Source organism: Arvicola amphibius, chromosome 17 (genome assembly GCF_903992535.2).
Source record: "Arvicola amphibius chromosome 17, mArvAmp1.2, whole genome shotgun sequence".
Taxonomy (NCBI): Eukaryota; Metazoa; Chordata; class Mammalia; order Rodentia; family Cricetidae; genus Arvicola; species Arvicola amphibius.
In genome coordinates, this window is record NC_052063.2 from 23,672,775 (window position 1) to 23,816,953 (window position 144,179).

A 144,179-nucleotide genomic window follows, 5' to 3' on the forward strand; every position below is an offset into this window, starting at 1 on the left:
ACTGAACACTGAAGAAACTTCAGTGGAATCTTTAGCCTACTGACTAGATGTTGGTGGTACCCCATCTCTAATTCAGGACAACAAAAACATCTCAAAGCCTTGTCAAATACCTCTTGAGAAAGGGGTGGGCATGAGGAAGGCAGCGATTGCCTCCCATTGAGAATCTATCAGATGGTTCCACCTTTTTGCTAGTATGTGTCTAATGTTTCAAATAGTCTTCATGCCCTTCTTCCCACCACTTTGGTCCAATAACAATGGCTGTTTAGAGTCTGAGTGTGTTCATTATCTGGGGTTGCCAAAAGAAATCATCACTAGCAGGGGGCTTATAGCGAGAGACTACTTCCTCACAGCTGTGAAGGTCAGAATCTGAAATATTGTCATCAGAATTACTTCCTCTTGGGCAGTGGTCCTCAACCTCACTGATGTGGTGACCCTTTAATACAGTTCCTCGTGTTGTGTGCGGTGACCCCAACCATAAAATTATTTGGTTGCTACTTCATAACTGTAACTTTGCTACTGTTATGAATTGTGATGTAAATATGTGTGATTTCTCACGGTGTTAGGAGACCCCTGTGAAAGGATTGTTTGACCCCAGTGGAGTCATGACCCACAGGTTGAGAACTGATGCTTTTGCCTATACTGGTAGAAAAGCCCCTGCTTCCCATGTCAAATGGCTTTCTAGTTTCTGAGTTCTCCTATACCTGTGCTGTTGAGTTTAGGGAACACCAAGGAATCCAGGATGGTGTCAGATCACAAACAAGATCTCACTCATAGGTTCTGGAGGGAAGTAACTTTTGAGTTACTTTTGAGTTTTGGGTGGGGCAACATTCAATTTACCACATAGATTACATGGACCATAACTGTTTTCTAAGAATTCAAAGCAATTCCTATGTAATCTATCATCTCCTTAATTTCATAAATACTCTAGACAATAAGAAGAAATAACAAGACAGCATTGTACAAACCAATTAAAGACAATTTTTGTAAGAACAATGATTATGGTCACTAGAAGCATCTTGCAGGCTATGTCCAGGTTTTCCACACTAAGGTATCACAGGATGGGTGGGGGACGAGCTGAATTCCCTCACAGGTAAGGAACCATAAATTTTGTGTAGGTTCTTGTGAGAAACCGAAAAGCAAAAGATAACATGGCTGCATTTTCAAATCTTATATCAAGATAAAATCAGCTCTCTAAGATCAACAGGACTTTGTGGAATCTAGCAAAAGCAAACAAGCACAGAACATGGTCAGACCATTTAATAAAGCAGCTTCCCAGTGTGGAAGTCTCCTCTAATGCCCATTTCCATGAGTGATGTGCCTTAATTTTAAACAATCTGTGGCTATGGAGCCATGAGCAGAAACAGACATTAGTTTCATAAAGAGTGTACTCATCACACTCCCGTCCCCGAAAACCGATCCTCAGAGAAACCATGAGATCATGCTACCCCGAGAGGGCTTAGTCACAAAAGAATGGTCTGCTGATTTCCCCAAAATGCTGCATTTATATTCTTGATACCTCTACAATTCATTCTAAGCACTGTCGACATTTTAACCAGAGTATCCAGTAAGTGATGAATCACCAGTCGACAGCAAATGACTCAGTTATGAAATTACAACCATCATTTGTACCAAAAAAAAGCCCTTTTTAATGCATGGCATCATGAGTGAAGCTCCCTTCTGATTTCTCTCATAGGAGCCTCTGTCTGTCACCCGAAGGGGGCTAGAGCATCCCCTGTCACTTGTTTGTCTTACCTGTTTACTGCTGGAAGTCATAATTCAGCAATTTCAGCCTCTTATATTCCCCATTGTGTGTGCTGTATTTTATCTGGGCATTTCTACTTATTAAAAAGCCATAAATTCATGTGGTTTCTTTTTTAAAAATAGAAAGCAGAGGGACAGAATGCCAAGTGACTTTCATTCCTGCCCCATGTCTCTGTTCCAGCAGAGACAGCCAATAGTTTTAAGTGTGCTTTTCTCAGAAATATTTTATGCATATTCATAAGCACCAGTTATTCTTGTTTAATCGTAGAATCGCTGCATTTGTCGTAAGGCACAGTGTAGTAGAAACTTTATCCCAATTCTTCTGAGATTTCACCAAGTCTTTGGTCTAAGTTGGCACTATTTCACACCTTGAAAACCTGAGCATCTTTTTAAAAGTATTTTCTCCTTTTATGGAAAATTATTATTTTTTATCAGATAATATACACTGATTATGGTTTCCCCTCCCTCTAGTCCTCCCAGTTTTCCACACTGCCCCTCCCATCCATAGCCACCCATTTTCTATCTCCCATTAGAAAGCAAACATGCTTCTAAGGGATAATGATAAAATATAAAGATAAGTAAAAATTCATACATCGAAGTAGTATAAAACAGATAAAAAAGAGCTCAAGAATAGGTACAAAAACCATACATAGACAAGGACCCATTCATTCACACACTTAGCAATCTCATAAAAACACTAAACTTGAAGGTGTAATGAATAAGAAAGGGAATGTGTGTGTGTGTGTGTGTGTGTGTGTGTGTGTGTGTGTGTGTGTGTGTGGTCCTCCTTCTCTTCCACACAGTTCCCTGATCCCTGAGAGGAGAGATCTAATGGAGAGGTCCATCATAGGGCTGAGTGTTCCAAGGACTCTCACTCTCTGCATAGTCTCTAGCTCTGGGTCTCTGTATTTGCTCCCATCTGCTGCAGGAGGAAGCTTCCCTGATGATGACCGAGCAAGGCACTGATCTATGAGAATGGCAGAAACTGCCAGACATGGTGGCGCACTCCTTTAATACCAGCTCATAGAAGACAAAAACAGGAGGATCTCTCTGAGTTCCAGGCCAGCCTGGCATAGTGAGTTCTAGACCAACCAGAGCTACATACTGAGACCCTACCTCAAAAAAAAAAGTCTATTATCGTTATGTTTCTTATATTGTTGTTATGTTTGTTTGTTTGCTGTGTTTTGTTTTGCTTTGCTTTGTCTATTACAGTAGTATTTGGTTTTACCCTAGGTTCCTGTGCTCCCTAGTCCCAGGTTCTTGGTCACCCAAGCACTGTCAAATGGGGGTTCTATCTCATAAAGTGACCCTTAAGTCGAACCAGATATAGGCCTGGTTACTCCCATAAGCTTTGCGCTACAATTGTTCTGGCATATCTTGCAGGGCAGGACACAACTGTTGATCAAACAACTTTCAAGTATGCTGTTAATTACTAATATGAGAGTGCTCCAAATTTTATGTAGATACTCAGCGCCACTTGCCTCTAAGAACAGCCTTCATGTGTCCCATAAGTTTCATAGGCTGTGATTTCATTGTTTATTCAACTCTAAAAAGTCTTTAATTTCTGACTTGACCCATTTTTCATTCATTAGTGAGTTGTTCAGTTTCTGTGAGTTTGTAAGTTTTCTGTTGTTGTTGATATCCATCTTTAATCCATGATAGTCAGAGAGGATGTAGGGTGTTGTGTCAATTCTCTTGTATCTGTTGGGACCTGCTCTGTGTCGGAGTATGTGGTCAGTCTGGGAGAATGTCCTATGAGGTGCTGAGATGGAGGTGTGGTCCTCTGTGTTTGGGTAAAATGTTCTGTACATATCTGTTAGTCCATTTGGCTTATAATGCCCATTAACTCCACCATTTCTGTGTAGATTTGTCTGGAAGACCTATTTATTGGCTAGAGCAGGTGTTAAGTCCTCTACTGTCAGTGTGTGAGGGTCAATATTGATTAAAGCTGTAGTAGTGTTCCTTTTACACACTTGAGCGTTCTCATGTTTGGTGCATAGATATTAAAAATTACAATGTCCTCTTGGTGGACTTTTCCTTTGATGAGTGTACAATGTCCTTCCATATGTCTTCTGAGTAGTTTTGGTTTGAAGTCTATCTTGTTGGGTATTAAAATGGCTATACTAGCTTGTTTCTTAGGTCCATTTGCTATAATCTTTTTCAACCCTTTTATCCTGAGGTGATATCAACCTTTGATGTTAAGGTGTGTTTCTGCTTTGACACAGGATAGACCCTGTTTTTGAATTCATTATGGTAGTCTGGGTCTTTTGGGAGGGGATGGGGATTTGAGACCACTGATGTTGAGAGATATAAATGAGCAATGTTCCTTGATTTCTATTACTTTGCTGTTATTGTGTGGTGTGGTGTGTGTGTGTGTGTGTGTGTGTGTGTGTGTGTGTGTGTGTGCTGGTCTGGATTGTATATTCTCTGTGTTTTCTTGGGTGTGGTTACCATCTCTAGGTTGAAATTTTCTTTCTATTGCTTTCAGTTAAGATGGATTTATAGATATATTCTGCTTCAATTCAGTTTTAATGTAGAATTTCTTATTTTCACCATGTATTGTGATTAAAATTCTTGCTGAGTATAGCAGTCTCGACTGGCATCTGTGGTCTCCTAGAGTCTGTAGAACATCTGTCCAGGTCCTTCTGGCTTTTAGAGTCTCCACTGAGATGTGAGGTGTTATTCCGATAGAGCTTCCTTTATATGCTACTTTACCTTTTTCCATTGCAGTGTTTGATATTATTTCCTTGTTCTGTACATTTAGTAAATTGATTATTATGTGCCAAGGGGAACTTCTCTTCTGTTCCAGTCTATTTAGGATTTTGCATGTTTCTTGTATCTTGATCGACATCTCTTTCTTTAGGTTAGAGAAACTTTCTTCTATGACTTTGTTGAAAATACTTAGCCTTTAACCTGGGTTTCTTTTCCTTCCTCTATTTTTATTATTCTTAGATTTCGTCTTTTCATAGTGTCCCAGATTTCCTGAATACTTCTTGCCTGAGTGTTTTCTTCATTATCATTTAGATTTCCTGAATATTTTTCCTCATTACCAAGCTATTCATTTCTTCTATCATGTATTCAGCGCTCGAGATTCTCCTTTTCATCTTTTGTGTTCTGTTGGTGACGCTTGCTTCTGAGGTTCCTGTTTGGGTTTCTAAACCTTTCAGTTCCAAATTTTTCTCAGTTTGGGTTTTCTTTATTGATTCCACTTCCAGGTCTTGAACAGTTTTATTCTTTTCTTTTCATCCACTGTTTGTGTTTCCCCAGACTTCTTTAAGGGATTTATTCATTTTCTCTTTAAGGGTCTCCATCACATCCATAAAGGCTGTTTGAAAATTGGTCTTTGTCTTGTGCTTCAGCTATGTTGGAATACTCAGGATCTACAGTGGTAGCATTGCTAGGCTCTATTGGAGACTTATTTTATTTTGGTTTTTCGAGACAGAGTGTCTCTGTAGCTTTGGAACCTGCCCTGCAACTAGCTTTTGCAGACCAGGCTGGCCTTGAACTCACAGAGATCCCCTTGTCTCTGCCTCTTGAGTGCTGGGACTAAAGGTGCACCACCACCATCCAGCTCTGAGACCTATTTTTATAGCTGTTATTGTGTTTTATGCTAGCATGTAGGCATCTGGTCTTGAGAAAGTTGCAATTCTGATATCTGATCTTAATCTTTGCTGTGTATCTGTGTTGTTCCTTAATTTCAGTTGCCCTCTCTGGTTCTTAGGAAGCTGTCCTTTACCTGGTAGGAAATTTTTCCAGGGTCCTGCTAGGGGTGGCCACTGGGGGCTTTTGGCAAAAGGTGTCTATGGATTGAGGGATAACAGAATAGGTGCGAGGCTGGTTGGGAGGTGGCTGAAAAGGTCTACAGATGAAATGAAAGCAGGCTTTTCCACCAGGATTTCCTTATTCCTCTGGGAATGGGGGCAGAGAGGGAGAAGAGGTTTTTGTTGTTGTTGTTTTCTTTTCTTACTCTTTGGAGCACACCACCCAGCTCCCAAATAAATGCATGGACACTTATTCTTACTTGTGAATGCCACGTCTTAGTTTGGCTTGATCTTAGCCAGCTTTTCTAACTTAAATTATCCTGTTATCTTTTAACTTTCATATTTTGCTTCTGGGCTTTTTATCTTTCTTTATTCTATATATCTTTCTTTCCTTCTTTTTCCACGGCTGGCTATGTGGCTAAATGAATCGCCCCTGGTGACCTCCTCTCCCCCTTTTCTTGTTCCTCACCTGCCTCAGCCTCCTTAGTTCTGGGACTAACGGCATGCACCACCACCACCAGGTTTAGCTCTTTCCTAAACCAATCAGGTATTTTAGGCAGGCAAAACAGCACAGCTTTACGGAAGTAAACAAATGCAACGTAAAAGGATATAACACATCTTTGCATCATTAACCAAATATTCTGTAACACAAGCGAATGTAACACATCTTAAACTAATATTCCACAGCAAATGGGGGGGGGGGCAGAGGGTGAGGAGAGGCCACAGCAGGTAGTCTGCCTCGGCGCTGGGGACAAGACTGGGGGTGCTGGATATGGAGGAGAGGAGGGAAAGTGAAGAGCTGAAGCTCGCTTGCCTGCTTCACTGGCCTGCTTGCTTCTCTGGCAGGGATGCCTTCTGGAGCTGAGGGCTGGAATAACAAGATGAGTGGGGATGAAGACTGGAGAAGATCTGCATGGTCCAGTGAAGATGGGGGCAGAGAAGAGGGGGAGGCCTCAGCAGACGTGTGGAGGTGAAACTGGGGGACTGGATACAGAGGCAAAGAGGAGGTGGTGGTTTAGTTATGCTACCGGCTTCCCAGGGAATGCCTGGTGGGGCTGGGGAGGGGGCTAGGATAAAGTGATGATGGGGGAAGGAAGTTTGGAGGGGAAGACCTGTGTGATCCACTGGGGATGGGGGTGGTGGGAAAGAGGAGTCTGGAGCAGGAGCTTTGCAGAGCTGAGTATGAGACTGGAGGGTTAGATCTGGAGGAGAGGAGGGAGAGGTGAACTTAACTGCTTCCCTGGCTGGAGTAGCCCGGGGGTTCTCAGGGAATGCCTGCTGGAGCTGGGGGCTGGGATAATTGGATGAGTTAGGGGAAGGACTAGGAGGAGATCTATCTGTGTGATCCACCGGAGGTGGGGGTATAGAGAGCTTGTAAGTATTATTTTTAATGAGTAATTCTCTCACACATTACCCTTAATGCCCTGCTTACCATAATCTGCTCACTCTACCTTTATCCTCTAAGTATCTTTTTAATTTAATTCACACAGAGAAATAAGTCTCCCTAAAATTAGATTAAAAGTCACAAATATTTTACTTAAAAAGTAAAGTATCTCGAGGGTTCTCTATTGCACATTGCCAAGAACCACTCAGCCCTTATCTTTACTTTGATTTCTTTAACGGAAAAGGTTGTTAATGAGCTTATCCATTAGAGTGGAAATATAGAGGAAGCTGTAAATCGCTTTCCTATTTAAACTGGGGAATAATAAAGACGCACATTAGAACTTCAAAAGTTAGCGTCTGCCTGAAAGAGATCAAGCAAGATTTAAACCGCCCATGCTTAGTTCTGATCGTGGCATGATATTTAGCAGCGTCATAACAATAAAAAATGGCTGAGATCTGTTGTTAAGCTACAGATGGCTCTTGTCGCCTGCTACATGTTTACTGTCAAGAAGGTGTATGAGAGGGCCTAGTACATTCTCTACAATCTTGACAATGTGTCTGAATGCTGAAGATGCTGCAGATCTGCAGGGAGTGAGTGGGGAAAGCAAGAAGATTGAGTATGCACAGAAGGGAGTGTCTGATTGTGACTCCTCTATACCCACATGTGCGAAGAGTACATGGGCTTTTAATCAAATCCATCAAGAAGCAGCATGGAGACAGAATGAGACAGTAAAGACATTGGTACTCTCTGGTGCGAGAAAGTGGGAAAATACATAGAGGGCCAGAGAGTGAGCAGTCAGACAGAGGCAGGTCTACCCAAGAGAAAATGAGAAAGGAAGCAGAGAAAAGGGGGAACCTTGGATGCGTGTGTCGTCACTGATCTGTGTTCTAACACATTCAGCAAAACCAACACAATGCTGGGTAAGATGGGAAAAATCTTCAAGCCAAAGTTGCCTCCCCAAGAGATTCCTCATCTCCCAGGGATAAGCAAGCGTGTCTGGGTATCCCAGCTGTGCCCCTAATTGTATTTTTAATTGCTAGGCATTCTAGCCTTCTTACAGCCACTGTTCTGACTCCTACCAAAACAAATTAACTTCACCTGTTCTTAAAGCTCATATAGATGGTCTCAGATAGCATATACACTTTTTTTGTGTGTGTATGGATTTTTTCACTTGAGTATTTTGAGACCCACCTATTTTATTTCAAGTGTGGTCAGTATTCTATTACGCTTTATAGCTGTGCATATTTTGTTGTATGAATATATCATGGTTTGTTTATGTATTCACAGATCGCTAGCTACTTGGGTTGTTGCCAGATTGAGGCTATTTTGTGTTAACCTATTTTTTGCTTCCTAGGGTGAATTCTCAGCCCTACTATAGGTAATATGATTACTTTATAATAAGGTGGTTCTCTAACGCTTTTACCACTTCCTTCCCCATAGCTGGTAGAGTTTTAAAAAATATCATATGACATTTTAGACTCTATCTAAAATTATGCCAGACAGCTAACTCTGGCAGGGATAAAAGAAAGAGTCCATGTGTTTCTTCTAGCCAATGCCTATTGGAGTCTATCATCCCCCTTCTACTGATACAAAGAGTTCAGGAAGCACACTTAAATGCTCAACGTATAATAGCTGGTGCTGTGATCAGTATTCAAGCTCAAACTTCACTCACTCCACAGTGAAACAATCTTTTCCCTGGGCGAAACTCCACACACAACACTGAAGAGAGCCGCACTCTAGCCATTTGCCAGAGGCCAGAAGCTGAGCCTGACACAGTCACTCAACAGTAGTAACATCTTCTCGGACTACAGCAGGCCAGGAGGTAACAGACCACCATCTCTCCCTTACAGACCCTGCCCAGGTCTGTAACTCAGTCCTACCCTCTGTCTTAGAATAATAAGGATTTTGTTAAAACCCCTGATGACCCCAAGAGATTCTTCTTCTTATTCCAGTTATTGACAATTAAAAGGAAAAGACAATGGATCTCTCTATTTATATAATACGTTTAAATTTCATAGATTAGTGCCTTTGGCTTCTTGAAGTCAGAAGCTATTATGACATTATTTTAATATCATCCCTGCCTTGCAGATGAAAGACAATGTGAGCTACTGGATCCTGATTGGATGATAAATGGAGCCCAATTGAGCCTTCTGGCTTCAGGTTCAGAAGTCTCTCCATTAGGCAATATGTACTAGAATGCTATATTCCTTTTCCTCTGTGTGTGTATAGGGGGGCAGGGCATGTTTTGATATGTGGGTGGGTACATATGCATCAGTGGTAATTATGGGAGTCAGGGCTCAACCTTTGGTGTCCTTTAGACGCTGTCCATCTTGAGTTTTTAAACATGGTTTCTCCCTGAGACCAGGGATTCACAGAGTAGGCTGTCCGGCCAGCGAGCCCTAGGGCTCTGCCTGCCTCCATCTGTCCAATGCTGCTATTAAAAGCGATTGTCACTATGTCTGTTTATTTCTTTTTAACCCGGGTTTGGGGATCAAATTCACCCTCATGCTTGTACGACAAGTATTTCACTGACTGGGCCCCTATTCACCCTATCTCAGATGCCCCCTTTCCTTGCTTTTAAAAACCTGAGAGTGGACAAGATGATTTCTAACATTTGTTCAGTTCAGCAAGGCTACATCTCCGTGAGTCTGCATTCAATACAAGATTTAAAAGGAAGAGGGTGGAATTTTTCTCTGACAACACTCTGCATTACCAAAAAGAGTGATCCAAAACCTTGAACGCAGCCAGGAAGCCTTCTGTAACTAATGACTAAGAGGCCCCGTGGGATAAGGGCTGTGAAGACGCTAACTGCTAATTCAAAGGTGACTTTAGACACATTCCTTCTCTCAGATGGCACAGGTTTGAAAACCAGATTTCCATTTCTGGAGCGGAGACAGACGTTCTGAAAAGTCATTTTCATGAAAACTTTAAGAACTCTATTTGCATATGTGATAATAGCACTCAAGGAAGAAATCAGAATATAGAAATATAAGTTATTTAGGGAACAAGAAGAGTAGAGAAATCACTGTGCAACACATAGAAACAGTTACTTCCTGCTCGCACGCCCAACCCCCGCCAGTCCCTAGCACTGTCTGCCTCCCTCTGGTTAGTCACCAGCCTCCATGCTGTGGTGCTTCAGCAGCTGCCTCTTACCAGATCAGGTGTCAGAGCAGGTTGCTGTCTCTGGTACCACCGAGGACAGACACTCTCAAACCGATGAAACCTACTTTCTCTTTGGAGTTAGAAGTCATGCCAATCCCCAAATCACAGCCCATGTTTATGCCTCGGTCCAGATGTTCAGGCAACTTGTTTGTCTGTGAAATATCAAAAGATCATTCATTATGCGATACCTCTACTCTGCTGCATATCTATCAACAAAATTTAATCTGTGGGTAGAAATCAACCTGAACGATAAGATGATCTGTTAGTTATTTTTTTAAGGAAAGAAAGGTTTAATTGCCACATAGTAATTCCCCGTGTTTCCGGGGGTACAGTGCAACATCTGAGTACATGTACAGATGTATATTGTTCACATCTGGGTAACTGATGTATCTATCATCCCAGACATTCAGCATTTTCATATAATTTGATGAAACTCTAGTTTTTGGTTCACTAAGGATACAATATCACCATTCTCAAAGTGTTTTCTTAGACGTGTGCTCCATGAAGCCAAGATAATAAGAAGGTGAGGCAATTAATGGTTATAGAAAAAGCTGTTTTATTCCTACGTAGTATTCGGATGTTCAATTCATACTCCAGTTCCTTCTGAAAAGGACACCCCTTCTGCTATCAAGACAAAACGAAACCCTATTTTATGTCTGAGAAGTTCCTATTTGGATACTTTAGTATGTCTCTCTGCCTGTAAGACCCAAAACATCATAATTAATTTTCTAACAAGTATTAGCTTGAACTGAGAAAATAAGCCAAGACAAATCGTATCTTTTTTTTTTTAATGGATCCTTTAGCTCCAATTACGTTCTTATAAGTGTCAATAGCTTTTCATTATTGCTGAAGAGCAAAACAAGCCCCTGTCTCCACCCCACATTTAAACGCAGCAGAACAAGATCTGCCAGCATCCTCTGCAGAGCCTCCATGCTCTTTGGGATCCACCCCACCCAAGTCCAGCCTCTCTTTCTTCTCCACCAGACTTTGTTTCCCTCTACATCCAGTAAATCAAACACATTGAAAATCTGTTTCCTACCTCTAATACTCACTACCCCTTAACTGAGTGGGGACACTCTTCTTTGCAATTTCAGTCCAAGATCAAGTTCTTCAGGTAGGTCAGAAAAGTTCCTCCCTCATTTGCTTGTCTTAGGATTTCTATTGCTGCAATGGAACACCATGGCCATAAAGCAAGTTGGGGGCAGGGATTTCTTCAGCTTACACTTCCACATTGCTGTTCCTTGTTGGAGGAAGGCCGCTAGTTATTTCCTGGCCACATAACCTCAAAATAATCACACAGAAACTATAATATTTAAATCACTGCTTGGTTTAAATGAAAAAGGTTTTAACTTTAACACAGTAAAATTACATATAACAAAACAGGTATCAAGCAAGAATTACAGTTACAATATTTATATCTACTTTTTATCATAACTAAGGAAAACTATAACTATCAATTATTCAACTCCTTCAAAGACTCCAGAAGGATATGATATTACCTAAGTAAACAATAGGTTTATTATAAGCAACTGCCAAAATTCTAGAATTGACAGAGACATCTCACTGTCTGAACAGTCACCCAAATTTCTTTTGTAATGTTGGGGCATCCATCTTCAGCCTACAGACCCATAGTATCCAGCAGACTTTTCCATGAAGCTGGAAATTTCAAAGACAGTTCTACCTATTTGGCAGTTTGTCCATAACTTTTTTCTATGTCCTGCAGAATGTCCAGCAGAGTCTTTCATGAAGCATGAACCCCGAAAGATCATTTCACCTTTTGGCAAGTTCAGCAGTCATTTTTCTGTGGGTCCTGCATGTCCAGTTCACAGAGCATACCATCAAGCAGTCCAGGAAAGAGCAGTTTCTAGCTCAAATGGCTAACCAACTCCATAAGGAGCCTCTTCAATGCCCATCATCCTCTTGAAATAGATTAGTGCTGCCAGGAGCAGATGTGTCTCACTGTAATGAAAAGTCCTAACTTCTTAAAACATTTTAAACGCCATATTCTGTAGTCTTTTAAAGATTTGAAGAATCCCTAGCTATCTGAAATATCACAATACCTTAATCATGAGCAGAAATAGATATACACAGTATAGCAAAATTGACCTTTAATTTGTATCAATAAACCAAGATCCATACCAATGCAAATCTCTATAGTATAACCCCCTTTAAATATAAACAAACATTTATAGACAATATTTGGGAATATGGGCATGGTTCTTCTCTAAACTACTTCCTGCTGTTTATTGGGCAAAATTATTTTTTGAGGGGTGTTCAGGGCAACCTTTCAGAGGGTATTGGTCCATCAAACCACATTAGTCTGGAACCTGTGGATACAGGTTCTCATCCTCTGTAGAAACAAAAGAAAAACCTCTTTTCCAAAGCAACATATCCTTATCCAAATTTGGATGTCAAGCTACCTTTATAATATACATGCTGGTTTAGCTTAGCAGCCCATACAATGAAATGTCTCTCTGTACTTAGCTCCTCACAGTCAAAAAATTCAAAGAAAACACAATATACATAATCCAGACTCTCTGTGTATACTCCCTCTTTATATTGCTTATTATTTTTTAGTTTATTACTTTTAATATTTATTTTATTCTTTAAAAACTTTGTTTTAATTTTTATAAGCCTGAAGGGGAAGCCTAGCCAATCACTTTGTTTTGTAAGGCGTGTCCCCCTTCGGCTAAAGGCGTGTCCCCCTTAGGCTAATATTGACATAAAATCTGGCGGGCTTGTGGCCCGCCTGCTCTTTGTTTTCCTGAGCTCCTCGCTGGAACCTTGGATTTGTAAGTTCCCTTTTCTTTCCTTTATTAAAACTGAATTATATATATATTAAAGCTAGTCTGGTGAATCATAACTGCCGATCAACCACACACCATCATAAACCACTTATATCTTTTTATAATTCTCTATGTTCTTTGTCTTCTCTCTCCTATGTACATTTTTAAAATACATTGTGTCTCATTTCGAGGTCTTTTATGTCTGAATCTGTCCTTATTATGTATCTGTAATACTTTTCTGACCAGGTCAGCTTCTCAAAATGCTAAGAGCTTCTTTAAAACTTAAGCTGCACCATTGCTAGGGTATATATATGTGTGCTTGCTCCACACAGTCCAACATGGTATAAGTCCATTCATCACCTCTGCAAGCCATGCACATTGCCCCAGTTCCAAGTGTGCAGTGCTCTATGTCGAGCCATTAATCAGTTTATAACATATTGCTTACAAACCTCATTTAAATGCTTGGTCTCCTGAAAGAGCCAGAGGTTGTGCTGGCAGCATGGCCCAGAAAGCTGGCATTTCAAAGCCACAGCTTTTTTTCTGCTACTGCTGATTCAGGAAAACCTCTCTTAAAGGAGTTGTGGTATGCCACCAGCAAACAGAAAAAACCTGTGTTTTTGTGCCTAGAATTCCTTTTCAAGCTCTCTCAGATTTTTAAGTGGATTTAGTTGGCCACATTGGCACACCAATTTGTTGTAGGAGGCTGATACTTAGTTCCTGGCTGCTTAGCCCTGAAATAATCACACAGAAACTATATTATTTAAATCATTGCTTAGTTCATTAGCTCTAGCTTCTTATTGTCTAACTCTTGCATATAATTTAACCCATTTCTATTAATCTGTGTATCGCCACTTGCCTGTGGCTTATCGGCAAACATTTCAACATCTATGTCTGGCAGGGCTACATGGCTTCTCCCAGATTCTGCCTCCTTTCTCCCAGCATTCAGTTTAGTTTTCCCTGCCTACCAAAGTTCTGCCCTATCAACAGGCCAAGGCAGTTTCTTTATTCAGCAGTGGTATTAACAACATACAGAAGGGAATATCACATTGTTCCTCACTGAAGGAACTCAAATAGGACAGGAAACTGGAGGCAGGAACTGATGCAGAGGTCATAGAGAGGCTGCTTACTGGCTTGTTTCTTCTGGTTTATAGAACCCAGCACCACCAGCCCAGAGATGAACACCATACACAATGGGCTGAGCCTCTACCATTGATTACTAGTTGAGAAAATGCCTTACAGCTGGATTTCATGGAGCCATTTCTTCAACTGAAACTGAGGCTTCTTCCTCTCTAGTGAGTCTATAGAGTGTCAAATTTGCACACAAAACTAGCCAGTATATTACCCAAGTCTCACTTATTATGTGTTTTTGTCCCATCATATTGATCAACATAAAATAATTTATTCGTATATTTTTTCAAAGTGCCATCTTCCACAGTCCATAAGACAAGAACCCTCAGTTTTTACAGATTTTAGCATATCCGATGCATCAGATTCAGTGATTGTACTTATTGAGACCTTAGTAAGCAAGAGCAATCACAGCAAATCAAGATAAACTTCTTTCTTTCCAGTGCAGTCACTGGAGGAGAGCATTAGGAGATGCCAAAGAAAAAACTGTGTACAATCAGCCTTGATGTAAAAAATATGCAATTGTGTTGGCATGGGAAGGACTCGAGTAAAATGGATTTAATGATCCTATACCAATTGTTGGGAATGACTTTTTTGAAAGGACATTCTTCATTTCAAAGAATAAAAGCCCCATCTCATCTTGAAAATGATGTCTAAAGCACAGAGGTTATTTCAACACCTGAACTTGAATAAAAAGATTTACAAACAAGTGGCATGATTCTACTCTGACTTGCTTATTTATTCAGGACAAATAAACATCCTATTAGTGTAAACCAAATCTGACAGGCATAGGTAACTAGGCTAAGCCATTTCACTTAAGCAGGTTTTACCATTTGGAAGACCCAAAGCTCGTGATGAAAATTGTCATTTCTCACCTTTACTTTCCATGGAAATCTTGTCTATATTCACCTTCTTGGTTTTCTGAAAAGTTGTTGAGGGTCTAAGTCATGAGCATCTTAGATGAGGTGAACAACATCACAGTGCCTGTCTCAGAAGCAGCCATCTGAGATACTTCATTGGCTTGAAGAGTCAACAGAGCTCAGGTAGGGCATATGAAATATGGAGAAAAATATAAATTTTCCTCGCCATACAGCCATCCAAATACTTACATTGCTTGTTCTGTTTGCCAGCTAAACAAATTTTTAGAGTATCATACCATGTGTGTTTACTGTACTTTCACGTGCAGTATATGATTGTGTTGTGTGACTTTTATGTGGAAAAAATAATGAACAAATGTCTAGTCACCATAAAGAGAGCACAAATGACAGACCAAAGAAATGATTCTACTCAAATCTAGATATATGAGGTTGTTTGAGTATAATGGGTAATTCTTGCACACTTAAAGCAGCAAAGCTCACCTCAACCCATCTCAGCCTGGGTGATTTCTCAGAAGTGAATCTCTGAAGCTCCTTGCCTGATTTAGAGATAGCTCCACTAAGGATTTTCTACTTCCCCAGAATGCATTAGCTGCTTCCATAACCTCTGGAAGGGTCCCTGTGAATCTTGTAACTTTCTGAATCTTATGGGAGGGAATATTTCCATCTGGAGGAATAGCTACATACAAATCTGATCATTTAATAAACCAGGATGAAATCTTTACCTTAGAACGCTACAAACACTGAAATGTCAACTGGGAATAAATAAACATAAACCGTAAAACTCAATTGAGACTTTTAGAGTAAAAGTGAATGAATTTGGCAGTTGGAAATTGTGACCACTATCTGCTATGACTTGGATAGCTGTGCCACAAGGACCCCCAGAACACAAAAGCTTGGTGCCCAGAATACTGATCTGGGGAAATGCTGTAAACCTATAAGTGGATAGAATGTGAAGTTGGTACAGAGACATGTTGGGGGAGATATGTGCTGGTGAGAGAAATGGAATTAGATATAATATGATTATATTATATTAATATATTATATACAGCCAGAAATACACAGAAAAACCTTGTCTCAAAACACCAAAAATTAAAAATAAAGATAAAAGAAATAGAGTTTCAAAAGCTACATAAAGATGGAAAATACAATAAGAATCTGGATACTATATGGTATTGTTTTGTCTTTGAATTGTTTGACTGTTGAAGAAGGAGCACCAGCTACTAAAAAACATTTTATTATAAATGCTGCTAGATTAATCCAACCTATATATTTTGAAAATGCCTTGACTTCAAAATTTAAGTCAAAAGATACATTACTTTGTAGAAGAGGTTTTGCTTTTGTTTCCCCAGGAAATGAGAGGCTGTGGATTCATTCTGAGTTAAGAAAGATAAGGTTTGATAGAGGAAGACCCTCTGAAAAATCTTCAATGGAAGCAGATGATACAGATGATCTACCATTTTAGAGCACCTCTGTTGCAGTTTCTTCTGAGTTCTGCATCCAGGATGGTCTCGTGATTGCTGGCTGAGATGATCCTGCTACACAGAATACTCCAGTTAGGATTTGACCATAAATCTAATTTTCTTTGGGTCCCCATAAGATTATCAGTGCCCCCAATCAGCAGGAAGTAGCCTAGAAAACTATGTCCACATCGCCCCCCCCCCCAAAAAAAATATTGGATTACAGATGTTTGTCTTTGTTTAGTGTGTTGGTTACAAGTTGTTATGAATAATGGTCAGGAAAAATACTAACCAAAGGAGAAATATTCAGGGTCTTATTTTGAGAAAAAAAAGGGGGGTGGGAGGAACTGCTATGGGATAATGCTCTTGTACATTGTAAAGATTTGTCACTTGCATTGGTTTAATAAAACAATGATTGGTTAGTAGCCAGGCAGGAAGTATAGGTGGGGCAACAAGACTAGGAGAGATCTGGGAAGAGAAAGGCAGAGAGATTCAATACAAGCCAGATGCAGAGAAAGCAAGATGAGAATGCCTTACTGACAATGGGTATCAAGCCACATGGCTAAACATAGATAAGAATTATGGGTTAATTTGAGTTATAAGAGCTAGTTAATAATAAGCCTGAGCCAGCGGCCAAACAATGTTGTAATTAATATAGCTTCTGTGTGATTACTTGGCTCTGGGAAGTCAGGAAATGAAAGCAGAGTCTCTCTCTATACTTTCTCTAAAGTGGAAACAACCTAAATGTCCCTCAATAGATAAATGGGTAAGGAAATGGAATGAAATACTATATACAATGAAATGCTATAAAGGAAAATGAAATCATAAAATTTATAGGTAAAGGATGGACGTAGAAAAGAGCATAGTGAGTGAGGTAGTAAACACCACAAGGTCTCTCTCATCTGCAGTTCCTAGCTCCAAAGCCTCAGGTGTGAGTATACAACATGGAGTAACCACAGAAACCAGTATACAGGGACTGTGGTGATTAGAAAGGGAAAGACCCACATAGGCTCATGTATTTGAATGATTGGTCTCCAGTTGGCAGAATTATTTGAAAAGGTTTAAGGGACATAGCCTTGTTAGAGTGGGTGTGGCCTTGTTCAAGAAAGCATGTCACTCGGCTGGGCTTTGACATTTAAACAGCTCATACCAGGCCCAGTCTTGTTCTCTCTCTGCCTGAGACTTTGGATCAGATATGAACTCCCAGCTACTGCTCCAATGCTGTGCCTGCCTGTTTGCTGCTCCCATGATCTCCACCTTGATGGTCATGAACTAACCCTCTGAAAGTGTAAGCAATCTCTTAATGATATGTTTTACTTCATAACTTGCTCCAGTTGCTTCTGAATAGTAATAGATCAATAATGGCAGCAGTAGAATATCATCAATTGAAGAGTTGCTGCAACACCCACAAACCACAATGACCAGCATGGCAAGATTTCGGTAAAGGTACAATAGGCAGCACCGTGGTGGTGGTAACCAAAAACCATATAACTGGTCTTAAGGCCCACTGAACAGGAGGAAAATTATGCCTGGTACTGAAAATGTAGTCAATTTCCCAGCATTTGTGAATTCATAGACATGAGAAAAAGCGTCCCTGCTACCACTTTGCTAGCCCAGCATGATTCACTACTAAATTCTAAGCCCTACTCTTACACCCCCAGAGATGTGTAGCTACCACCCCTCACCAAAGAAGCCTCTCTTTACGGCAGATGGAGACATGCCGGAAAACCAGTTGCAATTCGAGCTTTGTGGTTCCATGAGATCCCACCACAACGTGGCCATCTGGATATGGGCTTCATCTGCGGCTCGGAGAACATCATGGAAGAGGGAGCAGAAAGATTGTGAGACCCAGAACACCAGGAGGCCTCCTTTGAAACAGTCTCTCTTAGAAATGGCTCCATAAATAAGACCAAGACAAGAACTGTAGGCAAGTAGTGACTGCTGGGATGGGGCCCTAATGGGTTGTCCAGTGCAGAGTGGTCAGCCCTGAAATCATATACATGCAGACATCACAAAGGACTCAGCAGGTTGTATTGATATATTTGTGCATATGTATGTGTGTGTATATACATATACCTATGTAACGATGATATTCAAAGAAAATGAGGTTCTCGATTTGAGAGTGGGGGAGCATGGGAGGGGCTTGAGGAGAAAGAGAAAGCGGGAAAGTGATGCAATTCTATTTCAATTAGGAAGCATTTTTTTAAAGCTACTGGCAAAAATAAATAAACTTTTATCCTTTAAGGGCGGGGGCTAAGATAGCTGCCTCAGCTACCACAGCCACAAAGTATTGCTCAAGACATTTTGCTGTCCACTCCTACAAAAAGCTACCAGAATTTGGCTTGGAAAGATGGCTTAGCAGTTGAGAGCATCGGCTGGTCTTCTAGAAGACCTAGGTTCAACTCCCATTACCCCCCACATAGTAGCTCACAACTGCCTGTAACTCCAGTTTCAGTGACTCCAACACTCTCACATGTAATGTACAAACACGCAGGCAAAACACCAATACTAATAAAAAACATAAACATTTTTTAGAAAGTTAGCAGAATTTGCTAGTGTGTCTCTTTACTTGCTTACTTTTATATGAGAGATCTGGGAACCTTTGTTTCTGAACCTATTTCTTCTTTTCCATACTATTTCCCTAGGCTCACAAGTGCTAATAACAAATGACACTCAATGAATCTATGTAAATTGTGCTAATCTTGAGATGCTTTGCTGTGTCCATGTATATTGCACTCAGTGGGGTGGTTAACCCAAACCTCTGTACTTTTTTTCAAACAGAAAATGAGAAAAGAATTGCACTTTAATTTTATTTCAGCAATAAGAAAATTAAATTTATATTAAAAACTTTAATATGCTCTGAAAATCGCAACATTTTTTTTCATAATCTGAAATGACTTTAATGGATTTTTCTCTAGTAGGCCATTATTACAAATCCATTTTATTTTATTGAGGTCAAACTACAGTCCCTTGTCTTTCCCTTGGAGAAGGAAATTGGATAAAAATTAGCTCACTGTGGTTGTATTCCTTTTTATTGCTGCATAAAGAGGAGGGGTAACTAGAGGGCAAACTGATACCTTGCAAAGATCAAGCATTTTATATTAAACTAGAGTTCCTGTTATACAAGAGAAAAATAAGAAAATGGGAAAGACAATCTATAAATAAGAGCCAAAGAACTGTGGAAAGTAGAAGTATTCTCTTTTTTAAAAAAAAAAAAAGTGCAATCAGGTAATGGTGGTGCACACCTTCAATACCAGCACTCAGGAGGCAGAGGCAGGCAGATCTCTGAGTTCAAGGCCAGCTTAGTCTACAAAATGAGTTCCAGGACATCCAGGACCACACAGAGAAACCCTTTCTTGAAAAACAAAAAAGTACATCTCTTATTAGTTATTAGTTAGTAATGTTATTAATCCACCATGAAAGGCACTCAGAGACACGGACACATTTGCCTGTATCTTCCTTAGCTACAATTAGCAATAACCACACACACACACATGGCAGGGGGAGGCAGAAGGAAGAGAGAGAGGGAAGGAGAGAGCAGGAGGCTAATTATAAGTATTATTTTCCTAGGAACTATGTTTGTAACATATAGACATATAAACAAAGCAAAAACACATATAGCACAATTATGCTTAAGATAGTAAAACACATAAAAGTATATGTGTGTTATTAATATGTATATGTACTCACACACGAATAACACCAAAACATGAAACACAGCAAACTTATAGTGGATGTTAGGGTTTCTTGCTCTCAAACTCCATTCTACCTTTCTTAAAGCTGAAAAAACCTAGGAACCTTAAGACTAAATATTTAGATGTCCTTGCATTTAAGATTCTTGATGCAACTTAACCTGTGTCAATTAATTTATGTGACCACCTGAAATTTGAGAAACAAAAATAAACTGAAAGACCGATGGTCCTGCCCCTCACTGGACACTGCAGCAGCAGAGTTGTGTAGGAAAGAGGGCCGTTTATTTGTGCTGGCTGCCCAGAACAAAAATAATCACACAGAAACTGTATTAATTAAATCACTGCTTGGCCCATTAGCTCTAGCTTCTTATTGGCTAACTCTTACATCTTAATTTAACCTATCACCACGAGGTTGTGGCCTACCAGCAAAGTTTCAGCACATCTATCTCCAATGGCGGATCCATGGCATTCCCTGACTCCGCCCTCTTTTCCCAGCATTCAGTCCAGTCCTCCCCACCTACCTAAGTTCTGCCCTATCAACAGGCCAAGGCAGTTTCTTTATTCATTAATGGTAATCACAGAACACAGAGGGGACTCCCACATTAGAGTTGGTCCTGCGCCTCATGGGAGAGCTGCCCCTCATCGTCCCTCTTCCCCACCCCCTTTCTCATCCCCTTTATGATGCACATTGTCCCATAGCAATGGATGCTGCTTTTTAACCAGTGTTCTATCATGATGCATAGTCCATTGATCTGCTACTATAGGAGTTTGAGACAATTTATATGTGCATCTTATTCCTAACTTTCTGATCTTTGGACTACAGCTGTAGGTGCCTTCCCCAGATTCCTGTGTGAAGAGAACGTACTCTTTGCATCTATGCTTGTACTTCCTGTCTGCTTCACACTAATCTCGAGACGACAGTTCGAGGGCACATCCTGGAACTCACACACCAGTGTGAGTGTGAATAGTGTGCCTGGAGACTCGCAGAGACCCATGGATTCCCTGAGTAATCGTTTCCTGTGCTAGATCCCTAATTGGAAGGCATGGGGTGTTTTTGCTCTTACACAAAAACCTGATGGGTTCTGTATACTCTTCTGTATGGTTTCTTCAATGTATCCATTCGTTCTCTGGTGAATCCCCTTGCCATAACTGTGCTGGCTTTTTTAGGTGCGTCCTTACAGATGAAGGCACTTAATGTAATATTCTAAGAATTTCATTGTTCTTCTCAGTAATTGGCTCCCATCCAAAGCTGTTGTAACTTTCATTGTCCAACATACTCTGAGGATATTTGCTTAAGAAATTTTTTCCCCAAAACTTATCATTTTAGGTCTCATGTCATTTGCTATCTTCCTCCTTACATTTCTTTTTTATTCTAATCTTGATGGCACTTTTTGGCTCAAAATACTTAGAAATCAATATTTTGTTATCTCTGATGCAGTTATTTTTATTCCCTCTTTTCTCTTGGGTAAAGGCAAATTTTACAGAAAATTATTCTGCTTTGGGTTTTAAAAAATAGTAATAACAATTCATCAAAAACCATCCACTATGGTTCTTACTCCCTGTGTGGGGAAATGAACCAATAACAAAGCCAGTTGGTGATTCAGAGTTATATCCAGAAATAGCTTTTGTAAGTCTGCATTTCTCTTGTCTACTTGGAATGTAAGGGATTTTTTCCCCACATCTTTACCCCTTTCTTCTGTTCTTAGAAGGACTCCCAGGGGCAAAACCCATTAACACCATGGACCAAGACTCCTACGACAGACAATAGGAAAGAAATTCTATCACCCCAGCCTTAACTCATGACCACAGAGTGGAGGTCCAAGCCTAGCTTGCTACCTCCAGAGCCCAGTCAGGACAACTTCTCCAAGAGTGTATGGAGCAGAAGCAATGATTATGTCCAAAGCATTTATGATAGGTGTCTATATTCTTTTAAACATGGGGGTTTTAACATCCATTTTCTTTGGAAAAACAGTCCCTTGCTCACTCTATGAGATCTTTATTGGAAGTGTCACAGACAATAATATACCATGTCCTGTCTACAAGGTAGTTTCTGGTTTGGGATGGCCAGTCAATTCATTCCTTCATATTCCTCTCTCCTCTCTCTCTCTCTTCCTCTCCTCCTCTCTTCTCTCTCTCTCTCCTCTCGTCTCCTCTCTCCTCGTCTCTCTCTCATCTCTCTCTGCATGCTCTCCCTCCCTACCTTCCTCCCTTCCTATCCCTCCCTCCTTCCTCCTCTCCCTCTCTCTCTTCATTCTAAAATGGAATGGAAAGCCAAAGCCTGAACACAGCATAGCTGGAATGTATTTTGTAGGTACTCTGAACATCTGTCCTCCTTGTATTCCTTCGCATTTCCTGGAGTCCTGTGACTTTGAAGGATATATTTTTCATGTGTATTTACTCCACCCGCTCTTGATTGTGTTTTTGAGGCTTGAACTTTGTTCCTTTTCAACCAGAGGACCCTAAAGGGTCTCTTGATCTAATGCTTCCCCTCTGCCCTATTTCACCAGAGTTGAATCAATTCCACAAGAAGTAAATTTTGAGCTTCCTATCAGTCAACATTCCAGTAAACACAGATGGAGCTTTTTCTGACTGCTGATGGAAGTTCAATTTCTACAAGAGATAACACAATGCAGAGTGAAATTAAAGGAAAGGGCTGGGGGAGGAGACAACCTTAGAATTCTACTGGAGAGAGAATGCACATTTTATCAGGCAAATTAAAGCAGAGTGGGCGCTCCGTACTAGGAAAGGATCGTATCTAAAATAAGAGAAGCTTTGCCCTGCAGACTAGTAGAAATACAATAAACTAGAATCCAGATGAAAAGTAGAAAGTGAAGAGCAAGTGAACTAGAGTGAGGAAACAAAATAGACCAACAGGACAAGATTTTTTTTATTCATAAGCTAAAATAGCAAAGGACAGATACCATTAGAAGTTACCTTTTCTATTCAACTATTGTTTCCAGGTTGCTAATCTACTTTGTAAAGAGAGCCACACAAAATCTTCACCTCTTATAAACAAAAAAAGTATAATAAATGTCCATTAACATTTTTTAAAAAATTTAAATTCTTTTGGGTTTTCTAGACAAGATTTCTCTGTGTAGCCCTAGCTGTCCTGGAATTCACTCCGTGGATGAGGCTGGCCTTGAACCCAGAGATCCACCAGAATCTGCCTTCCAAGTGCTGGGATTAAAGGGGTGCTCCACCATAGACCAGCTAAAATAAAATATTTTTAAAAATTAACTTTTCACAGCCTCCACCTTCCTCCTCAGAGCATTTGTAATTTTATGCTGCACATACCAATGCAAAACCCAAGGAATACATGTGCCAGCTTTTCTTCTCCCTAGTTATGTCTTTTATATTAGATATTATAAGGTAATGATATCATTTACCCCTTCCCTTTCATCTCTCCAAACTCTTATGCCTCTCAGTGTTCTCTTTCAAATGCATTGCTTATTTTTAAAAATGTTGTTACATACATATATGTCTGTAATATGTTTGTATATGGTGTGTATGTATGTTTTGAGGGCTAATCATCTGCTATTGAATAACCAGTCAGCTTTATGTAGCTTAAGCCTTAAGTAGTCACAGCAGATGAAGTAATAACCCAAGTGTAACAAAAATAAGTTCCAGTCAAATTCATGCCTTAGAACAGACATTAGTAAGCTCAACTGCAAACCAAAGTCGATCTACTCCTGCTTTGAAATAAACAACACAGAGAATGATACTTCAGAACACGTGAACATTGTATGAAGTTCATTGCCCATAAAAATGTTTTACTGGAACACAGTCACATCCATTCATTTATTCATTGTCTATAGCTGTCAGTGTCCTGTAAAATCCTAGCTGAATATTTGGAACATGTATCAGGTGGTCTGGAAGTCAAAAATATTTACAATGTATCTATCCCTTTATAGAATGAGTTGGCCAACCCCAGTTTCCCATGATTGCGTCAATCGGTGAATCAAATTTGCTGCAGATAAAGAGACTAGAATAAAACAAGAGCCAAGACGAGACTAGCTCAGTGAGCCATGGGGAAAAGACAGAAGGGAGAAAATCAAATTCGGAGCAGTGGAGAAAGCAAAGTGTTAAGGGTATGAGGCTCAGCTAATGACACTAGCACACCTGATTCTCATACCCATAGATGCACTGGGGACAAATGAAGGTTACCCTTCCTATAAATTATATGAGTTTGACAAACTGTCAAGATACTAGGTGATGATGTATATATAGCCTTCACTAGGTATCATCTTAGAAAGCTCAGAGTCACAATTATCAGCTTCTCTCGGCTTTATAAACACTTATTTTCAGCCATCTTAATCACAGTAATCTCTGAACTTTGTCCTCAGAAGAAACTTCCTTTTCTCTGGCTGGTCAGGACACTTGTAGAGAACCTCTCCCTGATATTTATTGCACATAGCGGCAGGATGGCTACTATGCCATCTTCAATCCTGTATCCAACTATTTACTTCAGATTTCAAAAAAAAATCAAAAACAAAACCACCACTGTTCTCTGTTCCAAACTCTTTCCTGTGACCAAAATTACTGCATATGAAATTGCATAGCTATCAACTGGCACCATCGTGTGTGTACCTTCTCTTCTTTTATAACTAATAATTAAGTCAGGGCATATGTAAGGATATTTTTAACCAGTCTACCAAAAATAATCTTTACAGTCATGTTTTATGGCCTCATAAGCAATAGTCAAACCCCAAATAAAAGTTGCATATACCCTGCCTTGGCATTTTGCTCTGATGGCTTATTGGGGACGTGATTTCAAGGGATGGGTCTCTACTCTGAATGCACCAACATGATATAAGCATCACTGAATTCATTCATTATCCATTCATCCAATTAACAGCGTCTTTACATCATTATTATGATTCAGGAGGTCCGCCTGGCACCAGGAATCCCAGACAGATACGGCTCCTTTTAGTAAAAGGACCAGGTTATTACAGCTTATAATGATGGATAGGATCTAGAAAACAAACATCCAGCACAGATGGGAGGATGTGGGGGAAGAATTCTTCTTAGAATGGCTAAACTGAGAAGCAAAGCCTGAGTAGAAGGCATCCAAGAAAAAGAGGAGGAGGGGGGAAAAAGCATACAGGAGTGGCAGCAAGAAAGAATTGGAAGAATAGCAGACTCTGACCCCTACATGAAGTGTGTGTGTTTTTTTCCCATCACCTCTCTGCCCCCTTCCAAATAGACACTGCCTTGGAGCATGAATTCCGGGGTAACAGCTGGTATTTTGTGCCCCCCCACATACCACCACCAACAACAACACCTGTATTCTTGCTGATTCCAGAAAGCCAAATGAAATTGTAGCAAATGAAACCCCAAGCGGATGTACTCACTGGAACTGGGCTACCCACCATCAGTTGATCTACACATTGTATTCATTGTGGTTTTCTGTGATGGTCTCCTGCAGAGAGAGGATTCTTTGATGACAGGTGGTAGCTACACTTATCTGTGGGTACAAGGTAGGATTTAGAATGTAGGGAGGAATTATGCTGGTCTAGCAAAATGAAGGTAAAACTTCTTTTCTAAGGTCTATGACCTCACTATAGGTCTCTAGTGCCAGGCATGATTTCCATCGTGTTGAGTTGGCCTTGATTTCAATTAGACACCTTTTCATTGACATGCGGGAGTGCCACTTCCTGCACTTTTATGCTTATCTTGCCATACTGATCAATGTCATGGGTCATAGGTGATGCAGGGTAGGACCGTTTTAGGTCAGATCCAGGTTAAGTCATCAGAGTCCTGTGTCCTAAGTGTGTGGTATCTTCAGCAAAAGGGGTCCACCCTCAACCCCTAAGAGGCAATAAAATATGTTTTTGTGGAAATCATTTGGACTACCCTGACTAACCATTTGAAAGATTTCTCATATCTGGCCCCTGGGTCTTTATTAGTCTATGGTTCTTGTGGGGAGCACTGTCTGTGTATATGTGCGTGTTTGTGCGTTTGTGTGTGTGCACATGTATATGCTTATATTTTATGAATAATTGATATGGAAGCAGTGAAAATAATGTAAGAGCAAGAATATCAAGATATATGATATTCTCTTTTAGAAATGACTTCATAAACAAGAACAGAACAAGAAGTGGCAATGGGCATACTAACATGTTAACACAAAGGGGGGATTTTATGGAGTCCAACCCCTAGACAAAGAATTATAGGAAACCAAGAATTAGCCTCTGCTAGGGATGAACTTCTTATTGGTTGTCCAAAGTAAAGTGGTCAGCCAAATATGTATATGTATATGTGTGTGTGTGTGTGTGTGTGTGTGTGTGTATATCCAATATAACCAAAAAAAGTGAAGCTATCACCTTGTCAGTGGAGGTGAATATGGGAGGGGTTTGAGAGAAGACAGCTGGGAGAAACTGAAGGGAGGAAAAGGAGGAAGAAACTTACATAATTCTGTTCCAATTTAAAACATTTGGGGGGGAAAGGTAGAAATAAAGAAACTCCATATGGCTAAAAATCAGTGTAAAGGAGCGTGTGAGGCAAGAGCAAGGACATAGTCTGACAACCTGGGATTTCTGTTGCTCTGGCTTTGACAGCATCCATTTGCCTGAGGGCGCGGTCCAGAAGCACCATTCCTGGTACCTGCTGGCCAGTAATACCTGCCTGTCACTAACTGAAAAGAACAACACATGGCACACCCACGCCTGCCTATGCAGAGGGAAACAAGAAATGGGTTTCACAGCCCCTGTGGGGTGATGTATGTTCCAGAACAGGGGGAGCAAGAAAACAGAGAGGGTAGAGTTATTCTATGATCCATCATCACTGATTGCACTGTAATGATGAGGGGCTTGTCTTCCTTTCTAGGTAAATATTAGTTCAGACGTTTTGATGGGAAGGTGTGCTTTCTCTGTACAATACACAGTCAAGGACTTGGCAGCTGCAGTCTTCCGGAAGATGGAAAGACATAAAAGAGAAGTCAAAGCATTGTGAGTTTGGAACCAGGAGGCAACATTAACAGGAAACTAAGCCAGTTTGCTTAATTGTATTCCTATTTTATATCCGGGGGGGGGGGGGACTCGCTGTACCTAACTTCTTCCCTTCATTATCCACAGCATTTTAATATCCTATTTTCCCCCACTCCAGCCTATGGGACCATGATTTGTATTGTTGTTGAGAGATGTTTTCCATAACATAAGTGGAGGAAAAACACAAGTTGAGAATTCTCAGAGCAAGAATTTTAAAGGAACAGAATAGTTACTGAAAATTAGTTCATGTCCATTGATATCCTGACAAGTTTGATTTAGAAAATTTCAGTGGCCCAGCAGACAGACTTGGTGGATTTTCTCTGGACCTTCTTGGCAGCCACCAGTGAAAGAGTTTATTTCTTGATGGATAGATGAGTCCAGACTTCAGACAGTTAATATGGAAAAGAGCACAATTTCCTCTCTTAGTAGTTTGATGTAAACTGGACATAAGTAATGAGAACAAATGGCCGTACAGCCCAGGAGTGGCATCACGAGCAAAGCCTGCAGAACACACAGGAGACAGAGAGGATTCAGAGGCCCCTTTTCATGCACTACTGACTAGGACCGTGTTGAGCCCCCACAGGACTCAACGGGCTGAATGCAGGAATTGGAAGTTGCCAAAAATGCTAGTTGATCAGGTTTATAAATATGTGTGATCTGTCCTTGTTTCTTGACACAAAATGGACCGACCATATCTTCCATTTGTCTCCTTCTGCTTATATGGCAGCATACTAGGTTTCAGCCACGTTTTTCTAAAACCTAACAGGTAAAAGGAAAACAAAGAAAATGGGAGGAGAAAGATATTACAAAACACTTTATGTGATTTCAGTAGACCAGTTGTATTAAATCAGCTTACTTTTTAAATTTCTCTCTCTCTCTCTCTCTCTCTCTCTCTCTCTCTCTCACACACACACACACACACACACTCTCTCTCTCTCTCTCTCTCTCTCTCTCTCTCTCACACACACACACACACACACACACACACACACTATTTGTGTATGTAGGTGCACATAAGTGGGGGCCAGAGGACAACCTCAGATACTATCTATCTATACCTTGTTTTTGAGACAAGATCCCTATTGGCCTTGTACTCACCAAGTAAGCTAGTCTGGCCAGTGGAATTTAGGGATGTCTCAGCTCCGTGTTCCTGGTGAGATTATAAGCACATACTACCATGCCCATCTTTTTAAGAAATGCTAAGGATTTAAGTTCTCAGAGCTTGCAAGGCAAGTATTTTGTGACTGAGCTCAATCTACTCATTGGCTCATGAAATGAATGATTCCACAGTCTAAACTGGCTTTCATCAGGAGATAAAAAGTTACAGAGATTACAAGTAGGCTATGCACACAAAAACAGACAAGGTCCTAGAATTGCTATTTTTATTGCTATGTTTTATTTATACTAAAATAAAAATAATTTAAACCCTGGGAAAAAGCATCAGGAAAAGTCAGGATTGTAGTAGATAATATTAAGGCATTAATTATTGATTTCAGATTGCAGATGCGGTAGGAATTATCTTTGGCCTGCTGTAATTTGTAATTGTGTTTGTAATTTGCTGTATTTTCCACACAATACTCCTCAGATGTCTCAGATTTTTAAACCATTTTGTTGATTCTTACAAATGGTTAAAGTGTGGCTTTGTTTAGTGTGTATTTCTGTAGATTAAAAGGCTAGTTTAGCCTGATGGTTTACAGCTTTTTACCCTTTATGTACATTTCTCATTTCACCCTTCCAATACTGCTGTGAGACATTTTTCCTTCCGCTTACAGATACAAAGGAGATAACCAGTGGAATTCAAAAGCTAGCCCACTGCCACACATGCAGAGGAACATGACAGAATCAATATACAAACCCATTTCTTCTAGCTCTCTAACTTTTTCAATAAATGAAACAAGGTATCAGTGCAGTCGGTAATCAAATTATCACCAATTCTTACTTAGAAGAATGAAACTGATTATGTCGCTACACTGTCATATTCTGAGTTAGAACTCTAAGGTCCGCAGAGAATGGCATGCTGCCAACTACATATGCAGTTACACCCATGGTTTAGGATCTGGATGCTAATTATTGTTCTTTCTTTCTGAAACGTAAATACAGCAATTTATCCATGCCTTTCCCCTAAGATGGATGGAAGCCCTCTGAAGCCAGGAGCCAAGATAAATTTTATGCCTCTAAATTGTCACTGTTAGATACGTTGTCACAGAGATGCAAAACTTGCTGATACCATCCTGAAGGACTAGTTTGTCATGTTATTAACGAACTCATTTAAAAACAACCCAGTCCATGTACTGGAGAAAATGGGAAGACTGATATAAATTGAGATGCTGTGTTCATGCATGATACTGTAGCAAGTCATTCTGAAGGTGGTATTTGCATGTGAACTTTGTAGCTCATGGTTTTACCTTCTTAAAAACTATGCTCTTGGCCAGGCAATGCTGGTGCATGCCTTTAAACCCAAAATCAGGAGGCAGAGGCAGGTGAATCTCTGTGAGATGGAAACCAGCTTGGTCTACAGATCTAATGCACGAAACAATCCCACACCAATTTGGATTCAAAGGGGTATTTATTTTAGGGGAAAATCTTACAGAACACCGACAGCCAGGAAAGGAGTCTAGTCACGGGAGCAAGAGAGCAAACAGAGGCCGGGCGGTGGTGGCACATGCCTTTAATCCCAGCACTCGGGAGGCAGAGGCAGGCAGATCTCTGAGTTCGAGGCCAGCCTGGTCTACAAGAGCTAGTTCCAGGACAGGCTCTAGAAACTACAGGGAAACCCTGTCTCGAAAAACCAAAAAAAAAAAAAAAAAAGAACAAGCAGAGGACTGTCGCTCTTTTTTACGGAGAAATAGACCACGCCCCGTGGGCTAATATCTCGGCGGCTATTGGCTGAAGGAGCTAAAGGCACTCCCGCAGCATAGATCTAGTTTCAGGGCAGCCAGGACTACACAAAGAAAAAGGAAAACTAGTAACAACAACAACAACAACAATAATAGTAATAATAAAAGCAAAAAACACTATTGATTTATCATTTCTGCTCCCTCTGTATTTATCTCACTCTGATCTTTTCAGTCACCATTTAAACATGCACATAATACCAATATGTTCAAATGCACACCCACATTCTCCTCCAGATCCTTGGCTTGTTCGGACTGGAAGGGTTGTTTGCACTTGCTCCCTTCTCCTTCTACTCCTTGGTACACTCCAGTCTGCTTTCATCTCACAGATTTCACTGAAGTTAAAAGTGATCCCGATCTCCTCTGAGCTTTCTGTCATCAACATTTGGCATGATTCCTCTTCAACCGTGTCTCCCCTGACTCTAACAGCACACATTCTCTGCCCTCCCTTTTGTCCTTAGCCAGGCAGTGCAGTCTCATTCATCTTTAAAGATACAACCTCCTGCGTCGTTCTGCATCCTCCTGCATCCTTCTGCATCCTCCTGCATCTTTCTGCATCCTTCTGTATCCTTCTGCATCCTCCTGCATCCTTCTACATCCTCCTGCATCTTTCTGCATCCTTCTGCATCCTTCTGCACCCTCCTGCATCTCATTTCTCTGCATCCTCCTGCATCTTTGTGCACCCTCCTGCATCTTTCTGCATCCTCCTGCATCCTCCTGCATCCTTCTGCATCCTCCTGCACCCTTCTGTTCCCTCTTATCAACGGTGATTCTCAAACTCAAATGTGCATCAAAAATACCTGAAGGCCAACCACTGGGCATGATGCTGAGCCCCATTTCAGAGTTTTATATGCAGTGGGATGTTTTGGCCCTCTGTCAGATTTCCAGATGGTTATTACACTGTTGGCCCAAGGGCTAAACCTGAAGAACCACACCATTAAACATTATAACTCCTTCAGGCTCAGGTTTAGCTCCCTTCCCCTTTCACTTTCTCCTCCAGCTGGGGACTTCTTGGACATGCCCACTTTCAGTTATCCACTTGATATCAAGTGCACAAACTTACATTTCTATTATGCACCTCTTATCTTAGATCCAGAACCAAATGGAGTGAAGTCTCTACTTGCATTTACACGAATTACCCAAAACTCTAAGTATGTCTTCAGATGAACTGTCAAGCTCATTTCTTTACCAGGATTCCCTCCCAAATAAATCAAAGTCTTGTCTATTATATTGTGGAGTCACCCTCTTACTATGTATAAAACTTGGGTATTTCTTCTTCCTGTACCCCCTAAGCATCTCTCCACAAATCCCTGCCTCTCTGTGTATTTCATACAATACTCGTGATGGAGATGAAAGGAACCCCAGTTGTCATCGAAGAGGCAGCGTTGATGGCTGGAATGAGACTGGAAGGAAGCATGAAGACCCCTGCTGGATGGAAACTGACTTCAAAAAATTCAAGTACAGTAGGTGCCAAACACGGGCCAGCAAAGATTGTAACGAGCAATCAGAAACAAGCAAACACAAAGTGTTCCGTGGCATCTTCAAAAACTGGGTACCTCCCTCCCTGCCGCCACCAATGCAGGAAGCAAAAGAGACCACTGACAGTATTGCAAATGCTTTTAGTAGGATCCCTGTCTTCACCAGAAGTAACAACTCTCTCTGGAGGGGTCTTTGGTTTAGGTTTTATTTGCACATGCACGCATACACACAAGCGGGCCCTAAGTGGCTCTATATAACATAGTATGCAAGCTCTTGCTCATCGGACTTCTGGGATCTGTAGTTAGAGAAGAAAGAAAGCGAAGACTGACTTTGGAACTGGTAACAGCCTCCTCGGAATCTTGCCACCCCTGAAGCTTCTGTCGCAGGCAGGGAACTCATCTGTTGCCCATTGCTTCAGCCCCCAGGGCTGTACCCGCAACTGCAGACACCAGACTCTCGCCCACACTAGCCGCCGGGACTATGCTGTAGCTGAAAAACAGAATTCATTCTTGCCGGAGGACTAACCTGTTCCCTGACTTCCAAGATTCGCAACTCCTGAGACCTGCAGTTCTGGCCCCCTAGCCCCTCGGGAGCTGCAATACTTCAACATGAAAGACTTCTAACATTGTCACCTGGCTCTTGGCTAGCATGCCACTCTGCCAGGAGCTAGGTCTTCTCTCATTGTTTGATGGGGCTGTCACTCCACGCATAGCAACCTGCTTTCCCATTGGACTGTCAGCCCTGTGTTCACAAGGTTCTCCTTTCTTTGATCACCTCTCTTTGCCTGCCCAGTTAGTTCTTGGAGAGAGCAAGATAAAAATCTATTTGGAGAGAAGAAAACCAACCACTTCATTTGTCCAAATTACCATACACCCCCCCCCCCCCCCCCGTGCCTCTGGCCACAGAAATCTTGTCTTCTTCCCAAGCTGTCCTTCATACTTAGCCTGGAAGCATCATTTCGCAAGACTTGTGATACTCCTCTCCCTGAATGTCACTGGTTTTTCATTATTGACAGAAAAAGAAAGAAAGAAAGAAAAATCTTTGTGGCCTGCCTGGTTTAGTGCAGCGGTTCTCAACTTTCCTAATGCTGTGACCCGTTCAGACAGCTTTGTTGCTGCTTCATGTCATTTTGCTACTGTTATGAATCACAATGTAAATATTTGATAGGTAGGATATCTCATATGTGATGCCTGTGACAGAGTCATTCAACTCCCAGGGGGTTATGCCCAACAGGTTGAGAACCACTGCTCTATCAGCTGCCTACCCAACTCTGTCTCAGTTCATGGCTTACTCCCTCTGACTCTCCTGGCTGTCTTAGTCTCTTGACATGTATTTTCCCCCTTGCATGCCTCATTCTATAAGTCCTAACAATGCCTCATATCCCCTTAACTCCCTTCCTGGTCTGAGTATTTCCTCAGACAAATATTTTTCCAGCACTAGACTCTTTTGCTCCCAAGCGATTTTCCTAGTTTGCAGATACACGTTATGTGGATGGCTCGTTAAACCCCACTCCCTATAGTCTTTAAACTCCATGAGGTAAAGATAGAGTTTGTAGTTTCTCGCAAGGGCCCCTCCAGGGTGTAAGCAACATTGACATAAAGGAGGGCTTTGCTAAATATATGTTGAATGAATAAATAAGATTGACTGTTTGCTTTTTAAACAAGGAGTGTATCTCTGGTTTCATAGAGAGCTTCATTGTGAGCCTTGGGGGGGGGGGGGGCTCCACTTCAGCCTCAGAATTTCATTAGCACATATCAGCATCTTGGTTATGTTATGCAAAAGCTACTAAGTGTGCATCCCTGAAGTCTGTATTTCCCTTAGACCCTCCTAGGAAACGTGAGTGTGTGCGTGCACACAGGCTGTGGATATTGAATATTAGCTGACCTCCTCCTGTGTTGCTCAAAAGGCAAGTTGTGATCTGCCACCGCTTTAATTTTCTTACTAATATTGTATCATGACTTCTGAATCCTCGACGGGTTTAGAGCAGTTGTTAGGGAATATAGGAAGTAAAATTTGATTGTGCCTGGGAAATTGGCTTGCATATGAGACAAATAGCTTTGGTTTCTTTTCCCCATTTACTGTAGTGCAATTATCTGAAATCCAAACCTCACTGGGTTGTGAGAAACTGCAGCAGCTTTAATTGATGCTTTTGCCACTGCTCCTATTGATTATTGCAAATGTCTGCACGTCTCTCTGAATGTTGCTTCGGAGGGTTCTGGATACTTCAAAGAACTCCACTGTTACTGCAAAAGAGAGCTCATTACGGCTCTTATGAAAAATGACCCTCTGCCCCTCTTTTTCCAGATTTTACAAGAGCAGGTCCCATACTGGTTTCAGATTCCATCCCTGCACCCTGACTGGAGAATTTCTGCCTTCCTACAATGTACCTCTGTGTTTCTAAATATCAACTTATGTTCCATTTGTAGCCATATTGTTTAGGGGACACTTATAAGATCCCTGTGTGTATGAGCTTTCAAATGCCATCTTATAGTTTGCTAAGTGGTATCATCAATTACAAAGAAAATCTCCGAGAAGTTTTGGCTTTGTGTTTTGAAAAGGCAAAATGTGACACTGTTTTAAGAAAACTCTTCCTTGATTGGCTGCTGATGGAGGAAAGTCAGTTTGGAGATTTGGCTCTTGCAAGGTTATCCATGTTCCAGTAGATAGTCCTACACCCATGAACATACAGAGAGCACTAATGTGACTCAATGGATTCTCTTTGACATGAAATTGAGAGGGGAAAGTAGTGACAGCAGAGGGAAGGGATTAAAAGAGAAGGATGGGAGAATAGATGTTTAAAACATGTTATAAGCATGTACAAAGTTCTCAAACAATAATAAATAAAACAATATACATTGCAGTTTGAAAAAAAAAAAGAAATTTCTTCCTTAAAAAAAAAAGTCAGTGTCCTGACTTGTTTAAGGGGAATGTATGTGAACTATAAAATGCGTAATTTAAATTTTCAGGTCACTTGAATGGTTACCCTTTCCGTCTAATTAGGACCCATAGGTTGTGGAATTCCTAAAGCAAATCCATTAACACTTATGCACCGACCCCCAAGATGTGATTGTTACACACTTGATGGAGACTAATGACATACAACAGTCATGATGTCAATGGTAGCATGTGCATCGTTACTGTAAGAATGGCAGGGAAGGAGAAGAAACATTTACATATGTGTTCCCCCCTCCTTTCAGTAGAGCAGTGGCAGTGGCAGAGAAAGCTCCAGTGCCCTTCTACAGTGGCAGAGAAAGGACCCTACGGTATCAAGGTCTTCTTTGTAATGATGTCTGTTTGGAAACGCAGCCACTGGTGCGCGTGGCGGGGGAGGGCTCACCTCCTTTGTGTGTGGGCGAGGATGTATGTCGGCATAGATTCTGTGTTCATCAGTAACAGCTTCATCTTTGGCTAGGCTAGGTGATGAGAGATCTCTGGGGGCGGGGAGAAGTGATTGCAGTTACTCCCCAGTGTTCCCAAGGGTCAGGTAAGGTGACAACATGCTGTAGGATGTGGCGAGGAAGATGGTATTGAATGAATGGCTAGGAAGTCTTTCCCAGGAAACAGGATGGCTTCAATGACAGTCAGCTGTTAGAACCAAGACAGATTATAGCAGAATAATAGGAGGAGGGACAACTTTTTGGCCACTCAGAGGTACGAGTAAGAAGTAAGTCAGTTTCTCTCTCTCTCTCTCTCTCTCTCTCTCTCTCTCTCCACACGCACACCTTCCTCTTACTCTCTTTTTCCGACTTATTAGAATTTAATCATTATTTATTCTTATCATCTTTAAATTGGCAAATAAAATTTAGTGACTGTGAAGCTGCAACCACCAGTTGGTTGAATTTTTAACAAATGTTTTCACATTATATAAACAGTCCGTTCCTCTTTAAGAGAAGAAGCTATTTCTTTAAAGCCTTCTACTGGTCTTGCACCTATTTAGGAACGGCTCTGAGAACCTGTGACACAGTCTTTTGAATATTGTCCAGAGTGGCCAGTCTGCACTGACTCAATGTCTATCTATAATGGAAAGATGGTGATCAAAGAAGTCATTCAGAGCCAGGTTCAATGACTAAAACAAACTCCTAAATTGGAACAAGGCTTCAGACTGGCATTTGGTTCTACACTTAGGGGTCTGTTTTTCTCTGTCAGCTTGCTGGCTGACCCCTCCCACCCACCTCCCACTGGTGTGTGTGGCTCTTATCCAGTAACACTCCTCTGCCTATCCCTGGACTTTCAAGTTCAGGGGGACTCTCCGTTCTCTCACCTCTGCCCTACTCCAAACTTCCAGACCTTGGCTATACAATTGGCTATTACCTCCAGGTGTTTGAATTGGGTGCTGAAAATGCTTTCTCCGGTGTGTGATAGGACTCTGGCTGCAGTGTAAGCAGAGGCTGCTTGTTTGTTTCCCGGATGCCCCGACCCAAAATCATCACACAGAAACTGCATTGCTTAAAACACTGCCTGGCCTATTAGCTCAGGATTCTTATTAACTAACTCTTACATCTTAAATTAACCCATTTTTACTATTTTATATTTTACCTCGAGGCTTGTGGTTTACCAGTAAGGTTCTGGCTCGCATCTTTCTCCTTTGATGGCTACATGGCTTCTCTTTGACTCCACCTACTCTCTCCATATATCTCTTTCAGTCTGACTATATTCTGCCCTGCTATAGGCAAAAGCAGCCTTATTCATTAACCAATAAAAGCAACACATATACAGAAGGACATCTCACATCACTGAAGGACTCCGAAGGATCAAAGGACTCTAACCAGTATAAAAAGTTCCTACCTTTTATTGAATTTTTTTTTTTTCGAGACAGGGTTTCCCTGTAGTTTCTAGAGCCTGTCCTGGAACTAGCTCTTGTAGACCAGGCTGGCCTCGAACTCAGAGATCCACCTGTCTCTGCCTCCCGAGTGCTGGGATTAAAGGCGTGCGCCACCACCACCCAGCCTCATTTATTAAATTTTTCATTAACAATTTTATACATGTATATAACACACTCCATTTACATTCCCTGCCTGCCTTCTTTAATCTCCCTCACACCCTGTTGTGTAAGTTTCTTCCTCCCATTCACGTCTTTTTGCTTTGTTTCGTGACCCACCAGTTTAACAGAGCAGTCTGTGGAAATGTGTGTCTTCTAGGACCACAGGCACATGCTGCCACACCCAGCATTTTATGCGGGCACTGAGGCTCTGAATGTAGACAGTACCACTTGAGTGTTAGGCATTTGCCTGCTGCGCCATCTCCTCAGCCAGACATTTAATGTAAAATTTTTAATAGCTCCTTCATTATAACCCATGTTTAACTGTTGCTGCTTATTTGAAAATGTCCCCTCAGACGTGGGGATCTAAACAGGGTGAAGACATAACACTTAGTATGTCTTTGTAGGATCTTTTCATCTTAACCTGCATTCTCATTTCACATACCATAATATGTAGAAGTACATAATTATCAGAAATTAACATTTACAGACAAATTATAAAGGAAAGTTTACTCTGTTACATTGAAGTAGAATTTCATGGCTGGATTGAGCATACAGTTCTCATAAAAAGCATGTTGCCATGAAGGGAATAAAGGAATAAGCTCTACAAGCTCCTAAATGCAGAGGCAACAGGTGCCTCGGGCCTTGATTTTTTTTCATGGTTTATTTTTTTATATTTAAAAATTTCCATCTCCTTCCCTCCTCCTCCCCCTTCCCTCCCCTCCCCTCCCCTCCACCCATACCCCCCTCCCTCTCCAGGCCAAGGAGCCATCAGGGTTCCCTACTTTATGTTAAGACCAAGGTCCTCCCAACTCCCCCCCAGGTCCAGGAAGGTGATCGACCAAGCTGAGAAGGCTCCCAGAGAGCCAGTCCATGCAGAAGAATCAAAGCCCAGTGCGACGGGGGAGGCTGACTGAAAAGCCAAGGACATCGGGCCTTGATTCTGATGGACCTCATATTTTAGCTTCTTCCTTTCCAATTTCAATCTATAAAATACGAATACCATTTTAGAATAAATTTAGTGTTTATAACAATATTTGTAAACATCTGCCTCTTACCTTCCAATATGAGCTTGCAAAAGTAGTTTATCCTAATACAGTCAGCTCTTGATTACATTATCTCCCGTTCCTTTATGCCGCACTTCGGGACCCCCTGCAACCTTCACAGTGTAGCAGGGATCAGTCGGCAATGTTGGTTCACACTCTGAGAATCTGACCCCAGGAATCTGGATGCTTATTTTAGACATATTTAAATACAGCACAATCTGATTGGAACTATTCTTGGGATGATTTTCTTAATATTGCATGCACAACAAAGCATACCTGGGGTTTAAAAGAAAATGGCCTCCAAAGGGAATGGCTCTATTAGGAAGTGTGGCCTTGTTGGAGAAAGGATGTTGCTGTGGAGTCGGGCTTTGAGGACTCATATATGCTCAAGGCATGCCCAGTTTCTCAGACCACTTCCTACTCCCTGTGAATCGAGGTGTAGGAACTCTCGGCTCTTTCTCCAGCTCCATGTCTACCTGCATTCTGGCTTGCTTCCTACCATTACAGTAATGGATTAAATCTTTGAGCTGTAAGAAATCCACCCCAATTAAATATTTTCCTTTATATGAGCTGCCATGGTCATAGTGTCTCCTCACAGCAATAATAACCCTACCTAAGAACAGAGTAAGCTAGATAAAGTTCAGATGTGAATGCATCAAAATTCCTTGTAAAGTACTGACAACACCTGCCATAAAGATAGGTCCTATAGTCTGACTGAGATAAACAAGTTTATGAGAAGGGTCTGGAGGAGGGTCCAGTGCTGGCTCTGGTCACACAGATTATGCAAAGGTCACCAGGCTAGAAAGCACATCTGCTCCAGCTTTATGGGTAGAGAACAGGTTTTATATCCTCCCCTTGAAGGAACAACCTTGTGTCTTTAACATTCCAGTCCCCCTAGTACATGTCCATGATCACAGAGACTTACATGTTCCCTACACTGCATAAATCTGGAAGTCCATACACTCAATATATTGTATAACAAAGAACATTTCACATAAAATTGGTGGATATTTTCTAAAACAGTATCCAGTGAGAACAATATCTTTTAATTTCTATAAAATCACAATAAAACCCTAACTTCTTGCCTGGTATAGGACCTAACTATAATCTAACTAGCAAGGTAGATGAGGTAAGAGGATTGATAAATTAAGGACAGAATGGAGTACATAAAGGGTTTAAGTCAAGCCTGGGCTACCTAGAAAGTAAGTTCACTAAAGAGAGAAAGATGGGGGGAGGAGGAGGAGGAGGAGGAAGAGAAGGAAGAGGAGGTGAGAGAGGAGGAGGAGGTGAGAGAGGAGGAGGTGAAGGAGGAGGAGGAAAGTAAGGAAAATCCTATTTAACTGCCATCAATTTTTATGTTTTAATTATCTGCCCTTAAACTACACGTTTACCCCTCCCTTGCCTTCCTTTAGCTCCAGTTCGCGTTGTCCTTCTCCAGGGTCGATCTTCAACCTAAGTTTTTCCACTGTATTCAGATTCCATTGTAGCAACACAAGTAAACATAACATAGGCGCATAGCTCTATCTTCTTAAGATGAATTCCATCTTGGCTTTTACAGACTCAAACCCTTTGCCAGAGTTCCATGCACAATTGCACCTATGACAACAGTATCTATATTTCAGGTTTGAAAATATCCATGCCTGTTATCTGTGTTTGACATTTATTTTCCCTAATAATATACCTATAATATAGGTATTTATTCAAATATATACATAATATATTTATATGTATATTTATATAGAGATAAGAATTTATTTAAATATTTAAATAGCTACATAATATATTTACCTTGAATATTATATAAACATAGCTATATTTCATATAAATTTGTGTCTGTGTATATATGGTGTGAAATATATATGTGTGTATAAATGGTGTGATATGTGTGTGTATAAACAGTGTGATATATATGTGTGTATAAATGGTATGATATATAAATAAATACATTAAAATTTATATAGTTATTTAAAGTATATATATTTATGTAAATATATTACATGTTTATTTAAAGTGTGTGTGTATGTGTGTATACATATATAGTGTGTGTATATATATATAACATTTTTCCCTTTCATGCTGGGTATTAAATCCAGAACATTGAACATTCTAGGAAAGTGTTCTACCACTGAGCTGTGCTCATATCCCGCCCTTATTGTTTGACAGATAAGATAATATAGCATCATTATCCCAACTCTTACAGATATGTTGTATGTATGTGCAAGTACATGTAAACACACACACATAAAGTCATACTGTAAGTCTGAGCCCATTACACACAAAACAAAGCAGTTAAAATTGCGACTGTAACACCTTTAGAAGAAATATATATAAGAGTAACATTCTGATCACTTTTTAAATAGTAAACCTTTAAGACATAGCGAGAATTCAATTTACTTGCTCTCTCAATGAGTTCTCTTGAAAATTCTTTTCAGCGTGTGTTTTAGTTTAAATGGGAGACTGATTTTTCAAAGAACTCTCAGGGCAATTTCTTCCATATACAAAGGGAAGAAAGAATACAAAAAGGAAAGAAGAAGAAACCCTCTGTCTTTCATCCTGTGACTAATGATCTGCGAGATTGCTTATACACTTCAAGCTTTGTAAGTTTCTTCTAAAAGAAGGCTCCACCAGACCTCAGCATTGTTCGCAGATAGATAATGAATTCTACAGATTATTGAGAACAGCTGGCCAACTGTGGCTTCCCCACCTGAGGCCTCAGCAGGTTGCTAGGCCAGGACAGCTGGGAAAAGCCAGTCAAGACTCACATTGAAGAATTAGAGAAATGAATGGCCTGGTTCCCAGGGCATGTACTCCGATGCTTCCCAGAAATAAATGCAATTTATTCTTACAGTTTTATTGTTGTTGATTTGAAAACCCTGGTCTAATTTGCTCCTTTCCAGGGCCCTTTCAATTAATATAGACAAAAGAAGGTAAGCCACTGTGGGCAATGGCATATATATATATATATATATATATATATATATGTATATATATATATGTATATATACATATATATATATATTCTTTTTCATTAGTCCAATTATTTATTAGACATCTAACATTAAAAATGTAATACTGAAATTTAAAGGCCTAATATACCAGAAGATACAGAGGTTAAAAGATACTGATGGAATAGTCTGTGTAACAACTTATAGAATACAATAAAAATAAAAAGCAATTGAGAGATCTTTTACTAGCAATTAAGTTTGACTTCTTCTAGACAATTAATCATGTTATTCAGAAAGGTTATAGATTATTAGTTTCCTACCACTCCTAATCAAGATTTTGGCCCCCATCTCAGGTCACCTGGTAAGGCTGGGGATTCAGCGCAGAATCCAGCCCCAGATACCCAGTCACCACACAGCTCTTATTGCCCTCTCCAGCAATTCTCATTTATATAATACCCATGGTCAACATAGCAGGCCACCTGGTCCCTCGCTGTCTGTGCCTCTTTCCCCCTTCGTATCTTATTATCCTCCTTTTATCTCTCCGAGAGAACACACAGTACCTGGTTTACAGGCTCTGTGACTCAACCTCCTGAGAAAGAGACTATTCTACATTATCTGAATGCATCTTTGCTCCTCAACTCCCACACCTCACCCCCCTTTCCTTTCCTTTCTTCCATATTCATCCTTCCTTGACTTCCTCCTTGACATCGCCTTCCTTGACTTCCTCCTCAGCATACTACGAATACTGCTCACTAAACACAGTAGGGTTTCTTTCTCTTTATTTTTTCCACTCTTACCCACAGTAATTAATGTACTAGTCCACTAGTACAGGCTCCTGAAACAAACGTGACTAATGACTGTTTAGTAACCTACTGACACTGTTTCTGTGGAGGGCTGACTGCTGGACAGTGTCAACAGTCTCAGACAGTACTTAAGTCATGGTAGTGGTCTGGGAATATGACCTAGTGTCCTGAAAAACAGCATAAGAGAAAAAAATGTAACTTGAACCCCGACACAATGTATCTGTCCTGAAAACTACAAACACCTCTTCTAAAAATAGAAAAGTTAATGGGACTAAAAGACAACAGCAAAAATCTAATGGTTTCTTCCCAGAGAGGTAGCTCCTAGGACAAAGCCAATAATGCGATAAAAAAGACAACTTGTCTCCTCCAAAAGTTATCAGCTCCACAGTAACAGCCCCCAATGAAAATGACCTAGATAAAACTCCAGAAAGAACAATGAAAGTTTTTTTTTTCAAACAAACCAAAAGGGACACACATATATTCTAAGGGAGCATCAATAGCTACATGCGTTAAGATGGTCAATTTGTGCTATGAAAATAAAACTTAATAAAGAGATAGGAATACAGAAGTGAAAAGCACGCCAAAGTGATGACAGAAATGAGAAATGAAATATGTCAAATAAACATTTAACTGGAGAAAGCCTCACCAACACGATGGATCAAGTAGAGGATAAAATCTCAGAGCTTGGAGACAAGGTAGAGGAATTGGATTGTTCAGCCAAGGTCAATAATAAGTTTCAAAGGAACATATGAGTGGTACATTCAAAATCTCTAGGAACATGTACAAAGGCAAAATTCATGAATTATGAAAACATAAGAACGATTCATGCCAAAGGAATAGGAAATATTTTCAATAAAATAACAAGCAAATTGATCAAATATGGGGGAGGGAGCATTGCCAAGAGGCTCACAGGACACCAAGCAGGACCAGAAATGAGCACAGCTAAAACACCAAATAAATAAAACAAAGAAGGCCCATTGCGTATTGCAAACTTCAATGGAAAAGCACTAAGTCACTGAGAAAGGTAAGCCCCATCAGAGTAACTCTCGATTTCCAGTGAAAACCTTAAAAGTCAGAAGGACTTAGAGAGATATATTTTAAATTCTGAAAGATCACAGCTGTCAGCCCAGCATAATATACCAGGGAAGATTATCAATCATAATTGAAGGACAAAAAAAAAATCTACGACAAAAGCAGACTGAAAGAATTTACGACTAACAAGCCAACCTATAGAGGGCAGTGGAAAGATTGCTTTAGATAAACACACACAAGAGGGTACAGGGAGACACGTACAAGACCGAGGCAACTGTGAGACAGAAGCACAAGGAAACACACCTATTAAATTATTGGGATCAACAAAAAACAAACAGCTTTCAATAATAACTCTGAACTGAATATGGACCATCTCAATTCCTGGACCAAAAGACACAGATAAATGGATTGAATTAGAAAAGAAGATAAGCCTTTTGTTGCCTCCAAGAAACATCCCTGGTCATCAAACATAGGCACTATCTTAGTGTGAAGTAATGGAAAAGGGGTCTTTGGAGCAAATGGGATCCAAGGCAAAGGAGCATTGCTACTCTATAGTCTGAAAATATAAACATAGACTACAAACTGAATCTAGTCAGGAGAAGAAAGAGCCACATCATATGATGAAAGAAATGATCCATCAAGAGGAAATTGCAATTCTAAATATATACATACCAAGCACAAATTTACCCAATTTAAAACAAAAAAAAATATATTACTAAGATATAAAGACACAAATTAATGTCAACACAGGAACAGTCTGTGATTTCATTACTCCACTCTCTCTACTGGACAGATTAACCAGTGTTCCATGTTACATCCCCACAAAATAAACAAACACTGTAATTAAATGACACCATCGATCAAATATAGCCTTGATTTTACAGGAGCACAATATGCCTGGAAGGTCAACACTGCAGCATGCAAGGCCCCACACTGGGTAAGACCATAGATGTCTTTTCTTCCCTGATGTTCTACATAGCATTTTCTGGCACTATAAAATTTAGCCAGAAGATGAAGGTTTCTACTTGGTCTGAGATTGGTTTTTCTATACCCTGCTGCCAAACTGTGTGACATCTTCAAAAATGGGGTCTTGCAGTATAGTCATGGTGTGAAACCGAGGGCAATGGCAATAGCTTGTGTCATTTTTGAAGACTTCTGGAATCTCTGTGACCCATAACTAACAGGATGTATCCCATATCTCGTACTGTAGTTTTTATTTAACAACCATTGTCATCTGGGAGTGACCCAGTCTACCTGTGCCTACATGGTAATTCCATTCTATTTTTTTTAGAGTTGGACTTTGGGTCAAGGTTGAGGAAGAATGCTTTCAAACGCTGCCCTCTGGACAAGACATGCTATCAAAATGATGGCTGCCGTGGTTACCTTCACAAAACCTATACAAGATTAAATGAGCCAAATTGTCAGCATGGATGGAGCAGATGCTCTCCAGATCACATCCTTTGCTGAGAAGCAGTGGGTGGTTGCCAGGGTAGGAGGAATCATTCTGTTCTGGGGATGTGGCTACTTTTAGGTTTCCCAGGTTTCAGTGGATAACTCAGTATCCGTGAATATATGGGCAACACTAGCTGGACTGGAGGGATTGTATGTTTTTAAGACATGAAACTGAAAGAGAAGAATATTGGGCAATGTGGGGGCTTAGATGGGAGATATGGGGTTGGATATGATAATATTTTATTGTATACTGCTGTGGGACAATGGTCTTTTATTCTGTCACTTGTATTATTTTTAAGAAAATGCTGATTGGCCTGTAGCCAGGCAGGAAGTATAGGTGGGACAACCAGGCAGGAAGTAGAGGTGGGGCAACGAGAATTCTGAAAAGAGGGAAATTTAAGTCCCAGTCATGACCCAGCTGCAGAGGAAGCAAGATGTGATTACCTCGCCAAAAAAGGTACCAAGCCACATGGCCAATTCAGACAAGAATTATGGGCTAATGTAAATTATAAGAAATAGTAAATAAGAAGCCTGAGCTAATGGGTCAATCAGTTTATAACTAATGAAGACCTCTGCGTGATTTCTTTGGGATGTAATGACTGCAGGAACCAGGCAGGACAGAAAACTCAGACAACAGTATACTATATGGAATTCTCAAAAATTAAGAAAAAATGTTTTAAGTGTAAAGTGTCATTATCAGAGAAACTCAAATTAAAAGTACTTTGAGATTTTGTCTTACAGGTTGTCAGAATAGCTGTTATCAATTAAAAAATGGCAACAACTGGCAAGGACTTGGTGACAACCAAACTAAGAATATATTGAAAAATGCATAGAAGCATATTATGTTATTTCATGATCTTATTTTAAATGTAATCAGGAATAGAAATGTTTGAACAGAGGCATACCATCCATGAATGGAAATTGTTCCTAATAGAAGCCATTGGTTGTTAAAAGAAAATCCCAGTGTCAGGCATGAGAAACCTCCCAATGAGTTGCTCACCAGAGAGTTCCTATAGTTTTTCAAATTAATGCAAGCAGTTGTCATTGCTCTTGGTTGATCATCAAAACTTGATGGTAAGGGCCTACTGCTGTGGGCACTGTACACTTTTGTCATGGGACATGGAGAATTCAAGCTAAAGCTGAGTGAGAAGCTTCTACCCAGAGAGTGTCCTGCAGGATCCCAGAAGGAAAGAATCATCAGCAGTTGTACACGGCTGTACAAAGCATACACGCTAGCATGGTGGTTCTCAACCTGTGGGTCACAACCCCTACAGGGTCACATATCAGATATCCTACACATCAGATATTTACATTACGATTCATAATAGTAGCAAAATTACAGTTATGAAGCAGCAATGAAATAATTTTACGATCAGGGTCAGCACAACATGAGGAACGGTATTAAAGGGTCACAGCACTAGGAAGATTGAGGACCACTGCCTAGCAAATGGTAACACGGTGGCTCTGGGAACAACCGATGACCTTCTGAATAGATGTGCAGCCTGTATAGTCAGGAAGTCATGACGGTTTCTGTGAATCCTGCTGAGGTTATAGGCTCTAGTAGGGAGGCTAAATGATCCTGCAGTCACACTGCCTTCTAACACTCATGTTTCTGCACCTGTTCTTCATCACAGAAGCATCCTAGGGCAGCAGATGGAGGCTAACGCAGAAACCCAGAATGGGTCAAAATGCAGAGAGTAAGTGATGGTGAGGTGCTGAAGGAGACAGTTACATCACCCCCTCCAATGCTCAGGGAACATCGCCAGAGAAGAGGTGGAGAAAATGTCAGAGCTAGACAATGAAGGGGTGTGTAGCAAAGAGACATCTTCTGGACACATATTGCCTTTAACACTCATAAACACAAGTTGTTTCGTCATCTGCATGAGACCTGCATTTGACTGGACCTGTCAACATGTCCCATGATGCACTCTTCTTCGAGGGGCTATTGGCTGCTAATGACTGTTGGAGAAGGGGTTACTTTTTCATTTTTCAATGATATATTAATATGCTGCCCATGTTCCAATAAACAATCTCCTACCAACACTAAAGAAAGAAACTAATTAAACTCAATGGTACACACACACACACACACACACACACACACACACACAGACAGACAGAGGACTGGAAAGGAGGAGGGAAACCAGTCGGGAAGAGGGGTTTCATCGGAAGACAGATAAGAACAGAGTCTTGGGGGTGAAAGTATCTAAAATTCATCGCTTCAGTGTATGAAACTGGCCAGACAATAAAAAAATGTGAGTTTTGTTTTATTGTATTACAATGTATGGAAAAAAGAGCATTAAAAAAGGTGTGGTGATATTTTGCTTGTGCTTTAACAAATAAAGCTTACCTGAAGATCAGAGAAGAAAAGGAGCTAGCCACTAGAGAGACCTTTTACCACTACTGAATCCTCAGACCAAAGTGAACAAGATCCTGTTTCCACAAATCCTCAGACTGAATGGGCTGAGCTCCTGTCTCCTCCCACTTTATATTCTGATGGAGTAATGTCTATGTGTTACTTTCATTGATTAATAAAAAAAACTGCCTTGGCCCTTTAAGAAGACAGAAAATTAGGTAGGCGGAGTAGACAGAACAGAATTGTGGGAGAAAGGAAGCAGAGTTGGGGAGACGCTTCAGACAGCTGCCATATGCAGTCGCCATGCTTCTCCTCTCCGAGATGGACGGGACGCAGGATAAGATCTCTCCTGGTAACCGGCCACCTCGTGGTGCTACACAGATTACTAAATATGGGTTAATTAGCCAATAAGAGGCTGAAACTAATGGGCCAGGCAGTATTTAAAAGAATACAGTTTCCGTGTAATTATTTTGGGTAAAGCTAGCCGGGTGGCGGGACACAGCCTGCCACTCCATCTACAATATTCCTCTCTCCGCCCAGCCATATCCCTTCCTGTCTCTGTAGATGAGGGTGGGTGTTACAGCTCTGAAACTGTAAAGATATCTGGACCTATCGGGAAGCCAGGCTATGCTTGGAGCTGCAATAGGACAGCTCTGGAGGGGTAGAGCCACAATAGGACAGCTCTGGAGGGGTAGAGGCGCAGTAGGACAGCTCTGGAGGGGTAGAGCCACAATAGGACAGCTCTGGAGGGGTAGAGCCACAATAGGACAGCTCTGGAGGGGTAGAGCCATGGACATCTCTGGAGGCTGGAGCCACTATAGAACAGCTGAGCCCTGGGGGAAAATGTATACTGACTTGTCAGGAAGCCAGGCTACCTGATGCTGGGGTGCCTTGAAGTATGGTCTTCCCACAGGATAGAGCAATCCCGCTCCTCTCCTGGAGAGCAGCTACAGCTGAACTCTGCTGTGACCCTAAGGGAATGTCCTAGCAGAGCTATCAGCTTCTTCTTCTTCTGTCCATGATGTTACTTCTTTTGCTTACACTTTGTTAAAGGGGAAGCAGGTACAGAAATGCAAATCTCCTCTGGCTCCAGCAAGATGTTACTTTTTTCTGCTCAGCTTTGCTCAGCCCAGCTAAGGGAGTATCCCTGCAAGGTTATTCAGTTCTTCTGTTCTGCTCAACCTTGCTCAACTTCCCTAAGGGAGCATCCTAGCAAAGTTTTTCAGCTCAGTTCCCTAAGGGACATCCCAGCCAGGTTTTCCTATTCTGCCCTGGCAAATGAATATCGTCACCCAAGACTCTTATGAGAGATTTTATTTGGGAAGGAGTAGTCCAGGAGAGTGGCTGCCTCTGCCAGGGTGTTGAAAAACAGCCTCCAGCTGAACAGGCAGAGGGGCTTATATAGGGCTTCTTAGGGGTAGAGCTTTACCAAGCAGAAGAGGGATTGGTTAGTTTTCCCGGCTCAGAGGTTGGTTAGTTTAGTTGATCAGGGGCAGAGATAGATGTGATTTCAGGATCAAACCGGGTTTCTTTCATTGATCCTTTCCAGTCTTTTGGCTCTAATTTTAGGGTCAGGGCATATTTCTTTCACTGGCTCTGATTCTAGGGATAATGTGTGTTTCTTTGGCACTGGTTTCAGATTCAGAGCATGGTTCTTTGGTTCTGAATTCAGGGTTGAAGGTGTTTCTCAGGTCTCAGATCCGGGATGTGTTTCTTTCACTGGCTCTGGGTTCGGAGTCAGGGTGTTCATGGATTGGTTTGTTTCCTGATCAGGGATTGGTTGGTTTTCCCACTTCAGTTGGTCATTTTACCCTATAGTCTCCACCTCCCTAGTGTTGGGATTAAAGACGTATGACTCCCAAGTACTGGGATTAAAGGTGTGAGCTACCAATGCCTGGCTCTCTTTCTCTTCTAGACTGTATAAATCTCCTGTAGCCCAGGATAGCCTTGAACTCACAGAGATTCATCTGCCTCTGCCTCCCAAGTGTTGGGATTAAAGGTGTGTGCCACCACTGCCAGGCCCCTATGGCTAACTAGTGTGGCTACCTCTGCACTCTGATTTTCAAGCAAGCTTTATTTGTTAAAGCACAAATAAAATGTCACCACAAAAAAGTATAAAATTATACTCGCATTTGTAATATTCCTCAACCAAGAAATCATTCCAGAGAATGTCTTATACCTTAAACCACCCTCAAATCTATTAACACATTCTTTCCTAAGAGAGGACCACCATATTATTATAGATAGATAGACAGATAGATAGATAGATAGATAGATAGATAGATAGATAGATAGATAGATAGATAGATAGATGATAGACAGACAGACAGACAGACAGACAGACAGATAGATCATCCTTTACTATCTGCTCTGCTTCTACAGTTATCTTCTGAATGGGAGTGATTTGCAAAGTTCATAAAACATTTGTTACTGCTATAGATATTAAAATATTTTGTGGGTTAAAGTTGGTATTAAAATAATTTGCTGAGGGAGCTGAGAGCACTTGCTATGGACTCAAGTTTGATTCCCACACCCACTTGGCAGCTCACAACCATCTCCAGTTTGGGGATCTATCATCCTCACAGGTCCAACGTGGTGCACAGACACAGACGTAGGAAAAACATCTCCTGGGTAAATTTGGGGGTAGGGGTAGGGATAGGAATGGGGTATGGGAACATGAGGGATCTGGATGATCAAGCTGGGGGAGGAACAGAGAGGGAGAGCAATCAAAGAGATATCTTGGGCTGTCGGTAAGACAGTTACCCCTGCCTGATGCCTAACCACTCAGCCGGGGTCCAGCTGGCAGTGGTTTTTAAGGTCCTCTAGACCCAGCTGCTGCCATGCTGGGGTTCATGGTCCTACCCTGTCTGTGGTCTGTGCTGAAGTCTGGGCCCTGCATTGCCACCAAAGGTCACACTGAGGCCCAAGGTTAGGGCCACAACCTGAGGCCTTGGTGGTGTCCATATGGCTGCCGGAACCATTCCCACTTGAATGGCCATTCCTTCCACCTAAAGCCATCCAGGCCCAAGCTGCTGCCGAGGGCCAGGTCTGGGTTCATGGTACAGCTACATCTGGGGTCAGTGTGGATGTCTGTGGTCCATATCACCTCAGAAGGCCTTAGAAACCATAGGAGATAAAATCAGAGGGCCACGCTGAGCCAGCCCAGCCCTTCGCTGGACCTGGGAAAGTTAACCTTGCCTCTCGCTGGACACCACAGCAAGAGAGCTGGTCCCTGTATGCTGGAGAGATGCTCCCATCCCTCGCCACAGACCAAGGTGAACCGACCCTGTGAGCATGTGCATAAGGGAGCTGACCCAACTATTACCGTTTCCACCATCCAACGTTGCCAGCGTTCTGGCAGAATGCTCAGCCACATCAGGCGCTGGCACTTCCAAGGCCCATGGCCACGCATGCGCCATCAAATATTCGGACAATAGCTTCCCAGGGTCCGGAAGCCCTATGTGATCTGCGTGGGGGCATGGTCACATGATCTGTGCATGACATGGTTACTTAAGCCCCAGTGCAAATACGCTGGACGGCCTCTAAAAGCTGAGCATGCCCACTCCACAATGTCTTCCTCCACCACTTTTCAGACAGGACTGAACACTCTTCTCATACCCCTCCCTTCTCTGTTAATAAACGCTTAAAGTGGGTTCCATTGTGTGTCTTGTAATACATTCTCGCATCCGGTAATCTTTCATCCACCCCTTACCCAAGGCAAGTGGCCCCAGGGGCCTGGACTGGCTAGCTAGGCTATCACCCAAGCCCACAGCCAAGCCTTGGGTTGACCCACCCTGGCATCTACCCCCAACTAGGACCCTACTGGAGCTGGTGAAGGGAATGCTCCTGTGGAACGATACCCAGAAGATATCCAAGACTCGTGGCCACCTCAGGATGCTCCAAAAGAGTTCAGGCAAGGATGCAGTGATGATGGTGTACCAGAAACCAGAGGCCCTGAACCAGACCAGTGATTCAGTGCGGTAAACATTTGCCAGTAAAACTCACAGGACAGAGAGATATACTATACAGCACACTGAAGCCTCCAATGCCACCAGGATGAAGAGGTATTGGAGAGGCAGGAAAGGAGGAGAAGAAGGGAGGTTTTTCTGTTGTGATTTTTGTTTTAGTTCGGTTTGGGTTTTTTTTTGTTTTTGTTTTTGCTTTTGCTTTTGCTTGCTTACTTACTTTGATTTGTTTCCTTTTGGGGGCAAGGATTTGGAGAAGATTTTAGGGGTCTGAGAGGTGAGGAGAATTGGGGTTCACGATGTGAAACTCCCAAAGAATCAGTAAAGATTTTAAATATTAAAAAAACAAAGGATGAATAAAAGAAAGACAATAAAGATATATACAGAAAGAGCAACTATGGGGTTAGGGAGAAACCTAATGACAGGGAAACTCCCAGGAATCCACAAGGATGACCCCAGCTAAGATTCCTAGCAATAGTAGAGACATCTGAGTGAGCCTTGCCCTGTAAGCAGATTGGTGATTATCCATCCTAATTGTCATCATAGAACCTTCATCCAGTAACTGATGGAAGCAGATGCAAAGAACCACAGCCAAGCACTGGGCCAAGCTCCCGGAGTTCAGTCGAAGAGGGGGAGAAAGGATTATATAAGCAAGGGAGTCAAAATTATGATGAGAAAACCCACAGAGACAGCTGACCCAAGCTACTGGGAGCTCACGGAATCTAGACCAACAGCTAGGGAGCCTGCCCCGGACCAACCTAGGCCCTCTGCATGTGGGTGACAGATGTGTAGCTTGGTCTGTTTGTGGGGCTCTAGCAGTGGGACCAGGAACTGTCCCTGGCCGTGAGCTGGCTTTTTGGAACCTATTCCATTTGGTGGGATGCCTTGCTCAGCTTTGATGCAGGGAGGAAAAGCTTGGTCCTGCCTTAACTTGATATGCCAGGCTTCGTTGACTCCACATGGGAGGCCTTACCTGCTTTCTGAGGAGTGGATGGGGGTGGGTAAAAAGGAGGTGGGGGAGGAAACAGGAGGGGAGGAGGGTGGAGAAACTGTGGTTGGTGTGTAAAATAAATTAAAAAGTTAAAATAATTTTTTAAAAAGGTTTTAAAACATAATTTGTTGATAAGGAATTCTTGGTGTGGCAGTATGAATGTTCTAATCCTATTGAGTTTAAGTGATATTAAAATATCATCAGAAGAACATTAGAAACCAATACTACCTTGGAAATAAGAAACTTTCATTGCAGAGTCATGGAGAAACAAACAGAATTTAACATACAAAATGTCTTTCGTTTTTATTGTTCATTGAAGCAAATCTCACAATTGCTGCTGGGAATATCCTAAGGACAGCTCCCTTCAGTGAAGCCATTTCTGTCTCAGTTGCTGTCCCTTCTGTCCATCTGTGACAGATGGCTAGGCTGCAGGCCTTCCTGGTGGTCTGGCACTAGCCTTGTCCAATATTTAAAATGAGACAATATTATTTTGACTATAAAGACTCACACTAGAACACACACTTTCCCTATACATAAGTATAAAAATACACACAGACATATATGAGCGGAATCTTCCTATATATAAAACTGCATTCTTAGAGCTGCTATTTTAGGCACCTCACAGAGCCTGTACCACTTGCTGTTTAGCTGAAGTGCACAGTAGCTTAGACACAATTTCCTCATATGTCCCTCAATGTGGTCATGCACCAAGCCTCCATAGTATTGCTCCTACATCCCAGAATCACACAGTTCAAAGGTCTCGTCTTAAATTTCTGACTAAAATTCTTAGCCCTCCAGATCTATAGGAAAGCAAAATTCTTCATTGGGATTCAAAATGTGATCTGGCATCCATAACAGATTTTGTTTTCAAAATCTCTCAATGAAAACATAAACTAGATGTTTGGGAGAAAGAAGAAAGATGTTATGTGTGATACTATATGGGCTGTAATTTCCTACAAATGTTCATGTAATAATTATCTGTGAAAGCAATTGCACCATTTTAAAATGTTATAAAAGTCAGAACTCCAGAGAAGATAAATTCTCTTTACAAGTTAATTTATTCTTGGGTAGTATCTATCCAATTGCAGTAACTCATTATCATAAAGGAACTTTAATGGTATTATTTATTATTAGGGTAAATAAAATAATACCTTTAAAAGACACTTCTAGCACATGTTATACCACAGTGCTACATGATGTGGGATGTCCTACTGTATATGTGTTGCTTTTATTGGTTAATGAATAAATCTGTTTTGATCAATGGCTCAGCAGAGTAAATTCAGGCAGGCAACTTGAAGAAAGAGAAAGAGAGAGAGAGGAAGAGAGAGAGAGAGGGAGAGAGAGAGAGAGGAAGAGAGAGAGAGAGAGAGAGAGAGGAGGCAGAGTCAAAGGAGACGCCATGTAGCCACCGAAGGAGTAATATGCTGCACCAGTAAGCCACAGCCTTGTGGCAATATACACATTAATAGAAATGGGTTAATTTAAGATGTAAGAGCTAGATAGGAATATGCCTGAGCCATTTGCCAAACAGTGTTGTAATTAATACAATTTTTGTGTGATTATTTGGGTCTGGGTGAGATGAAAGCACAGTCTCTATATATACCTACTAAAATGTAAGAAAGCTTAGATCAAGGGGAAAAAAAACAAAAATGCCAAAACCAGATCCTTATAGTTACTCTTCCCTCAGAGTCAAATTTCACCACAATAAACTATGGAACCAAACTGAAAGACAAATCAGTAGTGTAGAAATAGCTGCCTGCCATCCTGCAAGTAGGCAGGTGACATTTTTCCACCTTCTATCTTTCCTCTGGTTCATAGACACAAAATTTAAATCAAACAGAAAACCCAGTGGTCATGTGGGAAAATAAAGGAAATTAAGGTATAACGGTTCTTGCTACAAATATGTTTATCTAATATTGCAAATGGGAATTTCAAATACTGAAATACAGAGTAGGAAGCTATGGACAGAGGTCAAATGTGGTCACAGCACTGGGAATCAAGAGATTGCTCAAAATCCAGGCCCCAAAATGAAAATGAAGTCAAAGACTAAAACTTATTTAACTTAGGAACATGCCAGCATTATAATTTGGTTGCAAAACTAAATCTAAATATCACCAGGAGTACTTTAAGAAATGATGAAAAAAGTAATTGTATAAGGATAAGTTAGGTTTCGAACCCTAGACTGTATACACAAATGGAGAGTCAGTGCAATGCTTCCTCTCTTGTCTTCTCAGATCCAGTTCATCTGTGAGTCCTATTGGTCCTGCCCACCTTTGAACTGTGTGCAGACCCTAGCCACTTCCCAACCTCTACATGAAGGTGCTTTCTTCTTCCATTCAGATTGCTACAAGCAGCCTGCTAGCTCATGGTACCTTGTTCCCTTCTATCATCCCTTTGCAACACTGGACTTAGCCCTGGCATCAATTTGCATTTTCTAGTCTTTAATCTGCTTCAATGTGTAGACTAAAAGTTAAAGACCTACAGTGGCCATGGGATCCACTAAAAGATGACTATTATTTACTTCTCCAACCTCGGTTATCTCCTTCCCTGAACTCATTCTCTGCCTTGAACAGGCTCTCTACAGTCTAGACTAATATCCTCATACACGGAGGACTCTTGAGGGCTTCTCTGGGTATTCAACTATACTGTTCTCTCCCATGGCTACCAAATAGTCTGGAAAACTAGCACTTATCAGTGGGACTAGTAATCTGTCAAGCTAAGAAGCATACAGCCTATGTAGTACCACACCCTCCTCCATAGTTTCTCTCTCTACTCAAAGGCCACCTCTTCAGGAAAGCAGCCCTTAGTGCTCCCGTTTAAAATGTAGCATGTCTCTAGAAGTCCCCACCCCCCTTCTCTATTTATTTTTTACCACAGCATCCGTCTATCACTACTTGACAAATACTGTATTTCATTTAATGAACGATCTCATCAATCATAAGCTCACCATTTTCAAAACACTCTACTGAAAAAAGACACAGCCAATTAAACTATGATGTGTCATCAATTGTAAGTGGCATCTTGACTTTCAAGATGTTAAATTGTGAAGAAACTGTATTTTATAAATCAACAAAATATCTTTACTCCTTATTATTTATTGTTCACATGGCCACTAGAATTAAGTTCCAAGAAGACAGGGGTTTTATCATTTAGTTTTGTTTGTTTGTTGTTTTGATTCTGTTTTGTTTGTGCAGACCAAACAATGTCAAACGTAATTCAAGAAAAAGATTTAGTTGAATGAATAAAATCATATCCGAGAACTTTAAATTTTCATATGGGACTATCTCCCCCATTTCATATAGGGAAGATTTAAAAGTTGATAGTTCTGTACTCTAAAACTTGTTCTGGCAATCAATGGCCCTGTCAACGATGTCTCTCAGTTATAGAAGAGAGAGGGGCTCATGGAGCACGCCCCTCACTACTGAACTATGGGTAGATTCAGAAAGAGGAAGGGGTCATCGTCTTTAGTTGCACACCCACTGCTGGTCCCACTAGGCTCCAAAGGCTAGCTCCAAACCCTCACACAGATGGCCCTGATAAAAATCTGTGGTCGCAAAGGAAAACACATACAGAGGAATGTGAAGAAGAGATGTGGGGGAAGTGTAGTGATGGACGGGGTGGAAGGTCCTTAAGGGAAAATGAGACCACAACCACCTTTGCCCTGACCAGTTCCAATGTTCCCCTGGAGGTCTCTCAAATTCCTTATTCTGCATGAGACGCCAAGAGAACAGAAGGTAGAATCTTGGGCCTACCCCAGTTAGGAAGTTAAAAAAAAAGACATTTAGGTAAACACTCTGCCTGTTATCCCTCAATCCAATAATGAATAAGGACTCAGGGGAAAGCCTATAATTCTACTTCTTATTTGCTGTCTCATCTTTTAAACTTTCTAAATAAAATACACAGTTGTTAACATTTAGACAAGATTTAACACATAAACGTCTACAAGAGCTTGGAGTAAAGAGAAAGAACGCAGAGCAGGCTCTGACAGTTTACTCCTGGGTACTGTCTCCTCCACTTCCTTCAGCTTCGGGCCCTTTGCTGGCTGTCAGGGTCCTCTTCTCCTAGTCAGATTGTTTGGGTGGAGCTCATTGTTATCCCAGCACTGATGACATCACATCTGACCTTGAGGACAAAGGTCAGCCACAGCGACAGTTATCAGTGCCAATCACAGACAAAGTTTAGCTCAAGGGTTCCTAAAGCAACAGAGACACTGACTCTAGGGGAACAGAATGGATGTCTATGGCCACTGGAAGTCATCTTATACCACAATGAGCCAGCCCTTCTGAAAATGGAGCCAATGTAAACGACTAGCTAAGATGGAGAAAGAGAAGGCAATATCATCTGAGCCCCTGGAGCCTATGTGAACCAAACCAGGACCTCTCTGGATGGATCAGAAATGTGCACCAAAAACATAATCTCCTGAATTCCTTAAAGCAAAGGTTCTCAACCTTCCTAATGCTGTGACCCTTTAATATTCTTCAAACTGTGGTGACCCCCAACCGTAAAATTATTTTCAGTTCTACTTTGTAATTGTAATTTTGCAACTATTGTGAACTGCAAATATCTGATATGCGGGATATTTGATATGGGACCCTTACACAAGGGTCGTTTAACCCCAGAGGGGTTGTGACCCACAGGTTGAGAATAGCTGCATTAAAATATGACACGCTGGATATTGTATGGTATAACATGAGGGCCAGGCTTGTTGGGGTTTTTGTCCTACCCGGTTCCCGCAGCCAGTAGCCCCAAAGAAAATCACACAGAGATCTCCATAAGATTATAAATTGATTGGCCCATTAGCTCAGGCTTTTTATTAACTCTTATAAGTTATATCAACCCATTATTTTTTTCTATGTCAGCCACATGGCTCGGTACCTTTTTCAGTGGGGCAGGTCACATCCTGCTTCTTCCGTGATCTGGGCAGGACTGGGGAGAGAGCTTCTTTCTTCCCAGAATACTCTTGTTCTCATTGCCTCACCTCTACTTTCTGTCTGGTTTTTCCGCCTATACTTCCTGTCTGGCTATCGGCCAATCAACGTTTATTTAAAACGCAATTTACAGACACTTCTCCCGCACCGGTATGGTGGAGTAGATACAGAGCTGATACACAAATGTGTCGCCGCGCCACTTGTTCCTGGGACAGCTAAGTGAACTGCTGGCAACTGTTCTGATTGATTGGTGACCATGTCATGCTTATTGTTAAATCCTTTATTCTGTCTGCTTTCAGTCAAAACAATCCCACTAATACCTAAAGTATAATTCAGAAGCACAAATATACCAAGAGTGAAGAGAACATTTTGGTCGATAAAAGAGATTAAACAGAGTGTGTTGGCATATGTCTGTTTAGTCCAGTCTCGGACAGCTGAGGTGGAAAGCTAGGAAGTGCGAATCTAGTGTGACCACGACAGTCCTCTTGTCTGTTTAAAGAAGTTAAAAAGAGTCCACCCCACTATTTTAGCCCAGGAAAATAATTCTCTCCCTAAGAATGAATTTTATTTTGAAATAGATGGAAATACTTTTAAGGACTGCCCTGTCTCTCCTTTTAGCAATGGGATTCTACCTACAAAAAAACACTTTTTTTAAAAAAAAAAAAAAAGGCCATTTTGTATAAAGGAATAAAATTAATACGTCCTGAACACTTCATAAATGTAAAATATTATTGTCCCAGATGGTTCTAATATTCTGCATTTAGGGTTAGTTCTGTTTCCTGTTAAATATAAAATACCAAGTGAGTTGTCATGTCAGAGAAGGACTTTGTCATTGCAAACAACAGTACCATTTTAACGCTTGAATCTTTAAAAATCATTCCCACTTTATTCTTGGTACATTTTCTGTTTCTGGTTCTCTCTTCTCAGCTCTCTCTATAACACCAGTCAGAACATTAGGAAGTTGACTCAGATCACAACCTTCCATTTAAAAACCATCCAAATTCTCTGAGACCCAAAGTATGTTAATCTTATTGTTACATCGCATGATCTCAGTGTCCAGAAAAAATGACTAATAACTTTCCAAGACTAAAGTGGTATTTCTTGGCCTGCCCATGTTATATAATGATTTTACATTGTAAGAATAACATATACATCTTTTTGGATTATTTTAATTGATATATTTATTAATTCTTTAAGAATCCCGTAAAAGGATTTTTGATCATATTTACTCCAGTACTACCCTGATATCTGCCAGATGCATCCCCTGTCTCCTCCCAGATTCATGTCTTCTTTATTTTTATTCATAGTCTATTGGGTTTAAATTTTTCTGCCCATATACTTGTGGGTATGGGACTATCAGCTAGGGCATGGTCAACCTACTGTGGGTCACCCCTTTATAAAACAACTAACTCTCCCTTCCTAGAAGCCATCAATTAGCACTAAGGATGCTTGAAAACACACTACTTTATAAAGTTCATATATATATAGTGTGTGTGTATGTAATATATGATATGTATTGATATATAACATATATACCATATATATCATATATATATCACAAAGAAAAGTATAATTGAAGTTACCCTACATGAGGGCAATGCTCCTCCCAGAAGCCACAGGTTACCAAACAAAAATCCCAGTGCCAGTTATAGATACCTTCTGCCTCCTGCTGCTGACCCAAGTGTCCTGAAGACCTCCAAAACAATTCAGGTTATTGCCATTGCTCTAGATATCCCACCAGAACTTAATGGTAACACTCTATGGCTGAAGACTACACACACTTTGGCCAAAGGACATGAAGAAATCACATTGGTGATACCCAGGAATCCTCCTCCATGATGACGAGCTTTCACAATCCTGGCAGCTGCTATGGAGCCAGCTCAAGGGGTAAAGTCATCAATAGTCTGGCCCATTTGTAAATCCTTCCTTATTAATAACTGTTACTTTAAAGGAGTCTCTGGTTCATATCTTAAAGGAGCATTGATTATTATCACTGTGTTACTCCATGCAACAAGCAACCAGAGCATAAAACATTTTAGGAAATGTACTAGGCCACATGCCAAAAGATCAGTTACACTAGACAATTTGAGAATGAAAGAATCAATAATTCTTTGATCTACTTTACTTTAAAATAATTTATTATTAAATAATTGACTATAGGAGCCCACAGAAATGGGTCTGTTCCACATTGACTAAAAGGTAAAGACTTCAGGCCTATTCTTGCTTCTTAAAGTTTATTAGCAAGAGGCTTGAATTAAGGTGTGGCTATTAACAAGATATTTTGACCTGGGGTGTGATTACTTGGTGTTTTTTGTTATTTAGATGGTCCACAAAGGTAGGTCCATTCCACCTTGACAAAGGTCAGAGAGTTTAGGCCTATTCCTGCTCTTTCAAGGATATGACAAGAGGTTTGACCCAGAGAGTGGATGCCTACAAGACGCTTGGCTTAAGGTGTGGTCACTAAATGTTCTGCCTTGGAAACAGAGACTCCACTTTTGTTTCCCAGCTGTCCAGACCCAAATAATCATACAGAAACTATGTTAATTACAACACTGTTTGGTCAAAGAGTTAGGCATATTCCTAGCTAGCTCTTACATCTTAAATGAACCCATTTCTATTAATCTATGTATCACCACGAGGCTGTGGCTTGCTGGTAATGTTCTGGCATCTTTCTTCTGTGGCTACATGGCATCTTTTCAACTCCACCTACTTTCTATCTCTGTTCACATTTCCTGCCTGGCTTTTCTCTTCTAATCCATTAGCCAAAACAGCTTTATTCATTAACCATTAAAACAACACATATACTGAAGGACATCTCACACTGCCTAAACAACAGAATACTTAACTCAGGGTATAGTTGCTTGATGTTTCAGGTATTGAAGAGATAATTTCTCTGTTTGTTTTTGTATCATATTACATAAGTCTTTTGCATTCTTCCCCCATTCTTTTGGATTGTTGTATATAAGCATATGGAAAATAAATGTGAGCAAATTCAGTATTCACTGAATTGTCCTCCCAACTCTATTCTATGTCTCTGTCTTTTTCTTTCGTTTCTCTGTTTCTTCTGCCTAATATTTCTAATCCACATGCACCTACCCTGAAACGTGCAAATCCCGTGGAGGAAGGACCCTGACAATTTGCCTCATCTAGGGGTACCATGAACTATAATCTTAATAGCAACAGCCATGTTGTTTGATTTTTAAGAAGGAAGGCCAAAATAGAAGTAGTGACAGTCACTAATAGAGAAGTTCCAGTGGTCCAAATCCATGCTGCATAGCCACCATGTCTTTCAAATACAGCATTCACCATTTCAACACGACCCCCATTTACCAGCCTGGGAATGACTAGAAGATATTCTACAAATGCAGCATAATTTAGTTATGCTTTGAGTCAAAACCACTAATGACTATTAGAGAGAACTCCTAGATTTGAAGTGTAAATTGATATCTTTATTATTCGGTATGCATGTTGACTCATTTTCTAGAACAATGTGGTCAAATACATCATTTGTCAGTTCTTCATCAGATTGAATATGTCTCCAGGGACGTCATCGGATGGTAACAATCACTGGCTAACTGCACAAAAGCCTCTTGTGTGAGTTACAATTTATTCAATGAAATATTTCTTAGGCAAATTTATCTTGAACGCTTTTTAGCTTTTGAAGAATTACCAACATTAGCCTTTAAAAGTTACGATGTGGGGCCTAAGCGTATGTAGATAATATTCAAAGAAACAGTTCAGCTACCAGTCTCTCAGAGCTTTCAATTCCGTTGTTTACACGAGAGAGCTAATATTCTCTCTTTAGCAATATGAGACTCCAGTGAGGCCTGGGGAAGGAATTTACTGAGTGAGGCTGCAGTGATTCAAGTGGTATTGGCAGTGACTAGTGGGCCAAAGGCATGCTGGGACTTCTAAGTCAGCATTACATTTCATGAGATAGTCTCAGGGAAATGTCTAACAGAGAGCTGAACTTAGAGAGATGTCAGAGTTAACCTGTCTATGGATTAATCAATCAATACAGAGGCAGAGATTAAAAGTAAAAGGAGATCATCTATTCTTTGATCAGATGGAGGGATGAGATTCAATTAACACATTTTCCATTTTCTATTCAAATCCTAATAAGATTTGACTCCGTAGTCCAAGAAATGTATTATAATTTTTAAAAAGATGTTTTGATCAACCTCTTAGATCTTTGCTAATGTAATAAAACAAAGGAGAGGGAAATAGAAGTCATGGAAAAAGGGAAAAATACAGAATTGGATTCCTTCAAAGCTTGCCATGCACTAAAAGGTTTGGTTTTGTTTTAAGAAACTAACCTTTGATCTGGTATAGAAGTTAGAATTACTGAGCTATCCATCGTGTAGACTCAGGAAGTATATTAGCAGCTTAACTTCTCCTAATCTGTCATTTGAGGAAAGTGGATAAGCTATTCCCCTTTAGTTCAGGAGCAAACACGGGTCAATTCTAGGTGCTATGCACACAGCTGAACATTCACGCTCTTCATCATCGAGCGAATCCTTGCTACCCAGCGATCCTTTTGTGCCTGTCTTAGCACATTCTTCATAGGAACCCTCAAGGCTTGGACCTCCCTATCATCTGCACCAGGGGAGTATGAATTCCTGCTCCGCACATAGGCACAGGCCTACCCCTAGCAGTTGGTGTGAAGGGAGCAGGCAGTATGATGATAAGACCTCTCAAAAGTACTGTCTTGCAGAGTTAGTTCCTGCCCGGTCATGTGAGCAATGACTGTGGGATGCAAGGCTTTTTCTATATGCTGATTCAACTGTCATTTTTCTATATGCTGATTCAACTGTCATTTTTCCCCCCACATGCATCTGCTGGAAGACCAAAGTTGGAGAAATGCATTAAGTGCCACGAGTTTTTTTTTAAACCCCGACTGTATGCCAATTATATTAATTATATTTTACACCTTTATTTTGCCCTCCTAAGAAATTGCTACGTAACCTAATTGTTAACATTAAACGGTTGGTCCTGAAAGCAGAGCCACTTCACAGTAACAGCGGAACTGGGATATTATGTTAAAATTAGAATAAGCTTTATAAGGAATTACACATTCTGACCAAGGTGGGGGAATCAGCTAAAAATATCTGCCAAAGGAAAATGGGAAGTTCTAAGGCACCAGATGTCTCCCTGGGCTCCAAATTTGGAATTCTCTGCTGCCTCTGAAAGCTCCTTTCAGAAGTAGCGAGCCTTACAATAGTACATGTGGCTTGGCATATGTGCCGTCATCTTACACTTCTAGAGTCTGAGTCTGCCTTCTCAGTCAGGAGCTCACCAACTTTACAAAGCTCCGTGGTTATCTGGGGGTACTGGGCTTCAAGAAATTAGCAAAATTCTGTGTGCATGAGTGTGTGAATGAGAGGGAATATCTCAGTCTTCATTTCCATTTAATCATAAAGAGCCAGAAGACAGGATTCAGAGTACACTTTTCTTTTTAAGAATGCCTTTTTATCGCCAGTGACGGGGGCTCACGTCTTTTATCCTAGCACTCAGGAGGCAGAGGTAGGTGGATCTCTGTGAGTTTGAGGCCAGTCTGGTCTACAGAGGGAGTTCCAGGACAGCCAAGGCCACATAAAGAAATCCTGTCTCTAAAACTTAAAAAAAGAAAAGAGAAAAACTCTTTTATATTGTTTCTATTCAAAGTAGAGTAGTAGATCCAAGCAGACTCCCCATATCAAAAGTCTTCATGTTTAATATATATTCTTTTCATAGAGGGCATTTTAGACCACTATACAAGAGCCATATATTTCTCTTCAATACAAGCAGTTTGTTAGTCCAATGATGTAATAAAAAACAATAATTAAAATACAAATTAAAGACCTATAATATAAAAAGTCGCCTAATTTCAAAACAGATATTTTCATTTTTTAATTTCATGTTTCTTCGTGGATTGCACAAATATATGAGGCTATGGGCTAGAGGAAATAAATGATAACGGTGGTGAAATACTGATCTTTAAATATCACCTGATGCTCTGAATAGGGGCAACTTGCTGGTTTGTCCATGTTTTCGGTGTTTCAAATTATCAATGACTAAGTATGTAAGGAAAGGCTCAGTACTTTCATACTTCTTGATAAATGAATAATAAGAAATATCTTTTAAAAATTTTCTTTCTTGTGTCTGAAGAAACTTGGTTGGTCAGCCTGCCAGCATTCCCTCATCTTCTCCACCCTGGAGAGCTCTCCAGCGCTGCCCCAGCTAGCTCTCCCAACATAGCAGACGGCAAGGAACATAGCAGTTCTTGTGCTATCATGCCTTCAGGTCCAGCTCACACACACACACACACACACACACACACACACACACACACACCAACAGAACCAGCTCTGCTGTTTTGCTCAGGCAAGGTGCATGGCTCATTCCCCTGATTGCTGCAGTTGGTGAGGGGCAGAGTCAGCTCTTCCATTCTCATGCCCCTGAGGCCAGGTGGGCTGCATGGTGCAGGTGGCAAGGGGCAGAAGGCAGGGCATATTTCCTTTATCCCTGCCACTTCATGGTATCAATGGAGAGACAACTCTCCTGCTCTAGCCCCCTCCCAGACCTCCTCAGCTCACCTGTATCCCCATCAACAGGGTCAGCTTATTGTGCTGCCTGGTTGAGGTGCAGCCACTTCTTTCACCAGCCCCTCACCCCAACCCACCCCTGCTTAAAAACCCAAAAAGCCTAGTTCCAGACCCGTGCCCTGGAAAACTGTTTGTATATGAGCCACTTTTACCAGTAAGTGTAGCTACCATCCTTGATCACAGAAACCTCTATTTATAGTAAATGGACACCATCACAGAAAACCACAACTGAACACAGATTAAGAGAGAGTGGGCAGCTCAGCCCCAACAGATAGGATATCACTACTCCTATATCTAGGGCTCAGGGAACACAGGGCAATCAGGAGCTGAAGGACTGTAAGAGCCAGAATACCAGGAACTCTGTAGTGAAACAATCTCTTCTAGAAATGGTTGTGCAAACAAAACCAGAACAATGGCAGTATCAGTGGACATATTAATGTAGAAGGGGCAAAATTTCATGAAGTCTCACCCCAAACAAAGAACCATCTTATTGATTGTCCCAGTCTAAAGTGGCCAGCCCTGAAACCACACCGACACACACACACAGACACACACACACAGACACACACACACATACACACAACTCAGGAGGTTGTATTTATACATATTTTCACACACACACGGGTGTGCACACATACACATACAAACTCAGGAGGTTATATTTATACATATTTTCACATACACACATACACACACATACAAATCCAACAGGTTTTATCTATACATATTTTGACACACACACACACACACACAAAATCAGAGAAAAAGAGGCAATCGACCAGGTCTATGAGTTAGCCACCCCATCATCCACCTCATCAATGAATTGCTGGAGCATGTGAAGGGGATGAACCTGCAGATCCAAAGCTACAAGATTTCATGATACAAGGAGATAATAGGATATCCAAGAGGAGTCCAGTGAAGGCCCAGTATCAAGGGTGCAGCAGAAGCCAGAGTCCTCTATCCAGACCAGTGTCTCATTGCAATGAACACTTGCAAGTAAAGACGTCTGGACTAAAGGATAAACTGTGTGACTCATTGGGCAGAGGGTGGGATCAATGTGTAATGGGAAATCCACAAAGAAGCAATAAAAGTTAAGAAATTATGTGCTTTCCTTATTTTAAATATTGTTTTTTAATAAACACATTAAGATAGTTCTTTAATAGTGGCAAACCTTTTTGAAAGGGAGTTCTATAATGAAAAAAAATTATATATATGTGTGTGTGAAAGAGAGAGAGACAGAGAGAGACAGACAGAGAGAGACAGAGAGAGACTAAGCATTCCTGGAAATGGTAGAGAAGCCACAAGAATGTCTAATGGTGGGAGAAAATACAGATGCTCCACACCACTAGCTATTCCCAGCAGAGGCTTTTGGATCCAGAAACTGGAGGAGATAAGAAGAGATTATCTTTCCCTTTAATCTTATACACAGAAGAAGCACCCATAGGGGACGAAGAGATGTCAAAGACCTATTATGAGCCGAGGTCCTCTTAGGCTTAAAACTTAAAAGCCACAAAGGAAGCACATAAATACAAGGTTGTTGATCATGCGTGGCATGCCATGCAACAACGAAGTAGGAGAATAGAGGAACATCTGCCTCTGTGGCTATAATCATGAGAATCACTGATTGGATCAATGGGTAAGACGAGACCCACATCCTAAAGATCCCCACTGCCGTATCACACAAGTCTGAGGGAGACGTCACAGAAGTCGTGGTCTGGGAACCTGGCAAATATAATTATACAACAGCACCTTAATGTGCATTTGTGCTAAGGAAATGGCAGTGCTGCACGGGAGGCGCATGTCAGTATCCTGAGCCTCAGCAGGTGGCTCCTGCACTGTCTTTTGCATCAAAGCAATCTTATTCCTTGCCAATGATGCTTTTATGTTTGCCAATATACCTTATAAGGGGTTGTGGAGGGCAGGGGCCATACTGCCTAGTTCTTGCCAACAAGTCTCGAAGAAAACGCTAAGAATCGGTTAGGATTTTGACTTCCTGACCTAGAAACGTCCCTTTCTCCAGTCTATCCTCTGGATCGTGCATGATGGCGCCAGGTGCCAGTGCTTCCTTGGCAGCCGTCCTGTAGCTCTGGGTCTCGCCCACTGATAAGATGAAGACAGCGAAGCAGAACATGAAAACCTTCTGGCTCCTTGATATTCTCCAAACCTAGCACCACTTACTCCCACACTGACTACTTCGGGAACAAATTAGTGATACTTTTAAAGTAGTAATCTACCCCATCTATGAGCTGCTGGGGCTCATGGAGGGGCCGGTCGTGTAGAAGCACAGCTGCAGGATCTCTGTGACACAGGACAAGAAGAAGATATCCAGGAGACCCTGGGACAATCCAGTAATAATAGTGTAGCAGATGCCAGAGGCCTCGAACCAGACCAATGACTCATTGCAATGAACATTTGGAAGTAAAGTTGTTTGGGCATAAAGGTATACTGTGTGACATGCCATGATACAGCACAGCTTCCATGGTGAGATTTTTTATTTTTAAGTTTTTTATTTTCCTAAAGTCTTTTCTTTTGGGGGGGAAGGTTGCAAGGGCTTGAGAGCAGATATGGAGGGATGGGGGAGAATGTGGGATTGGAATGCATGATGTGAAATTCACAAAGAATCAACAAAAAGGGTTTTATAAGATAGTAATAATGCGTTTTCCTTTTCTTTAGCCTAATGTTTTATTAATTCTTTGGAAAATGTTATACATTTTGACTATGTTCATTCCCCTCCCCCAACTCCTCCCAGGTCCACCCCTTCCATCCTCACGTCCTTGCCTACTTAATTTTGAATTTTCTTCTTCTTTTTTGTTTTTTGAAACACATTTAAATCTAATTTGGATTACCGAACAACTCTTGGGAAAGGAGCCTATCCTTTAAATATTAATTAATATTAATTAACATTGATTAAAATATTATTATGTATCTTTATATAGCTGGTAAAATTATATATTATATATGATATTTTAATCAACTTTCTAAGAATTCAAATGAATATAATACATCCTTACCAGACTCCTCTCCCTACCTCCTCTTAGATCCAGCCACATCTTTCATTTCCCTACCCCACATCATGACCTTCTTTATTAGGATCTACTGAATCCAGATTTTGCTGAGCATGCACTCAAGGATGTAGAACCATCTACTGCAAGAAGACCAATCCACCAGAGACTGCACCCTTAAAGACAATCGACTCTTCCTCTCCTAGCAACCGTCAACCCTCAGTAGCTCCTCAGCAAGGGTGGGGGATGGTGAGCCACTTCTCCCTCCATCCTGGAATGTTGGCTGGCTTGATCTTGCACAGGTCTGCTGCAGGCAAACCACAGCCACTATGAATTCAGAAGTGCAGAACTCTTTATCTGCAGAAGATGTTGTTTTGCTTCAGTTCTCCCAACCTCTACCTCTTACAAACCCCACCCTTCCCTTTTCTACAATGAATAACCCATAAGCCTCAAAGGCTGGAGGTATGACACAGATGTTCCATTTACAGCTGAGCGTTCTGTGGACATTTATGCTCTGCGCTTGAGCCACTTGTGTGTTTCTGTTAACTATTGCACCCTGCACTAACAGCGTCTCTGATGAAGACCGAGAGATGAATTATCTATGGGCTTATTGATATTTTATCTCCCAAGCTGAACACAAATCAATTCCAGATATATCCAAGGTGTCAGTGCTAGATCTGAAACTCTGAAACTTCTAGAGGAAAGAGGAGAGTGTATACCTAAGGATATGAGACCAGATTAAAAACTTTCTGAACTGAACCCCAGTCACACAAGATATAGGACCAAGAAGCAACAAGTGGGACCTCATAGAATTAAAAATTTTCTGTACTCCACTGGAGAGGTGAGCTAAAAGTGTATGTATAGGGGCAGGGAATCTTTGCCAGCTATATGTCTGGCAGAGGATTATTGTCTAGAATATTTTTAAAAATCTCAAAAAACTGAACACCAAAAAAATAAGAGCCCAATTTTAAAATATATGGAATTGAACAGAGACTTCTCAAAAGAAATATTTTTACAAGTGTTCAATATCTTTAGCCATCACAGAAATGGAAATTAAAACTACTTTACAGTTTCATCTTACTGCCATCAGACTGACTAAGATTAAGAAAATAAATGACAGCATAGGTTGGTAAGGATGAAGGTAAAGGTGATCTCTAATTCACTGTTGGCGTCGGGGGTGCAATGGTACAGCCACTATGGAAGCTGGTGTCAAAGTTCTTTAAAAACCTAGAATGGATCTACCATATGATCTATTCATACCACTGCTGAGAGCACATTAAAAAAGCCCTACAATATCTTATTATACTTAAGATTTATATTTAAAAGCTCTATTAGTTGAGAATTGCATTACTTGCTGACAAATGGGATATCTTGGTTTGAGATTTTTATTGCTGTGAAAACACACCATGATCACAGCAATTGTTATTAAAAAAAGTTTAATTGAGGGTGACTCACTCATAGTTTCAGAGGTTCAGCCCATTATCCTCATGGTAGGGAGCGTGTCAGCATGCAAACAGATGTGGTGCTGGGGCTGAGAGTGCTACATCTCGATCAGAAGTCAACAGAAAGTCGATTGAGACACAGGGCAGCATCCCTAGCATAGGAAACCTCAAGGGAGAACCCCACAGTGACACACTTCCTCCTACAAAGCCATACCCACTCCAACAAAGCCACAGTCCTGAGTGCCTAAGAGTGCCGTTCCCTATGCGTTAATGGAAATCAATTATATTCAGACTACCACATGAGCCCTCACTGATATGGAGATTTCAACTGATGTTTTGCCATAAGCAGTAAATGGTATAATAAAATGCAATTCTTTTAATGTAAGAGACGCTTTCTTTCCATGATTTGTGGAAAATTGTATCCTGCTTTGCTCTGTTTAACACAGAGACGAGTGGGAGAGAGGCGAAGAGACAATATTCTGCTGGGAGACAGAGGCAGAGAATCCATATTCAGGATACATGCCTATGCTAATTCTCTCACTGGTAATGAGCATCCCCATAATCATGTATGAGAGGACATGTTCTTCTTTAACAAAGGAAGTTAAAAAAACTAGCAAAACAGTCAACAGACTCTTCAATCTGTTCTGTATCTTGCCTGTGACATTTTGTTTCATTTGGCCTCTATATCAATAAATTAATTAAAGATAAACATTTTGCTTCAAAGAGATAACAGGGAATTCACTAGTGCCTAGAAATCTCTCAAATTTTGGTTTATTTGTGTAGAGCTTTGCATATGCTTTGTGGTTTCATTTAAATATGTATTACGCGTGTGTGTGGGGTGTGTGTGTGTGTGTGTGTGTGTGTGTGTGTGTAGGGAATGGAGAAAGAGATTGAGGTAAGAGGTTATGTTTGAAGATGGGAGCTAAACTTTTTATTTATTTTCCATTTTTAAACTCCCCAAGCTCAGGGAATCTGCAAGTCAGTGTGCTGTGTTTACTGGACAAATTAAATCTCAATAAATATTCATTTTGGATTATAGACATTACTTGGGTATTATATAATATTTCATCTGTGTTATGCATAATTTTATGTCATAAATATCTAAGGAAACAAATGAAATGATGCTAACAGACATTCAGAGCTTCCTTTTGTCAGTCCTGGGTTGGATTGTGTGATTGACTGGGAATCTGAATTTTACTGACACTTCCTGACTCTTCAAAGTCTATGCCAATGCCCAACTTTGCTTTTTTCACCCTTTGCCTTTATCGTGAGTACCAAAAATATACAGGAGCTTCCGTTTCTAGACTTTGGGGGAAATATTTTTACACTTGCATAACTCATGCAGTAGAAACAGCTTGAAATCAACAGTCTCTAGAAAGGCAGCCTTGAACATAGAAAGAGCTTTTTAAAAACCAGTGTTTCAGAGAAGGACTGGAAAAGAATAGTAACAGGAGTTCCTGTGACACAGGACATGGGAGCTAACCAACACCCAGAGTGGGAAGAACTTCATTCTGGAAACACGCTAGTTCAGACATTTTCACACAAATGAATTGGGGGTGGAGTGGTCATCACTAAAATTTTCCTGAGTTTACAGATGTTTGATGTAGCCATGTCAGCTCAACATCTCTTAGCAGTAGAATGCAGTTTTCAGAATAGTTTTCATGGTGACTACAATATTTAGAAAACTGGCATGTAGGAAAAAATAAGGATTGAGGATGGCTAGGCCACAGGAAAGGAAAGAGGGAAAATGTGGAGTCAAATAAACAGCAGAGAAGAGTCAATATGGTGGGTTTGGTGGTAAGGGAGAATAAAACTGTTGGAACAGCTGAGGGAAAGGGCACAATTGGGGGATGAGTGAGAAAGTCCTCACGGAGTTTTGCTCAGAAAGAGAAGTCTTAACAAACCTCATACTCTGAGCTTCTCCGTGTGACTTAGACAATTGGGCATGTGTGCAGGCGAACACACAGTTCCCTAGAGGGGAACAAGGCTGATGCCCAATGTCTGTGTGGGCAGATAAAGGGAACCAAGGCTGCTATAAATTAACATTCCCAGGAAAGCGCAATTAGGCACTTGGGTCCCCATGGACAAGGCCTTGTATGTGTCACACTCTGCTGATAGTTATCTATTCACATCCTTACACAACCTTCTCAAGACGTGGTAAACCTATTTTTGATCCTTCACACCATTGCAAAAACACCAGGATGTCTGTGTTCACTCCCCATTCTTATCCTGGAGCTAGAGTGTGCAGCCATCGTCTATGACATGAGCCTATAAGATTTATCCTCTCCTCTCCCTTCTTCCTTCCCTGTAGGACACAGGATGCTCTCATGAACTCTCTGAGTTTTCTGGATTTAGTATGTCAACATGATGTCAATGAAGCATATTAATATAACGCTCTGAGTTCTTGACAAATCTAGTGTAGTTGAGTGTGCTCAAAATTAGTGAAATCAGGTGGTTTTCAATTGTTTGAAGTAACCAAAACAGTACTTGGTCCTTCAAGTTATTGGATCGTTGGAGTCATCACTGGGTCTGGGCTGGGTGAAGCAAAGCCTCAGTTTTATATGAATATTGTTAATTTCTGCCACTACATTGTAATATAGTAGAACTTCAAAAACACATTTTCAATTAGCACACAGGATATTAGATTGTCGCTGTGGCATTTTCAAGTATGTTTATATCTTATTTTTAAGATTATAATATAATTACATAACTTCTCCCTCCCTTTCCACCCTTTCACCCCTCCATATACTCCTTTTGCTGTCTTTCAAATGAATGTACTATTTCCTTTCATTAACTGTTCTTTTGTGCATAAATGCACTTACATATATATTCCTAAATACCATCTGTTCAGTCTGCATAATGCTGCTCATATGAGTGTTTTCAGGGATGACCATTCCATACTGGATAGCCCATTGGTGAGCTCTTTCCAGAAGAGAACTATATATCCCACTCTCTGGGTTCATTAATTGCTCGTAGTTCTTTGGGTAGTGTTGAATCCTCATGGTTTCTTCCCAATCCAGTCTGACATGTCTGCTAATGTCCTTCTTGTTTAGTCCATGTCTCACCAACAGTCATGTTGGAGAGACTTCCTGGGTGCAGCTTCAGACATGACTAGGAGACCCAATCTCACACCAAATCCCCTGATCCTCTAGCTCTTACCATTTTTCTGTCCCTTCCCCTGCAATGTTTCCTGAGCCTTAGGTTCAGGGGTGTTTGATAGATGTATGCACAGTCTACATTTGTTGCAAAGCATGCTTTAATAGATTCTCCTTCCCTCATGTCTGTATCTCTCTTCTATCTCAGAAACATCCTTATAACAATCCTCCAAGACTCTTCTTTTCTTCTTCTCTCATAGAATACTTTCTCAAACCCCCATCTTCATCACCCTTTTCACCCTCTCTTGGTCTCCTTTTTGGTGTTTTAGGCTTTACTCACTTTTATAACTATATGTATGTATATGTGAATATATAAATAAATGTAATATGTTATAATATATTTATTACACATGTGTTATTATATTGTATTGTGGTATATTATATATAGTACATACATGTTATGCATACATTAAGGTTTAGAATCAATTTATGATACCTTCCAGATCCATCTATGCTTATTTACCGTATTTTCATTATCTGATCATTTGTTGATAGACATCTAGGCTAGTTCCATTCCCTTCTTATAAAGGGTAGAGCAGAAATACACATGGATGTGTGAGTGTCTCTGTGGTAGGATATGGATCCAATCTAAAAATAAAACTAAATGTATTTCTTAGGCGTGAACAGCAATGATAATATATAAATTATACCTTATCCTCAAACACTACAAAGAGTTGCTATAATATTATTGAAATAAGAATTTTACAGTTGAGGGTTGAAAAGACTAACTTAAGGGACTTTCTTAGAGCTGTACCTATTCTGGGGTCATACTTCATTCACCTTGTAAATGACAAGTTGGATTGTGATCCAGACATGAAACATAAAGTTGGATTTTTATTTTTTACATAAATTGACTAGGTATACTGATGTATCCATTTGGTCTATGACTGTAGAGGAAATAAGGCATATATTCAGTTAGCTGGCTCTCAGAAACTCCTTGTTAGGCATTGTTAGTGAGGAAGGTGGGAGGCTACTTTGTTTTTTTCTGCAGAACTCCTTGACCAACTGCAAGAGATTTATCCAGATTGGGAGTACCAAATTGCTGTGGGATAATGGTCTGCACCCTGTTGATTGTATTTTAATAAAATGCTGATTGGTGAGTAGCCAGGCAGGGAGTATAGGTGGAACAACCAGGCAGGAAATATAGGTGGGGTGGTGAGAACAAAAGAATTCTGGGAAAATGAAAGATTAAGTCTGCAGTCATCACCCAGACACAGAGGAAGCCAGACACAAAGCAAGCAAGATGTGACTGCCTTGTCAAAAAAAATGCCAAGCCACGTGGCTAACACAGACAAGAATATTAATAAGATGTAAGAAAGAGTTAATAGGAAGCCTGAGCTAATAGTTTATGATTAATGCAGACCTCTGTGCATTTCTTTGGGACTTAATGACTGTGGGACCTAGTGGGCCAGAAACCCCTATCAACATCAAATAATCCCAAATGTGAGTTTATGGGATGATTATTCAAGTTCAAACTCTACAAGAGTGTAGACAACTCTTTGTACCCATGTGCATTACATGTCAATTAGTGAGACATTTGTTTTTAAAAACATCTCCTAAGCACAATTCTTTATTTTTAGCCTTATCTGATTTCTAGCAGCCATGAAGACTTAATTGTTATTGTCACAGTAACCAATATTTTCTCTTGGATTTTTTTAACTAAAAGCATAATGTACAGAATCTCTTGAAAGTCATCTCTTAGATCTTTTTACAGAACCAACTTGAATCTGTGTAAACACAAAGGTATGCCTGAAGCTGCTTTTGTAGAAAATAGTGCTATTCTTCTATAAGACCGGAATATAATGTTTCATAGGAAATCGTTTTTTATCTGTTTGAAAAGCAAAAGTCATTCAATAGATAATGCCTGTTCATGATGTAATGACAGAAAAGGCAAGAATGTAATGACTTTGAACTTTCAAAAAAAAAAAAACCAGCTTGCATTTCTGAGAGGTTCTTCTGTCCCTTTTATTTCTTTATTTATTTTCAAGTCCTCATGAGTGTGTGTGCACGTGCTCATGAATCTACTATATATGCATGTGTGATAACACTGTGTGTGTGTGTGAGAGAGAGAGAGAGAGAGAGAGAGAGAGAGAGAGAGAGATTATCTTTTTAATGAAATAAAATGGAGAGCTAAAAAAAAAAACAAAAGAATGAGAGTAACCTTGGCAGTAACTCCACATCAGGACCATTTGGGTCATCATTCCAGTCACAATAAGTGAGTACCAAATATCACCCTGTGATATTTGTCTGATTCATTTGCTTGAGCCAGTAAAGACTTTCTACCTGGTCAAGATCGTGCAAGTCTTTTCCGGACCTTCTGTCCGTCAAGCCCCACAATAAGAAGTACAAACCTGGATGTTCCTGCCCTACAAAAATACATACACTGAAGGGAGAGCATTTCATCAACAAAAGGTGTGATGTTATTGAAAGATACAAGTTATAAATTGAAGGCTGTGAGTGAAAGCTTGGACAGCCGTACATCATAGATGCTCCCAAGTGACACGGTCATCATATACATAAAAGGGGCTTGGCAAATATTTGTTGAATACTGAGTCAATAAAGGCCTCCCACCTCCCAAGTTCTACTGAAAGGTCACCTTGAGCCGGATTACTTACACAGTTATTAATTTTCAAGTCCGTTCTGCTGTGGTTTCTTCCTGGAGCAAAGCCAAATGAGTCTCTGAAGGAAAGAAACTGTGAGGTCAGATGTGGGTTGAAGTGAAGACTGCAGGAGATGGGGAGCAAAGCCACAAAGCACTCAGCCTCTTGTGGTTCTTCCATCTCACTCACTGGCCTCTCTAGTTCTGTCACTTCCGTCACTCTTTAGCTGTTTGGTACACCCCTTGTTTCTATTTCCTGCTTCCAAGGCACAAAAAGAGTCCATTATTTATTGTGGACTAATGTCACACAACAGGACTCTGACGAGAATTAGCCACATTTGTTAGAAACATCTATGTGGAGATTCATTCCTTTGACCAACACAGTGGGCTTTTTTTAAACATTTTTTGTGATGTAGGAGGGTCATCTGTCTATGTGTTACTTTCATTGGTTAATAAAGAAACTGCCTTGGCTTTTTGATAGGGCAGAACTTAGATAGGTGGAGTAGACTGAACAGAATGCTGAGAAGGGAAGTGAGTCAGTCGTCATGACTCTCCTCTCCCAGACGGACGCAGGTTAGGATCTTTCCCGGCAAGCCACCACCTTGTGGTGCTACACAGATTACTAAATATGGGTTAGAGCAAGATGTGAGAATTAGCCAATAAGAGGCTGAAACTAATGGGCCAAGCAGTGTTTAAATGAATACAATTTGTGTGTTGTTATTTCGGGTGTGTAACTAGCTGGGAGCTGGGTGGCGGGACGCAGCCCGCTGCTCCTTCTACATCTTTGAAATTGGTTTTATTTTTTTTTCTTCATCAGAACACAGAGCAGCACTTGGGGAAGGGAGCTGCTCAGTGCAGAGTGCTGGTAGAACCTGCACTTAGGGAAAGATGTGCATCCTCACTTGTCTATGGATGCGCATCCCTCATCTCTTCCGTAGTACCCTTCCATTAGTTCATGGACTGACATTTTCAAACATTTTTGAGAATGTAACCTTTTGCGTTGTTGCTTCCAGTGACAATCTTCTTAGTTGTGGCTTTCCTTCACCATGAGATGAAAGGCAGTCCTTCGTTTTCTTCAGGAAACTGATTATGACCATTAGTAAGTGTTCTTTCCACAGTTCCTTCTACTGCCACTATGTCTATAACTAGTGAAACCAAGGGTTGGTAGGAAATTTCTCAACTTGAGAAAAATTTTTTGGGTCCTGAGAAAATTAGTGTTACCAGTAGTTATAGCCAAATGCCTGACATAAACAATCTACAGGAAAGAAGGCTTCTTTTGATAACAACTTCATAGGCTTTGGTCTGTGGTTTGTTGATCGCACGCTTGTTATATGAATTATACTAAATATGAATATGATCGAGCATACTTGAGAAGACTATCATAGTGACAGAATTACATGAAAAGGAATCTCTTCCTTATTCTCCATTTTTATTGAATAGGATATAGACTGAACCTTCATAGACATGTCCCCAGCTAGGTTCCACAACCTCCCAAAATAATGTCACCAACCCAGGACCAAACTTCCAACATACAAGCCTTCATTTTCAACTGTTACCATAAACAGTACTAATAATCCATTAATGATAGAAGGAAACAAAAGTAAAAAATGTCATTCAATTCAATTACTTTCTTTTTTTTTTTTTCCTCATGGTTTATTTTTTTTTTATATTTAAAAATTCCATCTCCTTCCCTCCTCCTCCCCCCTCCTCCCCTCCTTCTCCCCCTTCTCTCCCCTCCTTCTCCCCCTTCCCTCCCCGCTCCCTCCACCCATACCTCCCCTCCCTCCCTCTCAAGGCCAAGGAGCCATCAGGGGTTCCCCACTCTATGCTAAGACCAAGTCCTCCCAACTCCCCCCAGGTCCAGGAAGGTGATCGACCAAGCTGAGAAGGCTCCCACAGAGCCCGTCCATGAAGAACAATCAGAGCCCAGAGCCATTGTCCTTTGCTTCTCAGGCAGCCCCCGCTGTTTGGCCACACTCAGAGGAGCGGGTTTGGTCGCATGATCCATCATTCCCATTCCAACTGGAGTTGGTGATCTCCCATTAGTTCTGTCCCACCGTCTCCATGAAGTGAACGCACCCCTCTCGTTCCTGACTTTCTCCCTCATGTTCTACGCTCCTTCTGCTCCTCATCGGGACCTTGGGAGCTCAGTCCAGTGCTCCAATGTGGGGCTCAGTCACCTTCCCCATCTGTCGCCAGCTGGAGGTTCCCTCACGGTCCTGACTTTCTTTCTCATGTTCTCTCTCCTTCTGCTCCTCATCAGGACCTTGGGAGCTCAGTCCGGTGCTCCAAGGTGGGGCTCTGTCATTTTCTTCATCTATCGTCAGGTGGAGGTTCTATGGTGATATGCAAGAAATTCATCAGTATGGCTATAGGAACTGGCCTTTTCAGGCTCCCTCTCCTCAGCTGCCCAAGGAACTAACTGGGGGCGTCTCCCTGGAAACCTGGGAACCCCTCTAGGGTCAAGTCACTTGACAACCCTCAGGTAGCTCCTTAAATTAAGATATATGCTTCCCTGCTCTCATATCCACCCTTCCTCTATCCCAAGCACCCCATTCCTCCGAGCTCCCCCCGCTCTCCCCTTCACACTTTTCTCTCCCCATCTTCCCTTGGCCCAGTCTTGCCCAACCCTCAAGTTCCCAATTTTGCCTGGCGATCGTGTCTACTTCCAATATCCAGGAGGATTACTATATCTTTTTTGGGAGTTCACCTTCTTATTATCTTCTCAAGGATCCCAAACTTATAGGCTCGATGTCCTTTAATCATGGCTAGAAACCGAATATGAGTGAGTACATCCCATGTTCATCTTTATGGGTCTGGGTTACCTCACTCAGAATAGTGTTTTCTATTTCCATCCATTTGCCTGCAAAATTCAAGATGTCATTGTTTTTTACCGCTGAGTAGTATTCTAGCATGTATATATTCCACAGTTTCTTCATCCATTCTTCCACTGAAGGGCATCTAGGCTGTCTCCAGGATCTGGCTATTACAAATAATGCTGCTATGAACATAGATGAGCATATGTTTTTGTTGTATGATTGGGCATCTCTTGGGTAGATTCCCAATAGTGGAATTGCTGGGTCCTGGGGTAGGTTGATCCCGAATTTCCTGAGAAACCGCCACACTGCTTTCCAAAGTGGTTGCACAAGTTTGCATTCCCACCAGCAATGGATGAGTGTGCCCCTTACCCCACAACCTCTCCAGCAAAAGTTATTATTGGTGTTTTGGATTTTAGCCAATCTGACAGGTGTAAGATGATATCTCAAAGTTGTTTTGATTTGCATTTCCCTGATAGCTAGGGAGGTTGAGCATGGCCTTAAGTGTCTTTTGGCCATTCGAACTCTCTTCTTTTGAGAATTCTCTGTTCAGTTCAGCAGCCCCATTTTTAATTGGGTTAATTGGCATTTTACCGTCTAGTCTCTTGAGTTCCTTATATATTTTAGAGATCAGACCTTTGTCGTTGCAGGGTTGGTAAAGATCTTTCCCGTCAGTAGGCGGCCTTTGTGTCTTAGGTGACAATGTCCTTTGCTTTACAGAAGCCTGCTACAACTTCAGGAGGGTCCCATTTATTCAATGTTGCCCTTAAAGTCTTGTGCAGCTGGGGTTATGCATAGGAAACGCGTTCCCTGTGCCCATTTGTGTTGTAGAGTACTTCCCACTTTCTCCTCTATCAAGCTCAATGTGTTTCAAATTAATATTGAGGTCTTTAATCCATTTTGGACTGAGTTTTGTGCATGGTGAGAGATAGGGATCTACTCTCATTCTTCTACAGGTTGACATCCAGTTATGCAGCACCATTTGTTGAAGATGCCCTCTTTTCTTCCATTGTGTACTTTGCGCTCCTTTATCAAAAATCAGGTGTTCATAGGTTTGTGGTTTAAGATCCGGGTCTTCTATACGATTCCATTGGTCAACTTCTTGTTCTTATGCCAATACCAAGCCCGTTTTCAATACTGTAGCTCTGTAATAGAGTTTGAAGTCAGGGATGGTAATGCTCCAGAAGTACCTTTATTGTATAAGATTTTTTGGCTATCCTGGGTTTCTTGTTTTCCATATAAAGTGATTATTGTCCTCTCAATCTCTGTGAAGAATTTTAATGGACCTGATGGGATTGCATTGAATCTATAGATTGCTTTTGGTAGAATTGCCATTTTTACTATGTTGACTCCTCCCAATCCACGAGCAGGGGAGATCCTTCCATTTTCTGGTATCCTCTTCAATTTCTTTCTTCAAAGACTTAAAGTTCTTGTCAAATAAATCCTTCACTTCTTGGTTAGCGATACTCCCAGATATCTTATGCTATTGTGGCTTGTGAAAGTGATACTTCTCTGATTTCCCTCTCTGCTTCCTTATCCTTTGTGTATAGGAGGGGCGACTGATTTTTTGGAGTTGATCTTGTATCCTGCCACGTTACTGAAGGCGTTTATCCAGCTGTAGGAGTTCTTTGGTGGAGTTTTTGGGTCGCGTATGTATACTATCATATCATCTGCAAAATAATGAAAGTTTAACTTCTTCTTTCCAAATTGAATCCCCTTGATTCCCTTATGTTGTCTTATTGGTTATTGCTAGAACTTCAAGCACTATATTGAAGAGATAAGGAGAGAGTGGACAGCCTTGTCGTGTTCCTGAATTTAGTGGGATAGCCTTGAGTTTCTCTCCGTTTAATTTGATGTTAGCTGTCGGCTTGCTGTAAATAGCTTTTATTATATTTAGGAATGACCCTTGTATCCCTAATCTCTCCAAGACCTTTATCATAAAAGGGTGCTGAATTTTGTCAAATGCTTTTTCAGCATCTAATGAGATGACCATATGGTTTTTTTCCTTCAGTTTATTTATATGATGGATTACATTGATAGATTTTCGTATGTTGAACCAGCCCTGCATCTCTGGGATGAAGCCTACTTGATCGTAATGGATAATTTTTCTAATGTGTTCTTGGATTCGGTTTGCCAGTATTTTATTGAGAATTTTTGCGTCAAATGTTCATAGAGTGAGATTGGGCCTGTAATTCTCTTTCTTGGTTGAGTCTTTGTGTGGTGTTTAGGTATCAGGGTAGACTGTAGCTTCATAGAAGGAATTTGGCAGTGACTCTTGTGTTTCTATATTATGAAATACCTTAAGGAGTATAGGTATTAGGTCTTCTTGGAAGTTCTGGTAGAATTCCGCATTGAAACCATCTGGTCCTGGGCTCTTTTTGGTAGGGAGGTTTCTGATAACAGTTTCTAATTCATCGCGACTAACAGGACGATTTAGAGCATTTACCTGGTCCTGGTTTAACTTTGGTATATGGTATTTATCTAAAAAACTGTCCATTTCTTTTACATTTTCCAATTTTGTGGCATACAGGCTTTTGTAGTAAGATCTAATGATTTTCTGAATTTCCTCTGTGTCTGTGGTTATGTCCCCCTTTTCATTTCTGATCTTGTTAATTTGCGTGTTCTCCCTCTGCCGTTTGATTAGTTTGGCTAAGGGTTTGTCAATCTTGTTGATTTTCTCCAAGAACCAGCTTCTTGTTTCATTGATTCTTTGGATTGTTTTCTGTGTTTTTATTTTGTTGATTTCTGCCCTCAGTTTGATTATTTCCAGTCTTCTACTTCTCCTAGGTGAGTCTGCTTCTTTTTTTTCCAGAGCTTTCAGGTGTGGCTGTTAGTCCCAATGAGTGCTTTCTCCGTTTTCTTTAAGTGGGCACTTAGTGCTATGAACTTTCCTCTTAGCACTGCTTTCACATTGTGTCCCATAGGTTGAGTATGTTGTGTCTTTGTTTTCAATTAAAATTCAAGAAAGCCTTTAATTTCTTTCTTTATTTCTTCCTTCCTTGAGCACCAGGTGTGGGGTCAGTAGTTGACTGTTTCGTTTCCATGAGTTTGTGGGCCTTCTGGGGGTAGCATTGTTGTTGAATTCTAATTTTAATCCATGGTGATCCGATAAGACACAGGTGGTTACTAATATTTTTTTGTAACTGTGGAAGTTTGCTTTGTTACCAAGTATATGGTCAATTTTCGAAAAGGTTCCATGAGCCGCAGAGAAGAAGGTATATTCTGTTCCTATTTGGGTGGAATGTTCTATAGATGTCTGTTAAGTCCATTTGGTTCATTACCTCCATTAAGTCTTTCAATTCTCTGTTAGGTTTCTGTCTGATTGACCTGTCCATTGGTGAGAGAGGAGTGTTGAAGTCTCCAACTATTAGTGTGTGTGGTTTGATGGCTGCCTTGAGTTCTAGAAGTGTTTCTTTTACATAAGTGGGAGCTTTTATATTAGGGGCATAGATATTCAGGATTGAGACTTCATTCTGAAGGATTTTTCCTGTTATGAGTATAAAGTGTCCCTTTCCATCTCTTCTGATTGATTTTAGTTTGAAGTGAACTTTGTTGGAAATTAGTATGGCCACACCCGCTTGTTTCTTAGGGCCATTTGCTTGATAAACCTTTTCCCAACCCTTTACTCTGAGTAGGTGCCTGTCTTTGTGGTTGAGGTGTGTTTCTTGTAAACAGCAAAATGTTGGATTCTGTTTTCGTATCCAGTCTCTTAGCCTGTGCCTTTTTATAGGTGAATTGAGTCCATTGATATTAAGTGATATTAATGACCAGTGGTTGTTAACTTCAGTCATTTTTAGTAGTAGAGTTTGTGTGTTTCCCTTCTTCTAGATGTGCTGGTGAAGGGTCGCTAGATGCCTGAGTTATTGTCGGCGTTGTTGGACTCCTTGGTTTGTGATTTTCCTTCTATTACTTTCTGCAAGGCTGGATTTGTGGCTGCGTATTGTTTAAATCTGTTTTTGTCCTGGAATATCTTGTTTTCTCCATCAATGGTGAATGCAAGCTTTGCTGGGTATAATAGTCTAGGCTTGCATCCATGTTCCCTAAGTGTCTGTAGCACATCTATCCAAGCTCTTCTGGCTTTCATGGTTTCCATTGAGAAATCAGGTGTAATTCTGATAGGTTTCCCTTTATATGTTACTTGACCTTTTTCCTTTGCAGCTCTTAATATCTGTTCTTTATTCTGTATGTTTTGTGTTTTGATTATTATATGGCGTGGGGATGCTTTCTTTTGATCCAGTCTATTTGGTGTTCTGTAGGCTTCTTGTACCTTCATAGGAACATCCTTCTTTAGGTTGGGGAAGTTTTCTTCTATAATTTTGTTGAATATGTTTTCTGGGCCTTGAGTTGTAATTCTTCTCCTTCTTCTACCCCAATTATTCTTAGGTTTGGTCTTTTCATGGTGTCCCAGATTTCCTGAATGTTTTGTGTTAAGAATTTGTTAGATTTGTTTAGTTCTTTAATCTGTGAGTTTATTTCCTCTATAGTATCTTCAGAGTCCGAGATTCTTTCTTCCATCTCTTGTATTCGGTTGGAAATACTTGTCTCTGAAGTTTCTGTTCGTTTACCTCAGAGTTTCCATTTCCAGTCGTCCCTCAGATTGTGTTTTCTTTCTTCAATACCCCTCCATTTCATTTATCAGGTCTTGTACTGTTTCCCTTACCTGTTTGATTGATTTTTCTTGTTATTCTTGTTTTTCTTGGGTATCTTGAGAGATTATTTATTCGTCTACCTTTTTGTTTGTCATCTCCATTTCTTTATGGCAGTTTGTTTACCTGCCTGTTTAAGGTCCTCTATTATTTTTCATAAAGTACTGTTTAATGTCGGTTTCTTCTATATCTTCTGGGGTAGGGTGTTCAATTCTTGTTGTTTCGGGATGTCTGGCTTGTGGGTGATGTCATGTTGCCTTCATGTTGTTGGAGGAGCTCCTGCATTGGCGCCTGCCCATCTCTTCCTTCAAAAGAGCTGCGGAGGTGTTGGGTGTCCCCAACGATGAATGGATCCTCCTGCAGACTGTGAGGTCCCCCTTGCAGGCCAAGCAGCTCTCAGACAAAGCCTACCTTGCTCCGGGCAGTCAAATGAGGAGGGGGACCTCCCACCCGGCCTGGGTGACTCAATTCCAGGTCCCCAGAGCCCAAACAGGCTGAGCTGTGGGATTTTGTGGCCCCAAAGCCGGGAGGATGAGGCAGGGGGGAGGGGGGAAGGAATTCTGGGTGCAAGCTGGGAAGGGACAGGAAGAGAGAGGCAGTATCCGGGGAGAATAACCCCTGCAGGAAGAGCAGGAAGTGTGCTGGTGGCAGGGGGAGTTGTGGAGAGTCGGTGGTCCCTCTCCGGGCAGCTGCCGCGGTTCGGGCACTCACTCCTCACTCACCCCAAAGATGATGGATCCTCCTGCAGACTGTGAGGTCCCCTTGCAGGCCAAGCAGCTCTCAGACAAAGGCCTACCTTGCCCCAGGCAGTCAAATGAATGAGGGGAGACCTCCACACCGGCCTGTGTGCAACTCAATCTTCCGGGTCCCCAGAGCCCAACAGGCTGAGCTGTGGGATTTTGTGGCCCCAAAGATGGGAGGATGAGGAGGGGGGGGGGGGGGAGGGTTCTGGGTGCAAGCTGGGAAGGGACAGGGAGAGAGAGGCGGTATCCGGGGAGAATACCCCTGCAGGAAGAGCAGAAGTGTGCTGGTGGCAGGGGGAGTTGTGGAGAGTCTGTGGTCCCTCTCCGGGCAGCTGCCGCGGTTCGGGCACTCACTCCTCACTCACCCCAAAGAACGATGGATCCTCCTGCAGACTGTCAGGTCCCTTGCAGGCCAAGCAGCTCTCAGACAAAGCCTAACCTTGCTCCGGGCAGTCAAATGAAGGAGGGGACCTCCCACCGGCCTGGGTGCACTCAATTCCGGGTCCCCAGAGCCCAAACAGGCTGAGCCCAAAGAATGATGGATCCTTCTGCAGACTGTGAGGTCCCCTTGCAGGCCAAGCAGCTCTCGACAAAGGCGCTACCTTGCTTCCGGGCAGTCAAGGAAGGAGGGGGACCCTTCAATTACTTTCATGTAAGTTATAAGACAATTTGGATAATTGTTTCGATCTAAAATATGATGAAGTTGATTTATGTATTCTATAATCAAGGACAAAAATAAAGAAGTGACAGTCTGAGCTCAAACAGCTAGAAAGCCACCCTATGCACTTTTACAACTTCAGTCTCCTTGGAAACAAATACCTCTGTCCACTCTGCCCTTAGTTCCTCTTTTAATTCAACAAACATACTGAGATCTGGAGCAGCACCTACAGTGGGGAAAGACACACAATCAAGGAAAAAGTACTCATGTTCTATTTGAGTGGAAAAAGCCGGCATGAAGCAAAGTGTCCAAAAAGGTGTTTCCAAGTCTGTCTTCAAAATCACACATGTGGGGAAGGACATAATAAATGCTTTCAGATCTGTCGGTCCACTGCAACTTACCTGGACACACCATTGACCAGTTGGCTGGAAACTATGAGCACATAAAAGAAATGTTATCATTGCCCCTGGGAAAAATCTCATTCCATATTTCTGCAAACATGAGGAAATATGCTTACAACCTTTTTACTTTTCAGGCTTCTGTGGGTTGTATTTGTGATATTTATAAAGGTTTAATTCTCCAAAGGAAACTGCAAAATGAAATTTGACTTCTTAAGCTAACACTGTAAAATACATAAAAATATTGTATTTCTAACACATTCTCTTCAATAAAAAAATGGACTTTACATAGTGAAGGGAACCCTGATGGCTCTTTGTCTTTGGAGAGGGGTGGAGTGGGGGTATGGGTAGAAGGGAGGGGAGGGAAGGGGGAGGAGGAGGGGAGGAGATGGAAATCTTGAATAAAAAAATGAGAAAAAAATAATATAAAATAGAGAATACCACTTTATGTCTCAATAAACTATGAAAAACATATCCACTCTGCATTTTAAAAAAAACAGTATTCTTCAAGGTACAGAAACAAAATATTCAAAATTTAGTGGTACTTAAAATGCTGGGCACATGCCAAGAGTGGCCTCTCATCCCTCTAGCTGCAATAAAAGATTATACTGAAGAATCTGGATGTCATAGAAACAAGGACCATCTCATTCCAGTATCCCAAAGCTTATTGAAAAGGTTGGTGTTGAGTTGATGAAAAGACTTCAAGAGATAATTTAAAATGAGTGTGTAAAAATCTACTGAAGTATTTTGAAAGGAAGAAAAAACTCAAAATAATTCTGAGTAAATTCAGTCTGTATAAGACAGCAATTCTCAACTTGTGGGTTACAAGACTTTGAGGGATTGAATAATTCTTTCAGAGGGGTTGCCTAAGACCATCATAAACCACAGACAGACATTTACATTACGATTCATAGCAGTAGCAAAATTAAAGTTATGAAATAACAACAAAAATAACTTTATGGTGGGGGGGGGTGGTAGTCACCAAAACAAGGGAAACTGTATTAAAGGGTTTTACCATTAAGAAGGTTGAGAACCACTGTCTTAGCCAAAATGATGATAGGGACTAAGATATGGAAATTTTTTTGACTTGTGGAAGAATCTTCTAGCTCTTAGAACTTAATGAAATGATTCTGGGATGTCTTACACAGCAATAGTCCTCCACCATTGGCAGTGGACTAACGGAGTCTGACCAGCCACACCATTACTACCACCCATTTGAAGAGCTCCCTGCCATGTGTCAGGTTCTACAATAAGTGCTATGCCTGGAATATTTCATGCAGTCTTTCATCCCCAATCTCATTCAGTATATTATTATTTCCACTTTGCAGAGTACACGAGACACAGAAGATATATCTTTTTCAAAGTCATGGAAATAATAATGTCTTAGTTACTGTTTTATTGTCATAATCACACATCATGACCAAGGCTACTTATGAAAGAAAACATTAACTTGGGGGCTCATAGTTCCAGAGAGTAGTGGAGTCTGTGACAATCATCGTGAAGACCATGGCAGCAGTCAAGCAGGCACGGCACTGGGGCAGTAGCTGAGAGTCTACATCTGATCCACAAGCTAGAGGCAGAGAGATAGCTTACTGGGAATGGCATGGTCCACCCCCAGTGACACACCTCCTCCAAGACCACACCTCCTAGTCCTTCCCAAACAGTTCTGTCAACTGGGTACCAAGCATCCAAACACATGAGCCTGGGGAGGGAGTGAGGTGAGGAATTCTAATCCAAATTACCACAAATAGAAAGCAGTTGAGTGAGGTTTTAAATTTCATTATGACCCCAAGTCAATAATATAGCATTCTTTCACTAGGGTTGCTATGTAAAAGACTTACACAGGGTTATTTCCAAGGGACAGCTAAAATCAATGATCTAATATTCATTTGCATAATGTGTTTTAAAACCTGGAGACTTTACAGTTCTACAAATATGAAGACCAGATAATTAATGGATGAATGCCACAAAATTAATCATGGTGAAGTTTTTACTTTCTAGAACTTACTTTATTGGACTCAATCAGTATTGTACTCTTTGCAAATTATTTCTCCTTCCTAGGACAGATCTGGGTATAGGGAGAAGAGAAGAATAAATATACAGCATGGAATACTCTATCCAATTCATGCCAAGAATAAGCAAATCTGGCAGGAAGGGCCTATGCTTTTCAAATGGTAGAAAATGGATAAAGAAAGAGAATGTAGCCAAGAACTCATGTTTCATGAGTCGATGAGAACAGTCCTCAATGCCTGAAGGAGAGCTGAGCTGCTATAAGTGAAGGCATACATGGTTACCGCCCCCACACTCATCCAGCTCTTCTCTGAACAATGAGAAGGCTTTCATGACGACAGTCACACACTGATGTGCCTCTGGACTCGCTAACCTCTTCATTGTCACCTGTCATATGCCCTTCATGTATTTCCTTCTTCACTCATTTTGAAGCTAATCTACTTTCCTATCAATCTGCTTATCAAATGCTCATTAATAACCTTTCATGTCAACAGGAACTACTATAAGCCTGTGTTGATTTTATAAATAAAGAAAGTGAGGGTCATGAAGGTGATTGAAATTGCACGCAGTTCACACATGGCCAAATAAAATAATGAGGATGTGCTGACTTGCAGAACAATATTCTTATACCACATAGACTCTTCCCCAGAGTACAGACAGGACATGGGGATCTAAAATGTAGGGGACCTAGAAACAAGCATATCCTTAGTAATGTGTATCCATGGCCTTCTCCCATTATTGTTTATCTTTATAAAGCCTAAAATTTTTCACTCTACAGAACTGAGGTGCAAACAAATCCTTCAGAAAGCACAGCTGTATATATCCGTTATTTACTCCTTACGTTTCAAGGAGAGTCCTAAATTGGTGTATTTTGAACATTTTCTTTGGGAGCTGAAGGAATGACTCTTAGTAAAGAGCTTGTCATACAAACTGGAGAAGCTGAGTCTGGCTCCCAGCACGTATGTAAAAGCCTAGGTGTTGGAGTGTAGTCTCATAGTGCTACAGAGACAGAGGTAGGAGGATCAGTGAGCCCAAGTTACAAAAACAGTCTCTGTCTTTCAAAAAAATTAAATTTAATTGGACTGTTCCTAAGGAATGACATCCAAAATTATCCTCTGATTCCAATGTGCACACAGATATGCATGCCCCCATGCCTGTGCATATGCACACAAACCTTCACATGTACACATAAATAGTAATTAAACGTTATGTTTTTAACACATCCAATGGCAACTGTAGGTCTTAGATTTTTATGTATTTATGAAAACTACACAATAAAAACAAAACATGTTTGGAAAGTGGTATATGAGTTGTTTTAAACGTACGCGTGTTTAGATACAGGAAAGAATGCAAGGGGAAAAAACAGAAATCAGGAATGTACATCTTAATAACCTATGCATGAGCCAAGTTTGAGTGCACCTGTAATCCCGGCACTTGGGAGGCAGAGAAAGGAAAACCTCTGTAAATTAGAGTTTAGTCTGGTCTGTACAGTGAGTTCTAGTATAGCCAGAGCTACATAGTGACATCTAGTCTTGAAAAAATACAATAATAAGGGGCTGGAGCGATGGCTCAGTGGTTAAGAGAACTGACTACTCTTCCAGAGGACCATAGTCAATTCCCATAACCCACATGGCAACTCACAACTGTCTGTAACTCCAAGATCTGATACCCTCATACAGACATATATGTAGGTAAAATACCAGTGCACATAAAATAAAAATAAAAATACAACAATAATAATAATAATAATAACATAACAATAAATAATCTACACATGATTGAAAGGCATATACCAGAGAAATGTTATTTTTAATTGGTTATTGTTTGTCTATCTATATCCATTTTTTATAAAACTAATTTAGAAAAATTCAGGAGTAATAAAACTAGAGGTCAAGTCTCCCAGATCTCCTATTTTGGGAGGATGGGGTTAGAGAAGTCAACAATCTTGATAACATCAGGAGACTAAAAACTGGGCTTGGAAGGCTTTTACAGAGATCAAGGCATTCCTCAAGGAAGCAGCATGGCACAAAGGAAGAAAATAACTGGCTTGCATCAGCTGGATGATGACGGGCTGCAATTCTGTTTTTCAGACCACTGCATTGTTTGGGAACTGCAGTCTCTCCACAGAGAATCTTCCTGTTACCTGGACTGGCAAGCAAGAACCCTAACAGAAGCATTGTGTCTGGATTCTGTCGCTATTTAATTATTCATTAGAAAGAAAACCTACTTCTTGAGTACAGAAAATAGGGTCCTCATAGATTACTATAGCTCAGAGCAAACCACAGAGAGAAAAAAAACTGTTTCTCTCCCCTCCCCCCCAAAAAATGATCTACAAAGTAATTCATGTATTTAACTGGGTGGCAACATATTGCTAAGAATTAACAGCTAATTCTAACATGTTAGACACTTGTAGTCTTGAGGGTAAGAAAGTACTGGAATATAATGGAAAGCCTTGGAGTACTCTAATCAGTGCTATAAAGGCCAGGTTTCCAAGGAAAAGTACCCACATGTTCTAGAAAGCTGGATTAAACCAGTAGGAACCAAGAGGTACTTACTTCAAAATGAAATATTGACATGGAAAGATGATGTAACTCAAGCTCCTCAAAACCGGAGACATGGAATTCTCTCTCTTTTTGAGCAAAATACACCAAAAAGGAAATTTGTGAAATCTAACACAGAGCATGTGTGCATCCTGGAATCACACACTGTGCTAACAGAAAAGATATTCTTAAAAGAGTGTCTATTATTCCCAGTATAAGGACGGGAGTTGCACCTTCAAAGGTGTATCACAGTCTCAAAGTCACACAGCTAACAACTGAGAGGAATAATGTGACCCAACTGCCATGTCTCACGTTGGTTCTCTCTCATCAAGGTCACCCCACGATGATATGGTGCTAGATAATGCCTGAGACTATGTGGACCCCTGCATGTTTTGATAGCTATAGTTCAATCCCCATTCATGCTGTCATTGTAGATCCTTTCATAGCTTCTTGTGAATAGATCAATGTAGCTCAAGAGATGTCTCCAGGTTCTGTAAACAGACTTGAAGTTATTTGCCTATCGACTATGGGCTAGCTCTAGAATTTTGGATGTACCAGAGATAATTAGTGTGAGAACGCCAGAGAACTAGTCAGTTCCAGGAAATATGGATAACTAATGGGATCAACGAAGGCACAAACTCAAGGGAACACAGGGACATTAGTTTCTCTGAACAAAAGTAAAAAGATCTGAGAAGTTAAGGGAGAATCCAGAAGTGATGGTTTAATAAGGAGAATCCTTCAAGAAAGAGGGATAGTCAACTCTGTATACACCGCAGACAGGTCAAGTACAGTGCAATAGTTTTATGAAGCCCAAGTTCAGAAGTATTCCTGACCTCCATGAGAGACTAGAGCACAGACAGACCTTGTCCTAATGAATCTAGAGGTAGACAGGCTATAAGAAGTGTTCGTCTTTTGTGCTAGTGCTTCTAGGAAAGCTAGCTGCTACTTCACTGAGCAGGGTCACAACTTCTGCAGCTAGGAAGTGACATCGGCAAGCTCATATCAGTTTTTTGTACATCAGACAGTACGAGAATTCAAACCCCACCGCAAGACCACTCTCCTTAATGCACATACAAAGTCCCCAAACACCTTTTTCACCTGAGCCTTCCAAACTCACCCTTTCATGTTCTGTGTGGCATTCATCTCTCTCTCCCTATCCCATGCTTCTATGGTGATGTCCAATTACAATCATGGGCATGCTAACTCTCAATCGGATCTCAGAGGGGTGAGAGAGTTGCCCAAGACAAATTATCGGGAAGCAGAACTAGTATTCTGATCCAGTCTGTCTGTTGCCACAACCTGACCTCTTCACCACTGCACCATATTTAGAAGGTTCAGATAATGCACATCCTACCAACTCAGTATCAGTAATGGAGATAATAACATAGCTATGAACACTGTGTTTCATATTTTCTTCAATGCTAGGACTATTACTCTATTCTGTGTCTACATGTAGGCTAAGTGGTGTTAGTGTAAAACCCTAGCTTCATTCAGGAGCATTTACCGAAGACCGTACTTTCACATTCCAACAACAGAGTCCACACAGGTCAAGTTCTTCACGATTTCTACATTGACTTAAGATATTTGGGGTTGGTGAGACAGTCCCCAAAAGGCCATGAACTTACCTAGGCAGATCTGAGTTCCAAATAGGATACATTTTAGAGACAATTAAGTCTTGATACGTAATTCTGCTCCAACTCCAGTCTGGTGTTTTGTTACAATGTTTTGAAAATATATCTTTGAGAAATAGAAACAAGACTATAAAGCAATCATTTTAAAATTTTATATATATATATGTATATATATATGTTAAAATATCTATATATCACAATTCTTTGGGAATTTCACATCATGCACCCCAATCCCACTCACCTCCCAGTCCCTCATATACTACTTCCAAACTTCCACACCGCTACAGTATCCTCCCAAAATAAAACTCCGCAAATATTTATTTAAAAACGAAACAACAACAACAGAAAAACCACCTTGCTCCTCCATCTTTCCCATCTCTCCAGCCCCTCCTCATTTGGTTTAGTAGCATTGAGAACTGCGGTATGTCACGCTGTGTACCCTTTTGTCCAATCAGACCCACGCACAAATGTTCATTGCCATGAGTCATTGGTTTGACTCAAGGCCTCTGGTCTCTGACACACCAGCATCACTGGACCCTCACTTAAACTCCCCTCGGATATCCTGTTTTGACCTGAGTCATGAGGACCCTGGGGTGACAGTTCTACAGGACCAGTCCCTTCATATACTTCAGTGGCTTATAGATGGGGTAGATGTTAGGGTGGGCCAATCCAAAGTCTAAGATGTACTTCTGAGTAGTAGCTGAGCAAGTCATTCTGGGCCAATGGAACCGCCACTTGAGGCGAAGGGCAGAGCCAGCTCTCCTAGGCCACGCCATTAAAGCCTACTTTCTCAAACCCTTGGTGAGGAATGGGGGCATATCTTCTAAGTACAGGGACCAGCTCTCCCATGGGGGCTGGGCCAGCTATCCCAGGGCCAGTGAAGGGTGGGGCTGGCCCAGCCCTGTCCTCTGATTTCGACAGGCATGGTTACTATAGCCCCCTGTAGTTATTATAGACCCCAGCTGCAGCAGAACCAAAAACCCAAACATGGCCATCGGGAGCAACTCAGGCCAAGATGCCATCATTGCCCTGGTGGCAGCACAGGTCACCCAGATAAAAATGGCTCTGACCGCTGAATGGCCCTTGGATACCAACATGGTCTCAGGTGACTGACCAGATCCCAGGCATCCACAGGGTCCTTGGTGGTAATAGGAGCCATGGACATCAACTCAAAGCCAGGATGCTGTAGGTCCAATGACCCAGACAGGACCCTCAGCAGCAGCCCAGGCCCAGATGACACCATGACTTCATGTGGCAATGCAGGCCACTCAGATAGCATGATTTCAGAGGCGGCATGACCCTCAGACATGAGCATAGTCACAGATTGTGGCCTAGACCTCATACAATGCACATTATAATCTCAGAAAAATAATATAATTAATTTAAAAAACAAAAACGTGTGTGTGTGTGTACACACACACACACACACACACACACACACACCTGTACAGCAAATAGGGGACTAGTGACCATTGCATAGACTGCAGATTCTAAGCTTCAGTCAGTTGGAACTTGGAAGGATGTTTTTCTTTTAAAGAAGTTAACATTAAATCCTCAGAAGATATTTGCCAAGTGTAAGAGTCAGTTGTAGGTTAGCCGTAACTTAAAGGGGGGAAATTAATAAACCTATGCAATTCAAGGCTCCAGAAATCAAGTTAGAGCTTGAAGGATGCTTCCATTTTCCCTCATGGGAAAGTTAGGCAAAAAAATGAGACTCGTCTTCACTTTAGCTACCCAAATGTTTGGCAACAAATTTCAAGCTTAATTATAACAAGCTTCAAATCATTAAGCATTGGGGTCCTGACAAATCACGCTTCTCCTTCTAGGAAATTAGACTTAACCCTATTCCTAAATCTTACCTATACTTTATTTAACCAATTCACTATATATAAACTTTTGAGGACAAACTTTGATTATATACAAATAATCAGGAATGATAAACATAATAGATCATCAGTAGATGGTTGACAAACCATTGACAGAGAGCAAGGAGAAATTGACAGGCATTTGTGACTCAGTAAAAATGAGACCTAAGAGAATTAAAGGACCCAAAAACAGCCGTATTGGCTCTGTAGCTCATTGACTGTGCAGAAGGTAACTCACATATAGGATAATCAGTTCAGTTTATGCTTGCTGAATAGCAAAAGCTAGAAACAACCAGGAAATAGCTTTCAAAATGAGTCCGAAGCTTGAGGAAAAGGTCTGAGCTAGAGATGTACATTAGTTTTCGGCAACAATGTAAAGTATTTGGCATGGGAACGAAAGCAGTGAGAAATCGCAATGAGAAAATTTTTGTTTTTCCTGAACATGGCAATAATAAGCTTTAGAACAATTCCAGGATAGAATTCCCATAAACACCAGAACTGATGGGGAAAACAGTATAGGAAAGCAGGCAAAAAACCCTACATGGAAGCAGGAAAGCACAGCATTTAGAAAATAAAGACCAAGTGTCTGGGGAGAACAGAAAGGACTGGTAAGGAAATGTTAAAAAGGCTGAAAAGCTGGGGCAGTTTGAAACTCTGCTCAGTCACGGTCTCCAGAACCTGCTAGAAGAAGTTGTCTCAAGAAGTAAAGGAGAATGGGGAGTGTAGAAAGCAGAAGCCCCCACTGATGTAGGAGATTGATGGAAAGTCGAAGACAAAAGGGAGTTGAATTTTCTACTGGGAAGCTTGAGTGAAGGCCTTTTAGACAGGTACTGAATGGGTTGAGAAAGGCAACTCGCTGTGCATCCGGAGAACAGCCCTCATGAAGAATCACATAGCTCAGGCAAGTGTCCAGTAACGTCGTGATGGTTTCTTCTTCATGGCCACTGGAGAGCACATGGAACACTGCTGCAGGATCCAAGAAGCCAGGAGTTCATTTGACTGCGTCTGAGAAAACCACAGGCCACAAGGTCCATAGAGAATGCACCTGTAGTAAGTGTCACTAATGCGTGTTAACCCTGGGGCACGCTCTGGAGCAATCCTAAAGATGGAGTGTAAACTTCTAAAATACTGCCTCTTTCCTGGTGACAAACAAGTTTTGAGGTTGTGTGTGTGTGTGTTGTTGTTGTTGTTCCCATTATGAGGTAAATAAAAGGTAAAGATCAAGATGAACCCAATTATTTAAAATAAAATATATTGTATTATATTATGTATTAGTATGTATTAGTATATGTATAATATACTAATATTATAATAATATAATAATATAATATAATGTAATATGTATTAGTATATGTATATGTATATACATGTACATATACTAATACATCAACTGCAACATATAAATAGTCACCCTTCTATACTTTCAAACAAAAGCCATAACCAGCCAACCAGGAGACTGGTCTAATTTGTGTTGTAGAGCACGGTGATAAAATAGTGCCCACAATTTTATCCAGTGTGGAGAAATCACCAATAGGAAAGTAGGTGATGGAAACAAGGGGAAAGATGTCATCACTCATGCCAGGATCTTAGTGAGTGATGGAACATTTCCTAAGGGAGATCAAAGAAGAATGGAATTGCAGAATCTCACGGTAGAGAACATAGGCACCATCCTTCAGTTGGTTCCCTGCATTTAAGAGAAACCAATGGAAATTGCAACATTCAGAGAGAAGTCATATTTTCAATATAGTGGGAAATTATCAAGTGCATTCTGTAAGTATTGGCTTATCATAGATGAAGTTTGCAGGGGGAGGGGCAGTGAGGTCTGGTCCTCACCACAATTGGAAGACAAGAGAAACCCATAGAAAAGAATATACCTGGACCATGGGTAAGGTGATACTCCAAAAAAAAACATTGGTGCAGATGGTTTCAGTAGAAATTGTAGCTATGTGTAGAGACTCGGTGAACATACTTAACTGTAAATCACAGAGGACAGAGCTAACCAGTAGAGCACATGAAAAGGGATGCAACTGGTAGGTTTGGAGGTCAGTTCTGACAAAGGCTCTGATTAAGACTGATACAGATTCTAGCTAGAAGTCTAGCCTCTGCCAACTGAGCAATGAGCCCAAGCTACCTCTGTTTCTATTAGTGAATAACTTAAGCTATCGCTAATTCTATTTGGTGAATATCCCAAGATATGTCTAATTGAATCTGGTGAATAGAACCATCATACCAAAGTGTAGACATCTCCCAAAACACAAAATCTCTCACCACCCAAACTCTCTGGTCTATCAGTCCCCTTTTTATGGAATATGAAGTTCTACTGAGAGGCAGCTATGACTCAGAGAGAGAAAAATCATATTTAAGCGATAGGAAGGACATCCAAGCGTTAAGTGCAAATTCCAGAGAAATTCTGTAGTTCAGTCAGAACTTATGGAGAGCAGGCAATACTGGAAAAACAAACTTCCTGTTATATGGAATGGTTTGAAATATTTTAACCTCAAGGGTGAAGGCCATCAAGACCACAGTTTTACCAAGCAGAAAAGTCTTACCCAAGTGTGTGACATTGATCCACTCCTGCTCCTCCACCATAGAGAGAGTTTCTGTTGTTTTGCTTGCCTTGTACTTTTGTGGAATATTCGTTGAAGACATGTTACATTCATTTTTGCTGTGGAGTATTTGTTTAATGATGCAAAGATGTGTTGCATTCCTTTATATTTCATTTGTTTAACGCTGTTAAGTTGTGCTACTTTACCTGCCTAAAACACCTGGTTGGTCTAATAAAGAACTGAACAACCAATAGCGAGGCAGAAAAAGAGAAATAGGTGGGGCTGGCAGGCAGAGAAAATGAACAGGAGGAGAAACCTAGGTGAGGACAGAAAAGCAAGCAGCAAGAAAAGGAGAAGAGGACGCCAGGGGTGAACCACCCAGACACACAGCCAGCTATGGAGTAAGAAGAAAAAAAGGACATAGATACATAGGATAAAGAAGATAAAAGCCCAGAGGCAAAATGTAGTTAAAGAGAAACGAGATAATTTAAGTTAGAAAAGCTGACTAGAAACAAGCCAGGTTTGGTGACAGACCCTGTCTCTAAGAAGGAACAATGAAATGAGTGATAGAGCAGGGTAATTGGTGTATTTCTCTGGGCTCCACACATGCGTGTGTGTGTGTGCGTGCGCACACACACACACACACACACAAATAATGATGTTCTCTGGCTGGAAAGGAAACTAAAGGCAAAAACAAAATTGTACTTCACAGGCTTAGCCTTGACCCAGAGAGTGCGAGCTCTCTGGGTATTAACCTTTTGAAAATAATTCCTCACCCCTTTCCTCCATATGAAGAACCTGAGAACACAGCCCAGAAAGGAAGTACCTAGCCTCAGAGGAGACAGCCAGCTCGCCTAACGTCAGCCGCCCGGGGCCTCTTCCTTCTGACAGTGCTTAGTTCTTGTGTTTTATGACTTGGTTTTTTTTTATTCTTTGCTTATAGCTTGCAATTTATTCTCTCCCTGGAGTGTGACCTGTCGCATTATATCAGAAGTGTCCTTCTCTGCGTGGAAGAAGAAAACCAGCTGCGAAGACTTCCCCTGACACCACCTCTAAGCCACACGAGGCTAAATTCTCAGCTATTCCAGATGAGACTGCTAAGCAAATGTTGCATATAGATGGGGGGATTTGTTCACAGCAAAACAGCCAATTCTGTGGACTTCTGCCTTTGGAGGTGGCGGCTTAATCCCTGAAAAAGGCTGACATGTGTTCAGTTGAACAGCCTGGTGCCTGGCGGAGAGTTGACACTCAGTCATATTAATTAAATCTGGTTCTGAGTCTTACCCTTAGCAAGAATCCATGGGTGTGCTTTTAACTGACAGAATTGATAGAGAGAATAGTCATAAGGAAATAACCACATTTTAGAGTAGGAAAAGCCACCAGCAGATTCTGTATGATACAGTTGTGATGTGGGAGGGTCTTCTGTTTTAATAAAGAAACTGCCTTGGCTAGCCCTTTGGTGGGTGGAGTAGACAGAACAGGAAGAAGGAAGTGAGGTAGATGGCTCCAGACAATTGCCACGCCTCTCCTAAGTGGGGCAGACTGCCATGCCTCTCCTCAGAGAGAGAGATGCGATGAAGCCAGCCACCAGGTCAGATGTGCTGAATCTTTTCCGGTAAGACACCATTCGTGGTGTTACACAGATTATTACATATGGGTTAGTCAAGATGTGAGTAAGAGGCAGAAAATAATGGGCCAGGCAGTATTTAAAAGAATACAAGTTGTGTGATGTTATTTTGGGTAAAGCTAGTCGGGTGCCACGGGAGCAGGGCAGGAATGCAGCCCGCCGCTCCCATCACTACACAGTTGAGATGTTTCAGATCTGGAATCCTGTAGAGAGTGCTCAGGAGATCTGTTCAGGAAGCATCTTCAACCCACCAGCCTACATACACTCTGGCAACTTCATTTCTGAACCTATAAGAATGGATTTGTTTATCTGACCTCCTGCCTGTTTTATGTTTTCAATTTAGTGGGATGCTCAATTCTACATGCCCCTGCCTCATTCACAAACGGCGTTTCCCATCTTCTCCCTTCCATTTGCTGCCACCTTTGCAGTCTGGTATTCCATCACTGGCCTTTGTAGACCCAGCCTAAGAGCCCCATCTCTAGGAACAGCTCCGTAACTCACTGACTGCCGTAACAACGTCAGCGACACAACTCAGATACCTAGACCTTCAAGAGCGTGTTCTTGGAAGCTCGAGAAAGAGATAACCATGCTCCATGCCAACTCCAAAATAAAGGATGGTTCCTTAGAATAACACATTTAAATGTTGTTTTTCCTCTTTCTCTTTTTTAAGTCTTTAAATGCTACAGTTCCCTGAATTTGGTCCTTCGTCATTTTCATCTTCTTCATCTTCACTCTCTCTTAAGGGATTTTATTAAATCTCATGGCTATAAATATACTTTTGACTTTACTTTTGACTTCCAAATTTCTATCTACAGCCTAGTCCCCTCTCTCCTGAACTCCTGAAGATACTCTGGCATCTTCACTGAAAATCTATAAAGTTTTCAAGCATTAAATTTCTGCAACTGTGCTGGGCGGTGGTGGCACATGCCTTTAATCCCAGCACTCGGAGGTAGATGCAGGAGGATCTCTGTGAGTTGGGGGCCAGCCTGGTCTACAAAAGCTAGTTCCAGGACAATCTCCAAAGCCACAGAGAAACTCTGTCTCGAAAAAAACAAAACAAAACAAACAAAAAAAGAAACAACAACAACAAAAAAAAAAAACGATTTCCACATCTGCACTGGCCTCTTGATTTCCTCTCTGAAATAGGCTTTTTCTCTCCTGCCAACCTCACTGTCCACTGTGTTCAAAGGAAGAGAAAGAGGGAAAAAATAGGGTTGCAGAGGTGACTGAGTAATTAAGAGGATAATGTGACAATGACAAACCCTCTTAAAACTGCTTGAGAGGCTTACTTCTGCTTCATTTGCTGATTCAGATCCCAAATAAACTCTGAAGAAGGAGAACTGGCACCGTACACGAATAATAGTAAAATAAATAAACAATCGTGAATGATATGGTCAGCAAATGCCATTTAAAATGTCTGCCTCTCATCAAGAAACTACTGAAAATGGTGCTGCCTGTTGTTTTTTGAAATATAATTGCTAAGATGATGTGGGGACTCCATGATACACATGAAGAAAAGAAGATTAGAGCATAGTCATTTGTGCGGTGTCTAAATGCATGGTAAGAGGGTTTTTTATTTTCATTATTCCAAGGCAGGATCTCAACCCAAATCTGATGAGTCGGGGCTTTGAGATGTGCTAAATGGAATAAGGACTGGGAAGAGTCTCCCGAACCTTCTGCTTATCTTCTTTTCAAATCGTGCATGTGTTATCCTCACTGACTGCGTGTTCCCTCCCAAGAATTTGCCCTTGGATAATAACCAACATCTGGCTGTGATTAGCGTTTCTACTCCTAGAAATATCCATTGTAACAGTAGAAAGCGCCCCGTTCCCCTACATACCGTCAGGCAAGTCCACAACTGTTTATTAATTAGGTGCCCCTCTCACACATAGCGTATGCTGTGCCCAGGAAAGCACCTTCCTTGCTTCAACCCTCCCTGAGAGTCGGAACTACTTATTATTTTAATTATCACTTGTTATTAAATTTTAACTAAAAGTCTATGTGGTGTTAGCACTACCAAAACACTTTTTTCTTTCCAGGAGAGAACAAACTGTTAATTAAGAGCTGATTGGAGCTTAGGGTGATAAACCCCTCACCTCTAATTCCAGACATTTTTTTCTCTTCCTTTTGGCCCCATCATGAAGTAAAACAGCAAACCGATTCCAGAAATTCCACCAGATACCACTGACTAATGACTGTGGGACTTCTGCCAGGTGGCCTGTGAACATGTCCTTCCCATTGGCTTATCTTGACCTGTTATCCCGTTCTTTACGTCCCTGTGCAAAGAATCTGAAGATTACACAATAACAAGGTATTCCAATATGTTGGTGTGTTTAAAGATGCGATCATGTAAAGGAGGGGGGGTTAGTGCAATGGGGGCATTTGTGTTTAATGTCCATCCAAGGACAAAGCTAACAGCACTAGAAATAAAAGACATTTTGGTTTATTCTCTAGAGGCTAGGTGAGCACACAACCAAACAAAACCTACCCTCCACACAGCGTGACTTATTAAACCTGGACAGTGAAACCAAGTAACACCCTGAGCAGGGAACTAAGCCTCAGTGCAAGGTTTCCACAGGTGGAGCAAAGCAACCATGCTGAACTGAAAAAAAAACAAAATTTGGTGTGCCAATGCCGAATCTTCAGATACAAGCACAGATCACAAAATACAGATGGGAATTTTCTCTAACGAGTATTTTTCTTTAGAAAATGCTGATGGGAGTTACGCAACAACATGAAATAAGAAATTGTGGTCTGATTCCAGCTTTTTGACTCAGCTTCCTATATCAATTCATGCATTATATGGGGCCTTATTCCCAACACATTGTTATAAGATAAAGCCAGCTTTCTATTGGCTTCGGGGTAAAACAAAATGAGACATTTTCTGAGGTGACAATAAAACACACTTAGATTTTTAAAGAGGTTTTTAATGGAAAAATAAAGAATTTTTTCAATAATTCAGCTTGAAAAAATCATGTTTCTATAGATATTCAATATAGGATTGGGGGGGGGAGTAGATTGCAGGGTGGATATCTGTATTTTCATAAAACTAGGCACGGGTCCAAGGCCAGAGATGGAAATCTTAAATATGAAACAGCATTTTGTTTTGCTTTTCTTATCCTTTGCAAAGCTCATTTTGTGGCTTTAAAAATATTTACTCAAGAGATGCTATCCTCCAGAACTAGAACCACAGAGCTGCTGACTTGATATTATTTGGGGGGTTGCCAAAAACGGGTCCTTGCAGAGACCACCTTCCCTTCCCCCCTAAGATGCCTGCAATATCAACAGCTCTAATTCATTCAAGGGTGTTGATATCTGACATCTTCCTGTGGTAAGCAAGTGGGGAGAACAGGAAAAGACAGGACCTACCGCCCAAGCAGCCTCAAAGAGATGCCTGCGCTGTGCACCCACACAGAGTGCATTCCTCCGTCTGATTGACAAAGATGCTCCAACTCCTTCTGCTAATTGACTGGTACCCAGAGTACACCATCACTGGAGAAAGTGTTGGCAAACATGTTGAGAGAGGGAAAGAGGGTTTCCTAAAAAGGTTTTGGGTAAAACACAAAGGATATTGCAGCTTACTTGTGGGCAGAGAAGAGTATGCTCTTATGTACATGTGTACCTAAGTATGTATATATGTACCAGTGTACCCGTTCCACCTACTCTCTCTCTCCCTCTCTCTCCCCCCTCTCTTTCTCTCTCTCTCCCTCTCTTTCTCTCTCTCCCCCTCCCTCTCTCTCATGCATGCACACACGCATGCATGCACACACACACATGCACACACATGCACACACACATGCACACTCTGAACACCCTAGAATGAAGATGAGGAATAAGATCGTCTTCTGGTGACCTCTACATTTGCTACTAAACACTTGGGAACCACACTCTGGAGATCTTCTCTGCAACTTAACCAGAAATTCCCTCTCTTTAAAAAAAAAAAATTAGGACATTGATCCATTTTAGGGTCTCCAGATTTTCAGCCATTGCTGGGAATTTCAAAGAGTACTAAAATAAACCTAAAATGTTACTTCAGCATCCTTAAATATAAGTTGGTGAAGCGTGAGCTTGTGAGTTCTTCTAAAGTAGGTCATTTTCTCTTTGCATCTTAACCTATAATAAGACAGCAGCTCCCCTATAGGTTACTTCATAGACATTTTCCTGTCTCAAGACTGATAGAGAAAATTGAACGGAACTAGAACTAGCTGGCTTTTTTATGTTAAGGGTCTTTTGTCTTAGCAAATCTAACAGAACTAACTGACTAATCTAAATGTGCGTGTATATATACCTGATTTTTAAGTAGCCCACAAAAAGGAACCAGTGGCTCTGGTCTGTAATATTCCAGAGGCATCGGTCACATTTTTTTTTAAAGAAACTATATGGAATCCAAATCATCTCCCAAATTTGGATCTTGTACTTTTCATCAGGCGCTGAGCACTGCAAAAAAAAAAAAAGAATTCTCTAAATTGTCTTGATGTCTACAACTTCCCAGGCTTTATTGTCAAAAAGGCCTTGTGGAACTATTTTATGTGAAAGACCATGGTGTGATATGCTGCTCCTATTCTTTTCCTCATGAAAAAAAAAGATATAAAAATTCAAAATGACGGGGTTGAAGAGAAGCGAAACAGCACAGCGGGATGGTGGTGGTTCAGATAGCCTGGTATGTATGCATGAAGGCCAAGAAAGACTCAAAAGCTCCTAATATAAACGGATGACAAGGAGAGAGGATGCTTAGCGCCCTGATTTGATCAGTACATTGCGTAAGAGTGTGCTGAAACATCACACTCTATCTCATTAATGCGTACAATTAATATTTGATAACTGAGGGATAAGCAATGAAGTCAATGACTAAGAGAGAGTCTTTGCTCATAGAATAAATGGGTATAAGGTGATCTGTTCCCTTATGTGACAACAGCTACTCACTACTAAATTACTAAGTCATTTCTGTTTGTTACAGACACACAGAACAAGCCCTATAAAAAGACAAAGAATGTAGCAGTGAAGGCCCTTGGCTAGAGGGGACTTCTCATTCCTCCCTGGCTCCCGTAATGTCCCCTCTGCACTGCAGCAGAAAAATCTGATACGCTCTCAGGGATGGGAAACCTTAACTTTACTGTTTCCCGATTGAGCCTGAGGGTGCTATGCCAATGCTAGCAAGATGAAAATCTCCCGCAGTTTCAGAAAGAGAATACTATCTTTACCCATAATCCCTTGCTCTGCCAGGGGACGCTGCTCCAGAGACTACAGTGTGAACTTGGAGGAAGGTGTTCCTTCTTATTTAAAGATATAATAAATTTGTTTGCTTCCTGCACTGCCTAGAAATTAAGAATATGCCTTTTTAAAAACAATGTCTTTTTGATTCTCTTAAGTCTGAGAATTTGAACAGCATTTTGCTGAAAGCATTATCATATAGTTGGAGTTCTGAAGGGTTACTGTGCACGCCAGCTCCTCAGTCTGGGGGATGGGAAGTAGAGAAGCCTCATAGATGGCTGCTCATTATCCACCTGCTCTTTTGTGTGCTCTTCGGTGTCTGGATTCACGTCTTTGAAGCTTGGCTTTTTTATTGGCCAAGTGGCTTGTCCTCTAAGTAACACATAGAGTGCCCTTGTCATGTATTGTACAGTAAAGTCGCAAGGAGTTGCAGTTATAACAACAATAATACAACCTTTGTTATTGTTCTACCACATTCTGTGCACCCATCCTATACTTTCCAAATCTATGCCAATTTCATGAGAAATTCTGCAGGGTTAGTGATGGGACCAAGATCTTTGGACCAAAAGACCATAAGGTCAAACAAGTCTGATTATATTAGCCCATTTTCATTGCTATAACAAAATACCTAAGGATGGGTACTTTATACATAAAATTAATAGTCCATTTTCATTACTATATCAGAATACATGAGGATGGGCACTTTATACATAAAAATATTTTTGCTCACAGCTCAGAAGCCGCATTGGTAATTCTTCTCATTTTTGTGACAAAGTGCCTTATATACCCACCTCATAAAAGAAAAGATTTATTTGGTGCTCTTGGTTCCAGAGAGCCTCCACTCATTATAGCATGGCTGAGCACAGAGCAATGGGGGGGAGGAGGATGACAGCCTCTGTTCATATGACATCAGACCCAAAAGCTGAGAGAGTAGGACCTCAACCAGAACTAGGTGCTAACCTTCAAATGCCCGCCCCTAGTGGCCTACTGCTGCCAGCTAAACCCCACCTCCTAGAGGTTCTGCAAATCCCAACATTCAAAACATGAGAGATGGTTTAGTTCCAATTCATAACAAAGACTGGATGTCCAAGATTGCATGGCTTTCTTGTTCTTTCTCTGGGGGAGGTCACCGTTGGGGGTGTCACAAAATGACAGAGAATTAAAGTGGAAAGTAAGACCATACAGAAAAAAAATGAGCAAAAAAAAAAGAGAGAGAAAAATGGGGTAGCCTCGCTTTATCAGAAGTTACTGTTTTAAGAAATAGCAGGGTCCCACAGTAGTTATGTTGGTCTAATCCCTTCCAAGGGCAGAGCGCGAAGGACCATCTCCTTCCTCTGGGTTTTTCCTCTTTAGAGCACCCATCAGCCTCCAACAGAGCCAGGGTCCCAAAGGAATCCTCTATTCATATGCAACCCTCTGAATAGAATGAAGTGAAGAGAGTCCCCTGGCCACATGAGTAAAAAATGTCCCCTGAGATGCTTATTATCACTGGGAGACTGGAAGTTTCCTGAGACGCCCAAGTCGTTCCAGCGAAAGGAGAGTTAAGACAAAACTGCCAGAGAGGAGCTAACTACCTCCGGGACCTGGTGAACAAACCGCAATGAAAGGGAATCCTGAGAAGAACGGCCAGGTGTCCAGGAAAGGGAGCAAACACGCTCTCGGTGCCCAGTGGGACCCATAAGAAGTTAAGACACTGGTGATGGATTTGCTAGAGGGGGCAGCATGACTAATTTTATGTCAAACTGACCAGGCTGTGGTGCCCAAATATATAGTCAAGCATTATTCTAGACATTTCTGCGAGGCTCGTAGCGGATGAAATTAGCATTTAAGTCAGGAGAAATGTCTCCTCGTCTTGTGGGTGGTCCCCATCTAATCGTTGAAAGTCTGAGGAGAACAACAGCAAACGCTCTTAGACGTTTCACAGAGAATTATCATCTCCCACTGTGGACTGGGTGGATCTGGTGTTTACCATACTTTCCTCTCTCGAGAGGGATTTCCACTGGTGGAACTGAACTTGCATGGCAGATATCCTCTGTTATAGGCCTTGCCCAGGCTCTTCCTGATTGTCAGCCTTCAGCCCAGATGCAGGTTTTTTTTTAAGCGTGAAAGCAACCATCATCCTGGGAACCCATCACTTAAATAACCTTCTTACATAACACAGACGTTTGATCAGTTTGGCTGGAAAGACCTAGTACAATGGAGTTAGGTCAGGGAAGGCCCCATTTCTCACCAAGTGTAGAACTAGGTTGTAGCTACTGTCATCCTGGCTCCTCCTCGTGACCCTTGCTGATCTGCCCCCACTGTATACTGGAGCAGCCTGAGGAAGGAAGCCGCAGGCGCAGCTGAGAAGCAAACATCTGTGCACTTACCTTGTCTCTGTTTATTTCCATGAATTGGTTCACTGGGTTATTCTCTCTCTTACTCTTCCCATATGATTCAGAGGCAGCCTGCTGAAAACAAAGAATGCAAACAATAAGACTATTAAAATAATAAAGATCATGGCCTGCTAATGGGAAAATACCTAGAAGATATTTAAGGAAAAAGCTTATCCTAGAATTAGAATCTCTGAGTTTCCTGTAGGCAAAAGAAGTAGTTCACGACAGTGCTTTTAGACACGTAAAGAGGATTGAGTGGGACTCGCTACTCCTGGTCCCTCTTCTTTCTGAGGAACACTGCCTCTATCAACTCCTTAAGGTCAGGCAGGGGTAAGGAATAAATTTTTTTAACCAACAAATTTTTAGCAGGAACAACACATGTACTTCCAAAGGGAAGCCACACTTACTGGTGCCAAATCCCTGGGGCAACTGCTATTGATTTGGTGGCTGCACCACATTCAGGTAGCTTGGATGGCAAGCAAGCAGGAACTCTGGGGAGTGGCATGACCCACAGAGGACGTTGTCTAAGCAAAAAATAATTGGTGTGCGCTTGGCTGGTGAGCTTCAGTGTGTCTGCTGCCCCAGCAGGAATCAGCCCATTCTAAACAAGACCCTGGAGCTGGTGCCTGGTTTAGGAGTCACTGTGCTACATGGCCCCGTTAAAACGTAAAATAAATATCTGTGCATTTTAAGAGCAAGGTGGAGGGTACTTAGAGTGCTAAATCTTTAAAGAAAGATTTTATTTTGCACAATTTTATTCTATTTTATTTTTTGGAAATAACAATAACCTAGGGACCTGGAAATGATCTTTAAAAGTAGATTTTGTAAGTGATATGGATGTCTTCTTCGCTATTAACAAAGACAGTGAAAACTTGGGCTCACCTTAATGCAGCTTTAGGGAATGAAGTCTCTAGGTCATTCCTGGCAGTCTGAGAGAGAGTGTAAATACAGACCTCAGGCAGATGTCACAGATGTGGGGCCTGTTATGCGAATCTAGTCAGCAAAACTAGTTTAACTAGCGTGCTTAGGTGTTTGATTGTTTGTTTGTCTCAATAATTGCCAGCATTGGGACTACAAAGGACACCCATTCATATAAAGCTCTTGGTGAGTCCTGGCTTCGCTTGCTTGAAAACTCAGTTCTACGTACACTAAGTACACATTCCCAATCGGCAGGAATCCCCCCACGGTGGATTGGTTGTCATCTGTTTATCTGTGGCATGCTGTTCAAGTCCCAGCGTCACCTCTGGGCGCATCCTCAATAATCCTGATTAGATCTTTAGGGCATTCACATTTATGATTCTAGGCAGAAAGAAGTCAGAGTTCCTGAACCGCCCCAGGGAATCAGGGATGTATGTTTGGCTCCAATTTCACACGTCATCTATACTGGACTTCTGTATTCAATAGAATTGCCAGCTGGCAGAAAGATAAAGACACCCTGAAGGTGGGATACATTCGGGACTTTTTCCTGTGGGGACAGGGTGTGGAAAGTCACGTGTGTTAGGCTATCGCCCTGACCTTGGATGGAAGGGATTGGTCAAAGAGAGATGGTATTATAGAGTGTCACCTATGGAATCCACCAGGAGCTATGGTCTTCAGAAAAGGCACCAAGGAGCCTCTGCCTCCACCCTGCTTCCGCACCTCTCACTTGCTTGTGTTCCCTGTGAGCTTGAGTACGAGTCAATGGGAAAAGCCTGTTGAGCCTCTTTTATTAATTTGCATTTTAAACTTTTTATTTCATTTTAAAATCATATTATGGATTTAAGTTAATGCACAAAGTGATGATGGAGCTCCTTCACGATTCCCACGCATATATGCCTTTGTATTTTGTCCTTCCTCATACCCCTGTCCGGATCTCTCTCATCCACCTCTTGCTGGTCCTTAGCTCCCGCACTGATTTCGCAGATAGCATTATCCGTTATATTCAAAACAAGAAGAGGGGTAATGGGAGAATCAGGAACAGTCAAAGCCAGAGCTGCTTTAGGTAGAAATGCAGGCAAGAAATAGTGACATTTCTGCTAGACAGATTATAAGTGGGGGAGTGATTCCACCGAGGCAGAGAACCAGACACCAGCTGTGCGGGATCACTAATGTAACCTTAATAAAGTGTAGGTAGCTCCAACAATGGACACATATTGACACAGTGCAGGAGGCTTAAAGTCCAATATCAAAGCGCTGGCCGGGTAATTTCTCTCTGAGGACCACAGAGGAAAATCACCTTGCATCTCACTCCTGGCTTCCGGAAGTCTGTGGCCACCTTTGGTGTTCTTCGGTTTGCGGCGCTCATACTGCTCCCTGCCTGTGCCTCTAGACAGCGTGCTCCCTAGGTGCATGCCTACCCACGTGTCCACATACCCCCTTTCTATGTGGACACCAGTTATGCTGGGTCCCCCCACCCGGTTACCTCACATTGACCATCTGCAAAGACCATCTTTCCGAAGAAGGTCACAGTCACAGGTTGTCATGGCTTGAATGTGAAGTGCATCCACAGGCTCCTGTGTGTGAACACGTAGTCTCCAGGTGGTGGTGCCGATTCAGGAGATCATAGACACCTTAGGACTGAGGGGTGTAGCTAGACGAAGTGGGTTTCTGGGACAATGTGCATTGTGGGTTGTGGGCCAGCACTACCTCTAACTTTGGATCTCTACTTGGCTACCAAAGTGAGGGAACACACTGCCTCCCCCTCCTGTTGTCATAGCTGTTAACAGCCCCACCCAAAGCAAGCATTCTCTGCCATGATGTCTTTCAAATGGTAAGCCCAAATAGATGTTTCTTCCCTTACTTTTTCCCGTCAAGTATTCTGCCATAGCTTCGTGCAAAGTAACTAAATACACCAAGGGGCTAAGGTCATCAGCATCTTTTAGGGGAACACGATTCCATCCTTAACACCAACTTTAAGCCAGTGGTTCTCAGTCAACAGTGCAGAATCAGTCGTGAAATGTGACATTCACTACATGCAGTGAACGGTTGCCCCCAAAGGTGCCCCTATTTCCACGCATGTTTGCTCGCACTTCGATCTTAGCAGGAAAATGTGTCCCCAGTGTTGGCACGGCAGTCATTGTTTTTGTGTTTTCTGGGGCACTATAGCATTTAATTGTGTGCTCCGAAGTATTGTTTTGATTTTTCCAAGACTAATGTAATTACTGCTTTGGGTGGTTTGTGCGTTGATGTTTAAAAATAATTCCCAACAAGATAACAGCAACGTAAAAGGTGTAAAGTATCTCTATGCTAACAGTATGGCTCTAAATATAAATACATAAGCCGGGCGGTGGTGGCGCACGCCTTTAATCCCAGCACTCGGGAGGCAGAGGCAGGCGGATCTCTGTGAGTTTGAGGCCAGCCTGGTCTACAAGAGCTAGTTCCAGGACAGGCTCTAAAAAAGCTGCAGAGAAACCCTGTCTCGAAAAACCAAAAAAAAAAAAAGAAAAAAGAAAAAAAATAAATATAAATACATAGGAATCATTGGGGAAGAAATGAGATGTGTTACCTATTATGGTGAGCTCTAGGTCATCAGACAGGAAGTGAGTTCCATTATCTGGGAGATTACAATGGTCTTTCTGTCTGATACCTGTTGTAATAGCAAAAATAATTTTTTAAACTGTAACTTCAAATCAATTCTAAATAAGCTGCCACTTTAAATGCACTTTTGCTTAAAATCACACACACTTACAGAACCCATTCTTCAGGACTTTGTCATGGCTTGAACACCTGGAGTATCAAACCAACTTTTGCATCTCTCCAGGTTTCTGCTGAGACACTACAGGCAAGTTTCTACCTCCATTAGGAAATACCAGCCTGACAATGAGGGCGGACTGAGAAGCCAATGATAATGACACTGGATTTTGGTTCTACTGCATGTACTGGCTTTTTGGGAGCCTAGTCTGTTTGGATGCACACCTTCCTAGGATGTAGGCGGTGGCCTTGGACTTCCCACAAGGCAGGGCACCCTGACTTCTCTTAGGAGCGAGGGGGAGGGGGAGGAGGGGAGTGAGAGGGAAATGGGAGAATGGGAGGAGGTAGAAATTTTAAATAAATGAATGAATGAATGAATGAATGAATGAATGAATAGAAAAAAATACCAGCCAGTACCTCTCCCCAAACTACATGAGCAACTGGGCAAGGTCTTACTTGGAAAAAAAATGGTGAACATTTTCCATCAACTCAGTCTATAACGATGAAGGGCCATACTGGAAAATATTTCTGTCATTTGTTTGATGTCTGCTGCTCTAAAGGTAAAACTGTCTAGGCGCCTATTTTCATGTCTTGGTGCTATGCTCCAAGGCAAAACCAGAGCTTGTTCCCTGCAGACCCTATTTCAGAGTCTATCTTTATCCTTGGTCCACTTAGGAAATCATCTGGGCTAGCATTTAGCCTGATGTTCATTCTCTCGTCCATTCATTTCTCCCTTCTGATTTGTGGAGAGTCTAGGTACAGGCTCTTTATTGCTAAAGTAACTTCTAAAGCATTCTCTTCAGGATTCTCCTTTTGATCAATAAATAGAATTGGCCTTTCAAGACATTAAACCTGTACTATATTCATCCCCACTTCTGGTTTTCCTTTCTTAGAGACTCTAGAAACACCTTGGGACTACGTAGATACTGAATGCCATGGGGACTTTGTTGCGATTATTTTTTAATTGCTTGTGAGATACAGCCCAAGATTTATTCATAAATTTCTTTGGGGGCATCTTCCTAAGGCTTAGCATTGAAAATATGGCAGTATTGATTCTCAGCAAAGATGGTAAGATGGTTTTAGAAAGGGTCGGTGGCAATAGACTTAAAAAGCAAACTTATATTGACAGTATATATGAAGGGAAATGTCCTAGCCCAAGGGAAGCCGTGAAGAATGGAATCAGAAGGAAACAGATGGAAACTTGAGAACCAAACTAAGCTCTGAAATGTGAACTTGGTTGGAGTGAGGCAGGGTGGCTCACCCCTGTTCTCCCAGCACTTGGCAGGACACAGCAGGGGGGGTATCATAAGTTCAAGACCATCCTGTACCAGATGGTGAGTGCCAGGACAGCTTGGGCTGGAGACAGAAAAGTCTTTTTATTTAAAAGACTAGAACTCAAGCTCAGAAGTCTGCATGTGAGGCCTCAGTGCCAAGATTGGACTTGAATTAGGGACACATCCAGCTGAGTCACCTGATAACTCAGGCTCTCGGGTGACTCCTGACACACAGGACGGTTGCTGAACCCAGGAGTCTGTAGCTGAGTGCACAGGGAAGACCAGGGTGTCAGTGGCAAACATGCTCCATCCGCTCAGAATTTCGTGCATTGCTTTTGACCTCAGAATCTCACAGGAATCTCCACCAAATCACTGAGTTAAATTTCAGTGGGCATCTAAGCTAAAAGAGTCTGCCTGCCTCTCTCTCTCTCTCTCTCTCTCTCTCTCTCTCTCTCTCTCTCTCTCTCTCTCTCTCTTTCGTATCTCTCTCTCTCTCTCTGTGTGTGTGTGTGTGTGTGTGTGTGTGTGTGAGTGTGAGACTGTGTATGTCTCTGGTGTGTGTGTGTGATTGGTAGAAATACAAGCACACGTACAAATACACAAATTAATATATGTTCAAATGTATTACACCTACTCTTGTCATTGGTACTGTATTGTGGATAAACTAGTGCACAGATAAGGAAAGACAGTAGTGAGGAAACAGTGTTGGAAAAGCAGGACCAGAGAAGGAAAGAAAGAGGGTGTCCAGATTGGGCTAAGGATGAGTCTTATTCCGAGTTCAGAGATGTTTAGAAGAACCCGTGATCTCTTCTATGTTTGTTTGTTCTAATAAATATCACTTGACTGCTGAGGCTCCAGGATAACACAGACAAATCCACTTTGAGGGTTATCACAATTGTTCTAGCAAGAGTTCTTAGTGCCTTGAACTAGATTGGAATAGTGAAGAAGGGCGTGCTTGTAGAACTAACAGGGCTTGCTAAAGGACAGATGCGGAGCTGAAAGAAAATGAACGTGAAACCACAGCTGCTGAGATGGTCATGCTTGGTAAACTGCTTGGTGCACAACCATGAGGACCTGAGTTCACATCCTCAAAACCCACATAAAAATCAAACATGGTACCACATGCTGTAGCCCCAGCATGAGAAGGAAAGATATAGGTAGACTCTGGACTCTGTCCTGCCAGTCATTGCAAAAGAGCCAACTCCAGGCTCTGGGAGAGACTGTATTTCAAAACTTAGGGGAAGTGCAGTAGAAGATGATTCCCAAAGTTGACTTTTGACTTCCACACATACTCATAGATGAGCATAGTCCACGTATACAAATATACTCTACACATGCATGCATGCATGCATACATATGTACTTACATAAATACAGACATGCATGCACACATACATAAAATAAATTAAAATTGTCGACCTAAACAATTGACTGGGTGAAGATAGCACTGTGTAATATGGACAAATGGAGAATAGTGAAGTCTGGGGCGGGGGGGGGGGGGGGGAATAAGAAATCCTACTTGAAACACATTAATTATAATATGAGACATCCAAAGGGAGCTTGCAAACAGGACTGGAATGGGACAGAAGTCAGAGTTAAAGCAAACCTGAACACATGCTCCAAATTTTCTTATGACTTTTGCTTTTGAGATGTCATTTAATTTCTATGTAATTGATGCATCCATAAAGCTGCCATCTTTAAACTCTGCAAAATAGAACTTGTTATAATGCCCCTAGGCTTTAAAATACTTTGTAATGCTTTTTTCGCTCAGGAAACCTGAAAACGCAACAGGAGAAATCTTTGGTTTGTGAGGATAAATGATTATCTGTACAAGGAAGATGAGAACATGGAGCTCTTGTCTCTGTGGAGCTCTGGTTTAGGCATGAGACAATTATGGGGAACACTGTAATGTGTAATCTAAGGCACAGAAAGGTCAGTGCACATGGGCTGGAGCCATAGTTTCACTTGAAATACAAAGAGTTGTTGCCGAAGTTAGATAATTATGGGTAGAATCTAAGCGTTCTAAAACAATTTGGCATTTGCTTTTGTCCCAAATTTATAGGCACACTGAATATTTCATACTTTTTATGATAAATATGCATTGCATGTTGAATTGTTCCTTCTTCATGAAGGTGCCCAGATCTGATAAAATATATTATGTCCCATGTGGAATAATGAATAGCCCCACAAATGAGGCTATGAGAGAGATTACATCATTCCTTTTTCTTCCCTTCCCTCTTGAGATCTCCCTGTAATTGACCACACAGTGATAAGAAAGGCCAGGCTGAGGCATTTTTATACAGCTGGCCAAGATTGATTTAACTGGTCTGGCTGAGAGGCAACTGCCCTCACTCCCCCTCCTTCCTGCCTGCTCACTGACCCCTTGCAAAAAGTGAGTTCAGTACCCTCCTTGAGGGAGACTAAGCTTCCACAACCCAGATGTGTAAGGCAGGCCTCTTGCAATTGCTCCGTGCTTGTGAAATACAGTACTGTAGAAAAGTTTTAAAAAAAAGATAAATAAATAAAAAGCCCCTCTTGCTCTGAAGGAACATTTTTGCAATGTTTGAATATGTCTGAAGGATCATGAAAAATGTTGACTCTAACAAATGCCACACCAGATTACGTATCAGCCATCATCGATAGCTTCAATTATTCAATTTACCACACCCTTGACTTCTGGGGAAATCTCCATTCACCTTCATCTACCACAGATGAAACCACTTTATCTGCATGCTGGGTTTATGCATCAACTATTGTCTCCCTTCCTCGAAGAAGATATCTTTTTTCTTCTTAAACTAAGAAGATTCACAGATTTGTAGATTAAGATGTTTTTTCTTAATTAAAAAACAAAGGCTATTTGACACAATATGCACAAACTTTGCTGAACAATGTATTTCTTTGGAGGAAAAAGATCATTTCTAGTGGGAATATACTGCCCTACCTAAAGATAATATCCAGAGCATTCCTGCTTTAGTTGTTTTCAAATTACTTAAGCACTTATGTTTTTAGTAACAGAAAGCCCACCCAAGTTCAAATTTTTTTGTTGTGATGCTTGTATTAATTTTTCCAATTTGAATTATAACTGTTCCGTAATTGTATTAAAAGGAGTTGTTCCTCCAGGTAGCAGCAAGGGTAGTTCATTAAGAGTCCTGCATCACTAGACCTTGGTGCGGTCTAAGTCCCAGAATGGCATATATACATGGTATCTCCCCTACAGGGCCTTTTGAAAAATTGTGTCGTGAAATTTGTAGCCTAACGGACCAATAAACAGAGGGAAAATGGAGCCACGGTAACTTTTGAAATTTATTTCTGCCAACTTTCTTCTTTATCCATGCCCTATTCTTGTCTGTGTTTCAGTTTATTCTCACTGTAGGCTCGCCCAAAGATGCACCCACATCCCAATGACCCAACGTCCAAGAGTGTCTCCCCAGGTCTTCGTCCTGTGTTCCACACCCATATATATCAGTATCTTTTCATCTCCACCCGGATCTCACAGGCAACTCCAACTCCACTTCATCAAAGACGATCCCGTGAACTCTCCGTCTCCAGGCCGTTCCTATTAAAATCCTCTATGGAGGTGCCGTGTATCATCAGTTCACACAGGAGTATCCAGGCTCTTAAGAACCTACCTGGGACTCAGGAGCGCATCTAGACATATAGAGAAGCATGTGCAGATCCATGCAGAGAGCAAAGAAAAATAACAAAGTCCTGGAGAAGGCGACCTCTGCACTAAAGCTTAAAGCGAGTAGGTATGTAGGCTCTGCCAGGCAGTCGCGTCGTGTAACATAGGGCTGAGCGAAACAAACTGCAGGCTTTTTAGCACAGCTGGAGGAGCCTGAAGCTCCGCCGATCTGGAATGGGAAGAACTATAGGAAAAGTAGAAAGCCAAGTCGTAAGCGGGGCCTAGTGAGTCTAGTTTTGTCATCACGAGCAGCTGAAGTCCCTACAGAGTTTTAAACAGAAGAGCGACAGAATCGGATCCATAGTTTGCAGGAGTGGCTGGGCAGCGTAGGTGGTAGATAAGGAAAGAATGAAGACGCTGTCGCTGTGATCCAGGGGTCAAGGAAGAACACTAAGGTGGACTGACTGAGCAGCTTGAAGGATGGCAACACACGGAGACGAGGCTGAAGACCTGAGACCCTCCTGCCCCACTCTGGTCCCCACTGTGTCCTCATCTGGTGCGTATCTTATGCTGCTGCGTAATTTTCTCCTTCAGCTTGGAAACTTTGATCTGTGGAGTCAAGCATCCCAGGGAGCTCCGGGTGATGGAAACTCTAGCGGACTGTCACCTCTTCCCTCTCCACTCTGGAGCTGTGCCTCCTCCTGCAGCTCTCGCTGCTCCTGTGACCCCACCTGCAACTCCTCTCTGCTCTGTACCCTCCACCTGCCTGCAGCTCCTCTCTGCTCTGTACCCCCCTGCAGCTCCTCTCTGCTCTGTACCCCCCCTGCAGCTCCTCTCTGCTCTGCACCCCCGCCTGCAGCTCCTCCCTAAGAGGGTCAACACCTCTTTTGTCTCATAATTTCCATGTCATGGAGGAGGGAAGGTGTATTTTTTTCGCCGCGGCCGCCTTGTGTACTTCACTTAGTAAGTAGCTAAAACTGCTTGTTAACACCTCCCTTCCCACCACGCACATATATGTAACTGCATTAATTACACTGGAAATTTTATGTCTTCAAAGTCAGTTCATGCCACAAGAGCAAATTACAGGTGAGATTACATGACAATGTAGACACACATGATACTGCTACACACCTAATCACCATTGGGATCATATTTGGAGATGGGTCTTGCAGGTGAATGATGTAATATAGAATGTGTACTAACCCAGTATGGATGTTAGGCTCAAAAGAAAAAGAAGCAATCACTATCCATACTCAACACAAATGACAGTAGCTACTATTATTGGGATGGGGGGTGTACTCTTAGAGTTATAGCTACTGAAAAGATTGGGGCAATCATAGCAATCAAGTCCCAGAGGATCATGGGGACACTTTGCTATTTTGAAGATATCAGAAACCAGGTTTTACTTCTCATGTAATGGCATCATAGATATCGAAGACCCTGTGGCGTCTAAATGTTATTAGAGAGTGGGAACTCTCTCTCAACACTAATAAAACTACAATCCTGGGGAAGATATAAAGAAAAAGAAGAGAAAGGAAACGTTGCAGATGTTTCTGCCTGTGTCCTTGTAAACTCGTGGAATTTCTGTTACAACCTGAGAGAGGGGTTTTCTTCCTAAGGTCTCTCGATGATACCCATGGCAGATTATGTGAAATGCTTCCCTTAGACATACCATCGAATGCAGATTCAGTATCTTTATTAATTGTCAATTGAGCAAAATCTGCACCCACCTGTGAGATGAGCTTCTGAGTATGCCTGAGGGAAATTATCTGATTCTTTTCATTGAGATAGGAAGACTTGCATACTGTGAGCGGTACCATTCCTCGACTTTGTAAGAGTAGAGGAAGTACATTGGGCGCTAACATTCTTGCATCCATGGCTCTCTTTTCCTGACTGCTGATGCATTGTGACCAGCTACTTCAAGTTCCTCATGCTTTGATTTCCTTGCCAAGATTGACGGTGACCTGTAACTACAGGCTAAAATAAACGCTTTACCTCTTAAAATGCTTCTGTCAGGGTGTCTTATTATAACAGCTGTAGAGAAACTAAGAAGGTATCTTCTATGTCAATCAGTTTCATTGTTGAACAGCTAAATCTTGGGATCTTGAGGTTAACCAGAACATGTTTTAAAAAAAAAAAAAACAGAATTTTGCAAATTGCTTATTGAAAGCAAGACTGAAAAAAAATCGTAATTCTGGGTCAACTACATTTCTATAAATGCCTTTCAAATATCTTCAAATATTGACTGTGGTCACAATCAACCTCGGGAAGAACGTAGCCTCTTCTCTCTTTGCCCTCACAGTCTAATTCTTTAATATGCTCATTAATAGTGAGAAATTCTCAGCTGTATTACAGTAGGGAAGGGAAAATTGTGTTTATCTTATAACTTTCATGAATAAGACTATCAATCTGATTAGTGGTTTTTTTTTTTTAAATATTCCGAGCAGTGCTTTTTTAAAAACCTTTTGTTGATGCTATAAGCTCTCAAATGAATGAGAAAAGCAGCAAGGGGCACAGGGAGACTCTCCTATGGTCAATAGAGTTTTCCCTTGGTCACTAATTATACAACCCTCAACAGAACAGTTAGATATGAGGTGTGGAAGAGACAGCCCCTGAAAAGAAGAGCAAACACGTGGATTGATTGCCCCGTACACTCTCCAAAGAGAATCAAAATAGGTTAAAAATTAATGAGGGGACTTGGAGAGATGGCTCAGCAGTTAAGAGGGCTGGCTGTTCTCACAGAGGACCTGGAGTCTATTCTACTCCCAGGAGGCTCACAGCCATCTATAACTCCAGTTTAAGGGATCCAGCACCCCCTCTGGCTTCGGTGGGCCCCAAGCATACACATGGTACATAGGCAAACCTGCAGGAAAAAAAAACACATACAAATAAAATACAGTGCTAAAGCATTTTTTTTAATTATTGAGGGAAAGCCCCTTCAATAAAGCTGGCAGTCTAGGAACAAAAGGGTTAAATGTGTTTACAGCTCCCAAGTTAGTTTAGAGATAGCAATAAGGAAGTTTCATGGGACTTTGAACCTCTGTAGACAATGGAACGTGTTTATTCAGTTAACTTTTCCAAAAAATGACTTCCTGCCAAGCAGTAGGCTGTGACACTCACACACAATGGTCTGCACTTCCCACACAAGCCACTGAGAAATACTGATTTCCTGTGGGCTGTTTCAGAGGCTGCTGTTGTGTTACAGGCAAGGAAAAGTGTGGGCGGGGGGACGGAAACGCCACGTTCAGTTCTTACAGTCTATTTCTAACAGGCCTGAGAAAGTTTTGAGCTATTAATGTAATGAGCTTAGATTCAAAAACAAATGGAGAACCTCAAAGCAGCCAAGGCCTGCCATGAAGGAACGATAGCCGAGTCCTTAAGGATGCTAACATCTGTTTGGGTGTCAGATGGGATGTCATTACTCATCAACACACATTTAGTTTGAGGAAATCCTGATTAAAAGCAACTATGCACAGTTAATGAATTGGCTTTCCCTCTGATCCTGGTTTTCGTAGTCTACAGAGTGTTTCCTAACGCTCCATTGTGCGCCCTCTGGGTTTCGTGTTATACATACTTGTGGGCGACAGATTTGCACCCTGATGGTGCTCTAAGGTCTTTCATTTATTTATTCATCAAAAAAACATGGATTTGCTCACAGGGCTGTGATCCAGGACAGGTATTGATTGCTGAAACCCTAAAGGAATAGCTAAAGCTAGGACAATATCAATCAAGGTCAAGCTAGCCCACATTCTATAATACCGTGGAAGCCATACCATAATGCTCTACCATTCGATTCCAAAAGGACAATACAATCAACAGCCTCCGCTTACAGAAAAGGCAAGAATTTTAGATGCTTTTTAAAATTATCTCCCACAATTTTTCCCTCTCTTCCTTTGATAAAAGGCTGGTTTGACCACCTGCTTCCTGGTGAGCCAAGCAGACACTGTTAAGAAAACAGGAGTATCAGCTGGAGGTGCATCAATTAGTGGGGTGCTGGCCTCTCACATGTGAATTTGCAGGTTCAGGCCCTAGCATAGTCTAAGCTGAGAACGCGGGCACACACCAACAATCTCTCCGGAGGTAGAGACAGGAGGATCAGAAATCCAAGACTTTCCTCAGTGACATGGCGAGTCTGAGGACAGACGGGGCCCCAAACATGACACAGGGCCTCCACAATGAGACTCTGTTTCAAGAGGACAGCAACAGAAGTAACAGCAGAGAGAATTTATTAAGAACCTGTTAGTAAACAAACATAGGAGCGAGCATTTCACAAAGGGCATTTTCATTAGACTATCTTTTGTACTTATAGAAAATAAAAGCGGGATTCTGTACACTGGTTACTTGCTAAGGCAATATGACCATTAAGTGATAAAGCTCTATTTTAAATCAAAGTCCATCTCTCTCAAGAGCCCTGAGGTTCTTTCCTTGCGTGTTATTCCACTTTCTTGGCATACGCTGATCATCATGAGAAGCTCACACCTAAAAGAAGGTCGGCTTTCTTCTCAGAGACTCTTATGCGGACCCGAGTCATGGAATATACTGTTGAGCGCACCCCCACGCCCTTTCAATACCAACAAGGATGGAGGAAAGGGAGGTATACCGAAAGGAGAATAGATGGACTGCCATTTACAGCCCTCAACCACCCTGCACCTTTGACGCTTGCATTTCAATCTAGGAGAAGCAACTCATGATGCTGATTCGCTTCCTCTAAATGTGGCTTTATTGTTTGACAAATTTCAGCCTACAAGTCCTGTGTCAGCGGTAAACAGCCTACTAGCCTGAATAGTCTGCAGAAGAGGACCGTGGTGGTGCTGGACCACACCTCTGTCATAAACGCATAGCTAGAAACCTCTTTAAATGTGTCTAAAAATAGAGCACAGCTTGAAAGTGTCTGAAAGGTCAAGAGTAATTAGCAAAGGGAATGATAGTGGGCAACGCTTCAGCTTAGAACAGAGGAGGAGGGAATAGCTGGGAACGCTTCAGCGTGAACCGGGGCAGGGGTGGGGATCAAAACCCAGGCTGCCCAGATTCACCCAGAAATGAGTGGAACTGGTTTCTAGAATAGGATTCACTTACTCAGACTGATTTCTCAATTCTCTCAGAATCTTGCATTTCCCTCCTTACCACCCCGCGCATTCCATGTTGGACCTTGTTTGCCACAAATCTTTACGCCATAATATAAGCTAGGACAAAAATCGTGACTCTTGACAAATAGACAAGTTTGCAAATCCTAAGGTAAGCTGACAAAAATAACTGATATTTCGACATCTACCTAAAATAATGTTTATTGAAAAAAGATTCTTCTGACCACAATTTTCCCACCCTCCACTCCTCTCAGACCCTTTCTCCCTTCTCCCCTTTTCCCCAGATCCACTCCCCTTCCGTTTCCCTTCTGAAAAGAGCCGACCTCCAAGGGACAACGACCAGACATGACAAAATAAGATACAGGAAGACAAAACAAAAGCCCTCACGTCGAGTCTAGACAAGGCAGCCCAGGAGGAGACAAAGAGTTCCAAGAGAAGGCAAAACAGTTAGAGACACACTGACTTCAACTGTTAGGAGCACCATGAAACTATCAAGCTAACAGCTACAACATCTATGGAGAGGACCTGGGACAGACCCCTGCCTGCTGGTGCTTGCTGCTTCAGCCTCTGTGAGCCCATATGAGCCCCTTAGTAGATCCAAGAGTCCCTGCTAAGTTGCACCATGATCTCCCAGTGTTCTCCATCCCTAATACTCCTACAGTCTTTTCCCAACCCCTCCCATGGGATTCCCTGAGCTCCATTCCTAGGAGAGGGACCCAGTGGAGACCTCCAATTTATTCTCCCCCCCCCCATACACACACAGACACACACACACACACACACACACACATACGTGCATGCGTGCACACACACAGGATGTTACAGGCAAATTAGAATATAGACTACACCCATGCATAATTTTGTAGAATCTGTAAACCAATAAACTAAGAAGAATTGGAGAGCAACTCTCCTATCAGATGAGTGACTGCAGAACAAGAGATAGTCTCTGTTGCAAGGCAAAGAGAAAACCTTAGAAAATGGAGCAGGAAAGTAAGTCTAGCGTCATCTCCTGGAGGCTCAGCCCCAGTGCGAATGATTGCACAACGAGTGAACTGTGGAGGTCAAAGCCATGGCTTAGGACAAGGGAAGAGTCTCAGAAAACCCACACTCCACTCTCAGTAGCAGCTAATTAGACGTTGGGGGGGAGTAGCAAAAGAAAAGGCTCACAGTGATCACATGCACGGTCAGAGGAATGGGAAGAGACGGAAAGGAGAAAAGACAGGCAGACACTCAGAACCAATACAGGATGCACCCCTCAGCAGATCTGCCGTCCCACCAGGCAGGACTGCTAGGGTCTGTACTTTACATGGACCTGGTGAAATCCTCTCTTCTCCCCAGACAGGGGGGTTGTAAAGGCCAAGGTCCTTCCCTGCAGGAGCCACTCTTGGAACCCAGGACTATTCACTGAGCCCTGGAATGTTGAATACCTCCTGCTGGGGAGGGAAACTCGAGAACTGCCAAGTGTTCTCTGAGTCAGAGATCTAGGCTGAGCCATAGGCTGAAGACACTCACTAGTTCCCCAGAAGAGGGGCAAGTGAGCCCTAAAATGTGCCAGGGTATAAAGTGTGCCAGTGCCGAGCTTACAGGCCTTCCTTTCCAATACCTGGAAGCTGAATGGTGCCCAATTACAAGAATATGACAAGGCCAGGAATGGTGGCACATGCCTTTAATCCCAGCACTTGGGAGGCAGAAGTAGACAGCATTTGGGAGTTCAAGGCCAGCCTGGTTGACATACCAAGCTTCAGAACAGCCAGGGCTCCATAAAAAGACCCTGTCTCGAGAAAAAGAATATTATAACACCTACTGCCTAGGCCACAAGCACTATACCCCAGTTGTGGGGCAAACAACATAAAGGTAAGTGCAGAAAGCATAACAGAAAAAGCATACGCTTGCGTCAGAAGACATCATGCCGACAGCCAGAGAAAGAAAAGATAATATAGAGACAGGATCTGTGCCTGTGCTCGGGAAAGTGACAACGTGGAAGTAGACCCTATTTTTTTTTTTTTTTTTTTTTTTTTTTTTTTGGTTTTTCGAGACAGAGTTTCTCTGCAGCTTTTTTAGAGCCTGTCCTGGAACTAGCTCTTGTAGACCAGGCTGGCCTCAAACTCACAGAGATCCACCTGCCTCTGCCTCCCGAGTGCTGGGATTAAAGGCGTGCGCCACCACCACCCAGCCTAGTAGACCCTATTTAATACCTGATTTTAATATTGTCAATTGCTTTCTCCTGCAATGTTTACTTCCTTAGTCTCCCTTTTTTCCCCTCTCTCCCTCCATCCTACCATCTTCACTGTTTTATGTGAAACGGGCTCTTCCAAAGGACATGGCAGAAGAGCAGACAGAAACAGCATGAGAGCCAGAGGAACCGTGAGTTTGCTGTGAGATTGTGTCTCCTGGAAATGTCAGTCCATCCATAAAGTCTCACAGTATGGCTGCCTAACATGAGCTGAACAAGAACGACACCATTAGACATATCAACACAGGTGAGAGAAAGCTCACAAGGACTCTGTCTTGGCTAGTTTTATGTCAATTTGGGACAAGCTCGAGTTAGCTGAAAGGAGGGAATCTCAACTGAGAAAATGCCTCCATAAGATCCAGCTGTAGGGCATTTTCTTAGTGATCAATAGGGAAGGACCCAACACATTATGGGTGGTGCCTCCCCTGGGCTGGTGGTTCTGGGTTCTATAAGAAAGGCTGAGCAAACCATGATGAGCAAGCCAGTAAGCAGCACCCCTCCACAGCCTCTGCATCAGCTCTGTTTAAGGCCCTGTTCTGACTTCCTTCAATGATGGACTACGATGTGGAAGTGTGAGTTAAAATCACCTCTTTCCTCCCCAACTTCCTTTGGCCGTGGTGTTTCACCACCGTGCTAGTAACTCTAGCTAAGAGAGACTCAACCTTGCACAAAGAACTACAGGCTACTAAGAAATGGTGCGAGCAAGAGAAATAGTCTAACCCAGAGAAGAGTACCCAAATTGGTTATCCAGTACTAAACGGTCAGCCCAAAAACATATCCACATAAGTCACATTATATAGAATGAGCAAATTGTGTTTTACATATTTTGGAATAGATACACATATAGATAATATTTAATATATAACAAAATATAAGCATACAATTAAAGGAAAATAAAATAAAGGCTATGTGTTTGAAAGAGAGCATGAATGGGAAGGCACATGGGAAAGTTTGAAGGAAGAAAGGGGAAGGGGGAAATTATATAACTATATTATAATTTCAAAAAAAATAAAAAGATTCTGAGACTTCATATGAAACAATATTCTGTTATGTGAAGATAAGGTATACTTACATATTAAAACACAAGGAGATAAGAAGTGTTTTAAAAGATGTACAGAAACGAGGAAATAGAAAAGACAGCCTGGGATCAGAGAAATAATTTATGTAAAGGACAGAACAATAGCAAACTATAAAAAGCATAAAGAAAAATGGGAAGCCAGCACCAACATTGTAAAATTGCATGCAACAATGCAATAATTATAAAAATTAACTAAATTACCTCAGCACATCAATCAAAAGATACTATCCTAATAGTTTAAAACGAGACCTTACTATAAGGCTCATATTGAACAAGGATGTACCCTCAGGTTAAAAGCAAAAGGACGGTGCAAAAACTATCATGAATGCACTCAAAATAAGCCTGGAGAGGAGCCCACACTTGTTCACAGTGTATTTTTGAATGAAGATATTACCAGGGATGATGTTAAAAGGATCATGACAGAAGGCTAGAGCCACAAGATGACATTACTCTCATAGATGGTACTTTACCCAGAAAATAAATAAATAAATAAAAGCCTCACCATATATCAAGAAGAACTAATAAAAGCGCAAGAAAAACAAATAACTAACAATAACTGTTCAAGACCACAATAACATTCTCAGTAACTGGTAGAACAAATAAACACAAAATGAGGAGAGAAATCACACAGTGATATAGGACAGCTGCTTTGCTCTGCGCTTTCTTTCCCTCTAAGGCCCGCATATCTGTTTTTACCATTCATACTTTATACCATAGTAAGAATATGGTGTAATATTCTATCCACTGCAGTAAGGCATGGAATGTAGACATTTTTTTAAAAAGCATACACATTGAAAAAGAATGGATAAAGCTGCATCTACTAACAAAAGTCTTGGAGTGGGTGCCTAAAATGTACAAAAGGATAAAATAGGAAACAAAACATTAAGCTAAGATACTCATAAATGGACTTATCGGGGATATAGGACACATGTTCAATATAGAAAATTCAATCCTATTTTTATAAACAACCAAGTCTGACATTCCAATAAAAGTAATTTGAGAAAATGAATAGAATCACACAACTGACCACTAAAGTAAAAAACTGAAATCGTATTTGATATTTTAAATGTGTCTAAAGTTGTTTAAAAAAAACTACTTTCTTGTGAATGATGAGTTAAACCAGATTGGCTTTTGTTATTCTAGAAGTGACCAGTGAACTATATATTGGGGCAAGGCAACATTGTTTTCAAACTAAGTTTTCTATGTCAACCAAAGAAAACAGCAATTTTGATCTTCATTTTGCCATGTTCAGTGATATTTTTACTGATAAATGTTGTTCATGCCTTCGTCTTCTGCATTTGAAGTAGTGCAGAAAGAATAAGAAAAAAATCACTACATTTCCTCTTGTTTTCTAGACAGCAACGTGGCAGTTCTGTGCCCGTGGAGGATGCTACCAGCCACACCACCTTCGGTCACTGACAAACCTCAGAAATTTCTTGGTACTGATTATCCTTGAGAGTTACCGGTCAGAGGACTTAACACATGGACTGAAAATCTCCTGAGCCCAGAGTAATAGAAATCAAATTCAAATTCCCCAGGGAATGAAGTAGTCTACAGCCTAATACACCTCCTCCATGTCTGTCCTGTCTTTTCTCTCTCTTCCTTTCTGCCCTTTCTTACAGACTCATCGATCGGTCTCTACTTCAACCATGAAGTCATCCCTTAAACATTTGGGCCAGCAGAAGATATTTTCTAGCTTCTGTAAAGCAAAGGACATTGTCACTAAGACACAAAGGCAGCCTACTGACTGGGAAAAGATCTTCACCAGCCCTGCAACTGACAAAGGTCTGATCTCTAAAATATATAAGGAACTCAAGAGACTAGACGGCAAAATGCCAATTAACCCAATTAAAAAATGGGGTGCTGAATTGAACAGAGAATTCTCAACAGAAGAAGTTCGAATGGCCAAAAGACACTTAAGGTCATGCTCAACCTCCCTAGCTATCAGGGAAATGCAAATCAAAACAACTTTGAGATATCATCTTACACCTGTCAGATTGGCTAAAATCCAAAACACCAATAATAACCTTTGCTGGAGAGGTTGTGGGGTAAGGGGTACACTCATCCATTGCTGGTGGGAATGCAAACTTGTGCAACCACTTTGGAAAGCAGTGTGGCGGTTTCTCAGGAAATTCGGGATCAACCTACCCCAGGACCCAGCAATTCCACTCTTGGGAATCTACCCAAGAGATGCCCAATCATACAACAAAAGCATATGCTCATCTATCTTCATAGCAGCATTATTTGTAATAGCCAGATCCTGGAAACAACCTAGATGCCCTTCAGTGGAAGAATGGATGAAGAAACTGTGGAATATATACATGCTAGAATACTACTCAGCGGTAAAAAACAATGACATCTTGAATTTTGCAGGCAAATGGATGGAAATAGAAAACACTGTTCTGAGTGAGGTAACCCAGACCCATAAAGATGAACATGGGATGTACTCACTCATAGTCGGTTTCTAGCCATAATTAAAGGGCATTGAGCCTATAAATTTGGGATCCTTGAGAAGATAATAAGAAGGTGAACTCCCAAAAAAAGATATAGTAATCCTCCTGGATATTGGAGGTAGACACGATCGCCAGGCAAAATTGGGAACTTGAGGGTTGGGCAAGACTGGGCCAAGGGAAGATGGGGAGAGAAAAGTGTGAAGGGGAGAACGGGGGGAGCTCGGAGGAATGGGGTGCTTGGGATATAGGAAGGGTGGATATGGGAGCAGGGAAGCATATATCTTAATTTAAAGAGCTACCTGAGGGTTGTCAAGAGACTTGACCCTAGAGGGGTTCCCAGGTTTCCAGGGAGACGCCCCCAGTTAGTTCCTTGGGCAGCTGAGGAGAGGGAGCCTGAAAAGGCCAGTTCCTATAGCCATACTGATGAATTTCTTGCATATCACCATAGAACCTCCACCTGACGATAGATGAAGAAAATGACAGAGCCCCACATTGGAGCACCGGACTGAGCCCCCAAGGTCCGGATGAGGAGCAGAAGGAGAGAGAACATGAGAAAGAAAGTCAGGACCGTGAGGGAACCTCCATCTGGCGACAGATGGGGAAGGTGACTGAGCCCCACATTGGCGCACTGGACTGAGCTCCCAAGGTCCTGATGAGGAGCAGAAGGAGCGAGAACATGAGGGAGAAAGTCAGGAACGAGAGGGGTGCGTTCACTCATGGAGACGGTGGGACAGAACTAATGGGAGATCACCAACTCCAGTTGGAATGGGACTGATGGATCATGCGACCAAACCCGTCTCTCTGAGTGTGGCCAACAGCGGGGGCTGACTGAGAAGCAAAGGACAATGGCTCTGGGCTCTGATTGTTCTTCATGGACGGGCTCTGTGGGAGCCTTCTCAGCTTGGTCGATCACCTTCCTGGACCTGGGGGGAGTTGGGAGGACCTTGGTCTTAGCATAGAGTGGGGAACCCTGATGGCTCCTTGGCCTTGAGAGGGAGGGAGGGGAGGTATGCGTGGAGGGGAGGGGAGGGAAGGGGGAGAAGGAAGGGAGGGAGGGGAGAGGAGGAGGGAAGGAGATGGAAATTTTTAAATATAAAAAAAATCAACCATGAGAAAAAAAAATAAAGAAATCAAAGCAAAAAAAAAAAAAAAGAAGATATTTTCTTTATGGATTCCCATTTCGCACATAACCACTGTCCCATTTTAATGCAAAATTTGTCCCTTTTTTTAATTCCTAGCCTGATAGATATACAAATACATGCTTATTATCTAGTCTTTCACTACAGAAGCCAAAGTAATAAGGAATTCTATATTACTATGGTGACATTTTTGGCTATTCACTGGCATCACCATTATATGGAAAACCTAAATTTAAAACTCCATTTCTTGACTAGTAAGGCATACCTACCTCAAGCCAATGCTATGAGAACATAAAACTTCTTTGTATGAATCCATCACAAAAATAACAATACCCCTCCATCATAATAATTTCATTCCTTAAAAATCAAAAAATATTTAAGTATGAAGTTTATAGAACTTTTAGAAGTTTATCGCCTAAAGGTATGATTTTTTTTTTTTTTTTTTTTTTTTTTTTTTTTTTTTTTTTTTTTTTTTTTTTTTGAGACAGGGTTCCTCTGTAGCTTTGGAGCCTGTCCTGGAACTAGCTCTTGTAAACCAGACTGGCCTCGAACTCACAGAGATCTGCTACCTCTGCCTCCCTAGTGCTGGGATTAAAGGCTTGGAGACCGGCTTATAGCACAGAGGGAAGACTGAAAAAAAAGTCTCATGCAAAAAGCAACCTTAAACAATGGGTTAATTTTGCTATGTTTTTGACCTTAAGATTGGATCAGAAATATGACAGAATAAATTAGCCCAGTCTTAAAATGTTGAAGTAAGGGGAAAAAATGGGGAATGACACTTGTCCTCTATGAACCACCTGGACGTACACCTGAGCAAACTTGAGGCTAGAAATGCAGTGATTTAATTTTCACTCAATTGATCTGTAAAGCTAAAACCGGCTCTGTATATCTAGTTAAGCTAGGAAATTTTATAATCACAGCAACCCATGCTGAGACTCTTTTGTCTGAAGCAGCAGACGTGATTTCTAGCTGCATTTTCAACATCTGCTATTTTGACGCTGTACACAATTTTATTTTCATGTTCTTATTACTCTTGGAGAATTTCATACAAGAGATTTTGATCATATACTTCCTCTTCCTTCTGAAGAGATCTTTACGCAGCCCAGGATCTCTAAAGCATCAAAATAAGATTGTGTCCACTGGTTCCCTTTTTTTATCTAAAAATTTCACGGTGACTTCTTTTTCTCTAAGCACGTGGTGTTTCCTACCTCCAACTGAAACCATTATAAATTCAGATGCAGACATCGAGGTCCATAAAGAATCTGGTGTATTATAAAACAAATAAAAAGAGCATGCCTAATGAAAGTGGGTCCCCGCTGGTTTCACATAAATGAAGATTTATTGCAGTTTAATGTTTGCTAAGCATTAAAAATGCTCCGAAAGAGTTTGCTCAGAGAGTTCTACATCGCTGTTTTTTCTTTCTGTAGCAATTCTCTTGTCTCCTGATGCTTCCTCTACTGTGTCCTCTGCATCATTGCTGTACACTGAGGAGGGAAAGGAGATGGGGGGGGATGGATTGAATCAAAACATAAATAATGACTAACTCTGGGTTAATTTAATGCACTTCACTGTTTATTTTCACCTTTATTTTCTGGGTTTTACAAAATGTAACATTTAATTTTATTTTTCACAATTACAGTTTACTTTTTTATATTTGAAAAGAACATATTGATTTAAAAGTTCCACTCACACTTCACTGTCTAAAGCTGAGCTCTTTATGGTTTCCTCTCCTGGGCCTTTTCAGGATTAGTTAGGATTTGGCAGGACTCACATTACTTCTTGAAGTGAGAGGCCAAAGAGGAAGATATGGCGCTGGTCAGTTCACCAAAAGGAGCACACAGGAGTATAAGCATGAGTACACACACACACACACACACACACACACGTATAAACAATCACATGTGCATACATACACACATAGCTTCTCCTTTGAACCCAACATTAGAGTTGGGGGACTATTGGAAATATTTTCTTAAAACTTCTTCAAACGAATAATATGTATGTCTCTCTTCTTAAAAAAATTTTTCTTGCAAGTTTTTAAGAGGAACATTTATGTTTTAAATTTATCTTCATTGACAAATAAAAAAAATACCGGTGGAGTACCAGTGATTTTTTAATACTTGCATACATTGTGTAATGTTTTAAGTAGCTATTTTATGAATTCTTTGCAAACATCATATAATATATTTTGATCAAATTTGTCTCATGCCATCAGCTTTCCTCAGATCTTCCACCACCTCCGTAATCACATTTTAAATTTACAAAATTTATAATTTTACAAAATTCTAACTGATTTTCCTCTGCTTACTCTTTGAGAGTAGAGAAAAACATATCTACCCTGCATTCATGTGGTCAGAATACAGCATTATAGTATGTGTTCTCAGAAATTCAGCAGAACCTGACTCATTTTCTGATCTTTTTAATGGCATCATAAAGAAGTAGAGACAAAAGAAAGGGCAGTAGGTGGATAAATAGGTACATCTTAGTAGTTTGCTACTTTCATTCAACACATATAAAGAAAATGAGGAAAATTATACCTTTACCTAGGAAAAATGGGAAAACAACACAGAGTGCATACTTCAATTCATAAGGTGATTATTCAACCAGCAGTTACAAATTTAGTTATTAAGGGCTACCTGAAAGTTTTAATTATTTTTGTGATTGAGCCTCATTATAATTTGTAGCCACTTTTTTAATAGAGAATTTTTTTTTTTTTTTTTTTTTTTGCAAACAATGATCTTTCTTTGAATGGTTCCACTGCATTGCAAAGCTAAGCTAAGACCTGGAAGGACTAAAGCCAAAGAAAAGGATTCTGATCTTATTCACGCACCGGGAGAAAAAAATATCTCCAAGTTCTGTCTGTCTGATTGCTGCCCACAAGTGAGTTGATAATTCAGTTTATCATTTCTCTGCTCACAACAGACTGGCTGCTTTTGAGTGATCGCAGTGATCCCTCAGGGCCATTGTTTACAATGAGGTTTTTAAATTCAATGCTGTCACAGCGGGCGGTTTTCCTCTCTCGCACACTGAACTTGCTAATGGTCCATATGGTCCTAACGAATTTCCCAGGTGCTAAGCATCACCCAGCCCATATCCTCAGCATCCTATATGGGGACTTAAGGCTGCTTTTGTCATTTCTCTTAAGACTACGGAAGTTGCTCTTTGGAGAGGAAAGTTTAAAATGGCTGGTGGAAACAATAGAGTTTTACATGCCTGCATTATCAGGGCAGATGTACTGTCAGGAGAATTCACTTCTGAGAGAAGGAAACAAAAGCTATTCACTGAACAACATCTTTGGGAAACTCTAATGGGAATACATGTTTGAGGTGTCTTGATATGTGCTTTCATATTGCAGAGGCAAAAGTCTTGTCTTCCCCACTGTAAAAATCAGTGTACAGATTTTTTAGCTCCATATGTCTGGCTACATTTAGGGTAAGTGACCAACCTATCCATTGTTAGCCTTGAATAGTACAGGATTCCAAATTAATTTTAATTATAAATGTATTTATTTTCTAGCTAAATTAAAATAATAATTATTGAGTTAATTATACAATTGTATATGTAATAGTACAAATAGTACAGAAAAAGTTGTTCGATATTTTGTCTGCTTTTTCTTTAATTTATTTAGTTCTTACTTTAAGTATGTTATCTAAAAAAAGACTCTATGTGGTATACATAATTCATTTCCCCATTTTACAGAGCAATTATAACTCCAAAACACCACCTCTATGGACTTGATATTTTTGCTCAATTTAGGAAATGTAGTAGTCATTATTATATAATACATATGGGAGCATTAAGTGGCTGCTCAGAAAACGAATCCCTTTCCATATTTTGTATCTACCACCAGAGTGGCCAGACTTTATAGATGACAGAGTTCTGCATCCTCCGGAGAATGTCCAGAAGGTAAGACATGTAAACCCCCAGCCTCCACCACCAGGATTTTGAACCTATCATGAGGATTCAAGGAAAAAGAAATATCAACCATTTGCTTCTAGCACTATAACAGCACCAAAGACCTAATTACATTGATGATGTTGGTAGCAAAATCAAAAATATGAGAGTGTTAAGGCGGTGGTACCAGGGGTATTATTATCAGTGTCCATTCCAGTATGGCTATGGAGTCCTGAATACAGTGCTGTGTCTGGCTCTCCGACTTTTTATCAATTTTGTGGTCTACCTGATGCCTTGTAGGCAAATATCTTCTCAACTGAAGCTAATCTTAACTGGAGACCTACACACTCAACAGCTTTCTGGGACTAATGGAAACCATCTCCTTGTTCCTACACTACTCCCTCAGTTACCACCAACAGTAAATACAGCATTACCGGTTGTCTCCTAGAATTCCTACTTCCCGTTTTCCTTCAGCTGTAAAGTATCTAGCTCTAATTGGGCACATGGTCACATTCTTACAACGAGATTGGTTCTTGTAACCAAGTTCCAGGTTATGACAAGTGAGTGTAGTGTGTAAGGACAATGTCAATGTTGTGCTAAAATAGAAAGCAACAATTCTCCCCTGCCTTCTGTCTAGAAAGCAGACATAATGACAGGAATTGCAGCAACTATTTTAGACTTTTGAGTCGAGAGAAGCAGAGCAACAATGTAGAAGGAGTACGGGTCCTAAATGAGGTACAGGCAACAGTCAAGGTCTGCAAACCTTGGATTAATACTTGTAAAAATCAGCAAGCATTTGTCGTCTTAAAGCTGTTACTATTGGGGCTCAGTTTATTCTAGTAATGTGTGCAGAGGCATCTTCAATGGTAAACAATTGCTTGTCAGTTATCCTCAACTTTGGGGTCTGTTGAAACTTTTCTCATAAGGAAGGAAGAATTGCTTCCCCTGCCCACCACTTTAAGTTCTGTAAAATTCAGTCACTTTGTCCAGTGGCCATAACAACTATTCAGCAGTAACACACACAAGAGGTAGCCAAAGGGAGACTTCTTGGGCACTTGACCCACAGCAGCAGAAACTGAAGCCTGGAGTTGCATAGAGAGCCACAGAAAACTCTAATGAGCGTGGAAAGGTCAGGTCTCCATTTTACAGGCTGTTTGGAAAGTGGCATGGGGCCTTTCTTTAGCATTTAAATAATAGTGTCAAGCTGGCTTACCGTCTGAGGTTCATGCCACACTTTCTAAATAGAAGCAGAAATCAAAGAAAACAGCTGTGTTGCAGTGCGCGATACTCACTTCTGTTACTGACAAAATAGCAGTTGGGGTCATTTTTTTTATTATTTATCACAATGAACAACTGCTCCAAAAGTAAGCTTCTCTTTTTTCCAATTAAACATAATCTCTGTTTCATAAATTCAAGTTAACTAAGTCGAGTGCGATTCTGTTATAGCAATTGTCTCGTCTTAGCTCACAGTTGACTATTCCCATGTGCACAAGATAAAAGCGCAAAAAAGCAAGTGGCTTTGCTAAACATTTTGGAATGCAGAGAAACCAGCCCAGCGTGGACACTATGTGGCTGCAGTTACACTTAAGTCAGCATGAACCTAAATGGTTGTTGTAAATGACCGTGTATGTTAGAGTCTTAATTCGACTGAAAATACCTCATAGTGGCTATTTTTCTTCTTTCTTTAGGATTAAAGAGAAAATCCCAAACTTGTTCCCTTCTTCAGCTCATGTTCCCTGAGCGGTAGAAAAAAACAGAATGCTAGTCCTGTACGTCTGAGTGATTGACTGCAAGAGCTAAGGTTACCTTTGCTGCTGATTTTCTTTATCCATCCAGAATCCTGGAAAACTTCAAGTACAACTGAATATTAGAAAAAAACAGAAACACACACACACTCCATGGGGAAGAGTCACCTTGAAACACACCAGGTTTCTTCCATGTGTGTTAAAAAAAAAAAGCAAAAGGTTCATATCTTTCCCCTCTGTTTTTATATTTACCAGGACAAGTATATCTTTAATTGTATGAGAATGACCATCAAAGAACTCTGCTGTCAGAAATGATTGATTTAAAGTGCTGGTAACATTAGCCTAAGGCAGCCCAAGAGATGAGCAAGAAGATTAATCACAGAACTTTGAATAAAACTAAGCGAACCACAGCCAAATAGATAATGTTTCACAAAGAATTCAAGCTCTCTGAATGCTGGGGTTTCTTCTACCACATACATTCCATAATGGCTATAAATTCCATTAGCACTAAATATCCACTGAGCTCTAAGCCAAGAAGTGGAACAAAATATCAAAACAGCATTGTGTGCTTCAACTACGATTTACAGAGTGCCTCCCCTGTGCTGGGCACTGGAGCGGGAGATCGCCGTATAGCAATGAGTAAGACACGGTGCCTACAGCCTGGATGTGCCTGGAGAAGTGGTGATTTTAGACCTTGGAATGGGTCATTTCGACGTGTAGATGGTGCGATGTCGCACACAGAGATGTGTGTGCAAGTGGCTGGGTTCAGACTCTGACCCTGCTGTGCACTTACGTGTTTCCTCACTCACAAGTGTGAAGAATAATTTCACCTGACTTACAGGACCCCTGCCTGGATTCGAGGAGAGGATGTATTGAAATCATTTTCAAATAGATTTTGATAGAAAATACTCAATAATTACAATTAATACTTATTTCCTAATGAGAGCGTCCTTCAAAAGAACAAAGGGGATTAGCACCTAGGGCTGTTGTGGTACTACATCCTGGAAGGAAGACCCCACGAAAAGAAGAGGATTACTTGACAGTTAATGATGGAGGGGACGAAAGGGTGAAACCATGCCACCAGTGCCAGTCAGTGTGGCCCAAAGGCAACCATTTGCTTCGTGCGGATACGAGAATCTGGAGGGAGGATGTTACTTTGACCTGAATATTCTAGTATCATGGACACAACAGTAGCTGCAAATCCAGACTGCACAAATCCTGTATGCAATAGAAACCCAGGAATGCATTTTAGGCATGGGGCCTGCTCTGATTTGACCCCATTGAAAGATCACACTTGAGGGCTGAAGAGATAGCTCAGCCCTTAAGAGCATTGGCTGTTTGTCAGTTTCCAGCACCCACATGGCAGCTCACTACTGTCTGTAATTCAAGTTCCAGGGGATCTTACACCTTTACACAGACATGCAGGTCAAACACCAATGCACACAAAAATTTTTAAAATTTTTTTTTAAAAAAAAATCACACTTGATCCATGAGGACAGGGTACTGGGGTGGGGTGAGAGCAGGTGAAGTGACACCTCAGAAGACTATTGTTCAAGTTCGGGCCCCAAAATTTGAAAGTTAGGGTAGTGCCTACAGAACTAGAAGGTAGAGGGTGGATTCAAAATCCATTTTGGATGTTAGAGGCCTCAACACTTGCTATTTCATTTGTGTAGAGTGAGGGAGAAGGGGAAATTGAAATTTTCCGGGATTTATATTTGAGCAAGTGTGAGTATGACATATTTACTTAAGAAAGAAACAGAGAGGGAGAAGAGATTTCAAAGAGAAAGTTGTGAGTTCACACTTGATTGCCCACAGGGCAGACATCTAAGCAGACATCTCAGGGGAGTGTTTAGGCTTCCCTAGGGGGCGCTCGAGAAAAAAAAATGGTTACAGTCTCAGACATTGTATTGTGGTGGGATAAAACTGCCCAAGGAAAGAAAAAGAAGGAAGGGGAGAAAGAAGGATGGAAAGGAGGAGTGGGGAGGAGGAAAAGGTAGTCCTAGGGGGTAGCTATAGAAGTCTCAGAACTCCATTAGAGAGGAGAAGAAATCTCTGGGTGAAAATCGGGCATACTGCAAGGTCATCTGGAAACCTGGGGGGGGGGGGGGGTTAGTTCTGTGCCAAACAAAGGCAACAGCGCGTCTGTCAATAAGGAGGCGAGGGTGAAACATACGAGAACTAAAGAGCCTGTGAGTGGGCGGGAACCGAACACTACCCTTTGAAGTCTCGGGCCTTTGGTGTTCTTAACGCGAGCCAATAGCCGAAGCAGTGTGGGCACAAGCAGATTGTACAGAAATGAAAAGGCAACAGGAGGTGGGGCCGTCTGGCTTTGAAGTGGTGCAGCCTGCTGGGGCAGCAGCTGCCAGGTCGTGGACGGTCCTGAGAAGGCATGGGTGGTTTCTCGGACAGGAAAAGCTACAGAGTGGGTTCAAATAGCTGGGAGCCACAAGTGGGTGGCAAATGAGAGCATCCTCAGCAGGTCTTTCCAACTTCCAGTACACACCCAATTATTTTTGCTTCTAATTTGCGGAGGGTAGAAAATAACCCAGGTGCTGTGACGTAGGGATCCGTTAAACCAATCATTGCGCTGTAATGTTGTCTCTACCTGATTTACTCACTAAAATGGACTCCACATGACTATGCAAATTACCTATCAGGTACCATGGTTGACTCACTCATCAAATAATCAGGCCTAAACATGAGTAAAATTAATACGTTTATAAAAGAATCAAACATATTTGAGTATGGTGAAATATGAAAAACTAGAGAATTTTGATAAGAGTCACAGACTTGACCTTAACCTACTGAAATGTATTGGAACAGGCTATGCTAAATAAATTATTTCTTCTCTAGCTTTCCTGTAAATACCTATTTTAAGCATTTTGTATCATTTCCCCATGTCCAGCAAGGCTCAGAACATTCGATAGGGGTTTCCCATAAATATTTATGGATTGATCTTTATTTTTTTTCTGCTTGAAATGTTTTCTATACAAAACACAAAGGTTGCCACTGTGACCAAACAGCAATGCATCCCTGGTGCTACCCGGATGGTTTGTGTCACTCATCAGTGTCACGACGCTGTCCCACAACACAGCAAGTAAGTGAATCATGGTAAACACCACCATCCAATTGCCACATAAAGTAGATATATTGGGCTCTGTGCAATAGGCAATCTTCTTTAACTGTGGAGTGATTAAATTGCCAAGCTCAGATTCTAATTGTTTAAACGTGTTGGTGTTGAGAGCTGATAGTACAGTTAGCCTGCTCAACAGAAGGCCTCTGAGAGGCAGAGCAGTTGCAGGAGGGAACCAAGAGAACAGTCGTGCTCTCTGGGATGATTTGCACAGGACATTTTCATTCTACGCAAAGCATAGTTGCTGCTATTTCGTTGCTGCTGCTCCTGCAGCCTCAGGCACACATATGCTTTGACTAAAGAGGCAGAAAACAGCTAGGATGCTAACATTCTGGCTGCAATCTTTCGTAACTAAAGAAACTTACCAGCATGTCAGTTGTATTTATATCTTCATGACAGAGGTCGCTGATGCATCTGGATCTGTGTTTTAGAGATAAAATAATTTCCTATAAGGATAAAGGGGTAAAGAATATTTTAAGTTATGAACTTAGAACAATATGTAGGAGAAAAATCGGGCCTGGTCCTGTGGAGACCGATGCTTTTAGATCTCGGGAGGAGGGTAACTTTCTTTTAAATGGTTCTGCTACAGTTGGGGGCTCAAAAGAAATTGAGAATCAGGTCTTTATTTCAAGCTGTTAAATAATGCAATACTGGACTAGGGAACTTAGACACCGTGTGAACAGTGCTCAGCTTCGCTCTCTAATTCCCACTGCAGTGACTGGTAGGATGCTCTGGTCAGGAAGTAAGGCCTAGCCCTGCACACCAGAAGAGAAGCGCCGTCTTTCCATGTTGGAAATGAAAGGGGTGGGAAGACCTGCAGGATACAAAGTGCTAGAAATGAAGATATCCTAGCCACAGAGCGCCCAGAGCCACAGACAGGAAATAGAATTCTGGGTAGATTTCTCATCTCCTGCCATGGCAAAGTAGCACAAGGAAGGGCTGCCATGAACACTGGACAGGTCTAACGAAACTGAAGCAGGCAAGAGGGCAAGAAATCCACGGTGTGATGTAGAAACCCTTGCCTCTCGCTATTTAGTCTTCTGGATGCCAGGCCTTCCTGGGTCTTCTCTCACCGAGAATTTAATGTAAGGTTTTTCTCGACTTTATGGTTTGCTTCTCCCCTCCTTCTTCCTGTCTGGACTTGAAGGACCCTAATGAAACATTTGGGAAGAGCAGGAAGTGTGCTCATTTCTCCCAGAACCCACTCAACTCCCACAGTGCCTGGCAAGAGTAGGCTACCTTCTGGAAGCAAAAGAAAGTTGAAAATCGTGAGACTTTGCAATTGAGGGGGAATAAACGAAGGGAAACACTAGGGAAGATACACTTATCTGTTGACTTAATAAGCCTGCTTTCAGAATTTACCATGTGCTATTCACTGAGATAGGTTAAAAAGACAGAGCTCTGATATTGTCCTTTTGAGAAAGAACTTGGCTCCCTCTAGTACAGATTTGTCTCCACAACTAAATAAAGAATCTTTAGAGAATATCCAGTCCATGCATTAGCAAAATCAAAAAAAAAAGACCACCCACTGAACTTGTAGCATAGTAATAAGGACAAATTTGATATTAAGCATTATTTGGAAACAAAAATATAACCAAGTTAAAGCATGACCAAGAAGAGTAAACAACAGAAAATAAAACCAGCAAACAACAAGCTAAGTTTGAAAATAGTACCTAGAACGTCCATGAGATTTCTACAGTATTAAACTCTGGGGGCAAATACAAGAGACAGAGACAGGGCGATATCTTGATACTTCAACCTGTTACTAACTGGAATCTCGGAGAGGGGAAAGAGAGAGGGAGAGAGAGAACAGTACAATGATGATAAAGGAAGACTTAACAAGCCTACAAGAGGCATGGCTTCCTGTGGCCACAGGCAGGCAGTTCTACTGTGCATATGAATATTACAGGGACTTTTAAAAAACGTTTCAAAATGCCGAACAAGAAGGAAGTTGGAGTGTTACTATTACCTGATTGTAATACTTCCTATAAAAGCGTAGAACCCAAGATAGAATGACGCTGATGTAAAGGCAGGAAAATAGCACAATGAACCTCCATGTTCAGTTGACTTCTTACTTTTTTTCTAAAATTAAACACTTTATGAATCAAATTTGTCTTTGACAGTTCCTACATGTATATGTCTCCCATGCTCCCTTATCTCCATCCTATTAGCCGCCCCTTCCTCCCTTCAGGCTACTTTCCATGTGTATGTCCTTTTGTGTCGTAGAACTCACCGAGCTTAGTCAGTGTTATGATTTTAATTGCAGAACTCTCAAAGGAGCCTAAAGATGATAGCCATTATTATCTTCTCTCTAAAGATACTTCATAGCCAATAGTTGAGCAAGCATGGCTCTAGAGCCCATGAGCTTCTCTCCAATCTACGCCTGGCTCTTGATGGTCCAGGCTTATAGAGGCCCAGTGTCAGGAGCCCTAGCTACTATGAATGCATAGCTGCAATGGCTGGGTCATGCCCTGAAGATAGCATTTCACTGCCTCTTCACTCTCTTCCAGAACTTACATTCTATCTGCCCTGTCTATGATAACCTCTGAGCCTGGGAGGAGGCAAAATAAACGTCCTATTTGGAGCTGAGCACTCAGCATCCCTTCTTCTCAGCACTCTAGGCAGCCAAAAGAATCTGCGACTGCTTGTTGTAAAGAGAAATTTCCCTGATGAAGGCCAAGGGTAGCAGTTGTCTATGGATATAGATATGGATGATTGCAAGGCAGCTTGAAGCCATTGGACTCCCTTCTTTTTACAGTATTTTTTATACAGTGTTAAATAAAAATTAACCGTATGCACACGGTATACAATGTGTTTGGATATATGTGTATGCCTGCAGAATGGCTATATACCAAGCTAATAGATGTGTTCATTACCTGATACAATTTTATTTTTTGGTGAAGATGTTTAAAATTCACCCTTATCAGTTTTCAACTTCATGATATCTTTCAAATATTATAACCATGATGTACAATAGAGTGGTGTAGGAGGTCCTTCTGTTTGTGTGTTGCTTGTATTGGTTAATGAATACAGAAACTGCCTTGGCCTTTTGATAGGGCAGAACTTAGGGGAGATGGAACTGAATTCTGGGAGGAAGAAAGAGTAGGGAGAGCCACCATGGAGCCACCAGAGACAGACATGTCGAATCTTTCCTGGTAGGCCATGAACTCGTAGTGATATACAGATTAATAGAAATGGGTTAAATCAAGATGTGAGAATTAGCCAATAAGAGGCTAGAAATAATGAACCAAGCAGTGTTTTAATTAATACAATTTCTGTGTGGTTATTTCGGGTGTAAGCTAGCCAGGCGGTTGGGACAAATAAGGGGCCCCTCTCGTTTACAACAATAGAGGGTGTGAACTTACTCTAACTTAAGTTTGGGCTTCTTTATCTCAAATTGTCCCCATCCTCTCTGTCTTCATGACTGACATTTTAGAGTTGACGACTCATTGGGATTCTGAATATTTGCATTTCTGTATCTGGCTTATTTTTCTCAGCTCAGTGTACAACCACTGTTTTACAATTAACAAGACCCTATTCTTTGTAAAGGATGAACATTGCTTGAATGTGCATCTATACAACATTACTATATCCACTGATGGATACTAAGGTTGAATCTATCCTTGGCTATTGAGTATAAGGCTATAATTAACATGGGCAGCATAATGTTCTTTATGCTAAATACTGACTTAGATGTAGAATTTTTGTCTCATATAGACATTCCATTTTTATTTTTGAGTTATCTCTATACTGTCTTCTTCTTTTTGGTTTTTCTGTATAACCCTTATACTGTCTTCTATAATGAAAGTACTAAGTTACATTGATAAACTAGTTTACAAACATTCCTTTTCCTTCATACTCTTGCTAACACTTGTATCTCCTTTTTTTTATAATAGTCATCTTAGCAAGCATTAGACTTTCTGAGGCTTGGATATTTTCATGTGTATAATCATTAGTGAAGCTGAGTGATGTATGTGTTTGCGCAGACACACACACACATACACACACACACACACAGTCAAACCTGGCTGAACATCTGTAAGTCTTCATTCGACTTACAAATATCTTTCAGGCCTTTCCCCAAGTGGCTTTTTATTTTCAAAAGATCCCATTAAGTAAATCAATAGGCAATCCAGCTACCTACTAAAATATGACATTTACCCAATTTGTATTTTCAGAATGTGTGAACTACTGGGGTTCAATAGGAAAAACACTATCAAATAGGAGGCAAAAGACAAACAGCTAAGAAAGATAGTGTATAAATGGAAAGGAGAGACAGGATTTTGTTCAGTATTCTAAGACATTACAAAAATGCAAAGTAATATAAAGCAAATAAATGCTTTGCCCTCTATGTGTACAATAAACATTGCTGGCAACACTAAATGCTGTTACTAAGGTGAAGCAACTGGAATCTTTTCTCCTATGGGTGTAAAATGACAAATTTGTTTTTGGAAAATAGTTTCCCAGATTTTTAAAATGAATATATACACATACCCACTCTGTTACCCAGGAATTTTTCCAAGAGAAATAACAATTCATGTCCATAAAAAATTTTCATAAAAATGCTCACAGCAGCTTGGTTCATAATCACTCCTAAGTCTAACCATAGAAATGAACATCTCACTGGATGAAACTAATGTCAGTAAGTATAAAATTAAAGGTTAACAACTGAAGGAAGTTCTGAGTGTGAAAATTTATAATATATTCCACATCCTAAGCAAACTTATTTTAAGCATATTAGCATAATTCTCTAAATACAATGGTAAAGAATTAATTTGCCTTAAATTAGCATAAAGGTGTGTACCAAATTCTTTCAATGGTATTTAATCATACTATATGTTGTAATCATGTCTATGACAAAAATTATAAGTAATGATTCCAGAATTCAATATCTAGCACATTGTCAAAAATATTTGGAAGTACTGCATTCATAATATCAGATGTGGAAGGGCTCACCAGCCATCTAGCTACCCTTTCAGGAAGTTATCTACTTACTTTAAGCTGTGTGGAATAGTCCTTTACAATATGGGAAAATATGTCTCTGTGATTGGTTTAGTAAAGAAGCTGATGGGCCAATAGCTGGACAAGATAAGTTTAGGGGCGGGGAGCCAAACAGAGAATGCTGGGAAAAGTCTGACAGAGTCTGAGGAGTTGGGAGCAGACTCAGAGAGAAGCAAGATGAACATGCTGTACTGAGAAAAGGTGCCAAGCCATGTGTCAAAGCATAGATAAGAAATATGGGTTAATTTAAATGTAATGGTTAGCAAGTAACAAGCCTGAACTATCGGCAGAGCATTTATAACTAGTATTAAGCCTCTGTGTGGTTACTTGGGGGTGGCTTGCAGAACAGAAACTTACACTAACAAAGCTATTACAAAGCAAAGGAGGGGCAGAGTAAGAATGAGTGTGAGAACATTGTCATAGAAAACAATTGGTGGTGATATTAGAATATATATGTGAAATATCAGTGTCTTGCATAAAATATCCAAATGCTGGTATGCTCAATAATTTTTGTTTACATACTTTATATTCTCTAATACACAATCTCTATTGCATTTCTACAGAACTTGTCCTTCTCTTAGTTGTGAACAATGATACAGAGAATAGAACATGGATTCAAGGAAATCAGAATAGGAGCATAAAGGCCTTTTCACATAATAGCCTAGTTTGGTATGGATATATTCTTTCCAACTCCAATTCCTTCCTCTATAAATCAAAGAGAATACATTCTTCTAGAAGTCACTGTGATAATTAAGTATGACATCTCCCTAAAACCTTTTGAATAAAGTGGCTAATGAGAAAATATAATCACCTGCACATTTTTTTTTCATTACTCCTTGGCCTTTTGGCTAAGACAAGAGGTAAAATTTGACTTTCCATGGAATTTTTGCTTTGCAGATGAAGGGGTTAAATGTCTATCAGGAAGTGTGCTGAGGAGTTCCACAATACAATTAGTACAGTCAACTGTATCAGTTCGGTTCTTCAAAGGAAAATGAGGTTATAGTTGTAGTATCTCAATTGGCGAGTCCAGAAACCCAGGCTAGGTTATCACCTTCTAGTGTCTCCTTGAGAGCTAAAAACCTCAAAACAGGAAGTTTGCATTTTAGAGATGCTTGTTTTGATCAAATATGGCCTAGAATCTCCTCTATAAGATGTCCAAAGAGTACAGTTTTTATACATGACTATAATCCTGAAGAATGAGTACTTATAGGTAGAGTTCAGCTGTTTCTAAGAGAAATAAAAGATGGGATTTTCTTCCCCTTCATCTCCATCAATCGCTTTTGTAACAATAATAGAATTGTATAACCCAGGAACAATCCAACTATTTTGTTCATACAGTTCCAAAGAACTGACTGCAAAAAGAAAAATAAAACAAAAACAAAGAAAACTAGCCAATGGGTGTTGCAAGAAGTCATAGCATACATACATTAACCTAATTTCAGGAGGACCCTTTATTTGAACTCAGACAATTATGTTGACAAGGAAAGTATGTGTTCAGAAAAAGAGTCTGCATTTAATTGCCCTGATTCCTGGATGTTATTTGAATGAGGCTCGGTACACCTCCCTGAAGCAAAAACCATCCACTTTCCTTCTTAAATTACAGTAACATTTTATTTCAATGCCATACAAAATACATTAGGTATCATGCCACATTCGGTCCATGAGAACACTGATAAACTCTCGATTTCACTGGTTTTAGGAAATAATCTCGTAGGTGTGCTATTAACCCACTGTACTATTTGAAAGGACAGCAAAGGAAACTGGATGAGAACCCCTGATGGTCTACAACAGGCTGCCACCAAACATAGCCATAACACTTCCTTCCCTATATCCACATGTCTTTCCAGACTTGACTTAGCATCTTCAGTCACATTCCACATCTTCTAGAATACGAACAGGTTGTGTGACTTCTTCTGGTGTTCTGTATGGAGTGAGCCAGAAGCAACTTTACTATGATACTGACCTAGACAGCAAGAGACCCTACAAGTCTAATTTCTCCTTTCGAAGACATGAGGAAGCTTGTGGAGCAGTTCAGCCCCATCTCAATGCTACTCTGGCCATCCCACCCCAGCCGAGTGTATTATTGGTCTTAGACCCATGAGACAGCTCCAGAGAGTAGAAGTGGTCCTGGTCCAGATCTGACACATATGCAATAAAGGGTGATTCTCTTATGCAAAAACATTTTGACACAGTTTTTGAGAGGGCAATAGATAACTGATAACACAGAATGCAGGAAGAATCTGTAAATATGAATATCATAAAAATGCTTCGATTTATCTTTAGAAGAGGAAGCTTTACTTAATAAGTCATGAGTAAATTTAACCTAAAATTTCTTTTAAAATTATACAAGACACTGTTACGGATAATAAAATTGTCATGGTTTGTGAGCATCGTAAATAACATGATTTTGTGTTCCACTTACTTATACCACACATGCTTATGCCTCTGGGCAAATTAGTATTCACAATGGTTCTTTCACACAGCACAATTTTCCCAACAGTTTTGGGATGACTGATAATTTCTTAAATTTGAAATATACATTAATAAATACACCTGTTTTCTTGAGATGCAGCAGTTCCCCCACCCAGACTAAATGTAATCCAATCCGATTTGCTTAAGTCTCTTAGAGGAACTGGAGAGACGGCTCAACAGCTAAGAACATAAACCACTCTTTGAGGAGATCTGAATTCAGTTTCTAGCACCTACAGCAGGCAGCTCACGACTGCCTGTAACTCAAAGTTCAAGCACCCAGTGCCTCTGGCCTCTGAGGGTATGTGTGCACACATACACAGATGCATACATACACAGATACACACATATACACAGAATTAAAAAATAACAAATCATACCTTATGAGACTTTTTTGAGATTATTGTTTTTATTATCTTAAGTCAAGAACCCACCCTCTATTCTATTTCATCTGTGATAGTAATGAGCTCTCTGTCAAGCCAGCAACACAGAAAGAAATCTGTCCAACTTCTGCTTTTTGAATCTAGAGTGATTACAAGATCATATATTATTGATATACAATTGATTAAATAGAAATGTGTATTCAAATGTTGATATAGGACTCATGAACCAAGGATTATAGCTTATCTAACCCTCTTTTCCTCTTTATTAATCCAAACTATAATAATGTACAGAGGAAGAAAATAAATGACTGTTGGGGGGGGCTCTGCTTCTGACAACATAATCTTGCACATTGGAGAACTTCATCCACACAGACACTGACTCTGGTGTGCAGAACTCTGCGTGTTGCCTTGTGTTCCTTGCCTCCTAAGTTTCTGCTTTGACACTAGGACAGTGTTTCTCTGACTCAAATTCCAACCTGCAGGAACTGAAAACCCTCATTCCTCCTTGGTGGCCCTGGAAACGCCAAGACAGATACTGCACAGGCTCTATAGACCAGTCATTTTTGCTCCTGTGTGCCATGCATTTCCATTTCATGCATCAATAGATTCATGCAATTACATTCCTATTATTGCCTCAAAGCAGCAGCCACGTTGAGCATCCACACCCAACATCACACACTGCTGGGAAGAAGCAAAGCCAAGGCTACCTTGGTGAGTGTCTGCAGGTGTCATAGGTGGATTGTCATTACCCAATGTCCAGACTCTGGGGTCTACCATGTACCTCCATGAAAGGATCTGGAAGTCACCCCTCATAGAAGTGGCCAGCACCAAGTTAGAGACATATTGTGTTATCCGTGGACTAGAAATTATTACAGAATAACTGTCACTTTATGTTTTCTGTGGGAGGAGTTTATCTCTCACATGACCATGAGAGATCAGGGGCTGAGTCACAGAACAATCCATAGGACAGGGTCTGAAATGATTCTTTAAATTACAGGCCTTAGATGTTGTCTTGCAAAGCTCCCCATGTAATTCTCTCTAGCCATATCCTGCTACCTTTGAAAAACAGTCAATAACTCAATTATCTTCTCTGAGGATGGATCCTTCCCCAAGGCACCTGAACTTCTCATAGAGAGGAAGCTGAGTTCCTAATAAAGACTCAATTTTTGATTTGGTTTTTCCTTGTTCGTAATAAACTATCAGAATTGGTTTGTAGCTGCAAGAAAGTTATACAATATCTCTCTCAAACGGGAGCCAAGTAAACAAGCTTCTGCACGGTCTCTAATGTCTTTACTTCTGATACGCAGGCCAGATGGCAGAGAACAAACAGGTGAGAGCTACTCATGATAAGCGTGTGTCAGCACCGGCAGAGTGGTGCCCAAGCAGGAAAAGGAGAGGAAAGGAGCCGGTATCCTCAGTCTAAGAGACAACATGCAATTGAGGTCAGGTTTGATGTCAAGGATGTAAAAGGTATCCATACAACGAGCATGATGAACTTTAGTGACCTCCACAGAGGGCAGCCCAGTGGACACACCACCACATCCCACTTAAAAATGGTGACTCACTGGGGCCAATTATTCTCCTTTTCTCACTAATTCTCTGTCACAACTACAGCATGTCTCACCATCATTCCTTTATTCTGGAGGACATGCTCCTCCAATAACAATCTTGGACACCTGACAGGGACACAGGATGGTTGTACACCAGAGGGGTTTCTCTATCCATCAGAGGATGAGGACACTTAGGACTTCGGGAATAGGCTCTTCCAAATGAAAAACAGAGAGGAGTAAAAGCATAGATTCCACTCTCACAGGAGGACACTGGACAGTATTCTTCCCTGGCCCCACCAATGTGCTTCAAGCTCTCTTATAGACACCAAATCCTGTGATGAGGGCAACTTCCTTTCAGCTGTCCATCCCAACCCCAATCAATCCTTCTTCCATGTCAGACTTTAAAGTACCTCAGAGCAGGTATCATGCCCCCTCAGTTATCTGTTCTCTAGGCTAAATTTCCCTTGATCTTTCAATTAGAAGATAACCATGCCTGAATAGAGCCAAACAAAAACCCCAGCAGCATCGTTGAAGTGAGGAATCCCATCTGCAGACATCGGTGTAAACATTAAGTAGGGAAATCCCTCTGATGCTGTCTGCAAGGCAGCCATCAACACAGTGAGCCATGCTAGACAAAGTCATCAGCATAGGTCTGGTGAAAATTACACAGACTGGAAAACTGGGTCCGAGTGGGAACATGGAGTTTACTTTGTCTCACGGGAAAGCTGTCTGGCTATTTGCTGGTACTGTGCTCACCATGCAGAGATGTCTGAGAGTGCTGAGGGCAGAGCCAATATGCCATATCCCTTCCCACTCAACATCTTGGTATACAGTTTGCATTCAGATCCTAAAGCATATGCCCACTAGTTAAGATAGCTGCTATTTATTCTTCAAAGACAAAGAATGCAGCTGTCTGTCAAATCAGCAATGGATCTGGTACTAAGAAACTGGCATGCTGAACAGTAGGACTTCAAGATAGAGGAATTTAATGTTTAACAGCCTAATTCACTGTTGCCCACAACACCCTTAAGGAAGCTACACTCCTTATTTGATTGAGACTGGGATTGGGTGCTTAAAAATACAAACCACATTTCAAAAGTTTAGAGTTATATTTTACTAAAGGGTCAATATTATAAGACAAAATATTTAGAGAAATATGACATGGCCGTTTTGAGATCAAATCAGGGGAGGGGGCTCAAATATAATCACTATCATAAAATTGATTTAACATGCACAAATTTAGCTATTCAATAAATATTTATTGAACCCATGCTGTGTACCACAGTGCTATCCCACAATCTTGAATTGCATAGCCAATTATTGTTAATCATTATCAATTATAATTTGCCAACTATTGCTGTAATAGTTCTACATAAGGAATAAAGCTAAAATTTGAAGGCATAAAATTACTAATATCCTTCACAAGTGTTCATATAACTGGAGATTCAGCTGGACTGCAATCCAGTTTATAATCCATTCTGGTTCACACCGAATAGTACCCACAACACAATCTTCATAAAGATGTCTGAAAAGGGAGCCTGTGGAAACACACATCTCTCTCAAGACCCATTCTGTAAACACTCACCTCTACCCATGTCCCCCTGGCCCAAAGAAAATCTGGCTAAGACCAATAGTAGTAATAGGAAGATAAAATCCACCCACTTCAGGAGAAAGAGCTAAAAGGTCAAATGTTTAAAGGCTTGGCTGCAGGATTTTTAGGGAACAGAAATAAAAGAGAAAACAGTAAGGACCTTAAGGACATGACTGCACTCATGAGCCTCAGGCAAGGTGATGATGTTGAAGGAGCTGCAGGCTGTGTTTCAACCAGCTCCCGCATGGCTAGCTTTACACCTGAAATAACAACACACAAATTGTATTCATTTAAACACTGCTTGGCCCATTAGTTCCAGCCTCTTATTGGCTAACTCTCACATCTTGACTAACCCATATTTAGTAATCTGTGTAGCACCATGAGGTGTTGGCTTATCAGGAGAGATCTTAAACTGCATCCAACTCAAAGAGGAGAGGCATGGCGACTGCCTGAGGCATCTGCCTGACTCTGCTTTCTTTCTCCCACAATTCTGTTCTGTTAACTCCGCCTACCTAATTTTCTGTCCTATTAAAGGGCCAAGGCAGTTTCTTTATTAACCAATGAAAGTAACACATAGACAGATGACCCTCATCAATCATGATGATAGATTGATTAAGGTAGTAAACAAATTAATAAGTTCAGTGGAGCTTGGTTAATCACTTTATTTGGCTCTATATAGTGGATCCATTCTGAGAACACTTGCAGCTCTTGAGAGAGAAACATGTGTAGTGAGGAGCTCGGCGGGCAGGCCTGCTTTTCATCCCGCCAGGCTCCCGGCTGCCGGCTAGCTTATACCCCGAAATAACAACACACAAATTGTATTCTTTTAAACACTGCCTGGCCCATTATTTTCAGCCTCTTACTCACATCTTGATTAACCCATATCTAATAATCTGTGTAGCACCACGAAGTGGTGCCTTACCATTTAGTTTCTAGCATACGTCCATCTTGGGCTGGAGCTTCATCGCATCTGGTTGCAGAGGCAGGGCAATTGTCTGAGCCATCTACCTCACTTCCTTCTTCCTGTTCTGTCTACTTCGCCTATCTAAATTTTGCCCTATCAAAAAGCCAAGGCAGTTTGTTTATTAGCCAATGAGAATCCTCCATCAAACATGCAGAGGTATAAGTAGGGAGAATAGTTAGTGACCTGTGGTAGTCCTCGCAGTGTGACCTGATGGCCTAGGCTAGAGAAATGAAGTAAGGAGAGGCAGTGAAAGTCAAACCACATCTTAAGTAGTTTGGTCACTATCCAATGTTGCAGGTGCAAAGAAGTATGTGGGTACTGTCATTTGAGCTTCTGACTTAAATAACAAAGAAATGATGGCCAAAGAGGGAGAATAACATATTCCTTGTAATTAATGTCTATAAAGCATCCTCCCAAAATGACTAATTAAAACCAATAGTCTTGATAGCACAAGTGCCTTCCCTCCTGGGAGTTCTAGGAAATGTGGGGGGAAAAGCAGTTCAAAATTTTCTAATTACTAAGAGGGGTTACCCAAATCTTTTATTCACAGTCCCTCCACAGCAATGATCCTGAGACACACAATTCATGGAATATTCCCAGAAAACAAAGAACTGAATTTTTCTATGAGAAGTACCAAAATGTTTCTGTTATGACATACTGGCCAAGACCCACTGAAGTCAAAATGCCTCACTCCCAAGTGGTCAGTCAGAAACAGGTCTGACTTCATCTTGGCCAGAGAGAATGGAGTAGTGTCCTCATCAATAAGGCCACAGAAAGAACCAGTCCCTTTCTTCCTCTGAACCCTATATAAGATGTCTGGGGCTCTCTACAGACATCCTATGCCAATCTGATGTCAAAACCCAGACAACAGAAGAAAGAAGGATAAAAGGAAATGAGGCTTTGGAAGCATTAGTGAGTTGTTAAATCACATAACCGTGGACTCCCTACCATATGCACACAAAATTAATTAGAACTGGGTTTGCAGTTGTTGCTGTTGTTTTGGTTGTTGATGTTGTTGAGGTTGCTTGAGTAATAAAGCATTCTAAATCATAAATAACCGATTTATTAAACAAAAAATTGAGTCCTGTTTACTGAAAGAACTGGGTCTATGCCTCAGTCTCTCAACATACAGGCCTGGAATATAAACAAGAATGGATCTTTTCTTGGAGATATAGATACATAGATGATT